The following is a 142,088-nucleotide window of genomic DNA, read 5'->3' as shown; positions in this document are numbered from 1 at the left end:
CCGGGAAAGAAAAGAACGCTGACGGGCCAGTGGAATATAAATAAAACACACGCAAGGCCGAAAATCAAAAAGAACGAATACTACACCACTGTCATCCCGTCAGTGGTTCGCTCTGCCGGGTGGGGGAGGGGGAAAGGACGCACGCACTGGAATGGAATCGAAGTGGAATCGAGCTGCCCCCTCCCCCCTCGCCCCCCTCTTGGGCCTTTTGTGCCGGCGACAGACGCTGGAGCCGTAAAATTGACCGAACCGAACTCGGGAAGCGGTTCGAACGATCGTCGTGCAGTTTCGAGGCCGCGAGTTCAGTCAGTCAGTCAGTCAATTCGGAGTAATTTATTGCCTTCGCAATGAATGAAAATGAAAAATAATTTATTGAGCGTGCGAGCCATGTTTTTCGGGCGGCAGCCGTACCGAACCGTACACACAGGCAGCCGGTGGTGTGGTTTTCGCTTTTCCGGAAGGTATTTTCCCGCCGAACGCCCGGTACATACACCAGGTTACCTCATAAATGTCACCGGCACCAGAGGAGAGCCTGGAGGGAGCCAACGACAAACTGATGGTATGTGGCTTCGCCGGTTTAACCACCACGCATGGAGCGCATACGTGTCATAGATCACCAGCCTATCAGCTCGGCATGCCTCGGACACATTTTGTTTTTGTTTTTCTTCTGCCCGAAATGTTAGTTATTTGTTGGACTCAACTGTATTGGACTATTCCGGCTCCGGGACTCGAAACCCACGGATTAAATCTATAAACATTTACACTTAAAGCGTACTTGTGGCAAATTTCATTAACACATCGCAAATACAAAGAAACGTCAAGCAGAACAATCAACTTGTTAAAACAGCTCAAAATTTTGTTTTCTCATGAGGAGCAGATGCAGAAAACTCACGCAATTAAAATATGGAAATCCCGCGATGCATATGCTCTAATTTGATCCTCAAACCAAACTAGTGTTTGACTCTTTTATATGAAACTTTCCCCTAAGATTCATTCAGATTGATTTCAAACGTTTAAGAACCATTTGAAACCCTAATGAATCCGAATGAATCTTTCATGGATCTTTCACGAATCTCCATGATTCTTTCATTGGCTTGGATGTGCGACCAAAAACAAACAAAGAGCTCCCTGTACCCATTTTTTGCGCATCACTTTTCATAACCTGATGATTTTTGGGGGATTAATGAATCTCTCATTCAAAAAATCATTAATCTCTAAAACAGACAGAACCATTCTGATTCCCCAATTCAGAACTAACTCTATTTGAACTCTCTCTATTTCTGATTGAATCCTTGAGTTTAAAACGAAGTACCAAGTATTTATCCATAGGCAGATGGGAATCTACCTGCGAAGTTTATCATGTCCAATACGCAGTATGCAAAAGATTGGTTACGGATTGTCAATCTCAATGTTTTTAGTGACGTCTTAAACAAATAGGAAAGTGACAGAAGAAACACATAAAACACATATCTTAACGTATGTGGTACCGCAAGTAGCCCTTCATTTACTGTCGCATCTATTTCTCCACTGTTCTAGCTGGTCCATGTTCCAATGTTACGTTTACGGCGCAGGCTGCGGTTGCTCCTTACGAATTGAATGAGGTTATGGTACGGGGTTTTTTGCGGAAGTTCGCAAGGAGCCGTTTTTAATAGGGTAATTATGTTCAAAACCGACAAGTGGAGGGTTTTCCGGTAGGCGCCTGCCAATGCTCCCACGAGCTACCGATAGTCACACACACACAGATACACAGCCTCACTCCTCCTGCCTAATGCTCGGGCACTTACTGTCATCGCCATATCACCATCCGACCCCTTTCACCCATGTTTCTGTCTGCCCTTCTGTACTTTGAAATTCATCCCCCCCTCCTTGTTGGGGTTAGCGTCGCGTATCCTGCGGTGATGTCATTAAAATTCCCGTGCAATTAAGACATGTGCCGCACGGTACTGCGCGTATGTACACATGTATGGGTATAGGAGTAGGTATAGGGTAATTTTCTGCAGTATCCAGTTTGCTCGAGGAGAAATGTTTCTACGGCACCCTCTTTCGGCAAGAACGGCGTGCTAGAAAAAGAGGGATATTTGAGGTTAATTACGAGAAACCGACGCGACCTGTCTGGTTTTCTGACGTCGGGGCGACGCGACCTGTCAAAATTGCCAAAAGCCGATCAGTGACAACATAGACCGCGTTGTTTTCTATCCACGTAAACTATCGACGGGACTTCAATAGTTGATCAATTCTCGACGTCGTTGTTTACCATTTTTTCCAATACACTGTTTACATTTTGTGTGCAGTTTTGACAGGTCGAGAAAGCAGACTAAGCCGAGTCGTTATCTCGCACATGATCACAACTGGTAATTATCGGCATGGGCGGACCTTTCCTTCCTTCCTTCCTCTCCCTCTTCCATCTCAATGAGTTAACTCAATGAGGGCAAAACCTCTTACGACACTTGAGCCCGGTAACCACAAGCCGGATGATGATGAAACCTGATGACGATGCTGTCGAGTTTAATGTCATCGCTCTTGGGCCGGTGTTTACGCCCAGGTAGGCAATTTTTGGTTTATTGTTTTCCCTCCTCCTTGAGGCTTTCGGCATCCCAGTGAAGTACCCAGACGATGTAGGCTGGATGTAAAGGATCCTGAGTTGTTAAATATTCAAGAAGTTTGCTTGCTTTTTGCTTAAAAATTGTAAAAATAGAGACCAAGCGATTTCTACCGTAGTTCAACGTATAGTTAGACAACTTTTCCATAGGTAATAATAGATTAACTAAAACGTGAGGTGATAAGTAACACCATCCTGGAATTCTGCACATTCCTTCATTTCGGCATGCCAGATAGTAGTGGCTTACACCCAATCCAATCAGCCTATTCCACACAAAGCGCTCCGGTTGGCCTTTGTTGTACAGGACAACTCGCTCGTACCAAGGAAATCGGGCCCGACGACAATAATATTTATCTCTGCCAGGGGATCCCGAGGGATTTCTCATCCATTTACCCCGAAAGGCGAGCCAATTCTACTAAGAAGTTACTTTTAGGCTAACGGAAGCATTTTCACATTCTTGGCCGTCATCTGCCAAACCCGTTTGATCTTCACCGCTCGTCACTTCTGTTCATTACCTGTAATGGATTCTCATACAATAGTTCAAGAGAGACGGGGTGTGGAAAACGTCTTTTCAACAACTGGTCCATGTGTGTGTGTGTGTTTGTGGTTAGGTGAAACCTTGGGCCTGCGGGTTGACAAACTCGTGGTTGCGATAATTGTCTCCCTTGGTAGCCTCATCCGGCGGTCTCCGCCATCCGTACCCTACAACCCAACCCACACGAGTCGAGCTTAAAGTAGAAAGACAAAAACCCTCCATTGTATCCTCTCGCCTACCGCGCTGAAACTTCCTTCCTTCGTCTCCTTGGAACGGGAACACTCAACAGCGACGAAATGTTTAGTCAAGGAGCGAAATGTGTGATGAGTGGAAAAAGGAAAAATCGTAACAATCCCACTGTTTTGGTTGCTTGTTTTCTTTCATTTCCCGAAAAGGGTTGGTGTTTTAGGTTGGCCGGAGTGTGGCGTACGTACACCTCCTATAGCGAAGGTGATGTTATCGATCACTCATTCGCACACATTGCCGAGCGGGTTTTGCTGTTTCCCAAGGAAATTGCTTTTCCGGAATGAAAAATAAATAAAATTTGTTTTGATCAACCAACCTCCCTGTTTCTTCCACTTTTCGACCCGATTGAGACGTATAGTTTAAATAGAGAGATCAAGATTAATTATAATATTGATTTGTAACAGAGCAAGTAAAACTAACTGCTCTTATTAACAACAATTATGTTTATCAATTCACTAAATAAAACGTAACAAACAACGGAGGATAGATAAAGGAAGAAAGCAACAACATTGCATCCTTAAAATGCGAATCTGACAGATTTCAATCAAAATGTTCTGAGAAGCCATCAACATTGCAGTATATGAAGACACCCTGGGCTATTCGATGGCGGTACTCTTATGATTGTAGACCTAGCAAAAGACATAATGGAGTAGTTTAAATTCTCAACATTTTGGCAATTAAGACACCTGTGTAATAATAAGGTGACCGGACAACTGAGTTAAACTCCAGAGGGAACCTGACTAACGACACATACGACCCTCGTGTACACATCAGATCAGTAAAGTCAGCCTTTTCAAGAATATGACTTCACACGGTAATCCACAAGAGAAGTAAAATGGGAATCAATAGAAGAGCCGAGGTCAGTGAAAACTGCACAACGTGATACCGGCTATGCGTTGATAGGATATTTGTTGCGATGGTATGTGGTCACCCGACATTTTCTTTTATTCAAGCTCATCAAGTTGTTAGAGCACCACAGGATGAACTCGTTGGGAAATAGTTGGAGCATTTCGCAATCACGCGTCGGAGTTATGGCTTTATAGACATTCGTGTCATCAGCATAGATCAGGTAAGGGACCTTACTAAAGACCCAAGACAAATCGTCAACAAATAGGATAGATAGTGATGGACCTAGATTACATTATGTCCATGATGATTACTTAACAGATCTGTCAATGCGTTTTGTACACAAAACACAATTTTACAAAGGCATGAAGCAAAAGAACGTGTATGAGTTGTTGCGTTAGTGGCTCGGCAACTTGATATTGTGTTGATGCAAAACATTCGGATCGATCTTATTTCTCTCTTTTTGCTATATAGCTGAAATCTTAATAGTATTAGGTTAACTTATGACCGCTTTTCCCCATTGTGCATTGTGCACTATGTCTTGAAGGTTACCTATGCCAGTGTCCGAATCGCCGTATCACAGAGTCCTGTGAATAAACCAGCGAAGAAAAACGACCTGTCGCAACGTGGCCCATTTTTCAGCTTCTTTCACGTCTTATTTCTTCCATTTGCCACAGGTTTATGAGCCTTCACAGCTTTCACCAAAGCCACGTATGCTGTGGAAATTGTTACCATTTATCAAACGGTCCCCCATGCGTCCTACGAGGAACGAGTTGTGCCTGGCACCGGCAGCAAAGCCACCCGAGTCTCGACGTCACGGAAGGACGGAACCTGCCGCCCGAACCCTTAGGGCCCCGGAGGATCCTACGGTTCTTCACCCGCGTTCCGGTGGCTTCCTGCGTAGCGTGTGAATCTTCAGAGGATTGGCTTGGGAAACCTCGGGGCAGTATATGAAGGATGAAATGAAGGCAATCTCCCACACCCCCTCACCCGGTGCTGCCAACCTTCGGTCGAGCCCCGTAAGCAGCTTGACAAGGGATTTGTCGAGGCATGAAAACTGATGAAGGTCGTCTTAAATTTGAGTTTTAATCAAGTGCCTCCGCGCTGGAACGGTAGTGGAAGGCGATTAGGGAAGGCCGGAACTAACTCATGATTGACCACGGAGGAGGGTGAAACTGCGCAATGCGTGGCGGCAGGGGGTCCCAAAGGTGCCAGGGATCTTGGAACGAATTTAGTCAAAGCGAGAGAAACAGGTCCGGATAAGGTGGATGACTATTCTGTTTTAGTTTATGTTTCACCTTCGTATATTGCGACTTGGAACGATGACAACGGGCGACTGTAAGCGATGACACCACACGTCCAGGAGCAGAAGGAGACAAAACAGTCTAGGTAGCGAGGTACCGACTATATCGCATATTCCCCTCGCAAAGCAGCAACGAAATAGCAATTTGACTTGCGGATAAACTCCGGAGGGGTCGTCCGAAACATAAACAGATTATTGTGGAGCACGCATTATTACCTTAATCCTCTTGATTTCTTTAACGGATGTGTACCCTGTGTACCCACCTTCATCCTTCACCCAATTCCTCTTTATCCTCCTTCCCCGGCAATCCGAACGAAATTGGTGAAGGCGTCGTTCTCTTGGGTGTTTTTGGGTGACTTTGGGCCCGCGAGAAGTTTGTTGAAGTTCTACGCCAGTGTCGCAGTAGTCGACGGTGGCGGTGGAAGCCAAGCGAACCATTAACCTTTCTGGTCCTCCCGAGCAGCCCAGACGACTGTGTTACACCTCGTACTGGATGCGTCGGGGCAGCCAAGGGTGAAGACGACACACAGCGTCGGTCCTTCTATCTCCGGGGAATGGGGCGACGGACGATATTAAGAGCAAATACTCACACATACATACGTACACGCATTTACTCATGACGCCCACCCATCACCTTCTAATCTTTTGCTTGGTTTATTGCGAGATTGAGCGTCCCCGGAGGGACGAGTTCAGCTTTAACACACGTAGACAGCTAGGAAGTTCTGAAGAATAAGTGATCGAATTGTGCTTCTTGTCCCGAACCGACACCAAACAGGGATACTAACAAACTAGTTTCATTCTCAGCTAACTTCTCCGGACTAACGGAGCACTGGTGACGTGCCCTTTTGCGAATAAATATTTGCATCGATTTAAATCAACTACCCACCGACTATGTATCCTTTACGAGGGTTCAGCGTTGGCCAGGTTAACTTCCACGAAAGTTCTACTCCTCCGAACCAACCTCCATCGAACCGTCAGGTAATTCAAATGGAAGCGCAAGATTTAACAGTGATGTAATGAAAACGAAGGCGAATCGACCTCAGCACGTCTCACCAGTACATCACGGACACACACAAACACACATACCACAGGAAGCAATCCAAAGCCCTGCACCGGTCGAACACGCATTACGGCGAGCAGTAAATCTTCCGTCCGACACCGTTTAAGTGCACTTCAACGGGACGAGGGATTCCAGCGGAACTCACGTTGGTCTCTGGCAAACGAGCTCGACCTCGACGACATGCAGCCAGACCCGGTTCATTTGAAAGCTTTAAGCGAACGAGACGGTTGAACATGCGTTTGCAAATGGTGAAAACCAGAAACTTTTTCCAGACATACACATTTCACATTCCCTTCTGGATTCGTTTCTTTTTTTCGTACCCTATAAGTTTGAGAAGAAGCAGAAGTTCGAGGTTTCTGTTTGTATCAAATAGTGTTGTCATATCATTACTTCAAATGTAACACCATTAGAAAAATTTTAAACAGTGTTGGACGCGGCCACAGACATAAAAGTAGAATTGAATATCTCTTTTTAAAACCACCGAACGAAGAATAGCTCAAAGACTAAGAATGAAACATAACAAAGAATTCCGAAACAGGTCTAGAAATTACTTGACACTCTTAGAAGGTACTCAGGAACAAGTGGAATTACTTTAAAAAAGCCTATCTTTCAAAAGTAGTACATGTTGATGGAACTGTGATGTTAAAATGAAGTATGTTGTGACACCAAAACAGTTCAGATGAAACGTTTTGTTCGTCGATTAGTCTTAAATCGATCTATTCAAGTAATAAATTAGGCAGATGATGTGGTAGCAACCTGATTCGATGCCAGAGATTCACCATTTAGTCCTTAACAGTCAAACGCACTGAATTTAAAGCGATAAGCTATAAAGTTCAAATGGATATGGAAGAACTTAAACTATGTAATTTAGGGAAACCATCCAAACTGGAAGCTGGCAGACGTTGGACACGTTCAATCGTAAATAACACTAGGTAAGGAAAAATGTAGCTCGTCAAAACTTCTGGAAGGTGAATTAGGAGAAACGCAAGAGAAAAAGTATCACGAAACAAGCCAATAAAATATCACTCAAACCAACTGGTTCCCAGTCGGTTGCTACTCGGGCTGCCATAGCCTCCTCCTGTACGAGCCAGGGTACACCAGGCTCACACCACGTGCCACGTTCTCCTTCGCAGGTTCTCCTGCCCACCTCTCCGGTTCGAATTTGGCGGAGAGGTAACATCTGGGATTTTATTCCCATAAATATAGATGTACTTTTTACCGCATTACAGACCGTTTCACACACTGCTGGTGAAGTGGGTTTTTGACAAAGAAAAGAAAAAAAACAAGTCGAAGAGCAAACTGAATCGGCAATAACACAAACAACAACAGCAGGGCAAAAGGAAAACGCAACCGGGAACCGAAATGAAAGCCGTGGGCATTTTCCGCTACGTGCACCTTCGAAGCTCACGTATCTCACCCTTCGCTAACCACCCCCGTCCGTCCGTATTTTCTGACGGGCCAAAAAAAAAACACACACACACACACTCCACCGGGAAACGAATCGATGCCGCGGGCACTGGATTGCGCGAAAAATGCTTGAATTTGTTTTCGTCGCCTATTACTTTGCGCCTCGGGGACGGAGGTGGAGGTGCACGTGTGTGGTAGATTTTTATTTTCACTCCATCCGTCGACGAGCAAAGCGTTACAAAAGCTTTGGAAGGGACTTAGGCGAAGGGGGTCGATCACATTGCACTGAAAATCACTATTAGACGTGTTCGTTCCTGTTCAGGTCGAATCGGGTTACACCTCCATACGAAAGCAGCAAGTTTAGAACTTGCTGAAGTATCTTCAGATTTACATTCTCTGGCACAGTTTCTTCTTCTTCTCCTTCTTCTTCTTCTTCTCTTCGGCGAGGATTTACTCCAGCACGGCTATTGAATCCAAGTTCCTGGGCCTTCGCAGGCTAACCTGGAGACATAGACCTCTATTGGTCAAGGACCGGCTACTGAGGCCATATGTACTGAGGTCTGGTACAGTTTAAACAGTTAATTAGATTCAACATTCTGAATCCAAGACTCAACTCTTCTAACGATGCTGGTAGCACTGTCAGCAGTCGCACCCGAAAACCTCTACGCGAAGGAGACGTCACACAAACGTGCAGTGAGTTTGACTCCGTAAAGTCCTTTCAGGCTTTTTCCGAAAGGACAGAGTGGATGCATGGTAGGTCTAAACTAAGGATAAATAAAAATGTGACAAAAGTCGCCAGAAAAGCCGTTATATAGAATTGGACCAGTGTGGCGAGAGATCAGTGCTCCGGTTTCCTATGGCGTTTCGTTAGACCAAGACTGCTCAACAGTTGTAGGAGTCAGCTTACAATTTGTAACTCTAGAATAGATTGCTTTGAGGCCATATTTGCAAAATACTACAACTCCAGAAGAATATTCTGATAAGCAAAATCTGAGAGACTAGATGAACTCCCAATGAAGTCCTTTCGAACTATTATTCTGATGAACAGAAACCTATCTACAAATCGTGAGTACCGAAATCTTTAAAATCGAGTCAGAGAAGTGCTGCTCATTCCTAATCGCAACTATTAAAAGGCGGAATCACAGTTGACATTACAACAGCGCTGCTCAATCTGACCAACCAACAAACTCCTTCCCAGCAAGCTCGCAAATCGTGCATCGACACATGCCGTGGGCTGACAGTTTTACATGTTTATTTATTTACTTACTTGCTTGCTTTTGTTGAACACGAGAACTTTATACCATCGAGCCGATCTGAGCCTGCGATCGGCATGTAGGCACCGATCTGAAAAAAAAAAAAACTATATGTACTGCAGCTCATTCCGCCAAACAAGTGTGCGTTGCGAATCAATATATGACTACTTTCAGTAGTCGTTTTTTCTTTCGTTAACGCTTTTATTGCTTTTTCAATACTTTTACTTTGTTTTGCTATTTTTAACTCTATTCTGGAATGTTTTAAATACATTCCAGCTCCACAGCTGGTACCAGCTATAGCACTATGGCCCAAATTATCACTGTAAGTATTCGAAAATATTCGATAGAATATTCATTAACAATATAAATTAAGACTATGAAACTGCCAGAATCCTCACAACCTAGAAGAGATGAAGTTAGATGTAAACCTTTTTTTTTCTTCTACGATTCATTTGAGTAGTAACGTCTATATTGCCCCAGAGTGCGGTAGCTACTCGGAGTCTCACACACTTCCAACAATGTGTGGACATCACATCCAAAAGTATAACAACAAAAAAAAACTGGGAGAATAAAAATAAACTTCTACCGGAGTTCCCCCCGGGGGTCGTCGATGGTTCCTTTTTTTCTCCCTTTTTTTGTTCTCGATGGTGTGAGTTGGGCGAAATTTAGCACAGGAGTTCCGGACGGGAGGTAAGCCTGTCTACCCCATCGAGGGTGTCGCTTCATCTCATATTTATAGGTATTTACTTTTACGCTTAAATTTTGCACATTTACCATTTGTACCATTTGGCGGAAGGGTCGCGGAAAATCCGCTTCGTGAAATGTACAAAGAAGTTAGGGCGGGGGAGCTGGTGGAGAAGTGTCTGTTCGTCTGAAAATCTGTTCGCACATCAGGCCAATATACCTTGTGCCGGAGTTTTTCGTTGTTTATAGTCCGGAGAGCGGAGATTTTCGGGAAGGGTTTGGCACGTACGGTTCGCCGGACACAGGTGTTCGAGTTTAATGGCGTTAAAGTTATTCCTCTGCACGCGCCGGGTTAGCTGCTAGCCCGTGGGATGATACTGCACCAACTGTGTCGTCTAGTGCAAACATTTGTCAACGCCATTGCGATAAAAGCTAACAAACTGATTTCTGGACGGGGGAACGTTGAATTGAATTCGATTAAATCAACTCACTAACTTTCAGTATCTTGGCGGAATTGGTATGATCAATGAGTGAAATGTTAGGTTAGTTGAGTACAACTAGTAGCATGAGTACAACTGATAAAAAAATAACCTTTTATAATTCATAAGAACTTGAGTAGTAGATATATAAAACAATATCACATACATTCCATCCACACTTAAGAACTCTTAAACTTTATTGTTCTTTTGATTACTGTTATTAATATTATATATAGTTATATACTGTTATTAATATAAAAAGGTAAAAAAAAAGATCGAAGAACGGAAACAAACGAAAACAAATTCAGAACTCGTGCAACTTTTTCCTCTTGAAAATATGAAAATTGAAAAACAGTTCAAAGAAATGTATCGCTATACTTTTAATGGCGGAAAGGTGGAGAGTTGTATCAAACAATCATAAACGCAAGAAGGTAGTCAAAAACGGTGCTACACATCTACAGTTTACAGAGTAGACAACTCTTTAAAAATGATGAAGTAACATCGTTTTGAAAAAGGCTTATCATCGCTCAAAAGCATTTGACTATTTCCCAAATCAATGTATTCTTATTTAATAACGAGTTCTTTTACACGTTTTCATTATAGTACAGACTATGCTAAAAGGATTGTACAGTGTCATGGATGAGTTAGTTGTTAGCACAAAATTCGCCCACTATAAGGCTTACGAAAACCTATTTCAATTCTTTCATACTCAGTCATACTATTGCATGTTTATCAGATTATTACGGTTTGAGGCGTATGTTTTCACAGCTTTTCATGGGACGGTGTGATGTTTTGCCGACGCTTAATCAGGTTTAACCAAACATCAACAACTAGTCGAGCGAGTAATCACGTGGGACAACAATAAAACCCCCCACTTGCCCGGTGCACTAGCTCCGAACACATTGAAAGATAGGAAAAATGCCCCTACCAAACTGGAAAGTAAAGCCCAAACACTTTGGTCCGACAACCATCCATCAACCGAGGAGGCCTGATGATGGGTAACCAGGTTGGGGTCTACTCTTGACCTGGCGTAAGGGTAATGTTGATGTTAATCAAAGGCGTACCTTTTTAAGCTCCCTTCCTGAGGGACTATTATTCACTTAACCTACTGAATCGCCAAACGCATATAACGCTGCTAACGCTCAGCAACACTCACTTGCCCGGTTCGAACAACTAACCGCAGCATCCAAAAAAGGCTTAGAAAGGTGCACGGAGGTAAAACTAGAAAAAGGCGTTTCTGAAGATACGGGGGGAGAGTGCTTCCACACCTCTCTTTGCTGAGATAATTGAGTTACGCGTTAGCATCCGCTTTTTGTTTTGCTTCACTGAGGGTACTGTTTAGCACCGGCCCTAGCGCTTGACATTTCGCCCCCCGGGAAAATGGGAGGGTTGCTCCCGAGGAAAGGACACTGGCATCCACTGACCACTCACATGCCAACGCCTCACACCACCGCACGATCAAAAAACAAGGGGAGTCTTGGAGCCTTAATCCATTTTAATGGTCGTCCATTTAATCCTACCTTAGGCACAGGAGACACCCGTGGTTCATCGAAGGATAAACCAGACACGGCGTGTCGATACGGAAAAGCGGCCAAGGGAAACTCCTTCCCATGGGCACGGGGATGAAAATACATAAACGTGTGTCGTAAAAACTATCAACACCTTGCCCCATTATGCAAGGACACTCGAGTGCGAGCGTTGAACTATATTTATGCTCACTCCGACAAGCTCCGTGCGAGCTGCCGAACATCCGAAAAGGGATCCGACAGGGGATGGTTTTTGCCTTCCTAGCATCTTTACTTCGCCCAGGTTCAGGTAGTGCCGGTCACAACAGACACACAACACACACGTACCCGGTACTTTTGACCAGAAAACCGCATAAAGAAAAACGAGTTCTCGAGTGGCTCTTTCGTTGGCTTTCGCTAAGCTTGCCTATCACTTTCACCTCTCGAGCCCGAGGTTTTGGCATTTCGATAGAGTCCAGGGTGACACCCGGCCCATTAATGAAAAACACTTTAATGGGGTTCGACGGGGATAGTGAATAATTTATTTAATTAGGAAAAAGTTTCAGCAGGCTTCGGGCTTCGGGGTAGTGTATGAGGTTTTAACGACGGAATAAGGGTGAGAAAAACAACGACATCGAGAAAAGCCTGCGGGGGGGTCAAAACAACAGCTTTTGGCCTTGGAGACGAGGGACCTTTTTCCTTACGCTGTGTATTATATTATTTTAAGGCTGTGGTTTCTGATGCACTGTGTCCTCCTCTTAAAATGTGTAACGTACTGCATTGATATTATTACATCACATTAATTTATGAGCGAAGCTGCATTTATAAAAAGGACGCGGCAGGAGGAGGGTTTAGTTTTAGTTTAGTTAAGATATGCTCACACTTAAGGCAGTGCCTTGAGTTAAAGAACTGCTTGCCCGGGTCGTTCGATTTTTCTTTAATTCAATCTTTTTATCCTACGTGCTGTAAGTTGACTCATATACTTGCTCTCTTCTCCTTTCGTAATTTCTCTTTGCTAGTTACCTAATATTAAGTTTTTAGGTATATTTGTGGCGACTTTTGGTGTTTTTGGTATGTTGATGCACTTCTTCTTCATTCTGCTACCTCGCTGTAACGCAAAAAGGAGCAAATTTGAGAACCTTTTCATATTTATATTTTACATTTACAAAATGTATGATATAAATAAGAAAAAGTGCGTTATAAATTCACCTTTTCACACTTCGATTCACACTTCGTTGTGAATCGGTATCATGAAAAGGAGCTTAACTAAATATACTAAAAAGATATACTAAAAAGTAGCCGTTTATGGAGTAGAAAACTATACAAAAACAGAGAAGGTGTAACGTCTTTAAAAAAACGGTCAAAATGCACACTATAAATGCGTTATCGCAACGTTCCAAAGCTATCAGTTCTAGATTATTTGTGTAAACAATGGTTGTACTTAAAAATAAAATAAATAAAATAAAAACAGATGCATAGTTTCATAGATGTAAAATAATGCTACCGCAAGCTTGGCGAGGAAAACAAGGGAGAAAATTTACCGCAGAATGATGCCACGAAGAGCGAAAGAATAACAATAAATTAGTAAGCACCTTCATCGAGTAGAGGATGGAAGACTTTTAGCGGTGCTCGTTTGGGGGTTTTCACTTGCAGTTTTTTGTTTTTCCTCTGAAGTCGGTTCGCTCGGTGTAACGAAATATTTATGAGCCAACCGGGCAGAGGCAGCAGAGAAAGACAAACAAAACTACGGTCGAAAAAGGCGCTGAACGACTCCACTTCAGGGTCGCGCTACGGTCAAGCACCTTCGACTAACCGGTAAACTCTTCGCCGTAGCATGTGACTTGCAAGGGCGTCGGTGATGGGTCAGTGAAGCAGCTATCGGGTCAAGACGCTCTGGAGATCTCGCAAAACTAACCACTAACCCCCCGCCCCAACGGTCGACACGTATGATGCGTCGAGTCGGGCGAGTTAAAAGCTTTTTGTCATAAAATACAAGATAACGCAATAAACATTATTTCGAGATTTCTCACACCCTAACGCCGTAAGCGAAAGTAGTAATATGCAGCACTGCAGCGCTTTCGTTTAGTTTTGCAGCAAAGTTCGACTCCCTGCCCTGTGAAGGTGCTAGTTCCCTACTTTCTATTTGAGGCTTTTTGCACGTAAAAGTAAACAAAAAACAAACAACGAACTAAAGCGAGGATAAAAAAGAGTGGCACAAAACAAAAGGATACCAGCCGAGACGTAGTGTTGCTAGCGGGATACTCCGGGTGAAGTTTTCCCAAAGTATATGCAAAAGGTGTGTTAACTTTTCGCCTAGCGAGATGTAACAACATCTTTAACATATTAACATATTATATCATGTTTGTTTCTATTTCTTACGAACATGAGTAGCAAACTAAAATCAACCGTTGATGATGGATTGAAAGCAAGTGATTAAACATCTAGGTGATGTAAGCGATAAAATTACAAGCAGATTGTGTCCTAGTAAACTGCCTGTAAAATATAACCATCCTCAGGTCTGAACTTTGTGATGCTTTTCCCTTTTCAAACAATATATATTTTTATATTATTTGTTATTATTATATATTATTACTATTATTATATAATATTTTAATATTTTAACAACATATTAGGATGATTAGGCATTCTTAACAAAACGAAAATTCAAATTTCATACGCACTCTTTCACCTTACAAGCTAGAAGCCTTACATGAAATGTTATTCATTTAGAATTGCAGATTGATTTTTAAATTCTCTTAACATTTAACGATGACAAGGTCAAAGTTCATAGTGGCACTTGCAGAGCCAGAGTTTCCCCAAGCGGCAGTTACGAGCGACGTTGAGCGACTTCAGTTACATTTTAAATCGAACCAATTATCTAGAATATAGCGCGTGTGAAGTAACTTTCACTCCATCGAAAGCGGATCCTAATTATGAGTCAAGCGGAGTCCGGTGCCTCATGTGAACATACGTGCAGGGGCTTAGGTTAAGTCTTTCCCCGATGAGTAACTGCCCGTGAGCGAGACTGTATCGACAGACTATAGTCAGATTTCACCCTCCTCACAATTGAGCATCCCGAATAATAAGATTCCACCCTACCGAAAGATAAAAACACTTTTGCTGCAGTAGTTTCCGAAGTCCCCGAATGGTGGAGTTTTCTTGCCCACTACAAAACACAAACCATCCCCGAACTGAACTCAGTTGCCGAGGGTTGTAAAGGGCAAACGCGAGAAGGTAACCCCCCCAAGAAGAGCGTGAAGAGCAACCGAAGAAGAAAAAAATGAAACCAGAAAATGCCGATGAGACTATTGGCTCCAGGCTGGCGGGCACTTGGTACGCATTAGATTACTTTGGGCCCGGTGGATTGGGTGATTAAAGGGAAGGGGGCAGGGGCGAATGGCAAAGGCACTATAGGCGGGCTGGCTGTGTGCGTCCGTGTATGTACGCAGTATGGATGGATTGGATGGAATGGCCTAGCGCGGCTTCCTACCCGAGAGGCGAACGCCGCGCGATCTTTGCGACTCAAGGAGTGGGCCCAAGACGTCACTGGGAAAAGGACGATACCAGGGCGGTACCAGCTACCGCTGGTGGCGACAGCAGTGAAAATGGCGTGCTGGCGTCAAGGATACGCGCTCGGTGAAGAGAGGCAGTTTCCGTTTTCGACCAAAGCAAAGATTCCGTGCGTCTGCGGTTGTTCTTGTATCTCTTGCCAGCCTCTTGCCAGCCAAGCAAACTCTCGATGCCGTTTGTATGTGTGTGTATGTCTTCCTTTCTACCACCATTCAAACCCCTCATCACCCTACTTTCCCGCAACATTTCCTTCTATCGTCCTTTTTACTACAGGACACAATATTTGGTGCTACGTTTGTGCATGAATTAAAACTCGAACGAAACAAACGAACGGAGGGGAAATGGAGGAGGGGCGCAAGGCCGCGAAGAAATGGTCAATTGGGGAGGGTGGGGGGCCTTCCGCATGTAAGCTTTCACCGTGCGACAGTGAGAAGTGAATATGGAGCAGTTAAAGTGCGATAGTGAGAAGTAAAAATGGAGCAGTTTTTAATATGTTCACTTTGACACGAAAACAACATGCAAATAACTGTAAAAGGTGTAGATAAATGATAGCAACTTTCATGCAACAGAAACTTTCTTTCGTCCTCATTTCAGAGGACTGAAACTTTCCGAACGCATCACGCGTTTACACGACTCACAACAAATGAACGCTAACTGTCAACCGACAATGATGAGTCGGTAAACAAACATTGTACAATTGTAAATAAGCTGTACTGTTCCATCTCCAAAATTACTAATAATACTCATTTAGCGTTGTGACTCATGCAAGTGAACTTAAATCACATAAAACGACTTTGTTTACATTGCAAATTATACTGTTTATACTGTTTATTATACAATTTTATACTGTTGACACCTTCTAAAGCTGTCAGTTGCACGAGCTGTCAAGCAAAAATCATTACTGTGAAATAAATTTCTAGCCCTACGTTAATTGGGAATTTTAGTGAAAAATTGTTTATTTCGCGTTTAAACAAGTAAAGTTGAGTTTCACATAAGTGAAATGAATGTTTGACAGTTGCTGTGAAGTGAAAGTTCGATGCTCACTTGACGGCGTGAGTTCGAATCCCAACCCGGGACCTCTCAAACCCCCTTCGCTGTACGAGAGGAAGACTGCGACTATGCAACGTAACGTTTGGGGGAAAGTCTAGTAACCCCATTAAGCGGTAGGCATGACCAAAGACGGCCATTACGTAAAGAAGAAGAAGAAGAACGAGTCTGCAAAATGCGTGAGATTGCCAATAATGAATAGCTCTTTTTATTTGAAACCCCGGTGGTAAGGTGTCGGAAGTTGTAGAATCAAAAGGGACTATGAAGTAAACTTCGAAAAAGGAAAGTGAAACCCTCGCAAGATGGAAAACCAAGACGATGGAAAGCAAGGACACTTGGGATGAGCGAGCAAATTTCTCTCGAATTAAATTGTCGGTCGGTAGCTGTTTCAATTGACCTGTGATACATTAATCCAGACTACTAGAAAGAAAAACAGACGGTGGCGAAAAGAGACTGTACTATGTCGGGAAATGAGAGCCGCGGGCGGGGAAAGCCTGTGATGTGGAAGCAAAAAGCCTACACCCGGCACTGGAAGGATTAGAGTTCGTCGTCGGCTCGTGACGCTAAATTGAAATAACAACAATTACACTCCGCCCGCGCGCTCCCGTGGGGTCGTCGAGCAATTGGCTTGCTTTGTGGCCGGTTCCGGTAGAATGAAGCGCCCCCGATGGAAAACGGTTTTCCCCATAAAACCAGCCAGGAGCTGCCGCTGGGTCCGGTTGAGACAAATTCCCAATTATCATTCGCCCTCCGTCGCTTCGCGCGGCTTCACGGAATTTCCACTTCCGATTGCCTGCACACTCGGCGGGGGGCTGGATGATACAGGGAGTTTTCCGCAACTACCTTCCGGTGGGCACTCGGTGGGTACAACGTGGAAAATCGTTCCTCGAACGCAATGGTGCGCGATCAGCCCGCAACGCAACCCGCTTCAATCAAAGACAATTTCCATCATTATACTTCTGCCTCCACAGCGCCGCCTGTGTCCACCCCCCGCATCCGGAAGCGGTTTGGAAAACTTTACCTTCCCCGCCCCCCGAACCGGGAAAACCTGGGCATACCGGGTGTAACTTTTCTTCTTTTTTTTTCTAATGAGCCGGTGTGCTCAACGTCTTAATCAATTTGCATTTGAAATTAAAAAGTACCGCCACCAACTCCTCCCCCCCCCCCCCCTCGCCTCCGTCTCCGACATTCCCATCACCCACATTTCCGCGGGCGTATGGGTGGGAAATAGTGATGGGAAAATCGGCTCCGCAACCGGAGCCGGCTCCAAAGAACTCCAGTAAATTTGGGAGCCGACTCCGAACTACCGGCTCCGAGCTACCGACTCCGAACTACCGACTCCGAACTACCGACTTCGAACTACCGACTCCGAACTACCGACTCCGAACTAACGACTCCGAACTACCGACTCCGAACTACCAACTCCGAACTAACGGCTCCGAACTAATCCGGGCTAATGCCGGAGCAGGCTCCGGAACCATTGGTATGGAGCCGGCTTCGGAGCTGTTAGTTCGGAGCCGGTAGTTGGGAGCCGTCAGTTTGGAGCCGTTAGCTCGGAGTCGTTAGTTCGGAGTCGATTCTGGGCTAATCCCGGAGCTGGCTCCGGAACCATTGGTGTGGAGCCGACTCCGGAGCCGTTAGTGCGCTCCGGAGTGCCCATCACTAGTGGGAAAGTTTGGCATCGCTTTCGCGAATCCTCGCGACACTCAGCGCGGCCACCGATCGTGAACCGGATCCACCGAAGTGCAATCTTCTCCTCCTCCGCCTACCTCCGCTCAACTGAATCACTACTCTCGCCCCCTAACCCCTTCCCATCTACGCAAACGAAATGGAGACAGATATTGGAGTTTGCTCGACGCTCCACGGCTCGCTGCGGCGGAACACCAAAGAGATGGGAAGGAATTTTTAATTACCTTTTTCCCTTCCGCTACCTCCAACAACCGAGCTCCTTGTGTTGCCACTGACTTGTTCTTGGTCCCCTTTGGCGCTTCCCTTCCGGTCTCTCTCTCTTTTGCCATTCATCGATGGCAAAAAGCATTAGTCACGGATACCCTGACACATTTCCACTCACTTTCACCAAAGCCATGACTCTTACTTTCGGCTGTCTTTGTCCTACCTTTCTCTCTCGCTCTCACTCACTCTTCCTCTGACGTTCTTTCCCTTCAGGACCTCATCGAAACGGCCCTCTTACGGTTTCATTAAAAAGTTAAATAAAAACACACAATCGCTTTTGAAATCACCGAAAACACACACACAACTTCCACCTTCGGGCGGGAAATGCCTTATCGTCCATTCCGCAAAGCAAAAACCTACCCTCCCACACATCTCCCACGTGGCAGCTGAGCCTGCTGAGGAGCAAAAAAACCCTTTCCAAGCCAATCTTAGCAATCCGCGGGGAGATTTACCCATTTTCGGCGCGTAAGTTTGCCGAAATCTGCTTAATTTTGAGTCTCGCGCTTCCAAGGAAATCCAAAAACCTTTTCACCCCGCTGAGCATGAGAGAGAGAGAGAGAGAAAGAAAGAGAGCCACAGGGAAATGGAAAAGTGGTAGAAAACTTGCCAACTTGGTTCCGTTTCGCATCCGGCTGAAGGAAATGGAAACCAATCTAGGCGCGTCCCGAAGAGTATAGATGATACTGTCGATAACATAACCATGAACAGTGCGCCTCTTCCTCCAACCAATCTACGGAGCCAGATGTTCCTTTGGTCGCGCTTGCCGTCGCGCGAGTTTTCCCCCTCCCGTTTTAATTTGCCCAACAAGACCATTAGCAAAACCCACCAGGGTCACAAGGGAAGTGTCTGCTGCGTCCTGTGGATTACGACACGCAGGATGTTTTCTGTCATTCTATTACTATGATCCGTATCCGGTCCGTTTCTTTTCTTCCCACACGCTCCCCGAGCTGGTTGAGTCCTATTGGCCTCGATCCGAAAAACCCATTTTCAATTTATAAGAACCAATCGAAAAGTCGGCACCAGAAGCGACAACATCGTCCAACGGTAGAGTCGCTGTAGGTGCGCGCGATCTGATCATCTCCATACTAGATGATAACAACATTTGTATATTTTTTCAAAACATCTTGTTGCACTCTTGGACCTGCTATTTCTTAAGGCTTATTCATCATACAAAGTTGATTGAACTTCTTTTTTTATAGTATAACAAAAACAACATTAGCTTAGTAAATAAACGCAATTAACACTAGAATGCAAATAGGGGACATTTTGAATAAGGCTTTCCCTAAAATCCAACGCTACTGTTTTTGAAGACTTTTCAAATCGGTAAAGTGTTCCTTTTTTGTTTATTTGTAGACTATCGTTTGACGTTTTTTTGTTTCCCGCGTATTAAATTAGTTTTCAAAGATGTCCTTATATATAAGCATTATTTTATTTTATTTTTATTCATTTATTTATTTATTAAGGTATGACGGACGTTGCCGTATTGGTAGAGCTCACATGCTCTAACTGACATTTTTGTTGTTAGGGCATTTCCTCCCTAACATTAGGCCTTATCCCGGGCTTTGTCGGTTATATATAAGCATTATAGCGAGCATTAATTCGATTCACGAACGATGAAGTGGTACATCAAAAAAATAAGAAACGCCAAAAGGTAGTCAGCAAATGTACTAAAAAGTAAAAGTTTGCGGATTCGAAAAACCTTCTAAAATAGTGAAGTTATAGCGTTTTAAAAATAAGAGTCAAGATTACCCCTAAGAAACATTCGGGCAAGAGTGGCAAAGCAATGTATTCTAGTGTTAAAAAAAATGTTTTAAACAATTTAATTTCATAAGCAACATATATTTAAACCGCATTTTTAATTTTAGAGTTGAAAAATCGTGCTACTTCAGTTGCGTTTGTTTCTTAAACAGTGCTTAACTTACACAAAGTGTAATATCTCATATCTCTACCTAAGCTCCTACAGTGAGAAAAGTGTGTCCCGTTGAGTTGGAAAACTCTGTTCTCCTTTGGCAAAAAAGCGCGGCAACACGCGCGCGAGAGGCGAGAGGAAAAACAGCGCCGACTTGGGAAGGGGTTCCCAATTTCACTTGTGGTAATAAAACTCGCATCAAATCAAGTCTAACGACCTGAATCCAGCGAGCGATTTTCAGCCGTTCCGTCCATGGGCCGGCACGCACGGCAAACGGGATGACCAGGGGACCTAAGGGGTTGGATTGAGGGAGCATCCGATGACAACGTTGACGACGAACCAGCGGAAAACTGATGGAAAAGTCGGTGGAATGGGGAATGTAGCGAGGGTCGCAGTCCAACGTAACGGCACGAAGGAAAAGCTATGTGTGTTTGCTTTCTTTTCTTCCCCGCCCCCCCTGGTCGGTGGGTAATCGTACGGAGTTTTCCCGGGGGTTTCAATTCATTGCTACTTTACTTTCCTTTTTTTTCCCCCGGTGGATGACGGAAATTCATCCGACACGAGCGGCTACGAGGAGCGAATCATCCTTGCGCCTTATCCTAACAGCGCCGGAGTCGCCAAAGATTAGGAGTGCAAAAGAAAAAGAACATGGACACATCACACGAACTATCCTATATGAGGGTGTTCGTGTGTGAGTGTGTATGAATGTGTGTTGTCAGTTGCATAAAATCAGTAGCTGAGGTTATGCGAAACGGTGCTCTCGGGTGAAATGGGCATCCAGAAAGTCACCCCCGTTCCCTTCGTGCGACGCAAATAAAAATCAAAGGAAAATCGAAAGCGAAAGCGAAACGCGCAGCATATCGATAAGGACACTGGGTCAGGGAGGCTGCGTTGGCTGGGGCAGAAATGCTGATAGGGACGCGCAGAGGGACACAATTTGTGTGCGCGTTTATTGAAATTAATCCCCGACGGATTTGATGTGATATATGTCGTGTATCCTTTTCTGGCGCTCGCACCAAAAAGCCGAACGCTCGCACACATTTCCACTTGGCGCTACACGTGAGCGCATGAAACTAGGAAGCACCGTATGAGGGGGGGTTGCATTTGAATTTTCCCGTCCCCGGGTGAACGTTGATGACGGTGCAGATAAATTTTGTGCGAAGCGCGCTCAATTACAATTAAAACATGAGTCAAAGTATTCATTTTACTATTCATTTTCCATGTCGGGCAATAAAATAGAAGGGAGGACAAAGAGGGGAGGGGGGGAGGCATATATTCGGCAACCTTTTAGTCGCCTCGTTCATGGCGCTGTCCCTTGGTTCGATGCTGCCTTCGGAAAAGTGTGGGAAAACTCCGATATTCGATTGAGCCGATTGATGACAGTAGAAGCCAGTATCTAATATGGCCTTTTTGTCTTGTGTATTGGGATTTCTGTGCCGCTAAAGCGCTAAAAGGTATGGAAAAATGTATATCAATTAGGAAAAAAAACGCAGAAACTTCGGGGAATGTTTTATGACTTATGACAGTAACCCCTTTCTAAAAAGAAACGAGTAAAACTTTTAAAACTAGAAACTAGTATTCAAATAAGTTTTTTCTTATCAATTTACACCACACTATCTTTTTCTTTTTTAATTTTTAACTCATATTTAATTGATACTGTTTCTACCATTTCAACAAAATTTCTAACTTTATTTTCTTTTATCTAATGCTACGAATTTTTAAACTGTGAAGCAAATAACACGTTGGAAATCGCTGGAAATATTTTGTGCAAAAGATTATTGATCAAACTACAACTACTAAATGGCTTAGCGGACTTCTTTGCATTTATAGAATTCAATACAAAATGTACAAATTTGTTTGCACCGCATCCTTAAATTTGAGCATCTTGTTTTTATAAAATGGAAACTACAAGAGGGAAACAATAGAAACCCAAAGAAGTCAAAAGATAGCCAACAAATATACTAAAAAGAGATATTAAAATCGAAAACTGCGTTGGGGTTAAAATGAACCCCTGCTTGGATTCTAGTGTTAACGATGTGAGGGGATACGGTGAGCAAAACAGTTAATAAATATAATAAATAGAAATGTACTACTTGTGTTAATACATAGTTCTCGAAATGTTGAAGACAAAGACAACCGGATAAAGGTAAAGGTGAATTATTGTTATAATTCCAATAAACAAACCCCGGAGCAGTTTCACGCAGTGCAAAACACTGTAGAGGAGGGAGAAGATCCTTATACGTCGAAGAAGTGGTGCATCTTTTTCCCGCAACTATGGTGAAGCTAATGCGACATTAATATACATGCTCACACGCCAGTTGCACCCTTCTGCGTGGCTTGCAAATTGTGTGGGCATGTAGATATCTAACTAGGTTCGTTGCGGAGGAAGTGGGAAGGCGCGGGATTTTCGGGAACACCGAACGAATATGACTCACAGTCGATCGACCTTCGAAGTTTCCCCTTTTTTTATGCAATCTCTGCAATTCCCCGGAGCACTCTCTCCTCATAGACAAGCAGAGGGCTTCCGCCAAGGTCGAGGTGAGTGTGTCAGGCCCTGGCAGGAGTGCACCAGGTGGGTGGACAAGTGCCAGCTGAGACTCCTTGGCATGTGCAGGCGGGAAAATGTCGAGCAACCGCATCGTTTGGCAACACGCAACGAACATTTCACCTCCCCCATTCGCTAGGGGCTCTTTGCCGTACGAGGACATTCTGCGCCCTACCCCCCTCGTGTGCCTCCTTGCTGATGGGTTTACGCGGTTGAAGCCGGAAGCAGTAACGATCAGGCCGATTTAATCAGAACGAAGCGGACGCAGGTGCTCATCGGTAAAACCAATTTAAAGTTTTACATATTCTATTGCTAAGATTTGTTGTTCGATGCGTGTCTCGTTGGATGTGTATGTGTGTGTTTGTGCGCTGACGCACAGTGTGTGCTTGTTTCAATAGGGTGCAGCAAGGAATTGAATAGTGAAATCCAACCTTGTGTCATCGAGCAATCAGCTTGGGTGGAAGATGAAATTAATTGTCGTTGCCATTTCGTACCCAATATTATAATTTTAGATTAAATTTAATATATCTTAAACTAAATCCAATCAATTGCAGCATATGTTTTTAAATAATAATAACTGTTAACGATTTTCATTCACTTTTTCTTTCTTTCTTTATCTTTTTCTTCTTCTTTTAGCTTCAAAGCTTTTTGAAATCGTTTCCTGCGGCACGCTCGACTTCTATCGCTAACTGAACCAAAATGAATATGTTTAGCTTGTTTATGTTTCAATCAAAAGGTGTTTCAACCAGTTTAAACAACTTATCATTCTTTTCTTGTATTGTTCCTAAGTTTATCTTCATAACGTACTACAAAAACTCGCCTTATACAATGTGAAATGTAGTCCTTACAGTTTTTGACGTAACGTTTTGGACCTATATTTTTGTCTTAAATATCCTGAACTGCATTATAAAAGTGCAGATCAAAAAGAACTTCTTTCCGAATAGTTCGAATGTTGAAACTCTTCTATCTGCTATATAGAAAATATTTGAAACATTAATAATTCACAAATATGTGGGAAATTTTCATAAATTACATATTTAGGAACTCACTTTGACCCGGTAAAATTAATGACTGTCCATATTATAATAGTTGACTTATTTTCTAAGAATTCTCTTAGGCTTTAGCGATATTCTTGGGCCACATTACAACATAAATGATGAATGGAATCTACGTGGTAATGGTGTGAGTTTTACAATAAAAAGCACCTGTTTGAACATCTTTCCCATTGAGATTTGTTTTTGTACAGATCTAGAAAGCATAAAAGATGGAAATTAGATGTCACCGTTCTGTCATCTCCTGCCAAATGCACACACCGAGCGCAAGAACGCGTTCTTAAATCTTCGAATGATTCCTTCAACCGTGTCCTCGAGGCGCTTGTCCTTTCATTCTCTCATCCCCGTCCCCCGCTTCCGCCACGATACTCAAGTATGTCTTGTTTCTGATGTAGTTGTCTGCGACGTTGACCACTTTTTCGCGACGCTTCCCTTTATCCGGTGTTTCGTTCGAGTTTATCCCCACTGTTTTATTTGTTCTGCTCTTTCGTGTGAAGCGACCACCTTCCAACTGGAGTGTGTGGACCCTCAGGGAAGTTACGGAGGCTACGAAAAGTAATCATTCGTGTCACTCCATCCACCACACCTTAATCATCATTCGCCCAGTACTTTTCATACCGCCGGGTTTATTTGGGTCGTGGACAAAGACATAAGGATAAAGTCAAATTACGGTGGGATTCCCCCGGGCTCGCCGCTTGCAGCCACTCATCAGCAAAACAACGCAACCGCTCACATCGTGCGGCAGTAAATTACACGTTTGATTGATTAAAAGTACACGTTCGCTTTCACGCCAACGACAGCGGCTTCTGTCGGGTTGACAGAAGCCAGCATTCACATCGAAGAACGTGCGGACGTGCGAAGATGTCAACCTATAGGCCTTAAGTGAAATGGAATGGTCACAGGTAACACAGTCGGTGACATTTATGTTGGCATGACGGGCCAGATTAGAAAGTAAAATATCGAGTGCAATGCAATGAGTACAAGAAATCGATTTTGTTTATACTTAAAAGCCCAATACAAAAATGGTAACATAACATAAGAAGAAACATTGACAAACTAAATCGCAAAAATGAACTATGAAATGAAACCCAAAAAGCCAACTCTGGATTTGAACAAGTCTAAATGTGTTTTCTCATTGTACAAAATAAGACCTAAACATGGTCCAAATATAAGTACTTAGTAATAAACATTAGTCCAAATATAAGTACTTGTACTAGTATATCAAGTACTAGGCGCCTCCATCAGTACACGTGTATTTCCGTCGTGTCTAGTAAAAAATATTTGGAATTGTCATTCAATAGAATATAAAACGACGATGGTGTTGTGAAACTGTGAAAAAACCTTCGTATATTGGCAAAGAATTAATATAAAAAAAAACAATTCAAAAAAAAATACTCCAGATCTGGAAGACGGTACACTTCGTCTTGTAGTTTACAAGTTGGAGTTACGTGTTTTTATTTAAGAACCTGGAAGAAATCAAACTCATCCCTTCACTTGATTTACCACAATTTTACCTAATTTATCGCATCGATTAATGCTAGAAGAGGATTAACGCTAGTCGGGAATGGAACCCGACCAAGTCGGTAATCCAATATTTTCTAAGCCAAGTTGTTAAAAAGCATCTGCTTCATGTTATTCTACTTGCATCCTCATACTCCTCGTCTTCCCCGAGTTACCGGGCTGAATATTTGTCCCTCTCATTGTTTTTTCTCTCAATACCCTCCTTGCATTTCTACTCCTGCTATAAAATATTCAATCCCCCCCTTCCCCTCCCCAAGCCAAACCACCATCCGACCGAGTTTAGCATAATCGCACACCGCAAAGCATTTCCCTCCCGCTCAGCGAAAGCGAAACTAATTTGTTAATTTGGTGAAATGTGATTAACCGGTGAACATCCCGGTGGCGGGTCGTTAGGGGGGTATGTTGGTGGTACACCTTAATTGAATTAATCTGAACTACGCGGCTCTTCAGCGCCCAGTGCCAGGTTCAACGGCGCGAACGTCTGCCGGTCATGTCGGGCTGGGTAAACCTTCGCTGATACAAAACAGGTTAAAATGTTAATTAGATTCCGAGCGTAGGAAGAGAAACCGGACGGTTAAAGTGGTCGGTTGTTCAGTGGTTTGGTCCCGGTGGCGCTGTGTGATGTATTCATACAAACACAGGCCACACACACAGTTTACAGTAACCATCCGGTGACATTCTCATACGCAACGCGATTACAGTATCTTTCGAGCAAATCCAAAATCTCAATTTAATGTTGTTGATAAAGAAGTTGAACTCTTTTAAGCAGTTGACTAATTGTCTGACAGCTTGTACTTGTTTGTACCAAAAATATTACATGTTTCTTTACCTAATGCTTAAAACTAATTGTAGCGTGGCATTTCCTCCAGCTAAACGCGGCTTTAACCTTATCCCGGGTTAACTCGGTTATGAAAAGTAACATTATAAGCACAACAAAATTGGGTAACCACAACTCTTACACCGTTAATTAGACGAGGAATGTATCTGTCATATTTTTCCAATAGTTTTCTGTCAAACACGTTTGACAGATATATACCTCCCTGAAAATCGGAACCAAGCACTCTCTTTCGACTGGAATTTTTATGTCAAAGTGGCGATTTGTTTACTTTTTGCTCTGTTGTTTGCAACAGATTTTGTTCATTACTCTAGGATGAACAAAACGATAAATTCATTTTGTGGAACTTTGCGTTATTACACGAGCGGACATCATTCTTATGTCAAACGCCCTGCCAGAGCCTACTTTGACAGTCTGGAAAAATATGACAGATAAACTCCTCGTCTAATAAGGGAACTACCACCTTCATAGAACAATGTTGAATTATCCTTAAAAATGCTGTACGGTTTGGCGGTACCTGATGCTATCTGGTTAGGGGTGTTGTATGCTAGCTGGAACCGGTATGTGTTGAGGCTATGTTTAAAGTGTAAAAACACCTAAAAAACAAACCACATAAAATGTGCGTTACGCGTCATAATGATAAGGCGCGCGTTCGGTTGGAATTACTTCCTTCACCGCTCGGTGAGCCTCGTAAACCGTGACCGCTTCTGTGCAGTGTTAACAACCGTCACCATCATCACCGGCAGTAGACACGGCACGGGGGAAAGTTGGAAATGGAGCCGTTAAGAGGGTAAATGATGCATAATCGCTCAATTTCAATCGCGTTTCATCAGTTTTCGGAGGTTGAGAAAGTGTGGAAAATAGCGACGCAGTTATTAGGTGCTTCTACTACCTCCCCTTACCTTGGTAGACGTCACACTTGTACACCGCAAATGGCAATGGTGATAATGAAGATGCTACTATGCTTTGGAAACGACCTGAGCAGTATATTCCATACTTTCTTTGGTTTTTGAAGATGAATGGCGTCGAGTCCTTGCCTCTCCTTTATCGCTACCTACAGAACGTACCTTTTTTTGTTAGCTTCCAGCACCAGGAGTCTCGATATCGAGATATCGGAACCATCTTGGTATCGGCTGTCATTAATTTCGATTTATTTTTTGCGCACAGTCACTGCTCGAAGAAGTCGATAAGCGAACCATCTCTTTATGCGTGTTTTCTATTTTACGCATCTTTTTTCTTTTGCCCTTTCGGCCATCTTACCTTCGCCGGACATGACTATGCAGACGTGCCGGGTCTGTGCCGTCGTACGTCGATGGTCTTGATGGTTCCTGCGTCGCTACGTGCGGAAGTCATGGGATGGATACGAATCGACGTCACTCACCTCACCGAGCGCCTGGCAGAAAATCACTTTGCCTTCCTCCCAGCATCATCCCAAAGGTTACCCCCATGCACAGCCGCTTGCCACCCTTCGCAACGCAAACCCCCTGGTCGGCAAGTGGTAGGTCTTCGCATCGACGCGCCCAGATGGCGCCGGTCGCCTAACTGGGCCGACATGGGAAAAGAGGACACCCAAAACCGAAGGTAACAGCAGCTAATGTGTTTGTAAATTATCGGTATCCGCTACTTTACGGCGTAGATGACGTAGCACTCGCATGCTGTTTGATGCTCGCTGCTTAATACTGATTATACTAGCGCGTTAGTTTGACGCAAAACTTGATGTATCAGACCCGTCTTGTTCTGGAGGTCAACTTGTACGTGCTTCATTTTATTAAATTATTAAACTCTCCCATTTGCAAAAATCCAACATGCAATTTGCATGTTTTAGGAAATCATATTAACACTTCATTACTTAAATATAATCATTCTGCATCAAGCAAACTGAACAAGTTAATTAAAATTCCTTTCGTTCTGTTAATTATGCCCTCCAAATCCTAAACCAACCAGAACTATTGAAAACTATCCATTTTATAATATTTTTCTGCGATAAATGTCATGTTTTTCTTTTTTTAAGTAAATACAAATGTAGTTTACTGTTTTGGTAACAAAGAACACTAGCTTAGAGACCAAAACCCAGGTTGGACATTTTGGTGAATCCTGGAAAATGATGACTGAACAGTAGAGTATTAGAGTTTTAATCGCCATCGGAAAATTTTAAGCTTCCATATTTTGCACCCTGCCTTTTATTCGTTTAAATTTTGCTTTGAATTTCTACAGTTTAGGTAGCATCAAATGGTAACATCATTTTGAAATTACTTTCGTTTATTACGTTCGCGTTTTTACGTTTCTATCCTACCCCATTCAGAATTCTCCACCTGTCAAGAGTACGGCGAAGTACTCACTGCCTAGCTACTCCATTCCGAATCCCGCCCCCACCCACTTTCCCATGGCTCAATAAGCATCAACTGTCACCGGATCGATTTTTTCGTTCGAAATACATTGAAAGTTCATGGTCTTAATTTTCCCAGCTCAGCTTCACTCCCTCCCTTAGCCTCTTGTCCATTTACAGCAAGGAATTCTTCCCCCCTCAGGTCACCTGTTTTTCCATTGGGAAAAATCTCGGCGACCCGACGGACGCACAACGATTTTTTCCAATTATTTTCAATTTTTGTTTACAGTTGGCATTAGCAATACGGAACACCTGCGCAAAGTTCCATGTAGATTTTCCTATTCCTGATGCCCTCATTCTGGTTGTATTGTTTTTTTTTCAACTTTTCGCTTCATTGTAGTTGAGAGCACTTGCAAAGTTTTTGCCATATCAATTCAAACCGTTAAATGCTTTGTTTTATTTTTTGTTTTCTCACATTGTTGAAAATGCGCCATCAAAACAATAGCTGCGTCCTGTTTGTAGCCATGGTTTTAGACATGCATTACATTTTTAAGTGTTTAAATCTTACAAAATTTCCTTGCAGCTTTCTGCATGTAAATATACCGTTTGGCTCCATTGGAATTTACGTTGATGGAGCGCCCTACTTGAAGGTGAAGGTGAATATTATCGAAGAATAATATATTACACACTCCACTTATTCGTGTGGCTCGGAAGTGAAAGAGTAACAGGCAGTACGTGAAATCGAAAGACAGTTTGAGACGAACTTCAACCTATCCATGTCAAAATCAGCATTTTCTCTTCCATCGACAAAAGAATGGCTTATCATCACGTCTTTCACCAGCGGTTCACCCACATGACACATTTTGCTTTATTAGGGTGCTTCACTTACTCGTCCCAGGTTTCATTTCCCCAACATTTGTTGCTGTAAATGCCAGCAAAAAATTACCACGTTTTTGAAAGTCTTCAAACATCAAGAAGAAGAGTTAGAAGCATCAGAAAAATATAAAAAGTCACCTTACCGTTTTACTGATAACCCATTTCCAAGCCATGTTCGAGTGAATTCGAGCTGGTGAATATAGGCGGAATAGTTAAAAAGCCAAGTCGGAGCGGCTCATGTTCATCTGCTTCCTTGGCGTACACCTAGTTGATCTGTTTTTCTTTGATCTATTGTTGTTAATGTATACATATACACAAGCAAGATAGTAGTACAACTATGGCACAACTAAAGGACTCACTTATAGTAATGAAACATTGAGTAATAGACGACATTTGTGATATTAAACAAACCAACCACATGCATTTGTATTGTTTATATCCCATGTATGGTATGCCCTGCAGTCCTGCAGGATAATATATCTTTTCTGCTTCGTGAACTCTGCTCGGCTTATTAATATATTCAAAGAAAAGATTCGAATTGCTAATGTGTTCAAAAGCTCTAAGATTTGAACGCTAACGGTTTGATTGAAAGAATATAACGGTTTTAGCTCATCGTTCAGTTTAAGTTGAATACAGGATAATATACTTTTACATATTAATTAACCTTGTAAACTATACTTCACACGATGGACAATGACATTAAAAATCAATGAACTTAGCCGCAAAAATGAATTTGAAACAGAGGAGCGGACTGCGCTAGGTCTACCGAAAAAGAAAGTTGTTATATGAGTTGTTATACTCGTACTTTTCTTAAATAAGAGGTACCCACGGCACCGCACACGTCGGTTGATTAGTTAGGCTATTATTAACGGTCCACACAACGGTATAAATACTCGTAGGTCGCAATTATCGAATGAATAACCCACACACTAGCTTGAATTTAATAGTTACAATAACGGCATATTTAAAATGGTTGAAGTTTCATCGATTTCTCCGTATTGTAAAAACCTGGCTGTATAACTTTTTATTAATACACCTTGACATATGTCGCTAACATTGAATTACAGTAGAGACTAGCGAATTTTAAAAAAAAGCATTTGAACACTTAATTAATGTTTCATTAAAATAATTAAACTTATTGCATGGAAAGTTTCAGAATCACCGGTTTAGTATTGGAACACAATATAAAATAAGGTTTTTAGTGTACACAAAACTTCATACAAATAATAGTCTAAAATATATAATTGACTAGCATGACGCCCTCCTGATGCTCGGTGAAGAAGAATATATATTATTATTGCTCTTTTCTTTTACAATAACGGCATATTTAAAATGATTGATATTTCATCGATTTCTCCGTGTTGTATAAACCCTGCTGTATACAGGATTCGACTCAGAAGTAGTGATGGGTTCTCGGAACCGTACCCACCGCCCGGAACCGCTTCCGAGCATCTTTAAAACAGCTCCGATTCCGGTTTAATAAAACGTACGATTAACAATACGGCAACGTCCGTCATACCTCAATAAATATAAAACAGTATAACCCACGATTCCGTCCGGAGCCGTCCGGAACCGTCCAGAGCCGCGAGTCGGCACCCGGAGCCAGCTCCGGACGGCTTAAAAGAACATAACGGTTGAAATTAATCATGCAATTTAGGTTGAATGCAGGTTAATATACTTTTCCATTTTAATAAACCTTGAAAATTATACTACACTGGAAGGACAGTAAAATCAATGAATTTGGAAGAAAAAAAAGCTCGGACCTCAAGCAGCTGCTAAGTTTGTTTACCCTATGATTCGCCATTTATGATAAACATAAACATACCCAAAAACATAAAAGTGACAGCAATTACGATATTACCGGCCGGAGTTATTATTTAACTGCACGGATTGCCTTATCTATGCACACCTTGCCGTGTTCTCAGGCAAAACCTGTAATAGCCTCATATCTATGTGTAGGTTTTACGTCTTATGTTGTCATGTCTTCATTTGCGGTTCGTGAACAATTGATTTCGCTGCCGTGGTGTTTACTCTTCGGACGCAAAACAACAGGATTGCAGCTCTGCTATGGACTAGCTCACTTGTTTGTTTAAGAGTAAATACGTCGTTAACATGTCCGTAGACAGAAATATTTGGATAAAATCTACGGACAAGACTAAAAGAAGGAAATTTTCCGTTGACAAACCGCGAATGGGGTTCGCTCAGTGTGTGTAGGCGCATGCATCCATGGTGCGGCGATTCGGTGCACATTGTGACACGCATACAGCGACGTGTTCAACCATATCGAGATCGTTTAGTTCATCGTCAACGCAGTACCACGGTTGTGTCCCTGACATCCGAGTGTTTAGTAGAGTTTACTCTCGTACACACAGTGAAATCACAGCTTAAGCAGCTAGAAAGCGCAAGAAAACACAAAATCGGAAACAAATTGTATCGTGCACGTTTTAAAAGACCAACTATATTGAAATCCGTAGCAGTATCGCGTCGGACGCTGCAAAACGTCATGTCCAAGCGGCAGCCATGACGGATTAGCAGATGAATTCACAATAACATCAGACAACAATAAAACACATCGACTTCGTATTGAATAGCTCGGCAAAGCCCGAGCATTTCACCAGCTTTTGGTTGAACAGGTAAATTTAAAGCAGAGTGGCCATCAACCATTTATCGCTTCAATTATATCGACTTGCTTTTTTGTCAGTGTGTAAGAATTGTACCATACTAGCCAGTAGGCAAAGAAAACGTTTGTTTATATGGTGGCGTAGGATGCCAAATATCTACCGTATTTTGAGATAAAATATTCGTGGTTCCGTGTGAAAGACATCGAATTCGTCCCGCGCCAGATTTTTAATATACCCTTTGCTAAAACGCTGCGTCCATTTTCTTTTCTTTTACTTACTACTTTTAATTACTTTTCGATGCTTTCGTTCTACACCTTCGCGTTGGTCCCTAGTGTTCTGTTATAGATGTACGTGTATGTGTTCAAATCTACGCATTTGCGTGTCCAAACGGCTGAGGTGGGGGTTTTGTGACAGACATTCTGAGTCGACAAGGATTGTGTTCCGTTTGTTCATTCACGGATTGAATCGAAGGATTTTCATTCATTAGATCCAACATATAGAACATATTGGTTAAGTTCGTCTTTAAATAATTGTCTCCACGACCCCAATGCGAGGGCATGTTAAATTCCGTTAGCGAAAGAATCATATACTTTCACTCTCAGCCAACTGGTTGGCTTCCACGTTTTGTTAGGGGTGCCTGGGGTAATACGCACCCCTGAGGCAATACGCACCCTTTCCCATTTCCCTTGAACAACGAGTTTTGGACGCGTAAAACGTAGTCACCCTGTAAGATCAAACTAAAATATGGTCACTCTGTGAGTTTGATAGCTCTACATCAACAGAAACACGAAATAAACGCAAAACAAAATCATTCTCAGCTCAGACAGATTTGTTATAACGTACCATTCTTCTTCTTCTTCTTTAGGTATGCGAGTCGGGGTATATCCTCCTACGCTAAGTCGAACAATTTTTCCCTTACTCGTAATCAGAGGCGTACTGACTCTGTCCGAACTCCTAACAAGGGGCTCGTCCTTTAGGACCGGCTATAATAGCCATATGTCCACCCGCCGTCCACGGGAGGGATAATTCCTTCCGATGGTCAGGACACAAAAACTCGTGGCCCGCTTGATTGACTCAAACAGCACGAGATGTGCGGCAGCTAGGATTTGTTTGACGTGAGCTCCAGCTCGGCGTTACCACGTATCTTTAGAAGATTTCCCTGACGTAAAACAAAAAGGAAACCACGTCCACTGCTATCAATCCGCTCTGATGCACCGCTGAACTGGAACTGGACGTACCATTCCGCTAAGGAATATTAAGTGCAAAACCCGATATTTACCCACGAGAAATACAAAATGTAGTGGCTTGAGAATCAGTGCTTAAGACTGTTCATGAAAATTTCGGAAAGTATGCAGATTTACTCATATTTTAGTTGAAAATGTGTTCAACTATGAATGGGTGCAATATGCACCCAGTATGTCGGGGTAAAATGCACCAGTTTGTAAACAAACTATCTTTATTTGACGGTGGATGTTGCTTCTTTGTTGTGGTGCGTATTGCCCTTTGTTGTGGTGCGTATTGCCCCTTTGTTGTGGTGCGTATTACCCCTAGCAAAGGTGCGTTTAGCCTCAACCAGATACAGATCGATCAAAAATTGAACTTTTTCGAAACTGAAAAAATTACGTTTTTCTTAGCAAAAAAAAAGCTACTAAAATCAACAATCAAGAGCCAAGTTGTTAGAAAATTTTATAGTTTTCCTCAAGGGGTGCGTATTACCCCCTCCCCCCCTACACCGTTGGTCGTAGGTACAAATATAGATGCTCTCCTTTTTTTCATGCACCACCAGCAACGTCGACAGTGCTGGTGCGGTGTCTTGACGAACATACATATACACGTGAAATGGGTTGTCATGAGATACGTTTCACATCCTTTGCTCTTCGTCAGTGTATTGGTGCAATGTTTTTGTAGTAAAGTGAAAAAGAGAAAAAAAGTCGACCGCTCATAACGTCTCCGCTTACTTTGTGCTGAGATCAGAAATATATATTATTTAAAAAAGTGGAAAAAACACGTTCAATCCTGTTCCGGCCATGTCGGGGCGGGTCAGTGCTAAGAAATTATAATAAGAAGTCGTCGAAACCGGGACTCAAGAAGTCACAACGATTTTAGCGGTCCCCCCAAAGTATCTTTCGAAAATATTGTGAGTGTGATCTTCCGGCAATTCGTAAATAAAATTAGTGGACATGTTAACTGATTAATTGTTATGGTTCGCTGTAAGCAGCGTTTTCTCGAAGTTATGCTCCTGCTTTCCGTGGCTTTTTTCCATTATTTTTAACTTTAAACGTATGATGTTGAAACGAGATTGTGAACAACGCAAAGGAATCCATGTTTGCCGACCCTGCAATCAACGCACAAACTGGAAAGAATATAAAGAAGCAATGATGCGCTCCATTCAACATTCAACCGTAAACGGCTACGATCAACCCTTCCATCCATCACATTAAAGCGTGCGATTCAACATCCTAGAAGTACGTTATCCCTCACCACCTCGACGGCGTGGGTTCGAATCCCAACCGAGACCGGACCCTCCCCTGTACGAGAGGACTGACTATCCACGTACAACAGGGAAACAAGTCTCGGAAGCCCTTAACGGGCAGGCATGGCCAAGAGGTCGTTACGCCAAGAAGAAGAAGAAGAAGAAGAAGTACGTTATCCAGTTATCCCAAAGGTTACGGACAGAATTTTCTTTACTCCTTAGGAACTTTCAAGCGCTTGGAAGAGTTTTCTTTGCCGGCTTCGGTGAAATTTTTGCATAGACGGATGTGGTAAACTGTTGAGAATAAACGGAATATTTTCTTTCTTTTTAGGAAGCAAAATGGATGTTAGCTGTCCGCAGCAACTCTGAAAACCAAGGAGCCGTAAAGGTCAGCTATGTACTAGCGACCGGTATGGAACTTTCCAGCCGAGGTGCAAACTAAATGCTGAGGAAAAACTTTACACCAAAAACACACGGGAAGAGTTAAGCATCACCCTGAGTTGCAATGAATCTTATGGCTGGTCGGGAACGTAAGGAACCCCAGAGCGGCGTAGCACAGCATCGGACCAGTCAGTCGGAATGCGTACGTAGCCGTTGTCGGTTGTAAAACGGTTTCTGAAGGAGTAGACAATCGCATTCTCAGGAAGTTCACCGTACTGTGGTCAAGATTCAGCTGAAACTGACGCATCGTTGTGAAAAATACGTTGTAAGCGCAAAAGCAAGCAGTAAATATGTCCAAGTGGAGCAAACCCCAGGGAGTAGTCGTCCCGCTCGAGTCGCTGTTGAAGGAACGCCGGAAGGAAAACTGTCCGGCACCTCGTCGTTCGGCAGGGCTGGTCGGCCGCTGGGGAATAACTAGCTTCACATCCATTCGCAATCGGGGCTATGGTAGGTGTACCGCTTATTATTCTTATTTTTTGTACATTGTTTTTTTTTTTGGTTATAATATAACTCTAGAGCCTTCGCTGTATTAAAAATAATCTAGTAACTGGTGAACAAGTAGTGAGAATTTGTCTTACCGCACTGTAAAATATTTTGATCTCTTGCACACAGATAATACCGAATCAAACAAATATTAACCATTCTTTTCTGCTTTCAAACCGGATCGCAGTGGTTGACTACGGAAATGTTAATCCGAAAGAACCCAGTCTGGAGCTTGGCGCGGGAGCCGGCGACTCTTCAGATGCCATCTCGAATATGCTCGGATCATCCGTGGAAGAACCGGCCCGACCGCGGAAGTTCTTCAAAAGTCGCAATACCGTCCTCCCTCCCCCAATGCCACCCGGAGACCTACAACAACACGGTGGCTTCCTGCCGCACAATTCTCCCTTTGAGGTCGCACAAGGTGCGGTGGCCACCGATATGTGGAACCACTCGAGCACGACGCCTCCACAGCACTTTTACCAGCAGCACCAGCTACCTCTGTCGGCGGCTACCCCGCAGGTCTCCCCAACCGGTCCACAATCGGCGAACGTTGGTGGGCTGCTGCACGCCGGGACAACCGATGGAATGATGACGTACGGTGCACCACAGCCACCGATGTTGCCGTTACAACCGGTGAAGGAAAAAGCACCACGGAAGAAGAAACGAGCCTCGTCCGAGGTTGCTGCCTCTGAACCAGCGGTGAGTCGTAAACCGGTAGGTAGACCGCCAAGCAAGAAAGAAAAGAAAGAGAAAAAGCCAAAGCGGGCACGCAAAGAAACAACGGAGGCGGGAACCATCGACGGGATATCATCGGCTTTGGGAGGCACAGAAGCAGCGGAATCGCAGCCGAAGCGCAACTCATCCCGCATCCGCAATCGCGTCATCAACTACAACGAGGATGAAGATGACAGTAATGATTACGAACGAGCCAGAACGGTTACATCCCGGGCACAGCCAACTCAAAACACATCGTCTGATCATGGGTCCACTCCGGATTCATCGTCCCTGCAAGCGGCGTCGAAGGAATACTCACCACGACAATCGTCTTCCGGTGATGGTGACAGCGAATCGCTCTCATCTAAACCAGCCATCGCCACGAGTTGCCTACCTTCCCCATCGATATCCGAGCATCGTCCAATCTTATTGCGTATCTCCAAGGTAGGATTTCAATTTATTTCTATTTATAATTTATGTATAGATTTTGTTGTTGTATAGCGGGAAAAGGGAGTTGTGCTTTCGTAGCGCTTACTTTATATTATCTATGCTTTATGAATCATTTTTATTATAGAAACCTAATTTAAAGAAAAGTCTGAAAAACGTGATTTCAATGCTATAGGTATTAATTTTTAATTTTGCATATCGTTGCACTTGAATTGCCTGTTGGCTTAAGGTATTCTATTCAACGAGTTATCAAAAATAGAACATGTCTAGGTCTAAGCTAACAAAGTTCCTTCATCCTGTTGCCTTCTTTTAAACTCACTACACGGTATTTATGATGTGCAGTACTTAAAGGCGGAGTGTGTCGTGAAACGTGTTGGGAATACTTGCTAGCGCCATACATTGTAAGGCTTCGGCTATGAGTTTTCACGGTTTGCGATGGTGGAACATCTTATGAACAAAAGGAGCACGTTTGTGACATTGTTATTCACAATTGCGCTTTAAAGGGCTGGACTATGTTTGCCGCCAAAATTGCACGCTCATCGCCCATCGTGATCCCTTCCATTTATACACACACTGGCAACCGATGCCATATGGAAGCCATCGCAGTTCACGCACACAAGTCCCGCCGGGTTAAAGTCACCGCGGACCGTACTACGAACGAAGGGCTAACGGCATATTTCGGTGCGCCCTTTTTATTTACCAGACGCTGTCAGTTCAGGTACGGCCATTTAGTCCCTTGACAGACGTCATCTGGAGTGAACGGGCTTTAAAAGTAGGCTATCTCCTCAAGTTTCTTTGGCTACCTCAGATAACAGTTTTAAAAATGGTATCGTATATGCTTTAGAAACGAAAGGTATTCAACCAAGTTCATATTTGTTCATTGATATTAACACTGTAAACCAGCTTAACAACTCATCCGATAGCAGCATTGTGTGGTGCACTATTAACAGAGCAGTCCAAAAACCCGATAATAAATATCTTCTTTCGAGTGCTCAATATTGCAGCAGAGTGTACAGTGGGTGATAACATATGAGTTATACATATGCCAGGAACAATTGGACCTACGATTGGTTGTACACACACATGTGCATCTAGTGAAGACGTCTATGAAAGTGGCAATGAAATTATGTCGGTTAATGTTACAATTTACCATAATTTTCTGGTAAGGTTACGGATCTTGAATAGTTTATTACCGCTGTTTATAACTTTATCAGCTAATACAAACAACTTCCATTGCCAAACGTAGTAATGTTAAAGACAGAAAAGTTTCCCATCCGATATAACAAAAAAAAACATAACTTTCTACAGCTAGTTTTCCCCCGGAAGATCTGTAACTCGTCCCGTTCGTCATACAATCGAAGGCAGTGGTGGCATTGTGAAAGAGTTGAGCCATTTTTGCCGCCAGAAATGTTTGGCCATCGACCACTGTAATGCCACTGCCCGCACACACGCCAACAAAAACTGCCATGTGTACACATCGAACATTAGTTACATTTGGCTGTAACTTCATTTACAAGACGCACACATCTGCAATCTGTATGAGTGCGTATTATCGCTTGAGATTGTCATAATACAGTACGGGTCTGTTCAGGTTTCATGTTCTTTTAGCTGTCAGACTTCAACTGGAATGCTTCATTTCAATAGTAGGTCATCTCTTCTACATTGTGTTTTCCTTGCTACGATGGCCAATAGTGTCAACAGCTGGTACCGTGCCAAATGCTCCCTCTAGAATGCTCCAATAACGCATAGCTCATTGCGATCGATGTAAAACCTTTTTGCTTACCGCATGTTTCGACAAGTGAAGTGGCCTATTTTGAATGCATAGAAATGCAGTTACCCATATCTTCTTTACTGTAACACCTCTATTGAATATTCCAGGGAACGTCGATGCTGATAACGGACAACGAAGAGCCACCTTGTAATAATCAACAACAGCAGCAACAACAGCAGCATGTACCGGTTGAGGATGCACCACCGGGAGTCGAGGTAAATTCGTCCGAGTCGTTAACAACGCCGAAATCGACTGGTGGTTGCTTGAAAACGTCGCAGCAAACTGGGCCTACTGCATCTACTTTGGAAGACAATCTCTCCTCGGCACGGCCGGTCGCGTACGTTTCCTCGTGTGCTGCCGGTTCCGATGCCGGTTCGGTGTCGAAGTCGGAATTGAAGATAAAAATTTCGCTGGGAGGCAAACCGTTGATCAGCAGCACGACAGGTGCCGGATCGGGTGCGAACACCGCCAGCGTGGGGGGTAAGCTGAAGGAAAGCAAGAGCAGCAGCAAGTACAACTTCAAGAAGCGGGCGATTGAGCGCGAACGTGCCCGCCATCATTTGTCTTCGAAACGGAACAAGCCCGCGGACGTGACGGCTGCGAGCGAAGACACTGCGCTGGAGGACGAATCGGGCCGACGTTGGTTCAGTAGCGAGGCGACCGCAACAACATCCACCACGACAGCAGTAGCCGCAGCTTCAACAGCAGATCTACCACCGCCACCACCACCACCCGTGTCTTCGTCGACTGTGTCCAGTCCGAACTATTTCTCACAACAGCAGCAGCAACAACAACAGATACGGCCACCATCGTCGGGTGCGGTGGTAGCGGGACCTTCGGTTGGCGAGACGACTGGAACCCGCGCCCCACGGCACAGCTTTCCCCTACCCGGTACGGACACGTACGAGGTGTTCCGCACGCTATCCTCGCTATCCGGTGGGGATGACTTTGACTCCCAGAGCTCCATCCTGGGCAGCGCGTCATCGGATAACACGCCTAAGCACACACTACAGGAGCCCGGGGAGGACTGTCAGATCATTCACAGCCGCGGCTCAAGCGACTGCGGCAGTGACCTGGAGTTGTCGCAAAACAGTTCTACCGCAGCAGCACCCCCATCGGACGTATACTCGGAGGGTGAAAACACGCAGGATAACAACCAATCCCATCACCAGCAGCAGCAGCTGAACGCATTTGCAACCGCTACACCATCGGTTCCGGCTGTCGAAGTGGTCTCACAATCGGCCCCGGCAGCCGCCAACGAACGCCAACAGCCGGAGGAACGGGTTGAAGTGCTGAAGATCAACCTAGCGCAAGCGACTGGTAAATTCGACGACGCTACCGATAGTGCGCGTCGCGTTACGCGTAACAAAACGAAGCATCTCACGGAGGACAAGGAGCAGCAGCAGCAGCAGCAGGCACCTGCAGTGGAGCAGCCTGCGAAACAGCTCACCCTAAGAGTCGGCCGAGCGGGGGGTCGAAGTCGCAAAAACACTAACAACAACAACAACAATGTGATCGCCAGCAGTATGAGCGAAAAACGGTCACGTAAGGCGCTGCAGCAGGAAGAACCGGATGCGGAGGTAGCCACTTCGACGCCGCTGCCCGAGGTGAACGATATCGCCGAGGTCGCCGTGGCCGAGATTGACCGAGACCACGCGCAACAAGCGTGCAGTGAGGGCGTTGGGGCTGGTAGCCTTCGGAGCGGTTCCGATTCGCTTAAGGTACCGGCAGCCAGCGCAACCAAGCCAGCCGCTACGCGTCAGTACAGCCGAAAGAAAAAGAATGTCGTACCGGTAGACTACGCTGCGATGGCCGATACTACCGGTGCGCCGCAGGAGCTGTCGCTACCGCAGACTTCCACGGCCCAGTGTCCGCCGTTGGTGACCGCCTCCAGCACAACCGGTGACATGCAGGAGGATGTACAGCTGCGACAAAACGGGGCCACCCGTTTGGTGGATCATGCGCCAATCGGGCCGGATGCCGTCGGTGGCGCTGGAGGAAAGCGAGAAGGTACGATCGAGCCACCAGCGCTGGCACCCCCGGCTGCACCGATGCGCTTGGTGCTGCAGAAGAAGGGCACAATCTTCAAAAGCCGACCACTGGTCGGTTCGGCGGTCGGTGGGGCGGCCGATACCAAGAAGCGACACGTCTACAAGCACAAATGGGACGACAACGGCAACCCACCGGCGGGCGGTGTGGACGGCGGTGCGGTGAATGGGGTAACGGCGGCCGGCAGTGGCACGGGCGCTAGTGTTGGTGTTGTTGGTGGTGTTGGCGTTGGCGGCGGTGTCGGTGATGGCGGTGCCGAGTCGGGGGTTTTGTTGCAGGGTCTCGCGGTGGCTGAGGATGCGGTGGGCGGTGAGAACACCGGAGGATGCAGCAACGGTAGTGGGATCTCGTCCGCCGGAGGCGTTGGTGCTGGTTCGATTGAGTATGACAATGATTTCGATGCTGAAAGCGCACCGGTCGCAATGGCGTCTCGCTCGAAACGGTTGCGGACCGGTTGGACTGCGGTCGCTGGTGGCGGAGGTGCGGTGGCCTCGGGCGGCCCTGGGCTTGGCGGTAACATCGCTGGCGGCACGCACGCAGGGGGTATGAGCAGCACTGGGAGTGGCAGCGCTATCGGTAGCCAAGGTTCGTTCGGTCACTATCAGGAGTGTGATGTGGACAGTAGTGGCGGCCACCAGCACCATGACGAGCCGGCCGGTGGCGGTGATGAAAGCGGCCGGATGCGCTGTGACCGGAACGCCAAGCCGTTCTACACCATCGTGCGCAACGTGAAGAACTCGCATCAGATGCAGGAGATCGGCGAGTTCCAGGAGATGGACGACGACGTCGAGTACATCCTGAGCGCGCTGCAGCCGGACAATCCCGTCTCGACGCGCTGCCTGTCGGCACTGCAGCTCGCCACCAAGTGTATGAAGCCGGCGTTCAAGATGCACGTGCGGGCGCACGGTGTGGTGACGCGCTTCTTCAAGTCGCTCTCGGATGCGCACCAGGACGCGAGCCTCGGTCTCTGCACGGCCGCGATCATGTACGTCTTCTCGCAGGACAAGCTGAACATGGACCTCGACCGGGACTCGCTGGAGCTGATGCTCAACCTGCTCGACACCGACCACCGCTCGGACGCCGTCGGCCATACGCAGCAGCTGCAGAAGATCCGCCAGCGCGTCAAGGAGCTGTGCGAGGAGATCAAGGGCGTCGGCAAGGCGGCGAAGCACATCGACACGGAGCGTGTGACGGCCGGCTCGCTGGCGATGGAGTCGCTGCTGTCGCTTACCTCGCAGCGGGCCGGCGAGTGGTTCAAGGACGAGCTGCGCAACCTGGGCGGCATCGAGCACCTGATCAAGACGGTGGCCGAGTGCTACGAGCGTGTCCCGCCCGGTCAGGCGAGCGACTGGCACGAGGAGACGGTGGCAAAGCTGCGCAAGATCGAGCGCTGCCTACGCGTGCTCAACAACGTCAGCCTGCTCAACCGCCAGAATCAGCGCTTCCTGCTCGAGCACCGGGACGGTCTGCTGGTGCAGGTGCTGGTCAAGATGTACCGCCAGTTCGACGCGAACCTGATGCGCTACCCAACCGACGATGCTAGTCCGAAGGAGAGTACCGGCGTGGTGCTACGCGAGCTGCTCAAACCGATCCTGCACATGCTCATCACCCTGACCCACTCTTTCGACGAAGAAGGTACGTTCGCGCGCGTCTTGTGATAGCACTAATTGATCAAATCATTACCATTTCGTCGTTGCAGCTTACGGAGCCCACCTCGTCGGCAAACAGCCGGACGTGATCAACATCACCATGCACCTGTTGCTGCAGATAGCCGAGTGCGTACCGCATCGGTGCGTGTTCGATTTTCATCTGCTGGTGCTCACCCTACTGCTGCACCTGGCACGCCCAAGCCAGCACAACCGCCAGCAGGTGCTACTGTACCAGGATGCGCAGACGGGTCGCGGAGGCATCAAGGCGCTGGTGGAGTATTTCGAAGAACAGGAGGAAATGGCTAGGTAAGCCACATACCCTCTTTCTACGTGATGTTTCTTCAATTCACTATATATTCTTTCACTTGTTTGTTCACGCGCAGTCATGCAGAGGCCAAAACGAATGCCATCCTTGAGACACCGGCCCGGACCGTCGACGCGGAGGACGCCGAAACGAAATGTAAGTGCGCCATCGTCCAACTTCCATACCAATGCCCTTTGCTCACCTCCTTTCTTGATCAACTAACGTTAAATGCTAATGTCTAATAAATATGTTTTCCAGTGATGCAAAAGGCCGAACATCATATGGAGCACACGTACATGGGCAGCCACGTATGCATGCTGATCTATCACTTGGTGCTGGACGAGCCCGTCCACGAGCACGTCGCTCGGTTACATTTGAAAAATAACGACTTCCGGCGCATGGTGGCGGCACTCAGCAGATACTACGAGTTTCTGAACCTCACCACCAACGTAAGCAAAACCAGCATCCAATGCTCCCCTTTCTCGCGTCCTGAACAACCGTTTCTTTCCCTTTTCCCCACACACGCACATAGGCGGATGCGGAGAGCACGGCACACAAACGTCAAACGAAGGACGCCATCGACTATCTGAGCCGGTTGGATGGTTGCGAAACCGCCGGAGGTGGAGTGACGCGCAGTGGAAGTGAGACAACGGCCGCACTGCCTCATTCACTAGGGGAGTAAATCCAGCCCCGTAAGCATCCCGCCGGTGGCCTCTCTTAACTTCTCGTCACTAGTGCGATACGTTTAAAATGAGGTGGATTTGGCACCGATCGAGTGAGTACCACTCTGTGCGAACGTTAATTTATGCTTCCGGGTCCGTCGGAAGCGGCTGTAATTGTACTGGTTGTACGGTATTGGTAAGAGGGACGGTAAAAGGGTACACCGGAAACATTCAAACTGTCTGGCTTTGGGGTCAATTTTCAAGTGCTTTCAATTGATAACAACCATTTTCGCTGATCTTATTTATGCTCCTTCCTACAAAATTCATGGTTTATAAATTCTGAGTTCTTTCAAATTGACCGCAAAGCCACGCATTTGTTCTTTTCCAGCTTGCCCCACTTACTATTTGTCAAAGTGTATGTTTTTTTTACGCGGACAACTCCGATCTGTTGCGGGTGTTACAGCCTTTACAAATCAACGGGCAACTCTCGCACCAGTATATTTTTCTACTTAAAAGGCTACGTTTGCTTACCTTTATGCTTACCGAAAAGCACTTGGAGTTCCAAGCAGTAAGCATGTTAAGTGCTTTACAGTAGGCTTGCTTCGTTTGACGGTTCAAAAATGCTACTGCAATTGTCTGTTGATTTGTAAAATCTGTATCACTTTTACGTTTAATCTCTTACGACTTAATTATTTTGAAACAATAAATTTCCAAATCTGGAAGTTTTGTCCTCTGCTACTATGTTACATTTAGGTATGCGTATTATAATTAGAAAATTCTCCCGACCATGTTCATCTAGCCTTTTTTTGACCGGAAAGGACAGTGTGTTAATGGGCATATTCTCACTAAAGGATAGTAATAACGTTCCGCGCGTTCTTTCTTTTTTACTTTGTCTACCAATTGACTTTGAATCATATGATATTCTTACAACGAAGCTAAATGTTAACCTTCGCACATAGTGATAAGAACACAAATTTCAACGCATTGCCATTTGCTGACACCTCTACCACTCTTCCAAAATGGACAAAAACCCGAACAAAAAAACCCTGCGTACACAGAAAAAGAGTCGATATTCTTCTTGAAATATGTTTGTAGTTTGTAGACGCCAGATATGCCTGAAAAAGATACGTTTTAAAAGCAGTTCGTGCTGCTAACGTTTGCATTTTGACGCGTCAATGCTGGGACAAATAATTGTATCATACGTACATTATATAACTTGACCTGTATATAGCACGTCCGACTATAGTAAATCAACAACGATAAGGATAAGGTAGTAATCTGCGCATGTTTAGTAGATAGGGATTGTAAAGACCTTGCGTAGAGCAAACAAATAACAAACAACAGATAATTAGGACTTGGGCTCCAAGGCAGCCTTTTTTTTGGTAGGTATACATGCAAACAGTAGGTATATAAGTGAGAGAAATATGTTGAATATATAGACGATAGCTATCCAGACCAGGGGACCGGCGCGAAGTATGTGAAAGCTGTCACAAGTTAGAATATATCACTGAGAAGACTCCATTGATCAGTCATCAACGCCTGACCACGTTAGCTGTCATCCGTTCTGGATGGCGCCGGAAGCCGCACCGAGGACCACAAACGTCGGTACACAAAGTTTCGATAGGAAGGTAACCGATAAGGGCGGTAGCATGAACTATTTCACACGGTTACGATTGTTTACTTTAACTTAAGTCTGAATGCCGAAGGGGTTTGCAAGGCTGTTTGCAAGTTTAGGAGCGAAATAGAATAGTAAAAAAATACTGATGGTAATGTTGACGGCAAAGATTGTACAGTATATAATAAATAAAATCCTAACAAAACGTTGTCTGGTGTTGTGTGAGTTACGAACTAATAGTAAACGTTGGTATCAATCCGAATGTGCGTATTACGATATGTTTTAGAAAAAAAACGCACAAAACGCGTATGACAATAATACCCGGTGTGATTTCTTTATATGATTTCCTTCGCATAGCATTTAAAATTATTATTTAATCAACCTTGCTGCACGCTGCACGCTGCTGTTAACCAATAGAGGGCGCACCTGTATGAGGCGCAATCTCTGTTACCTCCCGGTCGGTTAAATTTTTATTTCTAACTTAATGTTTTAGTTTTAAAACTTTTTTATTTTTATTTTTATTTATTTATTAAGGTATGACGGACGTTGCCGTATTGTTAGAGCCCACATGCGCTAACTGACATTTTTGTTGTTCGGGCATTTCCTCCCTAACATTAGGCCTTATCCCGGACTTTCTCGGTTAGTTTATAACTTTTTTCTTAAAACATAATAATAACTTAACATAGTTTAAATTACCTGTTTTATTTGCCTAACTAACCATTTTCAGATAACTATAAGCTGGTCTTCTTTACCTAATAGACTGTTTTCGAGTAATTCAAAGCTGTTTCACTTACCTAAATGAAACTCAAAAAGTAAAATTTGAAATTTACAACTCAACCATTCTTGTTTAATTTTACGAACGGATCTTTGCGGCTGCTCACCTTACACGCCTGCGTTCTGCCACCTACCCCTCAATCTCCTTCGCGTCTTTGTCAAGCTTTTCTCCCGCTCGCTCGCCCGGCTCCCTAAACTGCGCCGCGCATCATTCGACGTGCTGGAAAAGGAAAATTGACCGGAGTGTAATTTTCACTTTCGTGCGCGACCGCGACCATAATTGCGCGACCGAATCCCGCGCGACCGACGATTTCACACGGCGCGGCGGAGAAAAAGGAAAACGCCATCCCCGCGGAGTGCGCGGTAAGAGGGAAGCATCCGGCGGCTTTCCGGTTCTCCGGGCCGGCGCGCGCATTCCGCGAACACATGCGACACAAACCACCACACAAAAAAAAAACCAACCCCCTTGCCCCGAAGGAAAAGAAAACTAATATCGCACGCCAACTGGACAATGAGAGGATGAGATATTTGTCTTGCACTGGCGGTGAAACGAGATGTTTTACGACGTTTGATTTAAAGAGAAAAGAAAACTGCAAGAGGGGCGGATGGGGAGGGAGGGGGGGGGGGGAGGGGGTAAAGGAAAAGCTCATTCCACTGATTGAAGATGAAGATCCCGTGGACCACGTACGGGCCAGCAGCGATAGCATTCCCGGGTTCCCGGGTGACTATTTTTACACCGATCTCTTCTTGCCATTTTGTTTTTCTTTCTTTCAGTGTTTTTTCTTTTTTTTTACTACCTCTCGTTTGCCTTTTCCCTTTTTTTACTACCGCTAGCGTTCTTTCCTCGGCTTTTAGGTTCAATGGTTCTTCGACTTTCTTCTTCTCCAGCGATTATTTTCACACCCAACCAACGGTTGTTTATTAGCCGTTGCGTTTCGAAAAACAAACTGGAAAAGGAAACCGATTGAAATCAAATTGTGTTCAAATTGTTCACTAATCTTCTCCATCCGGAAAATGCACTCATATTTGGGAGCATTCCGCTCAAAACGATAGCTTTCTGGGGATACACGTATTGACAAACAGGAGTTCACTTTTTCTGCTTCACTTTTTTGCACCATATTTAAAAAAAAAACCCCCGTTGAACGGTTTTGGGAAAAGGACCACTTTGAACGGTAGTATTTCTTATAACCATGGCATGCTTTTAATATAACTATTTGATCAATTTCGTACATTAAATACAACATTCAAACATCCTAACAGTGTTTTTACGAAAAATAGAACGCAACTTCCTGTTTTAATCCCAAAACCTGGGTTGACCTTGATGACCTTGATTTTCTTCCAACATTTTGTCACCCTCCCGCTGCAATGCAACTCAACCGGGTGTGGGGGGAGAAAATCCTGGAGGCTTTGGGAATCACTGGCCACTAACGGGTCGGGCGCCTTTTGCAGATGAAATCGATAAAAAAAAAAGAAACAGCGTGCTGCGATATGCAATATGCCTCCGATAGGGTTGAGCTCGCGCGCCCCGCATACGCGTGCACCCGGCTAATGAGTGAAATTAATTATAAAACAAGACGCACACAGAGAGAGAGGAAGAGGGGGGAGGGGGAAGAGAGAAAAACTAAAGAAGATGGCCCCAAATTTTGCACCACATGCGGTACCTTTTTCTCCCGGTCGGTAATTTGGACTTTGGAAAATAAATCCCGGTTTTGCTAATTTGTGTTTGTGTGTGTGTGTGTGTATGTCTGTTTTTCCAGCGTGAATCTAGACCACGGTCTTTCAAGCGGCGCCGGTATTTTACCTGGAAGCGAGCAACAATTTATGTAAGCAAGAAGCAAGCACAAAATTAAGAGCTACCGGTGGAAATGAAGTCGGAACACCTCAATTTGTCAAAATATTAAATGACAGCATGGCTTTACAGGCTGTGTTAGAATGTACAATTCAAAGGACAAGCCTCTTCAGTTGTGCATTCATTAATACTTTTGTATTATTATTATTATAATAACATTAAGCACAATAAAATAAGCTCAAGAGAACTATTGCTGTAAATAAAACAGTATCGCCCGTGAATGTAGTAACTGCCACTTTAAAAGTGTTCATCATTGTAGGTAAAAATGTGATGCAAATATGTTGGGATGAGTAACATACATTATCCTTTTGCAACCATCTCCAAACGCCAAAAGCAAAGACAGGATTTTATTTTTCATAAAACGCCAATCTGACAGGAGTTGTCAGTGGTTTCTATTATTTTCAAAATTCGAGGAAATTTAAATGAATTTTGTTATTTTTTCTAGACGAAACCCGTAATTTAGAGTTTATGAAATAATTTTAAAAACCATCCGAGAAGATCAATCGATTGATGGAGTGTTGGATAAAATCGCACGATCGACGTCATCTGTCAAATCGCAAACATTTTCGTCTGTCAAATCCTGACGCGATTAGAGCGCTGACTTCAGCCTAGGAAGAAAATCCTGAGAGAGCCTTGGAGGAAATTAAGAATCGATTTTCTCCAACAAAACAGTTTTCCCTGCACAAGTTACGTTACGAGCGTACGGAATGTGACATTTGGGGAAACACACACAGTTCAATACATCTGCCAAATTGGCAGATAGAGGTCGTTGACCGATGCTGTCTGCTCGCTTGGGAGAAAGCAGAGGAAGCCTTCTTCTCTATCGATACCTTTCTCCTCATGTGTCCCCCCCCCCTTGCGACCTTGCGTTCGTTTGTTTGTGTCGGACGGTTCTGACAGAGTTTTCCACTTTTCCAAGCTAAGAACAGGACTTCATCGTCACGATCACGAGCTCAGCTAGCATTAACTGTACCGGGAGCAATTATCACTCGCACGCCTCGCTGGTTTCTGGGTGGTTTTTCCCACCTACCCACCTCCCCCGGATCCCCCGCCGTGCCTGGCATTCCAGCGTTGAATAACAGCACCTCTATCCGACCATGGGAGGCTCTGGTTTTGGGCGGCTCGCGCCTCGTTTTGGGGTCAAACCGGGCGGACGGACGCACGACGACGTTGACCCTGTTTTAGTATCTTCGTATATCCATCTCTCCCTCCCTCTCTCCCTCTTTTCGATGCCCCGAAACGGTATCGCCGCCCGGTATGATGGAGTTTTGGGGATACGGATTCCGCTAATTAATCCATTAATCCAGCCGCGAATGTGCCGTTTTTCGGCACGGGGTTTTCGGTCAACCCGGGGTCCGGGGCGAAAGTATCCCCGGGGCGATCACACCCCGATTCCACTCCCCCTGCGCGTCGTCGTCGTCGTCGTCGTCCGGGCCCTTCGGATCGGATCGGGGACGAGTCAAGATTGGTTCGCCTGTGTTTGTTTCGGCCAAGATACAATCTTTTGGGCTTTGATTGTGTTTCACTCTCGCTTTTTCTTCCACCGGAGCCGACGCACCACCGGCGAAGAGTGTCGTTCCTCCTCCGAGCGAGTCCCAGAGATCTCCCGGAGGTGATTCATTCTGTGGCTGAAAGTACTCTGGAGCAGGGGTCGGCAAAGTCCGGCCCGCCAACTGTTTCTGTTCCTGTTGTTTTTTCCCAAAAATTAAGATTGGAACTGTTGGACGCGGTACTCAATACTAGGCGACTTTCTAATATACGTTATGTTAGACTTGTTCTTCCTATCGTGCTTGGTTTCGTAGTGTCAAATTTCCTAGTCTCGCGAATCGCGTCCAAACTTCTGAGGTAATACCTCGTTTATACTCTTATTATTTTTATTTTATACCAACCAAATTGCAACTATTTTATCTTATTCTATGCCACTTTTATGTATCTATGCTATTTGAAAAGTTGATAGTACTTCATCCAACTGGGTTTAGTATTACTTTAAAACAATTTACACTATCGTTTTCTGCACTTTCGGGTTCTTTTGTGCATCTGGCCCTCTTTATGAAATGATTGCCGACCCCTGCTCTAGAACGACATCAGAACAAAAGCAGAACATGTGCCACCCCTTCTAGGTCCACAAAACATTCCACCGAAATGTAGGCGTACCCGGGTAGACTCTCCTCGGGATACCTTGCACCAGTGGAAAATGCCAACGGAAATGTGGAAAGATTCAACCAAGGCCAGGTTGCTCAAGTGCACGCAACCATCGAACGTACCTCAATTAGCTGGCCACCGGGTACCGGTCGATGGCCTCCGCACCGGTTTCACTTTCGCCGAAAATGATGAGATGCGCCGGAGATGCGATGTAGGAAGGAAAATCCCCGTACGAGAAAAAAGAAAACCAAAAAAACATCAAAAAACGGCCTGCGTAGGTGAAATGGAGCTTCTTTTTTTCCGGGATGCTGCTGTGCGAGGGGTGTGCGGGGGGTGGCTTTTTTGTTTCGGGCCCCCAACAAATTGCCCGCTTCCCAGCGCCACCGCCAATTACCAACCATTCCAACCCCCTTCCCCAACCCGTGGGGTTTCGCACGGTGTAATGTGTCTTCAGTTCACTTTCTTCGACGGCGAAGGAAAACGAAAAGCACACCTTACCCGAGGGTGGGAGGGGGAGAGTGAAGGGAGTTAATTTCGTAACATTAGAGCGGAGGCAAACAGAAATTGCTGCTAACGCATGCGCCATCAGCTCGGTCCCTGAGATGATTTACCCAGGTTTTTTTGTTTTTCTTTCTCAGTTTTCCCACAGGCCCCGAAACCCCGCCATAATCGTTGTCGCTGGAAAACCGAAAAATGGGGGTTGCAGGGGTGGGCATGAATGACCAATAGGCAAACAAAAAGGGCCGCCCCGGGAAAGTGACCCCAATCAGGGGCCTGATAGTGGAGTCTTTGGGTGCCGAAAAGGCGTGCAGAACCATTTTTTAACATAAAGCTTTCGGAGGCAATCTCTCCCTTCCCTTTTCCCCCTCCCCAGTTTCCCACAATTTTCCGATCATGGCAGAAGCCACTTAGATAATTTTCCGATTAGGAAGCGCGACCTTTTGGTGACGGTTCGGACAAAAACAACAAAGAGAGAAATGACGTTTTCGGGTGGAGTGATTTATCCAGTGATTGTTTGCCAGGAAAACGTGGAAAAACTAAATCCTCCCCCCCCCCCCCCCCCCTTCCCAAACAAGGGTGTGAAGCAACAACGCGTGCGGCGTGGGAAGGAGTGTTATTGTCAGACTGTGTTTTAAATAAATTTATGATCTAGCAAATAGATCAGATATGCCGGGAGTGGAGCCTAACGCTTCCGGATGATTTATGGCTTCCACGGTGCGGAACGTACCAGTTTCGAACCCTAACCAGTGTGAGAGTAAATACATTTGCATCTACAATGTTTACTTCTGCCTAGAAAATGGGGGGAGGGAAAAAATGGGAGAAAAGCTCGCTCAAGTTTTATGAGATCGTTGTGAAGGATAATGATTGAGGTTACTCTTCTCATTCGACATGAATTTGGAAGTTCCTTTCGGTTTACGGGACACCAACACATTGGCCAAAAAAGATAAGGTGTTAGTCATCGAAGGGTTTGACCTCTGGAACCTAGGCCCATTTAATCCAAAAGCCGGGTCTTCCGCGTCCAATTTTGACAGACGAAAATGTATGGGATTTGACAGATGAATTAGACCGTCCAATTTTGTCAGAACAGAAACAATGTATGAGTCTGACCCTCCGATAGAGTACTGACACCTACCGAGGTTTAGGAAACCGTAAACAATGTACAAAATGTTTGACAAGAGACCCCGAATGTAAATATTTCATGTGAGAATTGATTTTTACGAACTGCCTTTTGAGAGTACCTCGTATCGGAGGAACTTCTCGGTCAGGTTCCACGGGAAGGCTTGGCACTCCAAAACCCTATCGAAGCTTTCTCGTGCGTACGGGGAGGGGGACCCTCAGAACCGTGAGAGGCCCCTGGCCATGTGATTTCTCTTCCAATCGTCACTCGTGCCATGCAAGACCACGCTACACTTCCTTCCACTTCCCAATAGACACAATCTCTTCTGGGCCGCGCCTGCCGGTTGGCCTGCGCCCAGGTTTTGTCAACCGGTGTCGTATTCCGTGTGCCTTCATCAATGGAGCCCAAAGCCCAAATCAAATTAGAAAGCCGGACGGACAGTTTTACGATCGAAACCTAATCTCCGCAGCCACACGACCTACGGCCAACGTTTAGGGGGGCGCGGTATTTTGGAGGTATGTGGTGGAGATAGGCGAAATTCGCGCCATTAACGACTTCAAGCCTGCTGGCCCAACGGCATGACGGCGGGGCTGAGTCGCTGCTTTTCCGTTGAGGTCTAGGGCAACTTTACGCGTCAGTTATTTATATCTATATGAGTTTTTGCGCCATATTGGAGAGAATATCCTTAAGGTCTCTGTGATCTTGCCTACAAAAACATGCTCCCTCCGTACGGATGTTGGAAAGACAAGGTATCAATCTTTTGGCTACTTCTCTACTCATTCTTAGCATCAACTAGGAACTGAGACCTCAAGCTCTAATCGTGCACTTGTTGGAATCTTTTGTAGTTGGAGCGTCTCTTCCACCAACTCCCAGTAATAAAAACCCAAGCCACCAGCTCTGAGATGTCCGTAGGTCCGTAGGCAGTTTTGGGGCAGAACGGTCAAACGAGAAAGTTCCGAGACGCTTCAGGGCAAAGCTGGTGAAGCCACCAGGCCGAGGCAGCTGGGGGCCTTCGGTACGCGAAATTCCAGAGATCCCACCCATCCCCCCCGGGGACTCCTCCTGCACCGTTCACTTTCTCCGTGTGCCAACGCCAATTTGGCAAGTGTTGTAAACGCCGACCGACACGGGAGGATCGTCCGCAAGATATGCCCTGCCTTGCCGCAACCCTCCGCAGATGGTGCAGAATATGTGGCTCATTCTCATCGGCTTCTAGAGATTGGTAGCCTAGAAAGAAAGTGACGTGCACTAGGCGAGGCCTGAAAGGAAAGAAAGCCGCTGGCAGGGGGGGCGAAGAAAAGAGAAAGAGAGACCAGCGAAGGGCATGATAAAATGAAGGAACCTTATAAGAGGGAAAAAAAAAACAAACAACAACGACCCCCCCGAGCGGGCAGCTCAAACGATCGTCGCGGTCGGCTTTTGGCAGTGAAAATTTGGCTTCCCTCTCTTTTTACGAATGCCCCAGAGCCTCGGGCTGTGTGGAACTTTCGCCAAGATTGTGCGCAACCGTGGCGTGGTTGTCATTGCGCGTGAGGCGGCCGACGAAAAAAAAATGGCAGTCCAAAACTATGAACCTTGTTTTTTGGTTTCGGCTCAAATACGGAAGATGAGGAGCAAGAGGAGTTTCCAGCAGGAAGTTCTCGCTATCCTGTTCCATGAATCCCCGTTTTTTGGGGTGTCTTAACAAAGTTGGCAAATACACCTGGTCATACAAGAGTAGTTATCTGACCTGTCTACTACATCTACAGGGAAGTTTTGCCAGTTTTGTTTTTGGTTTCATTTCTAATGTTTAGACAAACAAACGGTTGAACCTCGCAGTTCCCCTAACTATCAGTACTTAGCCAGAGCTTAGTGTTGGCCTATGATCAGGTATTAAGACTTCCTTTGGCAAAACGCAAACAGGATTTCTAACCGCCTCATTGGAGAATAGCTTCACGGATGATGTAGGTTTGGAAAAAGTGTGTATTTAAGCACAATAACAACTAAATACTATCAACTGAGCAGCTTACCACAGGTTGGAAGGCTACAAATCAAGGTCCGTTTTCTCCTCCCCCCGCTGCCCGTCCTTGCTCTATTGACCTACAGCCCTATTGTGATGGGTTGAAAATCGACTGTGTCCCTCCCCGCAAAAGCCATCCACGAGCTGCTATCTTTCCCAACCGGGTGACGTTTGATGGCTCGAACCGGGGGGAGAGAGCTGTCAAAAAATTCGAGCACTGTCTAGCGGGTTTCAAAGTTCGGTTCAGTCAATCATGCGCCGATCAAGCGAGAGGGGGGGGGGGGGGGGATCAATCGGGCTCGAGGTAGTTATCTAGTTTTTTTGTTTATATGTGTATATATATACATGATGCTGCCACCGATAGAAACCGGATCCGGATACCGCCCTGAACAGACGGACGGTTTTCGCTTGGGAATCGGTGCCTGCCTTACTTTGGAATCGCGCGTCCTACTGAAGCCCGCTGCAAAGGCACGTGGGGCGGGGTTGGTGGTGGTGGTGGTGGTGGCCAGGACTTGATTTAGAAAAAGTGATCCAGATCCGGTCCGGTTCCACTTGTTTCTGCGCGGACCGTGTGGTGCGTCCGTTTGATTTATTTATTATATTTTCCTTGTTTGTTTTGTTTGGTGTGGGTTTTTGTGTTTTTTCCCCCCCCTTTTCGCTTTTCGTTTTTCCCTCCTCTCTCCCCTCCCCATGCTATAGCGTCGCTGCGATAAAAATTCGTAAATTTCCCTCCACCGAGGAGGAGGCAACAGGGGGGGGGGGGAGGTTTGCCGCGATTGATGGACCCGCCGGAACCCGTTTTTCCCCCCCGGCCCCCTGTTTGCGGCCCGACCCTCCCCCTCCTCCCCGAGATTGCCAGCGCGCGCGGTTTTCTCTCCGGGGCTATCGATCACATCCGTCTCTGGGGCGAACGAGTGTTTTTCGCGGCCACATGCCCGACCCGACCCAGCGTTTTAGCCGTGGCCTACCGGATATGGTACCGCATGCACACTCTCTTTCTCGCGACGTCCGAAAGGTCCGGCTTTTCGAAAGACATCTCGAAACGTTTTTCACGCTGGAAGCAAAGTTCTCGTCTTCTTAAGATCCTCTTAATGTGTAAGACCAATATGGTTTTAGGGAGAGAGCCACCTCTTAACACACCAATGTAGCAGAATCTACCAATCTGCTAAATTTCATGTTGAAAGTAAAGATAATACACTAAAGGATATTGAAACGCATAAGAAGCAACTTAGAACCAAGACAACGCAACGGAAAACAATGTTGACAAACTATAGAAAAGATGAAAACAAACCGTAATGATAGCAAATAGCGAAACAATAAGATCTAAGTAGAATCTTGATCATGAATTGAGCTGATAACACGGGTTATTCAATCAAACAATTCATTAGTGAAGTAAACAAACCCACCCGATCACCGATTTAAATAAAATACATAAGTAGGTCACGAAAATTAGCTTTAAGTAAACCGACAAGATCGAACAGGACACAACACTTCAATATGCAGTACAGAAACTGTGACGTCTCCTCACGAAACCGAAACCGTTTTAAGAAGCGAACATAATGACTCGACAGATTCTCGTCGATCTTCTACATGGCCTGACGCTGAAACCTTGGCAAGTTGGGACAGACGTAACTGCCCCGTGGCATACGGCTGAACACGGTATCGGTTTCGCTTATCTGCAGGGTAGTTGCTTTTTTCCCTCGCCGTTCTTTGTCATCGTCCAGCTTTCACAGTGACCCGACGAAGGGTTTTTATCTTTTGCCTAGAATCCGGTGTATGCTTCTCATCCTCGTGCATGCTGGAAGGCCCTGTTATCGCCCATTTTTAGTTGAACAGACGCAGTATATTGCAGCCCTTCGGTGAGGCAACACCACAGAACGGTTCTTACTTCAGACGCACTACCATAAATAAATAATTCAAGGTCTCCTTCAATCAAACGTCAAACAAGCAGCTTTAATTGAAAAAAGAAGGTAATGTTGTGTCGCCGGAATCCGTGAATCAGACATCGGGAAACCATCTTCAATTTGCTGCAATTTTGGTGAAATTTGTTAAAAAAAAAAACTACCACCATTGAAGGCTTTTGGCTATGCACATATATATATCGTCTAATCTGCTTTTACCGCACCGTCGTACGGTAACTTTTACTGTTAATTGAGTTTAGAAAACGAAAAGAAAGCAAGCAAAGATAAAATGTAATGCAATCAGTGTTGTGTGTGTGTATGTTTGTGTGCGTTTTTCTCTCCATTTATTTTCGTTAATTTAATTTAAACGCCGAAGCGCGCAGCCGACGACGACGACGACGCACCAGAGCGCTTCCGCTTTGGGCCGATCGACGTTTACTGATCCGATACCTATCAGGGCAGCGGGGCAATTAAGGGAAACGGAAGGCACCTTCTCCCCCATCCTCTTCTTCCCCTTCACTCGCCTTCCTTTGGTTGGGAGAAACTCTGCGGTTGTGGCGGCCAAATCGATCGAAAAAGTGATTTGCGGCGATTTTGTTTTCGCCAATCAAACAAAACTGTATGAACATTTTCGGTTTCATCGGGGAGCGGGGGGAGGTGATGGGGGATCTTGAAGGGAGCTGTGGAAGTTGTAGAAGCCCTTCCCAACCTCAAACAAGAGGCCGGCCTCGAGCGGACCGGCGAAAGCTCCTCCGTTTTTAAGTGAATGAAATGGGCTTCCATCTCGTCGTTTGTTGATTCGATTCATGTTTATGGTTTGCTCGCCATATTGTACTATCATTTGCTTTTCAATTGTGTGTATTTGTGTGTAAAGATCATTAACACATCAAGCACCAGGAGTCTGCGGTGTTTTGACATTATTTTCACAACAAAATTGACACCCTGCGGTTACTTTCTGGTTTAGGGGAGATTGTGAAAATATACATCCTGTTAGATGAATCATTGCGAAACATTGTTTTCTCGTTATCAGAACAGGACACCAAATATAACTAACATTGTAAGTCAAACGCGGTCAGGAAAATAACAATGTGTCTAATTGGGACTGTTTGTTACATTTGAAAACAAAGCGAGAGAAATACTTGATCCTGCAGATAGTTAATCCAGTCAGTTTAACATTAGGAGAAGCGCCATCTTGAATTACTTAAAGTTTAAGTCGACGCGAGTTGCAACATGACGTGGTTGAGTTGCTTGTTTACTTTGTGTACGACATTTTGACATATCGCGACGAAAAAGAAGACATGTATAGGGTCTTTATCTATCATATCATAGGTCATAATATAACCTTTCTAATACACGTTGATTTTACGTATGTTGATCCACAGTGTCAGGTACTATGGTTGCTAGGCGAACGACAGTACCCCTGTGGCTCGTAGTTGTCCTCCTGCTGGCACTATCGGTCGGGGATTCGTCCACGCAGTCTGGACGACGCCGCAATCGCAATGAAAAGTGCCCCCGGGTACGTATTTGTCGCTGAAAGTCTGTAGCGCGGAAGCTGGCAGCTCTGACGGATGGTTGTCTTCTCTTCCGCACACCGGAACAGGTGCGGGCGATGCGCAACTTTGGGCTGAACGCGATGATGGGCCCGTGGTACGTGCTGCAGTACTTCGCCTCGACGGAGATGTTCCCCGAGTACGGCTGCATGCGCGGCTCGCTCTTCACCTCCGACGGCTTTGTGACCATGAACTTCACCTACGTCTTCCTCGATGACCCGCTCGCGACGTTCCAGCAGGGCAACATCACCTGGATCGTGCCCAACTACGCCCAGCCGGCCCACTGGGTGCACGCCGAGAGCAGCTGTAGGTGAAACCGACCACCCTTAGGACAGCTCAGATATTCAAGAATCTCATGTTTCATGTTCGCTGGCAGTCGAGGAGGTCTACAACACGTACGTGATCGACACGGACTACCGCTCGTGGGCCCTCCTGATGCACTGCGCGGAGAAGACCAACTCCCAGAAGTACCTGTCGGCGCTGATGCTGTCGCGGGAGCCAACGCTCGGCCAGAACGTCATCAACTTTCTACGGTAGCAAGGTTCTCGTTAGCTTCTCCACGCTGGAACTAATCGGCCTCTTGAACTTTACAGGGAAAAACTGCCCCGGTACGATATCGACGTGGAGAGCATGTTCAGAATACCGCAGGACAACTGCACGCACCCTGTCGCGGACCCGCACGCGTACTACGCCTACAGTACCTCGTAGGACTCCGCAGTTAGTGCTCCCCGACATGCTAAACTCCTTCCGCTCCACAACCCCCGGGACTTCCACAACTCCCCCAACGAAGCCAAGCCTGTTTACGGTGTAGAGCTGTTCTCCGACAGAGAAAGGCTCAAATCAAGCGTGCACCGTGTGACATATCCGATGTACCGTCACCGAACGATGATTGGAAATCCATTTTCTACCGGGCGAAAACCGGGCAACAATCGGCGGAGATGAAGAGGAGACCAACTGACCAGCGTGGATTGCCAAGAATGGGTCCCCTCTTCCCCATCTCTCCCTCCCCTCCCTTCCCAGACACCTGTTCGGGTCGCCCTTTTCGAGCCTCCTCCCCGCCTCCTCGCCTAATCCCTAACCAAACCAAACGCCCCGTCCAGTACGCGGTGAGAAAGTCGCAGTGGATTGCGAGAAAGGAAAGTATCGCGCATACGTACATATCTCGACGTACGTGTGTGCCATCCGCCCGGCGAACATGGACGGTGCAGGGCAGAAGCGGGTTTTGGTTGGGCAAAAACAACCCAAAAGAAAAAGAGGTAAAAAGGCGGTAAAAAAAACACACACAAACACAGAGAAATAAATACGGACTGCAACTGCATAAGAAATAAGTCAAGCAGGTATTTCATCGTTTTTGCAGCTGAAATAGCTAAACCGGTCGGTGCGGTAAAGGGGCAGAATGGCGGGGGGGAGGTTGCAGTTGAAGTTCGAAAACCGGACATAGCGCACTGGACGCGCTTTCGAATGGACGCCGGTGTGACAAACCGGAGAAGGGTGCAGGGCTTGAAACGAGAACGAGCGAGAAGGAGAAGCAAACGGAAAGGGAACAATTAAAGGACGCTCGGACGCTGAGGATGAGGAACACGCTTCATACAGCTTCCCCTAGGCCACGCTCGGTTGCGTGAATGGGGGGAAATACACACACGCCAAAAAAAAAAGCTGTCAAACAAGATACGGCAAACAACTAGCAGTGCGCCTTGCTGCCTTCCCCTTTTCGGTCGAAGGACCTGGAATAGACCGGGGTAGAGACCATCTTCAGAATGCCGGAGATGGCAGTACGTAGGTACGGGGGGGTGGGGGGGGGGGGGGCGTAGGAAAGAAAAAGTGGCTCGCTCGGGTCCAGATATCGGCCAGAAACAATCGATACCGAAGCCACGTTGAGCCACGATCCCATCGTTATCTGCGTCGCGGTGACAACCCGCCTGCGCCACAATGGTAAACTAGACCACAGCAGCTTTCCACGCGGACATGCCCTCCCCGGTGGGATGGATGACGGCTTAGAAGCTCAAGCGGATCTAGTGTCATTTCATTCAGGTTGCTTCCGATGGCACGCGTGCTACCTGAGTCTGGTTTCATATCTGTAAACACCGCACCTGTGCATCACGCGACCTCACATCTCGCCAGAGTCTAGTTTAGGGTATTCGGAGACCTTGGCCCTTTAAGAAACCAACTGCAAAACCCGATAACAAACGGTCTTCGGAGCTGCCGGTTGACAACACAGCGAATGATCCATGTCAACCCGATAAAGGTTTATAAACACACCGAGCTAGAGCCCATAAAGTCCCGTGGGTCACCTCATCCAGGGAATCCGCGTTGACTCTACCTAAATCGCAACGGTACCGCCTCATCGCGTTCAACCTTGGCCGGGGACACCTGCGAGCACCAGTTTCTGACGGCGAGTTCCAAAAGCTGCCGTTGCGCCCTTAGGGCACGCACACAACCCTCGGAAACGCCGGCAGGCTTGTCACTTCCTGGAACAGCTGGGAGCTGGGGAACATTAATTGCTCGAATTGGAGGATGAAACGGGGCCGATATATGGGCCACAGGAGTGGGTTTGGTTCAAAGGATGTGTTCAACCGGGTTGGGAGAGCACTGCTCAGTTCCCCTTAACCTATATTTAGTGTTTTAAGGCTTATAAGTAACACATTGTGTGTGTGTCGGGGGAAAGTAAGAGATCTGCGAAATATGTTCCAAAAAAGAAAGAACGTAGAGAAAAAGGTGTGTGTGTGTGTTTTGTGGGTGATGGTGCGCATCAATTGCCAAACGGTGCACGTCCTCCAAAATCGCACAATGTAAATGTCTCGCCCTTGCAGCAAAGCGCAACCTTTTGCATCTCAATGACTCTCCTCGCCGACATTATTTTTTTGCGTGCGTTTCCTTCCATCTACTAGGGTTGGTCGTGGTAGTCTGGGTCCAGTCTCCTACTCCTCCTCCTCCTCCTCCTCCCCACTGCGAACCTCACGCTCGACGTTTTGGTCATTCCAGATCTAGTCCGACATTCAGGTCTACCACCACCCCGGCGGTGTCTAGTCGAGTGTCAGCCAGAAATCCTGCAAACGAGCCCACACGCCGTTTTATGTCCATCCATCCATCCGTCCGTCCAATCCGTCCAATCCGTCCATCCTTTCATCTATCCATCTCTAGCCGTCCCATCGGAATTCGCTGTCGCGCTCCACCGAGTGACACTCCGCGGGCTCCAACCGGGAGTCCAACGTCATTCATGCCCCCTGGTCGTGTTTCGACACTTTTAGTTCCCGGAGATTGGTCGTCGTCGTCGTCGTCGTCGTCGTCGCTTGGCGCAGCTGACCTCATTTGCCCGCGGAGGGGTTCCCGCGCCGGAGCGGAAGCTGGCACACGTGTGCTGCTGCGCGGTGGTATGGCCGCGGAAGCACTCACTCTCACTTCAAACGGGGTAGACTTCGCAGACGTGCTGACAGTGGCCTGCAGCCATATAGGCAGCCATGGGACGCATCGCGCACAGATAGCCACCGCCACCGCCGGCGTATCTCACCAGTGACATTCCTTTTTTTCCCCTTTCTACTCCTCCCCTCATCTTGCATTCTTTATCCCCCTCTCTCTCTCTCTCTCTCTTGTTCGCTTTGTTTTCCCTTTCCCTTTGCCGATCGGATTCTCTAACTTCCTTTCTAGGACGTCGGAGGGCAGGCGGGCGCAGCTGAGGCGAAAAGAAAATATTTGTGACTGATTTCTTTTCACCCCTAATGGTATTTTCTTTCCCTTTCGTTCCACGCGCAGGGGTGGGGAGGGGGATGGGTTGCGGTTTCCCTATCGCGCCGCAAAACCGGCCCGACTGGCTCGGCTCCCAATCGCTCACGTGGTCAGCCGTGCACCGGGCAGTATGTAGTAGCAGTAGGCAGATATGGGAAGAACCGAAAACCTGTGCACCTCTCGTCGGTCTCTCACGGGCTGCTGCATCTTCCCATGCGCCCCACACACCTGCTCAATGTCAACCCATGCGAGCCCATCTAATGACTCCCGAGCACCGGGACATGAGGGACAAGAAGGTCCGGCATGTGGGGTTTGTGCAGCTTGCGTACACAGTGCGTACAGAAGCCTCAGCGCAAGTGCCAGATTTCGCAGGCGTGATGGGTTTTCTCTTTTGGAGGAACGCTCAAACGGTGGAGGATGTCTCTAGCATAGACCCTTTTTTGTTGACGGTGTCTCGGCCTTTCTCTCTCTCTCTCTCGCCTGCCTCTGGGTCCTCTAATCGACCCGGATGCCCCTTAAAAAGGGACCGGCTGTGCCATTCGGGAGAGAACCCTTTACGGGGAACTGGGAACGGGTCGCAACCAGGGGAGTTTCTATTTGCTTGTTTGTTTGTGCGTTTTTTTTGTCTGGTCACGCTCGGCGTCGGACGATTTGGGACACCGAGCTGTTCGGGAGCTGCTCCCGGGGGGAAAGCAGACTCCGGTAGACGGGAGCTCTTCTGAGGACCGGGGTCGCTAGAACACTAAACAAACGCGGGGAACCTGAACCAGAATGGGAACCTGAACCTGCGTTGCATATGCAGTTCTGGAGCTTCTATTGCTATCACACACACAGAACAAAACCCCTGGCACTATGTCGACAATGTTTTAAGAGCTGATTCCGTAGACATAGGCCGTTTTAGGTTCTGTAGAAATAGGTTATTCTATTCAGAATTGAGGGCAACAGGCTTTCTCCTCTACGGAATGTCAAGATACAGCTTACAGACTACTTGGCGCCTGGTAAACAGCTATGACTCCGCGTTCTGGTGCTGCTCTTCTGTGGACTAAGAGGATTAGAGCTAACAAAGCTAGTCCATATGCAATTCTCCTTTTGACTGGCTACTTTAGTGATAGAATCAACTGGAAAGGATGGAACTTTCTCCCCTGAAGCTCCCAGAGTAGCGCTCTAGAAGAGGATCCAGCGTGGCTCGACAGACTATATGACGTATAGATGTGAGGTTTGGTGGGGCAGTGACGTAACTAACGGCAAAAAGCGGATTAAGTCAATGTACTCCACTTCCAAGTCTACGTTATACCTTTGATGGAAAAAGTGCTCGCATGTAGTAAAAGTTTATTGCCAAAAAAAGAGGTCGCAAAACGGCTCTCGCTAGTTAAAGTGCGAGTCTACGATGCACTCTGTCCTCCGGTGCTGCTCCCCGTTTCACCAACGGGGAAGGACGCGGTCCCGGTACCTGACCCAGTTCTGCCCCGCAGGTCGAACGTCGCTAGGTGTGGCCTGGGTTGCCGAATGGTGCCGTACACATGCCGCGCCGCGTCTGTTATTATGCGAACGGTGCAAGACGAGCACCAAATCTGACACCGATCGATCCGCGAAACCGCGCGCTTGGGCAGTCTTCCGGCGTGCGCAGGGCGCGAATTGCACTACACATTACCTTTTTTAGGGTGAAAGTCGCGCTTTTCCAGCCGGAGGCCGGCTCTTCACTTTCCCTGGCGCGATGAATTCTACCTCGGTGGCGTCGACTGCCGTCGGCTCGGACAGTGATAATGTATTGTAATCAGTTTTTTTTTTTCGACAACCCCACCGAATACAGCTGAAAGCTGTTCTAAAGGGCTAACAGGTTCACAAGATCTTCGAAACGAATTAAAATAGACGACACAGAAAGATAAATCGATCAAAAGGTCTTGGAGACGAGCACACAAACAGATGTTAAGAATCTCGCAAAGAATTTTAAGCAAGAGAAAGAGGAATGCGCATCCGTGGGGAAAGAGGAATGCGATAAGCGAACCAGCAAGCGTGCAGATAGAAAGCAGCAGGATGGTTAAAAACCGATTTAAGAAAAGAAAACAATACTCGCGTCGAAAGAAAAATTAGCCAACGAGAGCAGAACAAAAGAAAACGAAAACGAAAACGTAAGGAGGCGATAAGAAGCCGCTGCCCAGGGGAAGAAAGCCGGTCAAAAAGGGAAAATGGCAAACTAAAAAAAGGAAGAAAAAAACAAGACACAGGAATGTTACGGGGCAAGGAAGCGTGGCAGAGGAAGAAACAACGAAACAAAACCGAACAGCAAAAACAGAAGGGAAAAGAAACGTCAAAAAGGGTGACCGAAGGAGAAAAAAAGCGCACGAAGAGGGCAAGAAGCAAAAGTTCGGGGGAAGAGAAAAAAAAAACGGTTTACAATTTTGAAGGCAGGCAAGAGGCTGTTCGGGATATGTGTGTTGCGGAATGTCAACACGTCAGCCACCAACCAGTGGAGAAGTGGCCCGGACCGCGAAACGCGCGGAGAAAAACGTGGAAATCAACAGTAAAAAGAAAACAAAAATGCAGCCTCCAGGGGGTGATTGAGAAGCGAGCGATGGAAGAAGGCAACAAGCGACGAACGTGAACAAAAAAAAAACACGCACACACAAATTTGCAAACGTTAGTTCGCACCGGGAAGAAAGTCGGCTCGCATCGGAAACCATGTGTTTGAGCTGAATAAAGATATATAAAACACGTAAATAACACTATCACTCAAAATTGGCACTTTCCAAAACGAAACTCTGTTATTCTTGGCTTCTTTGGCCTTTTCCATTTCGCTTCTTCGCTCGCTCACCCGGCAATAGAAGCGCCACACATTCGTGCAGCAGCAGGGAGAATTGGAAAGGGAAGGAAAAGAAAAAGAAGCCCAGTCGGGCGCAGACACACCGGTTCCAAGGGTGGGAATCCGGGTCCGGGGATCACCGAATTTTTCCGCGCACACGTGCCGAGCTTTCCGCCTAATGATGCGTTCGTCGTCCAACGCGGTGTGATGAAACGCTAGAATACGCACCGGAAATGTTAAAAAATTTTCCCGACAACCGCTAGCTTTTCCTTTGCCTGCAACTGAAAAGGGGACGAACCTACGGTGACTGCGAGCCGAAAAATTTAATATGGAAACCAAAGCACACACACGCACGCCCCGGTCCAAAGCCCCGTTTCCAAACCACAAGCGGAGCTCCTTCGGGTGCGGGTTCGGTTGCTCTGCTTTCCCGGTCCCGCGCGGCCGATTCGGGTCAGTCGGTTTCCCCCCGTCGGTGCCCGTGGGCAAATTTTAAATTTCGGAACCGGGTGTTGCTTCCATTCCGTTCCCCATTGCTGCCGTCGCCTTTTGCGGACCACCTACTTCGGTTCGGTCAACCGGGGAGGTATCGCGGGAGGACTCACTTCTTGGCACCTCCAATGAACCCCCCGAGCAGGATCAGGTTCTCGGTTAGATCTTGGCAAAATATCCTAGCATTGGACAGAACTTTGTGGAAAAACCTTCACCCTTCAACTGTAATATCTACGACTGCAAAAGTAGTAAAGCAACTTGCAAATAACATAAACATAAACAGTAAATATTAAGAGAGTATAAAAGAAAATAAACCCAGGACAATTTATCATTTAAAAACTATAAAACAAACAAAAAATTACAAAATACTACTACGTAAACAAGTTATACTTGATGGTGGATGTAGAAATATAGTAAAGATTAGAAGAATAGGAAAGGAAAGAATAAAGAAGTATGCATTGGCGTACTTTTGAGGGTTGTGTGCAGTGTTGAGAACGATGACGTTCAACCGCATACATTGATTCTTTTTGAAACTCTATATTTCAATGTAGTTCATTCATTTAACCATCACTTCGAAAAATGATACGATGACACTTTCTTGGTGAAATCATTTTACGCTCATTTTCCAGGTTTCGGGGCAGTTGGCATTCGAATATACACTGGTCTTGTCTCTTCTTTTGTGCGTTTGCAGCGCTAGTTCCAAGGTTTTCTGTTTGAAATACAAAAATATGTATGTGTTCTAAAAATAATAATAATTTTAAAACTTATTTTGATGTTTTACGCTTGTTTTCCGTTACGAAATTACATTTGTTTATCGAAAAATGTTTTCGAAATGACAAATATTGATTTCAACACAAAATCTATCTCTTAAATATAAAGAGCTTCAACTATATTGAGCTCATTAAAAATACAAAAGATAATTATCTAATCGTCATTGTTTAAAAATAAACTCCTATTGGTTGTAAAAGTAATCAAATTTGGGGATCATGGAGGCGAAGGTGTTCTGGTACTTGTCTTGTTCATTATACACTTAGCAAGTTACGTTGTTCTTTCCTCTTTCCAAATGTCTTCAGCTGTCCGATGAGTGGAAACGAGCTGTTTGTTTTTGAAGAGGAAACCCCCAAACTCAATCACCCAACGACGTTGCCAATGTGAGGCAAGAACCCCGGGCCACCCCCAGCACGTGTCAAAAATTCCGGGTGGAAAAGCAAACGAAGGTAGGAAAAACTGGTGGTTGTTTTAAACCGCTGTAGCAAACACTACTGTTACAAATGAATGCGATTCCCGCTTCTCGTGCTTGGTGGAAGAAGAATCCTTAAGGCAGCAGCCCCGTTCGAAGCCCCGTTCCAGGCGCACCCCCCAGACGTCCCCCCTGAGTAAGGCAACGAAAGAGAAGGCAAGGGGAGAGAAAGAGAGAGAGAGAGAGAGAATGCTTTTCCCATTCCCGTTCCTTTCGGAGGGGACGCGCTTTCTTTTGCGTTTCGCGTGCGAGCCCCCCCCCCCCCCCAACGTTGGATGTGCTGCTTGAGATGCGCGATCGGCGTGTGGCTTCTCCTCCTCACCTACCCTACCTCCCACCCCTCTCACCCCGTCGCCCAAAACGTTGCAGAAGTAACGGAGGCGCGCGCGAAGCTGCGTACGCATGCGCCTTCACCTTGCGCTCGCCTTTTTCCCGACGTCTCTCTTCGCTTCGCATTTCTTTCACCTCCTCCTCCTTCTCCTCTTCCTCCTGCGACGCCCTTCTTTCACTTTCTTTCTTTCTTTCTACCTTTCTTTCTTTCTTTCTACCTTTCTTTCTTTCTTTCTTTCTACCTTTCTTTCTACCTTTCTTTCTTTCTTTCTACCTTTCTTTCACCCGTTATCTCTCGTTCTCCTTCGCCTTTCCTTCACTTTCTTTTCGCCTTCTCTCTCTTTCTCTCTCCGTCCTGTCCCTTCGAGAACGCTGGATGCCGCCCGGTTTGTGAATGAGAAACTGGGCAGAGAAAGAGCCAGACGAATCCCCCCCCCCCCCCCCCCCCCGCTTCCTCACCCACATTCGTTGGTCCGGGTGGAAAAGGGGAGCAATTTTCGCCCGCTTTCGGCAGGTCGTCGGTTTTTTCGGCGCTGGAGCCTCGGCACCGGGATAATCGCATATGGTGTGCGAGGTGTGTGAGACCCGGCCTTTCCTTTCGCCCTCGGGTGAGGGGGGAAATAGGGCTGGTGCGCACCTTGCCACAAGGTAAGAATGACAAAAATCGAACGAACAAGAGAGAGATGGGGAGAAAGGGCGACAGAGTGAGATCGGTATCAGAGAGAGAGAGTGAGAGAGAGAGTGAGCCACGCACGTGTTGTAGGTCGAGGCTTGGGAATCCGAGACGGACAGCGTGAAGTAGTGGGGTCCATATATCATCATCATCGTCTTGGTCGTCGTCGTCGGCGGCATCAGCAGCAGCAGCAGCAGCATCATCACCATCATCATCACCATCATCAACAACATCTCGCGGAGGTTGGAGCCACACCGTCGGGGATCAACTATAACGTGGAAAGCAAACAGGTGAATTAAACATTCGGTCACAGACAACCGTGGTGTTCGGACGCGCCAGCCTACTAATCACGCATCTCTTCCGCATCGCTGTTCGGGGCATTGCGGATCTCTGGACGACATTCGAGGTGTGCTACCAGGTGATCCTGGTGCTTTTTTTAACTCAACAACCCGCGACCGTTGACAGTTGAACCCTTCGAGGGTCCGTGCGTGCGTACGTGTGTTCGTGTGTGCGTGTGTTTATGAGTGGATGTGGGTGTGGGTACCCCAAGTGTGTTCCGAAGCGAACGAAGGTGATCCTTGCAGGAAAGGAGCCTTAGTACACACGTGAATGGTGAAGCTATTGACTGCGGACAAGGTACAATCTTCTTACCGGGAGTGATTGACCCAACTCCTGACTCCTGCCACGAAGAGCTACCGGCTCCAGAGTGTTGGCTGCCCGTATGTGTGACGCTGGCTGTTGTTGTGTGTGAATAGTGGATCCGTTTAGACCTAGTGCAGCGCAGAAGACCCAGAAGTACTAGTGAGAACCCCTCGTGCCGTCTCGCGTGCCAAAACAGGCACCTAACAATCACGCAGCAGTCAACCCAACCGGCGTGCAGTTCTTTCTCCAGTTGGACCCTCTTGTGCCGAGTGTGTTTTCCGAGAACAGGCAGGCAAACAAACAAATAAACCGCGCGCGCCAAAATACTCAGAACGCACGCAGCCAGTTCCGGGCAAGGTGCGTTGATCGTGGATAAGTGGTGATTCTTACAGCGGCACGCGTTCCAGTGAAACACAATAGTCAAGGTGAGGGATGGAAATGGTGTTACCTCGTTGCACTTGTGCACCGTTGCCGGCTTCTGGATCTTCTGGATCTGTCTTGTTAGCCAAACAAATGTGAAGCTGTCAATGGCATCCTGACTGTTGTAGGTTCCTAGGCAGCTGCGTGCGTCCACATTCGGACTTCTTTTCTCCGCCAGGCGGGTCGTGACATCGTCGACGTCCATCAACAATCAAACCAACAACTCTGCCTTCAACCGATTACTTTTCACTGTTCGCAACCGAGGCTCCAATGTCTCCTAAAGGAACGAGGGATACCAAGCTCCCGGTTTAAGGAATATAACATACTGGAATACCTTCCATACCTAGAAACCCCATCTTTAAACTCAGTTGCAGTTAACCTGCTGTTCTTGTCATCAAACTAGCGAAAGCATGCTTCAAGAGATCATAAATGTTACAGCTTAGATGGATTTTGTCCCATTTTGTTTGATCTCTTCTCTGATGTCTGTCTTTGATGTACTTTCACGTTTGGATACGCAATGCAATAATTTGATTATTATGGTTTGATGTTTATATGAACAATGAAGATATACTCAACACTTCCTAAGTGTTTGCGACAACTTTTTGCTAGTTTGATGCTTGTTGTCCACTGTTGCCGCGAACTGAGCAGTCACTTTTATGTCAGTTTATTACTTATGACAACAAAAACCAGTTTCCAGGGAATTTTTATTCAACTATTATAGGTAAAGAAGAGTTTGTTTGTTTTCAGTATTTTCCACTGCACTTCTCTTCTTTCTGTTGGACAGCAATGGCTTTTATTCGTTCGAGTGTCCTACTCCAAACGGTGTCCTGATTGTCTGGAGTTGTTGGCTAGTGTTTGATCTTGTTTGAGTCATTCATTGGCGGCCGTTTTTTTTTTTTATGGAAAACCCTGTACCGAACTGTCATCGAGAGTTAGTGCGAAGCAGCGTGTCTAATGGGGTTGGCGGATCGGAAAAAACATTTTTCCATTGCGTCGATGGGATTAAAAGGGCCACCCACCCCGGGCCTGGGAAGGCGAACTCGTTCCGTCGCCCGTTCGATATTGTCACGCGCGTGGGTGCATTTTCCACGCGCGTTATCAATAGAATTGCACCGTGCGAACGATGCATCGACCCCTGTTGTTTTTCATTCTTTTTTCCACCGAAGCGCTGGTTTATTGTACCGTGGAAATGCAGCCCGGGTTTTTCCTGCACCGGGCGTGTGAGTGAAAATGGCCTCCCGTTAGCGCGCCGGCGGGGGGGTTGGAACTTTTTTTTATTGACAGATTTATTTCAAACTTTTCTTTTTCGTCTAGTTTTCTTTCCAACCTCCTCCCCCACCGACTGGTTGTGAGCTTCACCCGGCGCCGGTTCCCTTGCTGCTGTTTGCCATAATTGTGTGGGGCTCGGCTGAAACAAAACCAAAAATAAAAAAGACACACAGAAACGTCAGGGAAAACACTGTGATTTAAACCGTGCCAGCGGAATACTTACCCAAAAGGCTCCAAAAAAAACCGGTGGCCAGTGCTGGACCCTTCTTCCGGAAGCCTTCCCGCTACCTTTCACTCGCACCCTCGGACCGGACGGTCCGGAAGCAGCTCGTAAATAAAAATATTGCAACCCGACCAGCAGCGGCCGGGATGGGTGGGAAAACGAAACGAGAAACCATGTGGGAAACCGTTGGCGCTGGGGATGTCTAATCATCGCTACCGTTGATTTTTCCTCCGGTTTTTTTTTTTTTGCTTTTGCTGCTACCTTTCCTCCCCAAAGGTGGCGTCACAGAGCAGACGGCCCATTTTGGGGACGCAAAATGAATGAATAAATGAAAAGAAGAGAAGGCAAAAAAAAAACACTTGGGAAGCGAAAAGTGGTACAAGGGAAAAACACCAACCCGGTGGCAGTAAGATGGGTGGGAAAGGATGGGAAGCGGAATGGAGAAAGAAGTAAAAGAAGAGAATGTGAGGGACTGGGCGAGGGATGAGCAACGATTTCCATCCGGTACGCCACACAATAATCAGTACGTGTCAACTTTCGCTAATCAGCCGAACGAACAAGTCGCCGGACTGGTAGAATGGAAATTGGAAAGTCAACTCCGCTGGAGGAATCGACACGAGAACATCGACACACAACAGTTTCGTGTTTGAAATTTCAAAAAAAAAAAAAGAACACACAGACACACGCTAGGAATGTATAATGCAAATTTTGTACGAAATTTAAACCAGACATGAAAATGAATAGAAAGAAGAATGTGTGCTGGAATACCAACTGAACAATTAAGCTCTCTTTGAAATGAAGGAATTTTTGAGCGACAATTATTTTCAACAATTTGTTGTAATGTTAGTTCTAATTTAAATTATGAATTATTCTGATTTCTACTCCCCATTTTCCTCCTTTCTTCTTACCAACTAACCAATTCAAGTAGATCGTTTAACATCAACAGATTTTGTAGGAATAAAGTAATTTTAGAGCGACAATAACAAATTTAACAAATTCAACAATTAGTTACAATGTTAGTTATAATTTAAAGTATGAATTATTCTGATTTCTACTCTTCGGTTTTACTCCTTTCTCCCTCTTATCTCTTTTAACATCAACAGATTTAGTTCAAACGAAGGCATTTTAGGACGACAATTGTTTAAAACAAATTGTAACATTAGTTAGTATGAATTGTGCTGATTTCTACTCTTCGTTTTACTCCTTTTTCTCGTTTTTTTTTCTCTCTCATTCCTTCTTCCACATCATACTACCATTGGATGGTATTTTTCCCCGGGCTCGGAGGATATCCTTCTTTTCATGTGGCTTTTTTTATCCTCCTGTCGAAACTATCGTTCGGAATATTGCGTTTCCAGTTCGTTCTGATAGATGAGACGTCGACGTGCCCGGTGCGCTTGGTTTTCGGTTGAGTTTTACTCTATTTGATTGCAGGCACTTCCGCGACACTGCGGTGCGCAAGCCGGGCGGGGGGGGGGAGGAGCGATGGTAGTAAATTGGAAAAATAAACAAGAAGTTGAATAGCTAAATCCAAATCTTTTAGCTATGCCAACATCTTGCCAAGTTGCCAATTTGATCATCCGGTGTGGTGTTTATTTTTTTTTGTTGTTTTTAACACTTTAGAACACTGGCACATACACACATTGGTAAACAGGAAAAAATACACACAAACACTCAAGAACGGACCACAGCGTGGGTGGATTAGGTTAAGCTTAGAGACCGGAGTGATCCTTCGCGGTTCGCGACTCGTCAAAAACTGATCGAACCCTGGCGACGGCGCTCCGCAGCAAGACAATTTTCTAGCCCGTCGCTCGGGTGCGGGCGGGCGGGCGGTGTGGTGGCCAAAGGACAAATCGGTACCCGGATCACGTCCTCCCGCGCGATGGCAGTAGCGCGATTCCCGGCGGGGAGCGGGCGCACGGAGCGGAATGAAATGAATGCATAATAATAATAAAATGATCCACGGATTTTTTCTTTTTTTCGGTTGCTCCCGTGACGAGCTCGTTACGCATGCAGCCGGCGTCGGCGCGCTCGACCCAAACCGCTGAAAGGGTAATCGGCCTGAGCCAATGCGTACACCCCTCCTCCCACCCCTTTCCACGGGTCCGGCCGTTCGTCCTATTTTGGGCCCTCTCGTGTCGGCCATTTTTGGACCCGGCCGGATGGGGTCCGCTGGTCGCGCTTCCGCTTGGAATGGAAGGGTGGGTATGCAAAGGGTGAATCCCGAGCTGATTAGCATGCAGAGGACATGCGTGCAGTTGGACCTCCCGAGCGCTGCCACCGAACACCGGCGAAAGGAAGCCAAACTTCCTGTGCCTTCCACTATGGGATGCGCAGTATGGGCCGCCTCGAGCAGCGGGGGGAGGGGGGGTAAGGGACACCCGAACCGGGGCACCTATCACCGGCCGGTGATCGGGGATTCTAAATGGTTCCTTCAACACCGACGCCATGACGCACGAAACCCCGGGACATTCTTCTCCAAGCGCCTGACAACTTCAGCTTCGAGCGCCCAACGACGTCGCCGTTTATGGTGCTGGAGTGCTGCACACGCTGCAATAAATGCCGCGATATAATAGTTCGCGGCCCGACAAACGGTGTAAAACGAAAATGGTTACGCAATACGTATTGTTTTGCTAAAACACTTAGGAAAACCAAGCGCCCAGGGGGGAAGGTACAATGTTAACATTGCCCGCTTTCTAGCTTCCTGTACCATATTCGTGCTTTTTTATCTCTCTCTCTCTCTCATTCTCTCTCTTTTCCACGAAGGAGAAATTGGTTCCCTCGCTTTCGTCTCTTTTTAACTCCTCACACTCTCCCACTCCCTCTCTCTTTCTTTCGCACGCGTATGCCTTCTGCGCAATCGCCACGGCTCGACCGACAACGAAAGACATCAACAGCCGAGCAAGCGACGAACCCGATAAAACCGAGATTATTGATTTTTCAATTTTAAATTTCGCTCGCTTTTTCACGTAAAACTCTCGATCATTTTCCGTTTGCTGACACATTTTTGTACGTTATTATACAAAAAAAAAACTATTCAATTCTGTGAATCATACGGTTGTTAATTAAACGTGACTAGCTAGCGTGTTGCCGGTAATTTGAATGAAAGACATCAACAGCCGGGAAAGCGACGAACCTCTATATTGTTATTCCATATAATTGAATTTTTTCTATTAACTTTTTCAAACCAATATAGTAATCTTTCTTTCTTTTATTGACGCCATATAGGTGTGCTCATTAAGCAGTGCGATAAAGGCGAATTTAGCCCGGGGAAAGCGATGCCAATCAATGCGAATTTTGTCTTTAAAGAGGATCCACACTGCACACGTCGTTCCTTGAGGATTTGTTTAAATGTGTTTCTTTTGGTACCGAAAAATGCATTCAGTCCCACTGGACCACTTGCTTGACGTCGTTAGCCTTGCGCACGTTGTGTTTTGTTTATGGGCTTTTTTTTCGGAACGATCTTATACCATCGAAAGCTTATAAAGAGATTAGGAAGAAATGTCTGCCGCGATCTTGCTGGCTTTTTCCGCTCTCTGTTTCTCCTCTCTACCCTTCTTCCGCTCCTCCTTTCGTTCCTTTCCATTGGGGGTAGCAAATCTAGTTTTGCCAGTTCCTCCTGCAATCGAAATTCCTATCTGAAGTGAGAGGAAGAGTTTCGAAAGAAAGCGAACCCCTCGGGGAGGAATGGAGTTTCGAAACGGTCCGGTTGGGCCCCAAACGGGGAAGACATTTGATCGCCTCAGGGTTGTGACAGGTCGATCTCCAACTCCGCCGAGAAGGGGGGGGGGGGGGGGGGGGGGGGGCGTAGCACCAAGGGTGCACGGGGCTTGTTCCACCTACTGCGGGCCGTTTTTTTTTTGTTTTGTTTTTTTTAGGTCGAAATGGAAAATGGTGCCGTTTCCCGGACACGCGTCTTTTTTTTTAAGTTGCTGATTACCAAATGAACGCTATATGAAAGAAAATTAATTTCATAAAAATAGTATCGTATAGAAAGGACAGCGAAAATTGTCTTCGATCAATTTTAAACGATCTGTTCAACTCGTGTTTCAGCTCTTGATGATGAATGAAAACCAGAAGAGTATTTTGCACCAAAAGAAAAATGCTGCCCCTTCGGTGTTCAGATCTTCCAGTGACGAGAATCGATTGGCTTGCCACAAAATGATTCGCCACGAACGTGCAGACAGGTGCGGGCAGGTTTTCCGGAACGATTTGCCCCGATCGGGCTAGCGGAACCACCGGCAATTTCGCCAGTAGCCTCTCTCGAGGGCAGGGACAGGTGTGGGGGAAGGAAAGGGTAGCTGAAAAAGGGCAACAAACTGGTTAGCGCGGACCGGCAATTTATGCAAATCGATACCGCCGAGCCGGCGGCGAGTGCGTACAAATTTGTCTTCCCTTACCCCCGAAACGGGCTGCAATGAATAAACGATTAGCGCGCGATGAGCACATCGTCCCGGTGGGCAGCAACCTGACTCCCTGAAGGGTTTATTTCGTGGCCGGAGTCACCGGAGCCGCCGCCGGTCCGGTGTGCATGAATAAGTAACTTCCCATGGTAAACCTCACCGCCGCAAGCGGGATGGGGAATGGAATGGGAATTGTTTTACGCCAGGGGTCGGCAAACCAGATTGTATTTCTGGATGTCAAAACTGTTCACCAGACCTTACAAACAACAAACGAGTTTTGGCGAGAAGATAACGAGCTTTAAACATTATCCGTTGAAATAAACTTTCGTTACATTTGTGGAATATCTATTTGAACAAATTTATCTTAGTATTTACATGCAAAACAGTGCTTATATTCGAACTTTAATTAACTATCATATCCTAATTAGCATTCTTTTAATTTGAAACGAACTAATTTACGCCATACAGCGTACGATTACCTTCAATAATTTGCAAACGCCGTTTATTTGTTAACTAGAAAGCAAACATGTTCCAAAACAAAATGTTTAAAGTGACATTTGAGCATTTGAAATTGTGTTTTAATTACTGAATGTTATGATAAAAAATCCCAAAAAAATCCAATGACAATGAATTGTATAGGAATCGTGTGAAAATAAGTGGTATAGTATTAAAAACTCATCAGTAAAATTAAAAACGAAATATTTTATTTACTTTACTTTTAACTGCAGTTAAGTTTTTTCCCCTACCGAGAAACGTTTGCCGACCCCTGGTTGGCTCTCTCACTTGGGAGGTATGCGTTTGCTGGAGTACACTGTTTGAGGCAGAGTAGGTCGTTTTGAAATGAATTTTGAAATTAGTCACGATAAGCAGAACGGCGAAAGCGTACTCAATAACAAGCGAACATCTTGCGTTGCCGAAGATACTGATACATGCTCTCCTCTTCCCCCTTTCACAGCCGGACTCCGCCAAAGATTGACCATGCGACTGACCAGATTGTTCTACTCGACCTTACTGATAGGGATACTGCAGGTAAGCAGCGCTTGGTGGCGATCAGCATCTACAGCATACAAAAAGAAAACAAACACTTCCAGCTTCGTCAAACCACCCCGTCCGCTCTGTTCCGTCACTAATCCAACCACAACCCCCAAGCCACTCCCGTCACTCTTTTCGCCTACCGTTCGCTAACTGGAGATGGGCCCAGCCCCAACCTCCAAAGCGGCTCGCATCTGTAAAAACAACAGAGCGTCCCGGCGTGCGGGGTGTTTTTCGCTGCCACCCCAATGTTTGGGGCTAGAGGGGCTGAAAGGTAAACAAGTGCTCCGGGCCCCAGACGACAGCACGAGCCGCGTCACAGTGTGTGGAGAAAAATGATCGACTACCTCGAGCGGGGAACGTATGGATTGGTTTTGTTTTTACGGACTTATTGCTCCATATAGGCACGGTGTGCGGTACGCCACCCGGGACCCCCGTACGTACGTACGTAATATGGCACAGTCGGATACGAAAACAGACGCACAACGCCACAACCACGGTGTGTTTGTACAGTGTTTTGTTTTGCAAGAACTTGTCCTCCAAGTGGAACAGATTCGGCGGCCATCTTCCGCGGCGGATACGTGAGACTAAGTCGCGTGACGCACTCATACCAACGTTCCCTTCGATGGTTTGGGGGTCTCTAAGGTCTGAGAACATATTCTGGGGCATCTTCTGAATGAATCCCGGGCGACTGGGGCTATCATCCACGTCCCAACAACAACGACCTGTTTCCACCGCGGTGCCGTTGGGGGTATCAGGGAGGATCCGGGGTCCGCCACCGGGAGGCAGCGAGCGAGGGGGTCCACTTTCTTTTCTTACGCAGGAGAAGTCCCAACCAGTCCGTCAACCTGCTCGCAACTTTCGAAAGCGTTCCGTTTCAGGCCAAGTTCATCGTTTAACCCTTTTTATGGCCGCTCACTTTTATTCTCCCTCCGTCCGAGCGGATGGCCGGCGATGGGGAGAAAGATAAATGAGAGGTGACAAGGCCCGATGCACAGACCATCGGCAAAGCGCCCCCCCTCCCAAAACAACGCACCCCAAATGGAAAGCCACCGCTGATAGGGACGGATAAGTCTGCCACCCGGGATGAGGCTGAGGTTTTTGCCGAAACCAAACTGTGGCCTACTACCCTATGCAGGTTAAACGTATGTGCTTGGTATAGGCACGCAGCATCCCAGATTCCTAAAATTATATTAAACCAACTGTGTATGAGATCCCGCTGACACCACACATTGTTCAGATCCGATTTGGGCCCAGCTCAGACCCAACAATGTCAGTGATCATCGACCTGGTAGCGCTCAAAGTCCTTGTAACCAATTAGACAATTCTTATCGTTCATACACCCGTTCCGCAGTAGACTTAATCCAGTTGGATAAAGTCCTCCCACGCGATTACTCATTTCGAGCAAAACATTCTGACACCAATCAAAGCTGTCAAAGTCAGAAAACCCTAACACAAATGCAAGGCAGCTAAGGCTTCGAGCTTAGAATACGTCTTATGAAGCTATTAACGACATTAATTCATACAGCTCCTTCATCCGAGAGCTATTCGCAGTCGTGCACGAACCTTTGGAGATTGTAAAGCTGAGATTTTGGATGGATCTTGCATCTTTCATCGCTTTTTATGATTTCCCAACGTTTCATGAGTCCTCAACGGCTCATGAATCTCTCATGCGATGATCGAATCATTTATTCAAATGCAACGAGTCTTTTGGATTTATGGATGACCCAATTCTACTTTGAACGTGCTGTTATATATGCAATCGAGTAAATTTAATTCCAGAGACCAGGATCTAAAAAAAATCTAACTACGAGAGTGAGCCTCTTGTTCGAACGCAAGATATGATTAGTTTTAAAGTGGTGAACTAGTTCTATCGTAGATCTAATATCTCAATCCCACCATTCTAGAGAGGAGAGGTGTTGGTGCCTCGCATTCTAGGATCGGCGGGAGTGAAAACCTCCCGGACTTTCGATAGCGCCGAAAATTCCGACATCCAGTGTCTGCTGAACGCGCGTTGTGGTGATGCCACCCCGGGAGCCGACGACCATTTTCGTCAACTTGCTCCGCAACGTGGTCGCAAAATTCCTCCGCTCCGCAGCTTTCTATTTCGGTTCGCCCGATTCCCGAAAAGGGCCCAAAGGCCTAGTGACTACTTTGACGCCTCGTGGTGCCCTAGCTGATGGCCAATGGGGTGCGAGAGCGGCACGTGAACGTGAAAGGGGAAAAGAGGGGATACAACACACACGCACACATAGACAGATAGGGGAGGAGGGGGGGGGGGGGGAGAGGAAAATGTGTGTGAGAAACGCTGACGGTGCTTCTTCCTTTGGCCGGAACGCGAATGGCACCACCGGCGTTTTCATCATCATCATCATCATCATCATCATCATCATCAAAATCGTCGGCAGTGGTCGTCTGCGTCACTGTTGCCGGGCCATTGTCATTCAGCGCCGCCATTGCGTATGATATTGACCTATTTTCACACGATTTCCTTTTCTTCTCGTTTTTTGTACTGTTTTCGACGAAGGCACGCATGCCCCTCGGACATGTATCGCTTCCTTCCGACGCCGGGTGGCGGTGTGGGGAAAGGTCAGCTTGTCCGCGACGGGATCACGCGTGACGGGATGTTTGTGTGTGAGTGAGAGAGAGAGAGAGAGAGAGTCCGTCAGCGCATTACTGTGCGCTTTCCAATTTTCCCCGGTCTTATCAACCAACTTTCACGGACTATGGGAAGAGTCCGAGTCGTCGGACGTATCCAGTCCTTTTTCGGGTTTTGGACTGCCCCCAGGCACTGTTCTGTTCCTCCACTAGCTATTCTACTCCACTCCTGACCCCTCTCCCCCCACCCCACCCTTTGCTTGCTTTTTACTAGCCGCCATCCGTCCACAACTAGCGCCATCTTGTTTCCAGGAGGTCCTTCCGACGCGCTGGACCCATAGATACATACACACGTCCCCAAAGAACCTCACATCGTACACACGCACACACATGTATCGCTATATCGTTTCATCACTGTTCTTGCAGATCACTCATCCTTTCATGTCATTTGTTCACTGTGAAAAATCTGCTCGGCTTAAGTGCAGGCAGGCGATGCAGGTAAGCGTGCCTTCACCGTCACACCACCCACCATCCGCTGTTGAGTCCCTTGCCATCACCTCTCTCTCTCTCCCTCCCCCCCCCTCTCTCACTCTCTCTCTCTCTCTCTGTATGATAATTCCTTTCGTGGTTCGAATGCGAACAACGCCACACTGTTTTCCCCCCGCCATATTGGTTCCGGCACCGAACAAACAGGCTTCCGTGTACCGACCCCTTTGTACACCCTAAGTACTGACCCCGACGTTGACCGCACTGGTTTGTGTGGACGCTCTCGACCTGACCAAGCCAAACCACAAACCCTAAATCTTACTGAACAACGCGCAACCCCGCGCGGTGTTGAGATGGCATTCCGTAGGCTAATGGCGCATTGGTTTTCGCTTTCGTTGCAGGTAAGCCCATTTGCCCTACTGATCCTATGCCAAGGTCGTTGCGGAGTACCGCAGCGAACGCGAATGCAGCGATAAGTAAATCGTCCCCCGCCACAACAACCTTACTATTGTTTCGAATATTATTCCGATGGATAACGCCAGCATAGCTAGGTGTAGTAACAGCGAACTGTAGTATTTATTCTTAAGGTCTATCGGTGAACTCGCTTCATGTAATGTTGGAACCCACGGTACACAGATACCTCCGTAAGTGTGGATGCGAGGCAGGACGCTCCGTCTGGCGAGAAGTTCTAAGCTAAGAACGTATAGAAGCAATCTATGCCACTACGCCACAGGTGCCAGCGGAGTCGATGTAGGTGGAAATAGCTTTAAGGGCGGCACAGTATTCCGACACCAGGTTGCCATATTCCGGTCGCACCACAGCATCGCACACAACAGCAGACACAGGAGCGACTGTTGTAGTGGTTGGTATTGTTGTTGTGGAGGTAGTCGTTGGTGTAGTCGTCGTAGAGGTAGTTGTTGGTGTAGTGGTTGTAGAGGTAGTAGTTGGAGTCGTTGTTGTTGAGGTAGTAGTTGGTGTAGTGGTTGTAGAGGTAGTAGTTGGTGTAGTGGTCGTAGAGGTAGTAGTCGGTGTTGTGGTCGTAGAGGTAGTTGTTGGTGTAGTGGTCGTAGAGGTAGTAGTTGGTGTAGTGGTCGTAGAGGTAGTAGTCGGTGTTGTGGTCGTAGAGGTAGTTGTTGGTGTAGTGGTCGTAGAGGTAGTAGTTGGTGTAGTGGTCGTAGAGGTAGTTGTTGGTGTAGTGGTCGTAGAGGTAGTAGTTGGTGTAGTGGTCGTAGAGGTAGTAGTTGGTGTAGTGGTCGTAGAGGTAGTAGTTTCAGTCGTTGTTGTTGAGGTAGTAGTCGGTGTTGTGGTCGTAGAGGTTGTAGTTGGTGTTGTGGTTGTAGAGGTAGTCGTTGGTGTAGTCGTCGTAGAGGTAGTAGTTGGAGTCGTTGTTGTTGAGGTGGTAGTCGGTGTTGTGGTTGTAGAGGTAGTTGTTGGTGTCGTTGTTGTTGAGGTAGTAGTCGGTGTTGTGGTCGTAGAGGTAGTTGTTGGAGTAGTGGTTGTTGAGGTTGTTGTAGGAGTTGTGGTCGTAGAGGTAGTTGTTGGAGTCGTTGTTGTTGAGGTAGTAGTCGGTGTTGTGGTCGTAGAGGTAGTAGTCGGTGTTGTGGTCGTAGAGGTAGTAGTCGGTGTTGTGGTCGTTGTTGTTGTGGTTGGTGTTGTGGTCGTTGTTGTTGTGGTTGGTGTTGTGGTCGTTGTTGTTGTGGTTGGTGTTGTGGTCGTTGTTGTTGTGGTTGGTGTTGTGGTCGTTGTTGTTGTGGTTGGTGTTGTGGTCGTTGTCGTTGTGGTAGTTGTTGGTGTCGTTGTGGTGGTGGTAGTCGGTGGCACCGGGAATGTGATCGGGACACCACACGTTGCTGGCTCAGCTGCCGGATAAGTGGCCCCGGTAGGAGGAGCAGGTGCAAGGACACTCGTGGTGTATCGCAACAATTCAGCATTGGTACTTCCTGCTTGGTCAAGCGAGTAGAGTGCTACGCCACCCAAGTTCGTTGCAGTGGCGAAAGACAGTTTATCATTGACCGACGCGAACGTGTTGTAAGTATAGAAGGTAGAAGCACTGTATGCGAAACCTTCTCCAGCTTGACTTGCGCCAACAGTGTTGGTTGAACCGAAAAGGAGAGCCTACGTTGAGCATAAAGGGAAGAAAGAGAAAAACAATCGCATTATATTTGCGTTACCATCCATGGCAGAAGGCACTGGCAAATTGTCTCAATGCCAGCTAGCGACAACACTTACGTTACAGTATGTATCTTTCACGAGAGCCGTAGCTGCCCCATTGAAATTCGTTGCACCAGATGCGGTGAACTTCAAGCTGTACATCGGCAGACCAAGGATGATGTTGGTGGTTGGCAGTCCAGCGATTACCCACCGGAATACATTGTTGGACTGAAAGGCAATATTATATTCTGTTGATTACCTCTGGATACGACCACACACCTAATGTTGCGCATTGCAGCCGTCGAAAAACTTACAATTGTTTTGGAATCCACATTGAATGGAGCTGTCAGTGAATAGAGAAGGGCCATAGGGTGGGTAACTGTCGTCGAGGTTGCATACATGTCTTCGTACGTTTTAAGCACGTTGAACGGCAACGTGGGCAGCACAGTGTTATAGTACACGCCAGCGTATGTAAGGGCATCGTAAGGCAGGGCCGTGGCGAGCTTTACATTTATCTTATCAAGCTCGGTCTTCAGACTTGTAAGGAAGGCTGCGTAGTTGGCCTGCAAAAGGATAAACACATTGCTCGTGGATTGCTGTTCTGTCCGACGGGTACAACCATGCTTACTGTAAAGGTGGATGTCATTCCTTCGAAATCCACATACAATCCAGTCATTTCCGGATAAACTTTTAGTTTGTCGACCACCAGCTGAATGAATGAGGTTCTTGTGGTTGGATTGTTAAGCCAAGCGATATTGCCAGCACTGACACTTCCCACCATACCCAAGTACAACTCGAGGTAGGTATAGGTGGTTTTCCTGCTGGTAAACTTTTTGATTCCACCTGCAATTAGACATGCTGAGTGCTGGGCGAAACGAGGATACCACTAAAACACGTCCAAGACCTTACCCAGAATGTCGTCCGCATCGTTGGCTGGATTCACCAGACCGAGCAAGCCGCGGGAGGTGGGAGTCAGCGCCATATAGATGGCCTGCGAGCAGAAGCCCATCGCCGTGTTGGTGCTGTAGTCACCCGACTGGGCGAAGCATACTCGCGATCCTGCGGGAAGAAAAGCATGTGTTTGTAGTTGACTATGAATCGGATGCGCCCTCGACACTGATTTCGCTTACGCTGGGCTTCCGTTTCGTGGAACTGCACTGAAAAAATAGGGAACATGTACGCTCAAATTAATCACGGCACATACCACCGGCCCATCGTCACGCCGACCAGGGGACTACACTTACAGCTGACCACAAACGCGCCAAGCACGTACAATAGAAGCCTCCTAGCCATTACTGTTATGTCGTCCAATCCTCGCGTTACGACTCACTACCCTTTTCAATAGCACTTTTTCTGGATAACGGATCCAAACTGGCTTCCTGAATATTCGATATCAACTATATATACATCCTAGCGATGACGTCCATCACTACGATTTCGATAAGAGCCTATCTGTTGAAACAGATGCCGTCGGTGCTGGCAGTATTTTTAGAGCGCCTCACCTATGTGAGAGAGTTTGGCAACTGTGTATTCAGTTGGTTTGACGTTTTTCCAAGAATGGTAGAGAATACGTCCGACACGCACGGCACGTTTGCGGCATGGCGTGTGGATTTCGTATGAAATTCAGACACGTATTTTTCCGTACGTACATGCGCTACATTCTGACGTAAATCGGTGCAAACCGTGCCAATTGGGACGTGGTACAAACGAAAGTGGGGTAGTACAAAACATACATCCAAATCCGCTGGATATGAGTGTTAGGATGAATTTGCTAAATTTTACCGAACATAGCTGAAAAACAGAAACTGCAAAATAGTTCTTCTACTTATGTCTCGATGAAGGTATTTAGTAAGTATTACCTTAGCATTCCATTTTCCCGCTAGTCTATATGAGGTACATCGGTACACTCAAACAAATCCGACGACTTTTTTCGAGTGCTTGTGCTAGATCATTCAGATTTCAGACTATATGTCAAACAGAAGACATCTAAGTATGTGACGGGCAACGTTAGCATCTAGATGATCCTCACATGAGTTCCTTCCTGCGTACCAAACAGGGACGGAACATAACACCTCGAACACCCGTCTACTTGGCTGCTGGACTACCATTCGACGCGCATAAAAGAGACTCTGTAGTTGGTCCAGGAACTTGACCGACGCTTCGCTCCAGACGCTGATCAGTGTACTGTCAACATAGTATTACAGACGTTAGAAAACAATATAGGTATAAGTAAATACGACTAGTGGTTTGAAAATAAACTGGTCTAATCCAACTGCATTTGCAGACTTTTTGTTTTTATTTCGTTGTTGTTGACAGATGCTACAAACTTAAAAAAAAAACATAGTACACCACATTACTTCGTTTCGAATGACTAGTTAAAGTCGGCTAGCTCGGCACTTCAAGAAATACGACAAACCATTGGGATATCTGTCGATTTGGTACGTCTATTGCATACTTAAAACAGTATTAACCCGTCTGTCGAAAAAAGACTAGCTTAGCTTGGTAATCAATGCCCATAGTTTGGACTCGTCGTTTTGTCACTATTCACTCCGAAACCGTTTCCCCGCGTGTTGAGAACCCTTGTCGTTGTTGCCGGATCGTTCACCTCACATGGTTGATTGTATGCTGCCGGCCGTAGTAGTGTTTGTTGGAGGGTTGAAGTGAAGGGACCTGTCGCATCGTGGTCTCGAGCGCGCTGCGCCGCAACGGTAAAGTCATCATATCCACCGACAAAAAAGACGGAAGCCCACGAGCCAGATTTACTTCAGAGCTCAGTTCCAAACGTACTCGTACTGAGCACAAACCATCGTGCCATTCGGGTGTCGAGGGTTAATAACTGTAACGCAAAAGACGCTTATAGGTTTCCCGTCACGGTTATGTTGCGGGCAGCCATATCTCTTGCATCGTTTGAACAGCTGATGGAGCGCAAACAATGCCTAGAGAATCTGTGCGGGAAGTAAAGGAACGATTGATATCGAAGGGAAACTTTCGAAAGTGCAAACTAACTGTTTTACAGTGACACGAACAGTTGTTTGGAAAGTAAGGTTAGATGTTCCGCCGAAGAATGCTTCGCTTTTTCTGCCTATTATGTCCCATCCAAGAGTCTATACTTTTAACTAGGAATTGCTGTACATTACACCAATTTAACGAAAAACTAACCAGACCAGAAATAAGAGCGTTTTCACACAACCACAAGGTTTTTCTTGACAAGACAAGACACTTACTGAATATACGGTCTCTTCCCGCTCACTCTGCAGAGAATCATCAGCGTTTTTCTGACAGAATAACAGGCTTGTGACACCTGAGCGTACCAAATATCGCTTCAGTGTTTCATACTTGGCTCAATATACTTGTAATTAAAGACACTAAGACACTTTTAAGGCACCAACAGATTGTATGCCACATAAAGTAACATAGTAAGCTAGCATGACATAAAAAGGAATTTATTTTTCGCATCATTTTCTTCTTTGGATTCGTAGGTTATAGTAGTCCAATCTTGTTCTGTTCTATTCTAAAACAGAAGCTCCAGCCGAAACCGCTCATGGTCGCTGGTCAAACTGGTTCAATTCCGTCTCCGAGCTTTATTGGCGGCTTCGTCTACGCCATCCTTCCACCTCAATTTAAGCCTACCACGCCTCCTCTGTCCTTGGTGTCAGCCTAAAAGGACTTTACGGGCTGGGTCGTGCGCTGCCATTCGCATGGTATAGCCAGTCCACCGGAACCTTGCGAGTCTAGCTGTACGATAGTAAGGTCTCCGTACAGCTCGTAGAGCTCGTCATTATATCGGCTCATCCATCTTCCTCTCGAATACGGCTAAGAGGGCTTCGTCACCTTCCCTGCAGCACAAAAAACTTCATTCGTTATAATCAATTGTTATTTTTATTTCGTTTTTTCCAACAATCTTTAACATTACCAACTGCGAAAATGTATACTAAACTAAATACTCTAAAGAGGAAAATACACCCATCTGCTCTTTTAGACACAACAAAACCTATTGAAACTAAAGCATAATCATACTTAGTTTATCACTCCACAAACAAGGCCTGTAGAAATATAAACGTCTATCTCAGCAAGCGAACCGCAAAAACCATTGAGAAGCGTTCCGTATTGTCCCTTCACTGAAACCCCACATACAACGGTGGGTGCCGCAGTTGTTGCTGCTCCTGCAGCGGTAGTGGCTCCTCCTGCAGCAGTCGTTGCACCTCCAGCAGCAGTTGTTGCTCCTCCGGCAGCTGTTGTTGCTCCTCCTGCAGCGGTTGTGGCTCCTCCAGCAGCGGTAGTGGCTCCTCCAGCAGCGGTAGTGGCTCCTCCAGCAGCAGTTGTGGCTCCTCCTGCAGCGGTAGTGGCTCCTCCTGCAGCAGTCGTTGCACCTCCAGCAGCAGTTGTTGCTCCTCCAGCAGCGGTAGTTGCTCCTCCTGCAGCGGTAGTGGCTCCTCCAGCAGCGGTAGTGGCACCTCCAGCAGCAGTTGTGGCTCCTGCTGCAGCGGTAGTGGCTCCTCCAGCAGCAGTCGTTGCACCTCCAGCAGCAGTCGTTGCACCTCCAGCAGCAGTTGTTGCTCCTCCAGCAGCTGTTGTTGCTCCTCCAGCAGCAGTAGTGGCTCCTCCTGCAGCGGTAGTGGCTCCTCCAGCAGCAGTTGTGGCTCCTCCTGCAGCGGTAGTGGCTCCTCCAGCAGCAGTCGTTGCACCTCCAGCAGCAGTTGTTGCTCCTCCTGCAGCGGTAGTGGCTCCTCCTGCAGCGGTTGTGGCTCCTCCAGCGGCAGTTGTGGCTCCTCCTGCAGCGGTTGTGGCTCCTCCTGCAGCAGTTGCGGCTCCTCCTGCAGCAGTTGTTGCTCCTCCGGCGGCAGTTGTGGCTCCTCCGGCAGCGGTAGTGGCTCCTCCAGCAGCGGTCGTTGCACCTCCAGCAGCAGTTGTTGCTCCTCCAGCAGCAGTTGTTGCTCCTCCGGCAGCGGTAGTGGCTCCTCCAGCAGCAGTCGTTGCACCTCCAGCAGCAGTTGTTGCTCCTCCAGCGGCAGTTGTTGCTCCTCCTGCAGCGGTAGTGGCTCCTCCTGCAGCAGTTGTGGCTCCTCCTGCAGCAGTTGTTGCTCCTCCGGCGGCAGTTGTGGCTCCTCCGGCAGCGGTAGTGGCTCCTCCAGCAGCGGTCGTTGCACCTCCAGCAGCAGTTGTTGCTCCTCCAGCAGCAGTTGTTGCTCCTCCTGCAGCGGTAGTGGCTCCTCCAGCAGCAGTCGTTGCACCTCCAGCAGCGGTCGTTGCACCTCCAGCAGCAGTCGTTGCACCTCCGGCGGCTGTCGTTGCTCCTCCTGCAGCAGTTGTGGCTCCTCCTGCAGCAGTTGTGGCTCCTCCTGCAGCAGTCGTTGCACCACCAGCGGCAGTTGTGGCTCCTCCTGCAGCAGTCGTTGCACCACCAGCAGCAGTTGTGGCTCCTCCTGCAGCAGTTGTGGCTCCTCCTGCAGCAGTCGTTGCACCACCAGCGGCAGTTGTGGCTCCTCCTGCAGCAGTTGTGGCTCCTCCTGCAGCAGTCGTTGCACCACCAGCGGCAGTTGTGGCTCCTCCTGCAGCAGTCGTTGCACCACCAGCGGCAGTTGTAGCTCCTCCGGCAGCGGTAGTGGCTCCTCCGGCATCAGTTGTTGCTCCTCCGGCAGCAGTTGTTGCTCCTCCTGCAGCAGTTGTGGCCCCTCCAGCAGCGGTGGTTGCTCCTCCAGCGGCAGTTGTGGCTCCTCCAGCAGCGGTTGTGGCTCCTCCAGCAGCGGTTGTGGCTCCTCCAGCAGCGGTAGTGGCTCCTCCAGCAGCGGTAGTTGCTCCTCCGGCAGCAGTTGTGGCTCCTCCAGCAGCAGTAGTGGCTCCTCCAGCAGCAGTTGTGGCTCCTCCTGCAGCAGTTGTGGCTCCTCCTGCAGCAGTCGTTGCACCACCAGCGGCAGTTGTTGCTCCTCCTGCAGCAGTCGTTGCACCACCAGCGGCAGTTGTGGCTCCTCCTGCAGCGGTAGTGGCTCCTCCAGCAGCGGTAGTGGCTCCTCCAGCAGCAGTCGTTGCACCACCAGCAGCAGTTGTGGCTCCTCCGGCAGCGGTTGTGGCTCCTCCGGCAGCAGTTGTTGCTCCTCCTGCAGCAGTTGTTGCTCCTCCGGCGGCGGTAGTGGCTCCTCCAGCAGCAGTTGTGGCTCCTCCTGCAGCAGTTGTTGCTCCTCCGGCGGCGGTAGTGGCTCCTCCAGCGGCAGTTGTGGCTCCTCCTGCAGCGGTAGTGGCTCCTCCTGCAGCGGTAGTGGCTCCTCCAGCTGCTGTCGTTGCTCCTCCTGCAGCGGTAGTAGCTCCTCCAGCAGCAGTTGTGGCTCCTCCTGCAGCGGTAGTGGCTCCTCCTGCAGCGGTAGTGGCTCCTCCAGCTGCTGTCGTTGCTCCTCCTGCAGCGGTAGTGGCTCCTCCAGCAGCAGTCGTTGCACCACCGGCAGCGGTAGTGGCTCCTCCGGCAGCAGTTGTTGCTCCTCCTGCAGCAGTTGTTGCTCCTCCGGCGGCGGTAGTGGCTCCTCCAGCAGCAGTTGTGGCTCCTCCTGCAGCAGTTGTTGCTCCTCCGGCAGCGGTAGTGGCTCCTCCAGCGGCAGTTGTGGCTCCTCCTGCAGCGGTAGTGGCTCCTCCTGCAGCGGTAGTGGCTCCGCCAGCTGCTGTCGTTGCTCCTCCTGCAGCGGTAGTAGCTCCTCCAGCAGCAGTTGTGGCTCCTCCTGCAGCGGTAGTGGCTCCTCCTGCAGCGGTAGTGGCTCCTCCAGCTGCTGTCGTTGCTCCTCCTGCAGCGGTAGTGGCTCCTCCAGCAGCAGTCGTTGCACCACCGGCGGCAGTTGTTGCTCCTCCAGCAGCAGTCGTTGCACCACCAGCGGCAGTTGTGGCTCCTCCTGCAGCGGTAGTGGCTCCTCCTGCAGCAGTCGTTGCACCACCAGCAGCAGTTGTGGCTCCTCCGGCAGCGGTTGTGGCTCCTCCGGCAGCAGTTGTTGCTCCTCCTGCAGCAGTTGTTGCTCCTCCGGCGGCGGTAGTGGCTCCTCCAGCAGCAGTTGTTGCTCCTCCTGCAGCAGTTGTGGCTCCTCCGGCAGCGGTAGTGGCTCCTCCAGCAGCAGTTGTGGCTCCTCCTGCAGCGGTAGTGGCTCCTCCTGCAGCGGTAGTGGCTCCTCCAGCAGCGGTAGTGGCTCCTCCAGCAGCAGTCGTTGCACCACCAGCGGCAGTTGTGGCTCCTCCTGCAGCGGTTGTGGCTCCTCCTGCAGCAGTTGTGGCTCCTCCTGCAGCAGTTGTGGCTCCTCCGGCAGCGGTAGTGGCTCCTCCAGCAGCAGTTGTGGCTCCTCCTGCAGCGGTAGTGGCTCCTCCTGCAGCGGTAGTGGCTCCTCCAGCTGCTGTCGTTGCTCCTCCTGCAGCGGTAGTGGCTCCTCCAGCAGCAGTCGTTGCACCTCCGGCGGCAGTTGTTGCTCCTCCAGCAGCAGTCGTTGCACCACCAGCGGCAGTTGTTGCTCCTCCTGCAGCGGTAGTGGCTCCTCCAGCAGCGGTAGTGGCTCCTCCAGCAGCGGTAGTGGCTCCTCCTGCAGCGGTAGTGGCTCCTCCAGCAGCAGTCGTTGCACCACCAGCGGCAGTTGTGGCTCCTCCTGCAGCGGTTGTGGCTCCTCCTGCAGCAGTTGTGGCTCCTCCTGCAGCGGTAGTGGCTCCTCCAGCAGCGGTCGTTGCACCTCCAGCAGCAGTTGTTGCTCCTCCAGCAGCAGTTGTTGCACCTCCGGCGGCAGTTGTTGCTCCTCCGGCAGCAGTCGTTGCACCACCAGCGGCAGTTGTTGCTCCTCCTGCAGCGGTAGTGGCTCCTCCTGCAGCGGTAGTGGCTCCTCCAGCAGCGGTAGTGGCTCCTCCTGCAGCGGTAGTGGCTCCTCCAGCAGCAGTCGTTGCACCACCAGCGGCAGTTGTTGCTCCTCCTGCAGCGGTAGTGGCTCCTCCAGCAGCGGTAGTGGCTCCTCCTGCAGCGGTAGTGGCTCCTCCTGCAGCGGTAGTGGCTCCTCCTGCAGCGGTAGTGGCTCCTCCAGCAGCCGTCGTTGCACCACCAGCAGCGGTAGTGGCTCCTCCTGCAGCGGTTGTGGCTCCTCCAGCAGCAGTCGTTGCACCTCCGGCGGCAGTTGTTGCTCCTCCAGCAGCAGTCGTTGCACCACCAGCGGGAGTTGTTGCTCCTCCTGCAGCGGTAGTGGCTCCTCCAGCAGCGGTTGTGGCTCCTCCAGCAGCGGTAGTGGCTCCTCCTGCAGCGGTAGTGGCTCCTCCAGCAGCAGTCGTTGCACCTCCGGCGGCAGTTGTTGCTCCTCCAGCAGCAGTCGTTGCACCACCAGCAGCGGTAGTGGCTCCTCCAGCAGCAGTTGTTGCTCCTCCTGCAGCAGTTGTGGCTCCTCCGGCAGCGGTCGTTGCTCCTCCTGCAGCAGTTGTGGCTCCTCCTGCAGCGGTCGTTGCACCACCAGCGGCAGTTGTTGCTCCTCCTGCAGCGGTAGTGGCTCCTCCAGCAGCAGTCGTTGCACCACCAGCAGCAGTCGTTGCACCACCAGCGGCAGTTGTTGCTCCTCCTGCAGCGGTTGTGGCTCCTCCGGCAGCAGTTGTTGCTCCTCCGGCAGCAGTTGTGGCTCCTCCAGCAGCGGTAGTGGCTCCTCCTGCAGCAGTTGTTGCTCCTCCAGCAGCAGTTGTGGCTCCTCCAGCAGCGGTAGTGGCTCCTCCTGCAGCGGTAGTGGCTCCTCCAGCAGCGGTAGTGGCTCCTCCAGCAGCGGTAGTGGCTCCTCCTGCAGCAGTCGTTGCACCACCAGCGGCAGTTGTTGCTCCTCCTGCAGCGGTTGTGGCTCCTCCAGCAGCGGTAGTGGCTCCTCCAGCAGCGGTAGTGGCTCCTCCGGCAGCGGTAGTGGCTCCTCCTGCAGCGGTTGTGGCTCCTCCTGCAGCGGTTGTGGCTCCTCCTGCAGCAGTAGTGGCTCCTCCAGCAGCGGTCGTTGCTCCTCCTGCAGCGGTAGTGGCTCCTCCTGCAGCAGTAGTGGCTCCTCCAGCAGCGGTCGTTGCTCCTCCGGCAGCGGTAGTGGCTCCTCCTGCAGCGGTAGTGGCTCCTCCAGCGGCTGTCGTTGCTCCTCCTGCAGCGGTAGTGGCTCCTCCAGCAGCAGTTGTTGCTCCTCCGGCAGCAGTTGTTGCTCCTCCGGCGGCAGTAGTGGCTCCTCCGGCAGCGGTAGTGGCTCCACCAGCAGCGGTCGTTACTCCACCAGCAGCCGTAGTTGGAGCGGTGGTAACGGTCGTAGCCACGGTAGTTGTTGTTAAATGGGGTGACATCACAAATGTAGGAAATTCTATATTGGTCCTACACGCAGGAGTTGTTGCTACAGGATAAGTATATCCTGCTGGTGGAGTAGGAGCTATCAAGCTCGTAATTTTTCGAAGTAATTCAGCATTGCTGCCTCCAGTATTGAGAGAATACACTCCAACTCCACCTAAATTATTCGATTTCATAAAATTCACTTTGAGTTCCACGCTGGCGTACGAGTCAAAAACGACAAATAACGAAGAAGTAAATGTGAAACTAGATGCGGAGTTTAAGTTAGTTACTGGATTGTCGGAAGCTACAATCAGTGCCTGCAAAAAAAAATTGTTTCATTAAAAAGAAATTTTCACACAAACAGATACTCTATGGTAGTTGTAATTACATTGCAATAAGCCACGTCCGCTGATGTTGCAGAACCTGCTGCACCAAAATCGGTAACATCAGTGACCGAAAATGTGCGAGCGTACATTGGAATTCCAAGAATGATGTTGTTTGGATTGAACCCTTTGATGACCCACCGGAACAGATTGTAGAACTGTGAAAGTGGCGTTGATAAACATATTATTATAATGGAACATTCCAACGCGTCACTGGCAGCTATACAGTGAACAGAAAGTGACTCACAATCGTAAACTTGTTGTTGTCAAACGGGGCATTCATTTGGAAGAGTGGAGCCGTGGGATGAGTAACTTCTATTTCTGTCACATACATATCTTGATATGTTTTTAGAACGTTAAAATTAAGCTGCGTGAGGGTTGAAGTGTACATGATGTCTGCGTACGTTTCGGCATTCCACGGCAGAGCGGATGCCATCTTGAGCGACGCGGCAGTAGCAGCGTTGTACAGGGCAGTCATAAATGTCGTATAATAGGACTGGAAAATAAATAACATTCGCAAAGGATTTCACTCAGTTGCACACTGCATACGCTAAGGTTCACGAACGTACCGACTGTGAGGTAGTGAGACCGTCAAAGTCAACGTAGAGTCCGACGCATTTTGGATAACTTTTGACGGCGGACACTAGGGCCTGTATAAACTTTGTTTGGAGACTTGAAGATGCCAACATGGCGGCTGTGTTCGTCTCGGTACCCAACGCAGACACGCCGAGATAGAGATCCAGGTATGGGTACGTAGTTTTCTTGTCGCAGAAAGTTGGCAGCCAACCTGATCGTAGCGTTAATACAAAATTAGTTGATAGATGAACTGGTCGTGCGCAGGCGTGCTTGGCGGATCCTACTCACTGAGTATTTTTGCCTGCGTATTTAACACACTCGTCGGGTAGCTTATTGTTCCCTGTGCACCAACTTTGAACGTTAGCAAGACTGCTTCCGAGCAGAAAGCAAACGTCTTGAGCTGCAGGAAATCCATCGGCAAGGCAAAGCACACTCTTTTGTCTGGAAAACGGTGCATGGAAGGTTTATAGAAGAGTTGTCGACGCCGGTTCGCTGTTGGATGTTGCTACTCACCATTTGTACCCCCAGCTTGAGCGAGGGTCGCTAGAAAATCGAACAATAATGGTATCAGATATCGTTGCCCAGAATCGTTTGCACGCGTTCAGCCTCCCCCTTCGCAGGACCTCTGGCCATGCTCCATGTGCTGCCTTTCCAAACTTACCGAAGACTAACAGGCTGAACACCACTATCAACGTGCGCTCCATGGCGTTGACCGAGGAGGCCATTTTCGCTCACTGACTATCACTACCTTGTTGTAACTCACAAATGTCTAGCACTGTCCAACTCCTCCACTTGTCATGTCACTGGACCGTTGAGCAGAATGTGCCGGCAATGCTCCGGCACCGGGCTTTTTATCTGGCTCTGATAATCGATGCGCCACGCTTCGCACGATGGAAATCCATGGTGCATGCTGTCTCGTTCCCGCTATCATACACACTCCCATTCGCCCGTTTCACCTGCATCTTTCCTCGTGCATGTGTCGGTTCGCTGCACAACCCGGTATATCCTTCTCTGTTTCCCTAGCTCCAAATTTTGCCAACGCATAACGTCTTCCAGCATTCGGGATCGTTGTCCCTCGCAGCGAAACATCCCGCATCATCATAGAATAACCTTCTGGATGTATGCCGAGTGGGTCCGTCGGCGCAAAACAACAAATATATGGACAGTTGGTGGAGGAAAGCGTCGAACGACTGGTGTCGCCATCAGCGGGCCTTCGTGCGAATTGTGAAGAACACGGCGCCACGTCTTGTCCGCTCTCCTTGGCCTTCAAGGTTCAAAACAATGTTTCGATGTCGGTCATGGCACAAAGTGAGAAGCTGCTCTTATTGTTGGAGTTTCCCAAAAACGCATACTATTTGGAGGGGGGTGGGGCGGGCAACGCAGCAACACAGCAGATGACATCCCTATGCAAACTGCCATTTTTCTAACTGTTTTTTGTGTATTTTCTTCGTATACTCTATTTCTCCTTCTCCCTATCCTTATCCCTCTCCACTAGCTGACGCTGGCCGACGAGCAGGTGGAAGTGGTGAAATCGGTGAGTCCTGGCGACGATGCGACCAAGCGTGATAACGACTCCGACCAGGTCGCGCTGGAATCCGTCGATCAGGATCTGCAAGGATCGGCCCCGGTGCAGTCCTATCCCCAGCATCTGCCGCCGCCACACGGTGGGCACGGGCCACCGCACGGCAAGCATGGACCGGGACCGCAGCACGGCCCAGGGCCGCACCATGGACCGCTGATGTCCCATGGACCAAACCGTGGTAGGTGGTTTTGCCTTTCACTTCAACTCCTAATCATTCAGCTGCTACCCCAGAACGTCTACTTCATAGATTCATCCATGCCTAGCACTTTTCTTCTCGCCTCCCTCTCGTATTCGTACCTCACCTTGGGAATAGATGTCGTAAACAACCTATAAGTCCTAACAAGGACTCCACGGAATAAGGCAAAACAATGCGATTTAGAAACAGAAGGCTGAAGAAATGTATAAACAACAAAGTAAACGGGCTTCTCCGACATCTCTTCTTCTAACAGATGAACTTACTTGTTGAATGTCGATGATGCACGACCCAATATCTCATCTAAACACCTGATATAACTAAATGTTACATGGTTTCGTCTTGTCCTCTCTGTAACATTTCTACGTAAAACCAGAAATGAAGAACTTTGCTCGCAGTTCTGTTGAAACCATTCTCCTTTTACGAAAAATACATCGACCAACAAATAACTATTCCTACTTAGTCTACTATAACCTTCTAGTTCTTCATTCCTGGCCAGAGGAACATTACTACTATACACTGACAGGGTAGCCTTAGTACCACATTGACGTTTACTACTAACTTTGACGTTTGACATGTTTGACCGTTTGTTTACGTTCGCACCAAACAAAGCGGAAGAATTCAGCGTATGAGATGTTGCAGGTTGAGATGCTTTAGTGCGGAGTGGTACAGCACACTTGACCCTAACCGCTGCCACTTCGTTGCAGGTTCGCTCGGACTCGGCCAACCGTTTGGGCCCCCGCCGCCCCCGCCGCCACCGCAGCAGGGCCCGCACGGCTACCCGGTGGCGCACGCGTACCACGGGCCGCCGCCCCCGCCGCCACCCCAACCATCGGCCGGCCACCTGAAGGCGGCGGCCAGCGAGCTGATCGCGGAGAAGCTGTACGGCCCGCCGCCCCCGCCGCTGGCGCCGCCGAGCGGGAACGAGCTGTGGTCGTCGCCGCTGCAGGACATGCCGAAGATCGTGTCGCTGGACGTGAAGTGCGAGAAGCAGGGCATGAAGGTGTTCGTCCAGTTCGACAAGCCGTTCTTCGGCATCGTCTTCTCCAAGGGCCACTACAGCAACGTGAACTGCGTGCACCTGCCGGCCGGGCTCGGCAAGACGTCCGCCTCGTTCGACATCGGCATCCACGAGTGCGGCACGGCCGGCAACACCGACAACGTGCTGTACAACGGCTACTCCGGCACCGACACCAACGCCGGCTCGTACTTCGAGAACATCATCGTGCTGCAGTACGACCCGCAGGTGCAGGAGGTGTGGGACCAGGCGCGCAAGCTGCGCTGCACCTGGCACGACCAGTACGAGAAGTCGGTCACGTTCCGGCCGTTCCCGGTGGACATGCTGGACGTGATCCGGGCGGACTTCGCCGGCGACAACGTCGGCTGCTGGATGCAGATCCAGGTCGGCAAGGGCCCGTGGGCGTCGGAGGTGTCCGGGCTGGTGAAGATCGGCCAGACGATGACGATGGTGCTGGCGATCAAGGACGACGACGGCAAGTTCGACATGCTGGTGCGCAACTGCATGGCGCACGACGGCAAGCGCGCCCCCATCCAGCTGGTCGACCAGCGGGGCTGCGTCACCCGCCCCAAGCTGATGTCGCGCTTCACCAAGATCAAGAACTTCGGCGCCAGCGCCTCCGTCCTCTCGTACGCCCACTTCCAGGCCTTCAAGTTCCCCGACTCGATGGAGGTGCACTTCCAGTGCACGATCCAGATCTGCCGCTATCAGTGCCCGGAGCAGTGCACCGACCCGGGCGTCCTCGACGTGCACCACCTGTCCGGCGGGCCCGAGCACCAGCAGTACGGGCCGCCACCGCCGCCACCCCCGTCCGCCTCCGCCGGCTCCCAGTCGCAGGCGGCCGGGCCACCCACCCAGTCGCTCGATGCGCACGTCTTCGCCTCCAACCGGAAGCGGGACGACCGGCGGATCCGACGCACCCGTGCCGCCCCCGCCGACCAGAAGGAGGACGTCGGTCTGAACCGCGTCATCCGCGTCGTGTCACCGGGCGACCTCACCTTCCCCATCGGCCCGGGCGGCGCCGCCCACAACGACTCGGACGGTGCGGCCACGATGGTGTTTTCGGCGCGCGACGAAGGCCTCATCTGCATGACGACGCCCGGCTTCACCGTCACCATCGTCGTCCTTCTCTCGATACTGCTCGCCTCCTGCGTCACCTCCGCCTTCCTGTGCGTGCGCCTCAAGCCGTTCGCGCTCGGTGGCCCGCACGCCGCCAAGGAGCGCTCGGTGGCGTTCACCAACCCGCACCTCACGCCCGCCACCGCCAGCGGTACGCTCAAGTCCACCAAGTCCACCGTCACCAGTGCCAGCTCCAACGCCACCGCCACCACCACCGCCACCGCCACCAAAGCGCGCCTCTTCTACACCTAAGCTCCACCGCGAGCTCCTGCTTCGTAAACCTCCCTAACCTCAAACCTCTCTAGGGCATTGTACATCTTCCTTTTCTTGTTTTTTTTCCCACCACATAATCTCTCTCTCTTACTCTACGGAACTATTTAGCGATTCACGTCGTTAGCCACACACACACACACAAGCCCTAGCGTAGAACGAAGAGATAAATGCGATCAACCGGAAGTTAGGCAAAGGAGTTAGGTTAGGGAAATGGTAATGGCCACCTACACAACCCCTTTCCGCTTTGCTTGCGAAAATGCTTCGAACAGCACAGAACAAAATGGCTACATTTGCTACCCATGCCAACGCGCTCCCCCGTAGAAGAATTCCCTCCCCTCCGCCTCCCCTCCCCTCCCCCGAATGGCAGCGAATGTAAACCGGAAGTTGATTTTGCGGGCAGTATTTAGTTGTTACAACCGCCCCCTCCGTGGGAGGCGCTTAGACTTTAGGGTACTGTCAGTATACCTCCCTCCCCTTTTCCTCCCCCCAAGCACTGGTCTTTAACCGGTTTAACGTATAACGACGTATTTACACTTACGAAACACTATTTATTGACTTATTTATATTCGGTAAATTATTTATTTATTTATTTATTATTCGATTTTACTTAGCTCGAACCCGCTCTAAACTCGACTGCTCTATATAGAGGTATAGATTTGTTTTTATTTGTATTTTTATTGAAATAACGGAAGTGGAGTGAAGTCTGTTTCCCTTCCCCCTCCCTCTCCCTTCCCTTCGCCCCCGCGACGCGAACCGACGAGTGTTGGTTGGCGCTTGTTTGCGGGCCGAAGCCGAACGACGGATTCAAATATGGATTCCCTACCCCTTCCCCCCCGCCCCCGTGATGGTGTGTTGCCCAATGTTGCCCCCTTACGGTGGAGTACATTTTAAAAATGTACCCCCACCCCCCTCCCCACCCTATCCTCAGCTCACATTTAAACTTTCAATATATCCTAAGACTAACTAACTGTTCGAACCGTCTCTCACTCTCTCTATGCTATGCGATAGAATGTTCCACCCGCAAGAAAACAGGAGACCACCCCCACACCCCCCTGGGACACACACACACGTCTTTAGCATTAACGAATTAAAAACATAACGAAATACATGCCCCCGCTCCAGCGAGAAAGCTAGAGACGAACCCCGTATATTATCGACCTGTCAACCTTTGGAGCGGAAGCACTCCGAAAGTGAAGGTCCAAACTTTAAGACGACCCCCCCGCAGCGCAGCGTAGGGTTACGTAAACTCTCCCACTACCCCTCCCCTCTCCCCCCACTTCTCCCAACAATTCTAGCGAAACTAGCAGTGTAAAATGTATCATATTACAGGCAGGCATATATGGACAAGTTTTGGACAGACAGGGGGTGTCGGTGTATGTCGGAGGCTGGCGCCCGGAACGGCGGACGTCAAAACCATCATGCAGCGTAACAAGGCTCCTTACTTTCTCTCTCCTCCCCCCCACCCTAATCTCCCTTTATCAGCTATTGATTATGGCCGGCTGCATGATCGGTTCGGTCCGGTGGTCAAGGTTGCGGTTGCCAGGTCCCCTTCCCGGCACGGAGGTGTTAAGCTAATGTAATTTTTAACAAGAACCTTGTAGAACGATGATGATGATCAAATAAAACCTGTTCGTACAGCACATAGCAGTGGAGTTTTCCAATTCAATTCAATTCAATCAAAACATACTCAATCTAGGAACGACAAATGATATTTCACTTGGTTTTCTAACAGGCGTGTTCGTCTCCACAATAACAAGTGTTGTGTATCCTACTCGTTTAGGTAATAAACAGAGGCGGATCATTCTATTCCGGGGTCTCGGGCGGTGGAGCAGACATTACCTATATAAAGATTTTTTTTTTAATGCTATAGTTTTAACCACCTTTTTTGTTTTATAATTTCCAATCGGATTTCGATTCAGGTTTGATTTTCAATTATTTCTAAAAAACTGATCAACGATATGATGTTATTGGTAAGTCACATTTCCTTTTTCTTCTATTTGCATGTTGCTACATGAATATAACTTTAAAATTCATTATTAAATTCATTCAAGTTAAAAACAATTCCATGCAGAATAATTTTCTATTGGAAACTATTCTTTTTGATACTTTTCTCATTCTCATTTACATTCTGTTCTACTTCTTTAAACAAAGTGAAATCTTTTGTACTGTTAAAAGAGGATCTTTTTGCTAAAGTTCAAATAGCTACCGAGTTATATTTGGATCTCTATTAGTCCCACAATACATTACACTCCAAAGGGAAAGATTAGACCACAACAAGGCAAAAGAGAACATACTCTGCCAATTGGTTTAAAGGATTAAATCAAAAATGACAAGGCAATATCAAAGTAAATCTAACGAGAAAAAATATGTTTGATACTACACTCAGTCCGCTCACAGGTAGATTTCGCCTCTGGTAGTGTGTCATAGCATATTTATGTTCATTTCAACAACTGCTTTAATTTACAATATGTTAGCGAAATTAAAAATGATTGCTTAATCGTTTGTTTTTTGTTTTATACATGTTGACCTAGCTGTGAAACGAATACCACGCTAACAAATATATTCCATTATCTTCTGAAATTGCATAATTAAACTCATAACGTGCCGAAAGATGTTGTTTTTTTCCACCCCCACGGTAGCGCCTCCATTTACACTTTTACGTTACACATTCGTCCATTTTTGTCCGGCGCTGGGCGGGGGATTGGGGAAAAGTCTAGAAAAATCGTTACAGCTAAATTCCGTACTCATTCCGTTCGTCCGGATGAGACGCAGCTGGCTTAAACTTGGCCTCTAAATGGAAAAAAACACCCCACAGTCGCCAGTGTGGTGGAAATGGTCGTCAGTTCGGGTAACGCGCACAGCTGTGTGTGTGTGTGTGCAAACATGCAGGATGTTTTGCGTGCGTGAATCTTCCCCTTGCATGTGCCGAAAAACCGGGGCGGGTTGCTACTATTTGTCAGATTGCTACCGCTGTTTTTATTTCTATTTGGAGGTTCAAGGACACCCAGGGCTGGAGCGCGGGCTATACTTCGAGCTGTTCAAACAGCCACCCCCTCGCCCGCTCCCCCTTCCCCGCGGTCCAACGGCAACTCCCTTGGCAATCCTCAAGTCATGGCGCAGGTTGAACACTCCGGTGGAATGTTCTAGATACCGCAAAACGCCAAGACTTAGCTTCAACTCAAGGGTATGTCTGTGTGTGCGTGTGCGTGCAGGAAGGGGGAAGGGAGGGGAAGGCGAAGAATCATTTTACAAAGCAGGTGAATTTGTGATAATATACATTCGGCACCGTCTTGCGAGCCGAAATCGAACGAAACGCCTTTTTGCCGTACGGCGCAGGCAGAGTTTTGGTCCAGGCAATTTGCATTTTATTCTTTAACGTTTCATAACTTAAGCACTCGCAGCCCACCAACGGTACAGCACGCCCCCTTTCTTTTGCTTACTTTATTTTACACAAGCGTCGTTTTTTTTATTTTATTCCTCCTACATGCTTCTCCCAAAAACCAGCAGCAAGTGATGAGAACAGCTCGGAAAACGTCCCGTGGGCATAAGGATAAAAGGGTGGCTGATAACATGGATAACATGATGCTGGTGCTGCTGCGCATGGGGCATCCACTCCTCCCACCCGGCTCTGCTAGCGGCTAGCTTTGTTGGCTAAAACTTCTCGGTGTGCTTTTTAAGCACATTGCACCCTCCTCTAACATACAACTGAAACACTGGTCCTGCTAAGCATGCGACCGACCATGCCACTGCAGCCCATCCTTCCTTCGTGCCAGCGAACCCGCGTTGAAAGCTACACACGCTGTTACATAAATACATAATCTTCCACTCTGTGTCTCTGAACAAATTGGCTCGAGTTTCTTTTCTGTTTTTGCAGTAACCGACCTAAACAGACGTTAAATATTTTCCTTGCATAATCCACGAAATGCGCAACAAATGTATATATTTATAGTTTTATGTATATATATATATATAATATATGTATACCAATATAATAGGCATTGGTATGTATTTATCTATATGCGCCCCTCTAGAAAGGAAAAGGGTTTCTTTAGCTAGTTTGATTTTCATTTCGGCCTTAAAAATGACTCCATTTTCCAGCAGGGATCGGAGAAACAGGTCAACGAGGAGAGAACGTAAGTGTGTATCTAGTATTGTTTTTTTTTTTCGTTTTTGTTTTGCTTTGTTTTCTTCCATATGTCCTCCCTGTTTACCTCCCGAAAAAAAATCCCACACGCCTCGCGGCGCTTCACCGCTTCATGTTTAGCTGCTTTTTAAATCAGTTTTATCTACTTGACCACGTGTCTTTACTTATCACTCTCCTTCCCCCCCTCCCCGTGCTCTCTTGTGTCTTATCTCTCATCCCCCTCGAACAGGCACACAGTCAACATGTTCACACACACGCACACACACACACACATACGCAGACGTGCTTACGTACATAAATTTATAATCATCACATCCATCCACGGCGATCGTCTTGTATCTGGATATTAACCTTCATACTGTGGGCAAACAACAAACCCCTTTTCGTTAAACATACATCTCGTAAACCTTTCTCTTTTTCTTCTTTTCTTTATCTCTTTCTTCCATATCACACACATACACACACACACATACACACACGAACAAACACACCATCGGTTCGATCATCCAAAAACTAAGTAACGCTACAAATCTCCTTCCTCCTATCTCTCGCTCGAGGTAATGAATTAATGGAACCTAAAACCCTTGTATAAGCCATCCTAGTGCAAACACGCCTCTCTTTGGATTATTGCGGTTCGGTAGTTCGAAAAAAAAAATGTTGCAAACTGCACAACAGAACTGGGGGATCGAAGCAGCTAATGTTAGCGGTATTTACTAGAAAGATCCAGCTAATAGTACGATATCTACTCGGTGTGTCAAGTGTCGCTTGTAAGACCGGGGTGGTCATCCGCGTTGACTCTTGCTTAATGTTTCCATGTTTGGCAGCTATCAGGGTATCACGTTTCCTTTCTCATTTTCTAAAACACTATCCGGCCGCCCTCGATCGATCTTATCACCAGCTGGCCGCGCTACAGCTACCATCGCTCCGCTAGAGCTAATCGAAATCTCCGCTATCGTTGATTGTCATGAGCTGACTCTATATTGACTTCCCCATACCACTCTCCTCCTACGCTGTCAGCTAAAATTGCGTCCGACTATTAACTCTACCTGCTACCTGTCTTTTGATAATCGTATTTTTGTTTTGCTTTTTGACCGAAAACTGTCGCGCATCGGAGACACCAAAAACGGAATATTTTAAAACATTCTAGAAAGCGGTTTTGCATGATGTGTACACTTGTGGGGTTTTTCTTGTTTTCTTTTGCTGAGTACGCGGCGTTTTCTATTTAAGTAGGTCGCACATCCTTTGCTGGCCGCTCTGTGTGTATCTTGGACGGGTGACTTCGTGTTCACTGGGCAACGACGACAACAACAACAACGAAAAATAAAATATATGTATATACCATGCTCTCCCGCTCTAATCGACGCCCGCGAAACCCTGGCTACCCTCGACGGCCTGAACGAGCCGATCCTTCAGCTGCAGGTAGCTTTCGTACGGCGGCAGATCGAGCCGGTTGAAGCTGGGAAGGAAAGGGGAAGAGCAGTGGAAGCTTGTTAGCGGAACGGAACCAACCGGTGGATGAGGGGTAGTACTCACCACGTGTGGGCGCGGGGAAAGTTGTCCGGTGTGCCCCACTTCTCGATCGTAAACATTTGCGGCCCGTTCGAACCGTGCAGCTCCTTGAAGCCGTTCATCGGGACGCGCGAGGTGCCGGTGACGAACTGCAGCAGCCGGGCGCGCATCTCGTTCGAGAAGGACAGGACCGCGCGCCAGAACCACTGGATGACGAGATGGTTCGGGTAGTAGTCGCCCTTGTACAGCGTGTTGCGCTTCCAGTCGCGCAGATCGATGCTCTGGATGCCGCACATCAGCAGCTCCAGCTCGTTCTCGTCGAATATCTTCAGCAGGTTGAGCGGCACCAGCGAGCCGAAGCCGTCCAGGAAGGCGGACATCTGCTCCTGGACGCGCGACACGAACCGCCACTCGATCACCAGCTTGATGTACTCGTCCTTGTTCTCCTCGGTCACGCTGATATCGGCGCCGTTCGGTTTGAGCTCGCGCTGCGACGTCGCACCGAACGTCTCCTCGTCCACGCAGAACGTCAGCGCCAGCTCGCTCGGGTCGTACTCCTTGATCCACACCAGCGAGTTGTAGTACTCCGTGTCGACCGCCTCCATGTCCTTCAGCTCGATCGGCTTCTGCAGCATCATCTTGTAGAACGGCCGTATGAAGAACGCATCCAGCAGCTTGCCATGATAGACGGCCATCCCCGCCACGCGACCGATAAATCTACAAAAAAAAAATTCACGATTAGCCCTACCTACGCCCTTCTTTCGGGTAGCTAACCCAATTGCGAACCAATTCCAACCTGAAGTACAGCAGGTGCTCCTCGTTGCACAGCCCACTGTACGGGTTGATCTGCAGCGTGTAGTTGTCCATCGCCGAGTACTCGAACAGCCCGTAGTACGGATTGAACATCTCCTTCGACAGCAGATAGAACCATTCGCGCGCGAGCCCCCCGTAGTCCAGGCCCGTCTCGCCCTCGAACTCGATCCACAGTTTCGTCTTCAGCAGATCGACCTTCGTGATCGAGTTGATGATGCGGTACGAGTCCTCCATGATCGACGAACGGCGCACCTTAATCTCGATCTTGTTTGGCACATTTTGCTACAAACGGAAAACAGATTTAATGTTAGCTCCTCGGTTTTAGACGGAACGGAAACATGCTTGCGATGCTAAGGTTTGTGAGAGTCCTAAATGCAGGACGACAAAACATGCTTATGAGATAATGAGTATGTCATGTCGAAACTGTAACTGTTGCTGTCTGTTATAACAGACATCGTTTCAATCCCTCTTTAGTTCATTGTCAAAATTGTAAAGAACAACAGTGAGCATCCTGTGAGTGACACTTAAAACATTATATCACCTAAGCTACTGGAATTGAAAACGTCCTGTTACAGCTATGCTATGCAAACACAATCGTTATGATGTCGTTGAGCTTAGAGCAGCAGTGTTGATACTTACGGGCTTCCTCAGCTGAGCCTTAAGGTACTCGTACTTGCGCTTGTAGTCGCGGGAGTACGGAACCGCCTGGCCGGCTATGTTCGGAATAGACAGGCGCGGATCCTCCCACTGGGTGGTTCTGGAATCTGCAAACGGTGGACGAATCGAAACAATAAATCAAGAAAGCCGGTGTGTGGGTGTGCGAGTGGCTGTACTCACTGTGGTCGATGAAGAAAATACGCCCGTCACTGTGGACGCGCTCCTCCCAGCCCTCGGGCAGCGGGGCGAGACCGTCCTCCGGTTTGCGGGCATCGTTCGTCACCGCCGAGGCGAAGCTGACCGGCATCGGGCTGGCCCGGCCGGTTCGGGGGTCCACCCACGACGTCTTGCGCTCGTTGTGATCGATGAAGAAGACGCGCCCGTTCGGTGCGACCTGCATGGACCAGCCGGCCGGCAGAACCATCGAGCCGCCCCCGGTCGACGGGCTGCTGCCGGACGAATCCGCCTCGTTCGACGTCGACGACTCCATCGACCGGTCGTCGCTGGTGTCGGGCGGATTGTTGCTGTTGCTCTGGCTGTGTTGCTGCTGCTCGCTACCGGCCGCCGGTGGATGGCTGGTGGAGGGCTGCGGCACACCGGTACTGTGTCTGCTGTTGCTGCTGCTGCTGCTGCGTCGACCACCACCTCCGCCGCCGCCGAACGTGCCGTCCATTTCATCATCAGCCCCATCGCCACCGGTATGCGGCGTCCCACGTAAGCTACTATCACTTCCAATCGACGACCGACTGGACGAGCGGCGGCCGCCTTCGGTCAGGTGCGCCGCCATCGCTCGATTCTGTCCACCACCGTTCTCTCCATCCTGCGGGAGCGGAGAACAAAACACAACCAGTTAATGTCAACCAGAATTGATAAGGAAAACACACGCACACACACAGCAAAAACACAGCAAACCTAGCGCAGTTCCGGAGCATGTGTTAACAACTAGCAGCCTCAAAAAGGACATGGACGCTCGTACAAAACAACCAAAAACAAATGCAGCGCGCGCGCGCACACACACACTCGCCTAGCAGAGATACGCAACAATGGTGACTACGTATGTACAGACCGATCTTTTGGTACGATCAGAGACAAACACAAAACCGAATGAGTGGACCATCCATTGTTTGGGACAATGCGATGCAAGCGGACAAGCACATTTCAACCCAATCGACCGTACAACCCCAAAAGCGAACATATACAACGCGAGATTACAAATGCATCTCCCTATCGCCTAAAGAAGCAACGGATAGTACGTTCCCGGAATGGAAAGTAAACGCATGCCAACACCCGGTAGGCGCAGCAGGGAACATCATGAGACACCAGGACCGGCCATCGCCGCTCGATTGCGAGCGTTACCTCAGCCCGCTCCTCCTGTACGACGTCCTCGTCGATGTGGAACACGGGTTCCTCCTCCGAGATGGTGCCGCGCTGTGGGTGCCGCTGCGTTTGCACCCGACCCGAACTGGTGACGGTTTCCGGCCGCCTGAGCAGCAACCCGGTGGCGGTGTTCCGCTCGGCAAAGGTGTGTGCTCGACGCACGGGGAGGCACATGCTTTACATTGTTAGATAAATGTTCGACGTCGACGCAAAAACGGAAAAATGGGGAGAAATTGAGCTGAGCTAAAACAATGGCAACCATCCGTACAAACACACAGACCTCCGTCGAATACTCCGGAAGGTTGACGAAGGCACGGCGCGGCTGGAGCTACGCACGAGCGCCGCCGGAAGCTGGGGTGGGCTGCTCAGGTGCAGCGAACGTAGCGATTGCGCCGAGTTGGCACGCAGCACGACGGGTTCGTCCCCTTCGTCCGGTGCACAGTCGGTGCGAGACTCCGCTAGGCTCGCGCTCGACGAAGTGACGCCGGAAGTGGCCCGCGAACCAGCACTATCGGACTAAGGGTGGGCAATAGTTAACGGGGGCCAGCAGAAGGGAAAAGCGTCTAACAAACGAATCTCTACCTGGCATCGTACAAACTGAACCTACGACAACACCAGCAAGAGCCGCTTGCGCTAATACGACTGGCATGTAGAAGGTCAACTTTAAATTTAGGCCCACAAACCTAACTTAATCACACTAGTCTAAATATTATTGCTGTTCTGTGGTTCGATCCTGTACTTGGGATGAAATTAAACCCAAATTTAAAGTTGTCCATACATCATACTTAAAATCTAAAACGAACTCTATAAGTAAACGTTAATGTTCTCCCAATCTACGTCTGATTTAGCGATCGTTTCTATTAGCAGTGCCATTTGGTGTTCAAATGCCGCGTGTATACAGACACACACACAAACACACTAAGTGTCACTCTTGGTGGGGAAGGACATAACAGCAGCGAGCATGCGATTAATCGCGAGTAACCTCTAACGACTCCGTGCTGAGCCGATGCCCATCGTTCGGCGTGTCGGAGGTTTGCTGCCGATCGGCAACGGCGGAACCAGTGGCGGAGTTGTCCAACGCATCCAGCCCCACCTCGTCGGCACTTTCCGCCCGCTGCACATCCATCCGGGCGTCACCTGGTGTCGCGTCACTTGTCTGTCCATCCGGTTCGTGCAACCCATCGTCCACCTCAATGTTATCGACCGAATCGTTCTCATCGTCGAGGCTTATATTGTCCATATCCTTCCGTGTGGCATGCCAAAGGTGGATGCAAGATGAATCATTCGTGCGTAAGTGTGTGTTGGGTTTTGGGATCAAAGAAACTCAAAAGCGGCGGGAAGTTAAAAAAACAAAACAAAAGTATCGCAAAGGAAACACCGATCCCGGTACGTTCGGTTTTTTCTATCGTGCGTCGTGCATGCGGTACGTTAAAGAATCTGTTTTCGCTCGGTCATGGTAGAGACAGATGTGTGTTGTTCGGTGTAGCACTTCCTCCCGGCTACCGCGTGGAAGGTAAACAGGCTGCAACCTTTCGGGAGGGTAAACAATTTCGGGGGGGAAACCGCGTACCGGAAGGAAAATACTTACCGTAGCGCTGTCATCTACGCTTATATGGACACGGCGCTGGAAGGCGGCATCCATATCGCTCTCGGGGGACACCTCCATAGGCCTGCAGGGAAGGCAAATCAGTCATTTGCAAATGAGCCCGAGGGAGGGGGGAAAGGAGGGAATGAAAACACTTACACAGCTGTTGGCCGCTCCCATTGGGTGGAGCGCGCAACGTGATTAACGTAGTAGATCCGCCCGTTGGCATCCAGTCGTTCCTCCCAGCCTTCCGGTAGCACGTAGGCAGCATTGTTACTGTTACTGCTGGAGCTGCCGCTCGTCCTATGCGGTGTGTTGGTGACCTGGAATGCAAAACGACATCTCCTTAGTACCGACAGGAACGGGTGGAAAACTCTGCTTGACATACTGTGGCTGCCGAGCTGGACTCGATCAGCTCCCAATCGGTTTCGGTGTTGTTTTCATCCTGGATGAACGCACCATAGAGTTCTAGTTGCCCCCGCACATTCGATCGTGCACTGTAGGAAAAGGGTGAACATCACAAAATCAATAAAGCAAACGATGGTTCATCACGGGCTAAGCAACATTTGCCATTCCAAAAGCCTACTACCCTTTCTACGTATGATACAATGCATTAGAAATAAGACAGGCACAAAACCCAGCACCAAAAGCCCATCATTTAAAACTCCTACAAATAGCTACAAACTTGATCCCCGCATCGGCGCATGTCGCTGAACGGAATTCGCTACGGAACGGAAAAGAAATCATAATCGTCAAAGTCGACGCTACCGTACCGTACTGACCTGCGCGGCAACAACGGGTAGGATTTGGTCGGCACCTCGACCCCGGGCTGCTCCTTGGGCAGCTGGCTCAGCACGAGCTCGACCATGCCGAGAAAGTCGTCCCGCGTCAGCCGGTTCTCGTCGAACACCTGAAACACGAGCTTGTGGACGCTCGGCTTGACGCGGAACGTGAACGACTCGTTCCACACCGGATCGAGGGTTTTCTTCTTCGTCTTCGTCAGCACCGATTCGATCGTGACGTCGCCGTCGATGGTGTTCAGGTCAATGCGCACGTACGGATCGCTGTACGGGGGAGGAGAAGGAGAGAAGGGGACGTTGTTAGCAAAACATCTTCACGTACACAGGGGATTCACTTACCTTGCTCCGAAGATGTCCTTCTTGGCAAGCTGACGACCGGCGATTACCTCTATCCGCACTCGCGAGTATCCTGCATTGTCGTTCTGCAAAAACGTGCAACATAAGCAAATCAGTATCACACGCTTGCGGCGAGGAGTACATTAATTTAATTGCTCCTTTTTATATCGGCTTTGCCACAACAGAAACCGAAAGCATGGGAGCATTGATAACGGGACACGTTGTTTTCCATAGGGCACCAACGAATAAACGTGTTCCGTTTTTCCATTCCATCGCCCATTAAATGTGGTTCAGCGCGTTATTAGCGGGGTGGGCCATACCACAAAACCGCCTGGTGAGTGTTTCGGTCCCGGTCGGTGGACAGTGCAACGACAACAAAAAAAAGGCGATTGGTGTTTTTCTTCTCTCACTACTTAGTGTGTGTCGCTTTCCGCTTCCAAATGCCAAACGGCTACGCATCATAATCGATCGCCGTGGGGTGTTAAGGGCACCGCTGTTGTTGTTGTTGTTATTGGTATAGGTAGGGCGAGGGAGCATGACTCACCCGCTTCGCGAGGCGTTACATATTCCGTAGCGTATATTCCTCGGCTGCAGGTGTATTCAGCACCAGATATGGGTCGTTCTTCGCTGGTTTTGTCACGACGGTGCGACCGTTTTTTTTTTTCGCATATAGTTAAGTTTTCCACAACTGGCAGGCGGAAGATAAACCGAAACGCGACTGTTGATCGGCGAGCGAAACGAAGCGAAACGGGTTGCAAACGGCACCAATGCTGCACTTAGCCGAACCGGCTGCAAAAGAAAATAAGAACAGCACCAAAACTTACGTTCATCCTGTCCGCCGTGTCCACCGCCTCCCCTTGGGTGCTGGCCATTGGGACCGAAAGATGGCGTTCGCTGGACTATGGTCACACCAGCCCCGGACCGGAGTTCGTTTGATTGATTGCTGTTCGGGGCTTCGGTTGACGGATGTGTGCAGGTTTGGTGTTGATTGTGGCGTTTGCACCGAAGACGAAGACGTTCTCTGGTCAGGTCGTTCCTCGGGTCTCGGAATTCGGCGACCCTTTTCGGTCGATGCGCGGTCGGAGTCGAAAAATTCACTGCTTTCGCACTACAAGTAGATATCGGGCGGCCAGTTCACTGGCAGTGCACTGCAACATGGTTCGCTGCTAGATTTCACAACACTGCAACGGAGCGCATCTCCGAGCCGAGAACGGGGTGGGAGGAAAACAATAAATTCCGACACAGGAGCCAACCTATTCGTACTACGGTGAAGAACTGCCCGCACAGCACTAGCCCCCGTGTAGAATAACGCAACATCTAATCTAATAAACAGCTGAAAACCGCACTCACACACCCCCAGCCACGATGGTACATCCTTTTCAAGCGGATGTGTTGGTGCACCAGTTGAAGCTTAGAATCAGGCAGCTACATAGCACAGCATAGCGCCCTACCTTGATAATGCACTTCCTGCCTGCAACACAGCTATTGAGGACACTCGCAGGATATTTCAAAATGTATTAAAATACTAATCTTTCCACTCAGCTACGTCTGTTTGCCGTACGAAACGCGGCTCGCCATCATTTTAGCAGCATTTTCAATTCCGTTTGTTTACGTTTTCGTTGACAGCATAAAGCAATTGACAGCTCCTTTCGGATGCGGTACAAACATGCAAAGTTTCTCACCCCTTGCACGCAAGCTATGCTTTTGAAAGCATAATTATGCTATGGCTAGCGCCCACTAGGTGGCGTCACGACTGGATGAACTGTTTCCGTTTCCGTTATTTTAAAAAAGCAACCAGTAATCGATCGGCTTTTGGCCGATCTATTTTATTAAGGATAAATTTTGGTTTGCGTGTGTACAACTATCCTTCCATATATTAACAAATGTTTACAGCATCCGACCTCGTGGTACCTATTTTTTTATACCGTATATACCACCCACGTTCATTGAGTAACGATCCCACCGACACTGCTCGTCGGTGCTCTTACGATGTGATATTCTGCGTGCAGCTTTCGCTGGGGCGCTTTAGTTTTCGTCCTGTGAGCATTCCAGTAGGCATAGCTGACCGCGAGTAGAATGACGACGGCGCCCAGCGCACACCCAGCAAGTGCTATCTGACGACCGGCATCGAGCAGATGCAGCATTTTCTTCAGACTCTGCGTATTAGCGTCGCCCAATCGATAGTAGCGTATAAACCGATACAGGGGTATGTACAGCTCGGGTGCATCCTGGAAGAGTCCGATGTGTGCATTGGGTGTGAGGAACGTGTGGTACTTGAGGCTCGTTTGCGATTCAAGCAGCATCCCTGTCGTGGGCTCAACTATGAGGTACATCCCCGCATCACCCCCTTGCACCTCTGAGCGAACGTTATGTTGCGTGTCATCTCTGTACACTGGAAGCCCTACGCATTCGTTCGAGGCTAACGTGCTGTAGCCACGCAAACTGTAGTCCGCCTTGATGCACTGGTCGGTACGGTTAAACGGTTCGATCGCTTTGGCCACAAACCGATGGCCCAAAATACCATTCACCAGTTGCTCTCCGTCGTAATCAAGCGTTAATCGTAGGCACAACTCCGGCAGGACGATAGGAAACGATTGCCTGCGATCGAACCGTGAGGGAAACATTTCACCCGTGTATCCATCGAAATGCTCGCAAGGTGAGTCCTTGATAGTACCTTCGTTCCATAACCGAACTATCCCGTAAGGGGCACGATCGTCGACGCCCGTACCCAAGCTGTACCTTGCGCTAGCTTTCCTTGTAATGTTGTACGTCAGGAAGTAAGCCAACCGGTCGACATCACACAGTCCCGGATGCTGGTAACGAGCGCAAAGTAGCTTCCGTGCCTGATCCCACAGTGGACCCCGATAGCCGGCAAACAGCAGCTGCCCCACTGGTCGGGTCGTCTCGATGGTCTGATTGAGGTCATGCAGCATGAAAGACAGTTCTCGCTGTACGAAGTAATCCAGGTTCGCGGACAGAAACGATATCAGCAGGGCGGCCAGGTTGACGTTGGTAATGTTTGTTTGCTGCAATTTACCACCAGAGATGTCTACCAGGCTACGGCGGAAGTACGTTCGTTTGCGGTACGACAGCGTGCCATTGCCAGCGTGATGCTTGACATCCACTGGCTCGCTGTGTTCTGTAAAGATAAAAAAATGATGGAGAAACCCATCCAAGCGCCGATAGGATCAATTAAACGTCATCTCAGATGATATGAATATCAGGTTTTTCTAATGACAAGATCGCTTTTAATTATGACGATCCAATTTAATGGTTTCTCAGTAGAAAAACAAAACTAATTATAACGATTGAATGTAGCGATGCCACCACCATTCTAACACAATTTACCAATCAGGTTAATAACAATGTTCGTCGATACAACGAATGATTAGTCTGGATGATTTACATGGTTTCCCAGTCTAGTCTTTTTACAAAGTTCAGAAGCTTTTTTATGAGTAGTTTTGGCTTTGACCAGTTCGTTCGTTCTTACCATCAAAGGTGAAGGGACCAAGCTCATCAAAGCGAGGCAGCATCGTACCCGGTTGCTGGAGATAGCTGGCAGCGTTCGTCCAGTTGTACATGTAGAATCGCCATACGGGTTGCACTCGTGGACGACGCCATTCTTTGTAAGCCTTTGCACCGGGATTTAACGACTTTTCCTAGAACAAAAAAGCACAAAATGCAAATACAGACCGTGATCACTTGATATTTTTTCGCTACTAACGGATCGAACGTAGTAAGCGATTAACGTCATTTCTGCGATGAAACCTCATCCCAAAGCCCCCAGCAAAAGCCGCAAAGCGAGGGTTCAACTGAAAAGTGTCTAATTACACCCACTTGCCGATCACAAATATTCATTTCGCTCTTTGCTCGATCCACATTAAAAATTCAATTTATTACACTAAAGACCCCGTGTGTGCATCACTTCCAGCACAAGTTGAAGCGCCGCGAACGAATGGGATGAACCTTGTGACGCACGTTGGTGTGCAGGCCCATCGTAAAAGTCTATTCAAACCGGAATGCTCACCGGCAACAATAGGGAGTTTTGAATATAAATCCTGTTCGTTGCGTTAATCGGATCAAAACCCGCACAGTGGTTCGTCCTTGAGGACCGTAGTGTATTTGAAAATACTTTAATTTTCTAATGCCAAACTAAAGGCTTACCTCGGTCACAAGGATGTCGAATATATCACGCCAAGCAAGGTAAAAGATCGCTCCAGTCGCGGCAATACCCAAACCTAGCCCAACCACTAAATACCACTTGCAGCATCGCATCATTGCCGCATGCCTTTCCTTACAAAAAGGGGCTTTCTCTGTTTCACTATCACTAGAGCCACTGGTTTGTTAGTTCGTTAAACTGCTGCAATTGAATGTTGGCCTGAACTGTGGAGCAGGAACAGGTGTAGTGCAGGAAAATGACACCAAGTCGAGACGAGCCACACGTCTGTATGCGGCTGTCCAAGCTGCGAGGCTTTAACGGACTGAGCCCGCGAAGTTGCTCGGGCCTTCTAACACCGCCGTGATTAACCATGACAAGCGCGATGAATTGCACGAGAAGCGATGATTGCTAGCAAGTGTCGTGTGTTGGTGGTTTGTCGCTCGATAGTATGGAAGCGTTGACGGTGGCTGGGTTCCATTACCGTGTAAATAAATGTGCATCATAAGCTAAAGTTTAGCGCCAGCTTAAATATGTGTGTTACAATAAGGAATCTTAGATGAAAATCGCCTCGGTTCCTTTCGGTTCCATTCATCTCATCTAGTCAACGCGTTGCATAAGACGGAAGGGGCCTTGATCTACCGACCAGTCGATGTCGCCGCTGGAGAGTATGTCAACGCTTAGGCTCTTGAATGGCGTTCCACTTCACCCCCTTGGGTGCGCAACGCCGACGACGATCCTGTAGACCTTGTAACCGTTCTCGAGGTGGGCGGGTTTCCCACCCTACTGGGTTCATTCATGAAACCTCCGTTACACCGGTCAATCACTGGTGTTTTCACTTACCACGCGCTCGTTGACTTACGTTGCTTGGATTGATGATGATTCTTGTCGGCGATGCAAACCCGATTTGATCTTACGTTGATATAGAAACACCGTTGCGCGTTCTTACCATGGACTAAGTTTTCTTAAACCAAGGGTAACTTCACCGCAAGCAAACTGAACAGAAAGAAAGTAAAATAATCTGTAGAGAAAAAAATTCACTCAAAACACGGTATTTAACTTTATTCAGCTTTTATCGACTATAAGTAAGGAAAGATAAAAATGAAATGAAAATGATGGTCCAAAGTCTCTGCAACGACCGAATTGCCTGCTTCTCTTTGTGCGCAGCAAACGGTCTCGTTACAACAGCTTAAATGTTGTTAGCCATCGATTAAGATTTATTGGATCTGATACAGAGTACGCACCGTTTGAACCGCCGTATCTACTCTAACTTGTTCACGAGGATGAGATGCACTAGTCTATTCGAGAGGTTCGCGTGCACCTTCAATATAAGCAAGGAACTGCGAGGAGAGTCCCGCAGCCTCTGCGGCTGATCCATCCTGCTACCTCCTGTTTTTGGCTCCGTTTTCTAACCCGCAAACTCACTGGTCATAAGAATCGTTCGCACGAAATGCTAATGCGTTGTTCAGTGTACCGTTTATGCTTCTGTACTAAATAACGTTAGTAAATAGATTGTCATGATAATTGTTAATAATACTAACTACTATGTTATATCTTAAGAAAGCTAAATTTCTTCTCGACAGTTGCAATAGTCAAGAGAGCTCCGATGGAAATGTTATAGTTGGAGCCACACGTCCTCGGCCTGAATTGAACCGGTGCCGAACTCCCCGTTGCAGTTAGAACATATCTACACACCATTAATGGCAACACTGGTAGGTTCCGAATGTACCGGAAATTCAATACAGCACCCAAGAGTGCCGTGGCGTCGTCTGTTGCGTATCTCATTCGCCATTTCGCTGGCACATTCTGGCACATACTGATCGAGGACCACATCGTTCCGTTTCAACATTTCAAATTACCATAAAGCTAAGTCTAGGCCCTACTCTGTCCTACCAAGAGACCAACGAAGAGGAAAGCTATTTCGCGAGCTTGCGAGGGTGTAGCGAACAGTGGTTCGTATCTGGAAGTACCAACAGTTGCGCAATAAAGTTCCAGTAAACACAAGTTTCTCCTTTTTACAGACGCTTTGGATTGGTTAAATTATGTAAAAGATTAACTAATTATATTTTGTTTTGTTGCTCACCTCATCGGGTGGTCTTCTATCGCTATTTGTAATCTTTAGTTTCGAAAATCATACAGACGTGCACAATGGCCCAAAACCATTGCTTTCCTACTGTTGCGGTACTAGCCTAGCAGTCATATAATATCACCTTGTATCTTTTTCTTCCGTGCGCACAACCTAATCGCAACAAGGTGCCTTCTACCCTAGTCATGTGTACCTCTTGAACGCACCTCGTGCACCAGCGAGGAGGTTTCCTACGTTTCGCTTCAGCTCTGTTGCTTCCACTCGTCCTGATCTGTAATACTACTGCATATTTCGACTACCACGTCCTCGCCGGCCATTGGCAAGGCTACCTCCGTTCCCCTGCGCACGGCGATGTGATGGAGACCGTCCAGCACCGGGCCGACAACCATCTGGCGGTCCAAGCTACCCATCGTCGACACCCCGGCCTGTCCGACGTAGCGGTCCGGGAAGAGCCGTGCCATGTTGATGGACACTGGAAGCAGCGGGTCGAGACTGGAGCAGGCGTCAACAGGTGTGCGTAACGGCGACGGAGCACTCTCCTGTAGTTGACGTGCCAGTGCGGCCTGGCAACGCTTGTCGGTGATGGGAATCTCGTAGCCATTGTCGGTGGGCGGCACCAGTATCGGTAGCTTCTCCTGACCGACCGGTGAGCTCTGCTGTGGCAGTTGCGCGAGCTGATGGCTGTGCTGTCCCTCATTGCTGTCCTCGTACAGTAGCTCCAAGTATTTCGGGCCTCCTATGCTGGCGGCCGCTCCACTGCTACCACTGCTCGACGTTGGTGGCGTTCCTAGCAGGGCCGGATCACACTCACCCTGCTGCCTGTAGCGTAGCGTACCTACGGGAGGACAATGCGCGTGAAACGGTGTTCATCAAGTGGCAATGATGATGAATCATGTGTCAATTTCAGCGGTCGTTTACAAGGTAGATTAGTGAGGAAGTGAGGAATGATCAGCTGGCACGCTTAATGCCTCCTACTCTTGCTCAGGCGTAGCATGCCAAGTCAAACGCTTTAAGCTGTTAGAAAGCAAAACAAGTCATAAGCAAAAGTTCAGTCCAGCGAGATGTGTGCTGATAAGCGGGAAACGCAACCGGCTACCGATGTGGAAAGGGAATGAGGCGGGGAAACTGTATGTGTGCAAAGTCTATCTACCTGCCGGAAACGCATTTTGGCCAGGTTCTGAGACCAAGTAACCCGGATTGGATACGGCCTCTGTAACGAAATGGATGAAGTTGCTTGATTGCGTGCAGTGCTTGAGGTGCAATACAGATGCGTCCGTGCAATCTGCTGCCAACGGTGGAGCTCGTGCGAAACCCACTCGCTTACCTTGCTGCAGCTTCGCGGGAAACGGAGCGATGATCTGCGTGTCCTCGCTGGTGTTTTCGCGCAGCGCCTTCAGCACCTCCAGGCAGTAGCGGAACGTGGGTCGTTGCTCCGGCGAGAATCTCCAGCAGTATTTCATCAACTCGTACCTGTTTGTAAGAAGAAAGAGAATTAATTGGTTCTTACACTGACAGACTCCACAGTCCCCCGTCCCCTATGCTCACATTTCGTTCGGGCACACTTTTGGCCGATCAAGATGGCCGCCTTCGCGGACGTGATGGAGTACCTCGACATTGTTCTTCGCCTGGTACGGCTGCTCGCCAAGCGTCATGATTTCCCACAGGAGCACACCGAACGCCCAGATGTCCGACTGGGAGGTGAACACACCGTCGACCAGGCTCTCCGGCGACATCCAGCGTACGGGTAACAGTCCTTCACCTTCCTTGCGGTAGTAGTCGTTTTTGTAAATATCCCGAGCCAACCCGAAATCGCCAATCTTGACGACGCGATCGCGCGGATCCACCGAAGACACCAGGCAGTTGCGGCAGGCCAGGTCTCGGTGTACGAAATGCATCTCCTCCAGGTAGCGACAGCCGGACGCAACGTCCTGGCACATCGAGATCAGATCGAGCATGGTAAGTCGTGCCGCCTGGCCCGGTGCGGAGCGGCTGCGGCGCAGGTAGCTCAACAGATCGCCGCCCTGCATCAGCTCCATCACGATCATCAGCTCGTCGCCGTCGATGCATACGCCCAGTAGGCGCGTGATGTGCTTATGCTTGAAGTTGCTCATCAGCTGCGCCTCCTGCAGGAACTCTTGCTTTTCGTGCTCCTTTGCTCCCTTTTTGAGCGTCTGCGGAAACAAGGAACATCATGTTAAGAACAACCTGACCCGACGTAGTAGCTCTCGCCCGGGCTGCCCTTACATACCTTTATGGCCACCCGAGTCTCAATTTCACCATCGACACCCTTCACGAGACCCTCGTTCACCTCGCCGAATGCACCGCTTCCCAACAGCGGACCCACCTCGATGGAGATCTACGGATAGCGGAATGCCGAATGCATCGTAGGTGTTAGTACATTGCGCCGCTTAGCCTAGCCTGATACCTTACCTGATCTCTACGGATATGCGGCAGCAGTGCCATCTCGGAGTCGGGCACCGACCCGGAGCTGTAGAGAATGTTGGTGCTGTGGATAAAGTTTCCGCGCCGCGGTAGCTCCCGCAGAATGGCCAGCTCGACGTCCGGCAGCCGGGATCCTCCGGCCGGTTCAGTGGGAAAGTTTTTCCTCTTCTCTGCCTGACGCATGCCTGCAAAAGGAAAATCGTCTTGTGCTGAACGAATTCGCATGCCGCGATTGTACGCTGATAGATACTTACAGAAAATCATTACTGTGAACACGATTACTACGACAGTGACGAGTGCGGTGATGAACGCCACCACATACGCGATCGCCCTTTCGCTGCTCAGCTCCTCACCGATCGGGCGACTCACCTCGCTGTACGGTCCCCAGCCGAAGGAGTTGCGAGCCCGCACGCGGAACAGATTATTATGAATGGCGTGCCGCTCCGGAATGATCCAGTAGGTATCCGTACCGTTGTACACCTGGCTCCAGTGTTCGTCCACGAACTCGGGCTCGGATGCGGTGGCCGTCACATTCGCGATGCCGTTTGCGTCCACCCCATTGACACTAGCATCGCCCGCACTGTTGTCGGCATCGTCGTCTTGCGGTCCCAGCTCCGGGTCGGGGTCCACCTCCACCGAGCGCACCGCACGCTTCGTGTGGCGCACCAGCGCTTCCAGTCCGTACTCCTCGATCGACGCACCGTTGTCTTTGGCCGGCGTCCAGTTCACCTTGTACACGTCCTGGCGCAGCTGCGTCACCAGCGGACGACCCGGTGTGCCCGGTTTGTCGGCGAGCGTCTCGAAGCCGAACTGCTTCGCCTCCCGAGGCCACATGTACGGTACATCCCGGTCCGGATAGTAGATGAGTATCGAGAACCGATAGAGCGTTTTCGGCAGCAGTTCGTTCAGCTCGTGCGTGTATCGATCGTGCGGCTTCTCATGCGTGGATTCTGTACGTGTGGTATGCACATCTGTATGCGAATCGTACATCATCAGCCAGTTGTTGGTTCCTACCGGGGCGTACTGCAGCTTGTATCTGTGAAAAAAATAAAAAAAACATATACGAACGGGTTAAAAACATATCATAGCCAAACCATCCCCAACCACCGTTACCATACCTGTGAGCGTTCACCGGTGGCTCCCAGTGTATCCGCATGCCAGTGGAATTGATTGACAGTAGCTCGATGTCGCCCGGCTCGGCGAATGTTCGTATCTCAACTGCTTCACTGTCACTGAAAGCGTTGCTGGTAGAGTACGCCCGTATGCCGATGCTGTACGTCTGATCCGGTTGCAGTCTGGTCAGGTTCATCGACAGTATATCGTCGATCTCGGTGAACTCTACATCGTGGGAGGAGACAAAGTCGAGGTTAAGGTACAATCTAAGGCGCACCGTACTCATTGACCACTCACCTATCACACGCTGCTGCTGCCGGTTCTTGCGCCCACTGGTTTCCGTCTCCCAGTAGATCTCGTACCACACGCGATCGTTGTTCTTCTGCCTCGGCGGCCGCCAGCTAACAATCGCCTCCGAGGGGCTGATGGATAGGGCGCGCATATTTTCCGGCTTCGACGGTGCCCCGGCGGCGGTCGAAAAGATGGTCGACATTGCCGTCGGCTCCTGATCGGGCGCATCGATCTGGAACCCCATGGTTCCGTTGAGCGCGGCGGTGTAGTAGTTCAGCAGTGTCACCCAGAAGACGTACTTCGTGAACGGTCGCAGCCCGCCGATGGTGGCGCGCTGGATGTAGGATTCCGTGACGTGCAGCTCGTTGTCCTGGCCCGGCGTCGACGAGAGCGTACGGTACTGGATGCGGTAGCGAATGCCCGGCGGTCGCATCCTGCAGTTCGCGTGTGTTTCGGGAGCCGGAAGCAGCAAGGTTAGCGAGTTTTCGGTGGCCTGATGCAACGACGGTCGGTACTGCACGCCGTGCACGGCCGGAACCAGGCAGCTCGCCCGCGGATACGGCTGATGCTGCACGGGAAGGAGCGCACCGGCATCCTCAACCTGCGGCCACTGCCAGTCACTGTCGGCATGGTCAACCGTGGTGCGGTTTTCGTACTGCCGTGCCTGCATCTGTACCGTGCCATTGGCGATCCAGTACAGAAAACTCGCATCCTGCGTCACTGCCTGGCGGCCATCGCTGTCGAAAATCTCCCCATACTGGTCGCAAACTGCACGGGCTTGCTCGGTAGCATCGTCGCTAGCGGAACAGTTAAAGTACATCACCTCTCCCACCGGCTGGTAGATCGGATCGAGTGACAGAATGTAACCGGTGCGAGACTCCCGCGATGCGGCCAGCAGCGTTCGATGCTCGGGGAACGCCTGGAGGATGTCGATCTGCGGCGGATCGGCTGGCAGCACGATCGGCCTCAGCGTGCCCGGTTCGGTACCACCGTTTTCGAAGCGATTCAGATCGAAGACGTGCAGTGTGCCGTTGCTCCCGAGGGTCGGTGGCTGCACGCGCATGTACACCGTCCGTGCGATCCAGTCGACCGTGAGCGCTGTCACCTTGCCCTGCGACGGTGGGATCTGCATCAGCTTTCGCTTCCCATCGACATCGTCGTTGATGAACAGCTCACCGTTGACGTTTACCCACAGCAGCTTGCGCTCGTGCCGCAGTTCGGCCAACAGGGTGGCGGGGATCGCCGTGCTCACGACGGCACTGCTCGTGCCGCGATCCAGATCGAACAGAAGGATCTGATCGAGCGTCGCCACGTACAGAAGGGGTAGCGTCTGGCCGGGTTCGCTCAGGCTGACCCAACGGACCGCGCTCGGGTCACCCTCGTGGTCGACATTGCAAACGCGCACCTGCAGGAAGTAGGTGGTGTTTGGATGCACCCGACCGGGCAGTCGTAGCTCCGCACGCCCTCCTACGCTGGTGATGCGTTCGCCATCCAGTAGTACGCTCTTCGCGGTGGTCGCGTTGTACCCGGTCCAGCAGTCGACCCGGTAGGCGACGATCGGTCCATTCGGTTCGAGCGGCGGCGACCAGCGGAACACGATGCTCGCGGACAGCTCGTACGAGTCCTCCCGGTAGCGATAGTGAACGAAGGCACGCGAATCGACGGGCACGGAAGGCTTGCCGGCCGGCGTATGCCGCTGCGTGGTCGCGAAACCCGACGACCGCCAGTAGGTGAACGCGTGCAGCGTAATGTCGATGGCGGTGTACGGCGCAATCGTCTCGTGCTCCGGACCGTCGCCGTACACGAAGTACGGCACCGTGAGCTCCTGCACGATGTCTCGCGCGTCCGGCAGCTTGAGGATGAGCTTGTAGAACACGCTGGTGTAGTTGACGTTCTGCACCGGCGCCCAGCTGATGTTGAACCGACGCCAGTCGCCCGTCACCCGTATCGTGCTGCTGTCCACCGTCGCCGGCAGCACGTTGAAGCCGGTGTGTCCGCGCTGTCCCGCCCGCTGCACAAGATCCACCTCGCCGGCATCGATGAGGGCGAAGGCGCGCGTCCCATTCAGCTGGCGGCTGCGAATGTAGGCCAGATTTTCGCCCCGCACGTCCCCAATCACCACCTGGCTCTCCTTGAGCCACAGCAAGCGGTCGCTGAAGTGCAGCAGCGGACCTTGCGGCGTTTGGTCCGTCAACACGCGGGACTCCGGCTGCAGCGGGGCGCGGGTAGGAACGGCGGTCGTCACCGGCACCCCTTCAGCCAGCAGACTGCGAGCGCTCTGCCGGAGCGTCTCCGTGCCGGCCAGCGGTGCCCAGTACAGGTGCGAGTGGGAGTAGCTGCGCACGATCCAGAACACCTTCTGCCCGTCGACGTCCAGCGTCATGCCGACGATCTGCTTGCCGGTGAAGAGGCTGGCGCTGAAATACTGCACCCGGTTCTTGCCGTTCAGCCGGAACGCCTCCAGGATGAGCCCGGAGGAGCAGTAGATGAATCCGCGTTGCGCATCGAACCGCAGCTCGCGCACGTTCATCACGCTGTGGATCGGCTCGTGCTGCTCCCCGTGCAGCCCCGCCCGCACTATCATCTGCTGCGCCGGGTTGGAGAAGTAGAGCCGCTCCCCGATCGGGTCGATAGTGACGCACTCGACGGATTCCAGCTCGCGGAACTTCACCCAACCGCCGACACCGGCCGGTGCGGCCCGGTACAGCCGCAGCGTGGAGTTGCTGACCACGTACAGCGTGTCGTTGTACCAGGCGAGGTTGGTGACGGTCGACCCATCCAGCTCGGCCGACCGGCCGATCATGGTGGACACGTTCTCGCCGATCACATCCGAGCGCATGATGCCGTCGGCGCTGGCCCACACCAGATGGCGCTGCTGTTTGGTGCGCAGCGTTCGCACGTGGAACTCGCGGCTCCAGGGCCCGAGACCGGCGACGGTGAAGGCGGTGGCCCGTATCACATACACCCGGTTCGGCTGGAGCCGGTCGTCGATGTCGCTCGCGTAGCTGGTTCCGTTTGCTTCGGCCGTGTGGATTACCGTGCCCCGCACCTCATCCGTCACCTCCAGGCGGTAGCGCCATCCCTGCCACGCACCCTTGCCCATGATCCCCAGCAGGTACGGCACGTCCCAGGAGATCTTGATCTTGTCCGGCGATACCAGCGCCTGCACGTTGCGCGGCGGATTGACCGGTATCGGTATCGGTTGCTCCGACGTCAGGTTAACGCTGATGCTGAAGTACGTGTTGTTCGACGCAATCGGAAAGGCGTTGTGATAGTAGCTGTTGTGTACCTTGTGGTAGTCCTCGGCGAACACCTCCGTGCCGTTGGTCCAGTAGAACAGCCCGTTGGCGAGCGCCAGCGACTTCACCTTCTCGAACCGTGGTTGCTGCGTGTTGTTGCGGATGTTTTCCACCTGCTTGCCGTCCAGCGACACCGACAGCACCGTGTTGAGGCTCTGGTCGGCGATCAGCACGCGGAAGTTGGTATGGTCGATGGCGAACGCGCCAAAGTTCTGGCCCGGCACCATCTGGTGTGGCTTGATCTCGTGCTTCACACCGTTCGAGATGTCCCCTAGGTCGAGCCGGAACAGCCCCGAATCGGCCCGGCTGCCACCAACCACCCAGAACAGATAGCCGTTGAACGGGTCCACCTCGAAGTAGTCCGGACCGCGCTGCAGGCCCGCTATGGCCACCGTCAGATGCCCGCCATCGAAGTCGCAGTGCGATATCTGCCACAGCATCGTGTTCCGTACCTGGCCCAAAATGTACAGGTGATCGTTCAGCCAGTCCACGGACAGCAGCGTCGGGCGAAAGTTGTTGCCCGCGCTAGGGGTGAGGATAGCGACGCGATCCTGCTCGGCGTCGGGCCTCGACGGCACCCGGTAGACGTAGCCCGCCTCATCCGAGATGAAGATAAGCCCCCGCCGGATATGGGTGGCCGTGCCGAGGATCTTCTGCTTCGGGCTGCTGTAGAAACTGGTCGGCGCGTCGGTGAACATATTATAGCTCTGCGTCAGAATCGACCGCTCCGCGCCAAGTATCAACGTTGGGAGGAAATTCTCCTCCAGACCCTTCGGCTTCACGGGCGTGGTAACGTGCGTGATCGATGCCGGTCCCTCTCCCTCCGGGTTGCGCATTGCAACCGACACCGAGTAGTTGCGTTCCGGGTCGAGCTTCTCAAAGATGTAGTACCGCGTAGTGCTGGATTCGGTAATATCCTGTTGTTATGTAACAGAGCGAAATAGGTATAAACAGGGGAAGTTTGTTCTGCGGTGGACATGCACACTGAACACGGAAAACCAACTCTAACATAACGTGCAACACTAGAACACATAGAAGAAGATGCGTTAGTTTGACAGTGTGAAGGGTTAGTGCAACATAGGCAACAGTGCATTTCTCCAGCATCCTAGTAAATCGACGGAGCTGTTCAGCAAGAGCGCAAAGCAAGAGAGACAGAGTGGGCGAACTATGCGTGACCGAAAGACAGGAAGTGTCACTGCATAGTCGTGTGCAGCCTGCACCGAGTTTCGGTAAAACTAGAGACAAAACAACACAGAAACCTTGATCGCACTGTAGCCAATCGGATGGAGTTCTTTGATTTGAAGCACATATGACAGTACGGGCCCATTCGGAAATGGTCCCGGTTCCCATGAGATAGATATGCGTGAGTGATCTACCGCTACCGCTCGTACAATCTTTGGCTTCGATGTCGGCACACCTGAGGGCAGCGTGCTGATGATGACGCTCTGCTCCGACGTTAGCACCTGGTCGTGCTTGGGCGACAGCAGCAGCGCTACGCGAAACTGTGTGAGAGGGTAGGGCCGTAGAGAAAAGAGGAATGTTTAGCAGGAAGACACGCAGCACCACCTGGAATAAGCCAAACCTACGCGATACTTGGTGTACGGCTGCAGGTTGTCGACGCGCACGGTGGAGTTTTCGCCCATACTCTGATTGCGGCAGTACTTCCAATCGCCAGCGACCTCCTCGTAGCGCCACTGCACCAGATAGCTGCGTGGCCCGTGGTTCCGGTGCAGCGACACGTCCAGCAACCGCTCCGGCACTTCCCACTCGAGCGAGAGCGCCGTTGCGGTGAGACTGTCGGCCACTAGAGCCGGTGCCTGCGGCGTTCCTATCTCCGCCTTCAGCCATCGGAAGTACTGGTTCAGCCCATCGTTGCAGCCCATTATGCAGGACCACTCGCGTGCCTCTAGGATATCCTGGTTGGTAATGTTCTGTGTGGTAAACACATACGTAGTCGAATTCATCAGATTGAGCTTCTACTGCGTTAGTTACTATTAGCCAGGTAGGGGTACTTACACATGCATTCTGGCAACTGGACTCCAGCGCAAGTCTCCAATGTTGACATCCGATGGTGCACTGGAACGAGACGCGGGAGCGAAAGGTAAAACACTAGCTTCTAAATGGGTGATCATCATACTGCCTCATAACATATTTGGTATAGCGACATCAATCCCGCGCACTGCACGGGGAAGATAAAAAAAAAACCCCCGAATGGGCAAACCTTTGCCACTAAATCATCCTCTAACGTTAATAGATTTAATGGTCTCCTCTGATTACTGCCTATTTGGAGTTTCCAGTCTGTCTGCCGAGGCAGTGCTTGGGCAGACCGGGACGAAGGCAGACGGAACGCTTGCCAAACACACCATGCAACCATGCGGTGTAACCCCAGCTGGACGCAGCACCGAGCGCATCCTATCTCTCTCAATCTCTCACTGGGAGATACGACCGAGCTCGTACCGCGGCCGGCTTAATTAAACCCGGAAAGCGGGGGCGGATATCATGTGGCCTCCATGGCAGGGGCCTATAGCGTTTTATGTTCAGCGTGCTCTGCCACAATTCTGATTTGAAGCCCAACGGAGGCACGGGGCAGGATCGCCCCGTTGAAATAACCCACACGGGAGCGGCTATAAATAAGGAGGAGCGGTCGCTTATCTTTCCTGCGCTTCAATCGCAACGCGGGAAAATCAACCAGCAGGGTTGTCGCACTGATGGACAGTCCAGCAGTCTCCGCATCGAACTTGGGTTCGCTGACAGTTTCTGTCCCTGAAACAACCCACCAAGAGGATCGTCTTCATGCAGGAACTCCCGATGAACCAGTTCAAATCCTCTTTGTTGATCTGTAAACGTTAGGGTCAAGCGTCGGTGCACTAGCGTGTACGCGATAAAGCCTACTTGTTATATGCTCCGATGAACATGGGACAAAATTAAGGTGCGTAGCCAGCATCGGCCGCTGTTAAGCTGCGCTGGTGTTAAAGGACGGCACTATAAACGGTCAATAAACGTTGTACGAAGGTTACGACAGCCGAGAGGTCGGCACAAATACGGCTCATAAAATCGGAATAACAAAAAAAAGCTCGCACTGCGACGATAGAGTGTACTAATCAATCGCAGGAAGTAGGCATGGCCGATGCACACACTGGTTGCGTATAGACAACATAGGCATAGACAACGGTTGAGAGTAAGCTGTAGCGTAAGAAGAATAAGTAAGCGTGCGAAAAGAACAATCGCTTGCAAAATGACCTCGACACGCTACGATCGGAGAAATCATCGACTTGTCATCTGTCAGGTTGACGGTTCGTTATCAACAGCATGATGCCGCAACCTGGATCGGGCCGGCGAAAGGTTTGCGCTCAGCCCGAACAGTGCGTCGATGGTGCTTTCTCCGCCGACATCGCGTTGATAGGCCGGTCAGCGTCTCCGGGAGGTAAATAAAATCATTCTTCAGTAGGATTAATGCACACTCCATACACTGAGAGTGTAGAGGCATCAAACGGTGGTTGTAATCGCCGAAGCAAGGACCTTCCGAATGTAGTTAGTCAGCATCCCAATCAGTTAGCACGCGCATATCTTCCGCAACGTTAGCGTTGCTAATCCACCGTCGCAACAGACGCGTCGATCTCTGACAGATCGACCACATGTTTGAATTGAGCTGTACAACTCGCTGCTTCCCTCCTCCCATCAAATTGTTCTTCTTTACCGCTCCATATAAGCACACTGCACCGATGCCAAAAAGGGCCAAAACTTCGAAACCTTTTGGCCGCGTGCATGTTAGCACATTTGTCGCCTGCCTTTTTTGTTACCGTTGTGTGGCGTCCAAAAAAAAACTAAAACAAAAACACCAAGATGCTGTGAGAACTAAGCGGAGTGGAAGAAAAAAATAAACAAACATGAGAATACGCGTACAACGCTAAGGCTAAGAACATCACACAGACGGCGTCATAAACTGCGCGCGGAAATTTGATCGAGATAACTCCGTATCGCTTCCGAACGATCATGACAAATGCCCGACGCCGGGGAGCTGGATGGATTGATAAGTGCATGGCACCTGCCGCAGGCCGATGGTGGTAGCTCTTCTACATGAAAGTTTTCACATAAACAAGAGACCACGTCAAGAAACTAAATGCGTAGGTTTCATTACACTGCTAAGATATCAATTCAAACTATTTTACTCTGGTTCTATCCGAATTTTATGCTGCCGAACTGTCAAAGTATACGTCAAACGATAATATCATTGAAAGTTGTCATGATGAAAAAATCAATGGAGAGATAGATCGCACGCATTCTAGCGACGTAGCAATCCGGTGCTAGCGGCCTAGCCGGGTTTCGCGGCATTAGTCAGCCTCTAAGCCGCGCTGGCCAGCAGCTTCGGTTCCCCCAACACGTGGTGTGTATAGTACGCGGAGCTGACGAACAACCGGGCTTCAGAGTGAAATACATCAAAACATGCTGGAAAACATTCTGACCCTGCGGCCCGGGGCGAAACGGCTCCATCTGTCCTTCACGTGTGACAGCATCCAAACTCGGACTGCCACCCCTCCGCCAATTGCTATCCTCAATTAAAGTACGACCATGTGTGTGTGTGTGTCGGTGTTCGCCATCCGTAGAAGAATAGTTTGACGGACGGGAAGCTCGCTAGCCCAAGCACGAGCTACTCTAAAAATCGGCTGCTGAAATAGGGCTGAAGGGAGGAAGAACTAGGTCACCGGAATTTTGGCTCCTGGAGCCTCAGGAAAGGCCTTAGAACTCGTGGAGATTGCACCAAAAGAAAGCCAAACAGCTTGCGTTGGAATGCGTTCTTCCGAGCCACAAACGGAGGCGAGATGGCGACATTCTTTTCCCTTTCGGAGAGAAGCCACCACCAGATGGGCATTGCGTAATGTTCAGATGTGGCCATCACCCTGTAGGCTTCTGCGGACTCGAGCTGCCAGCGACATGTGTGACACATAACTTCACTTCTAAACACAAAACTTCTTCGCTACCAGGAACTGGAGCCAATTCCTATAGGTTTCCTTCTTTTTTTTTTTGGGGTGGAAGCGAACGTCATCTAGCAAAACACTCGTCGTCGTCGCCTGTCGAGCTAATCGCACCGAATCGGCCGTAAAGCAAACAAGCCAACCCGGTCGGTTAACCCTTCCTGGGGGTAGTAAATCTATTGCGTGCCTAGCTAAATTACGCCAGTAAAGCGAAATGCAACCCCATGCGTGACCTAAGTTTTAAGTGCGGCGTCTAGCGAGCGAAGCGTCGAAACGATCGAAATGCTCATTGCGCCCCGGCCGGCCGAACGACGATCTGGCACTTGGTGGCTGGAACAACACGTACCCGTTGTTGTCGTTGACGCTTTGCCTAAAACGGCCTGCCCCGGTTTATTAATAAGCCCAGGTCGTAAAATCAAGACCAAGATTTACAGCCGCCCCGGAAGCTGCAAGCCGCTTCAGCAGCAGGGCACGGGGCCGGTTTCGCAAAACTTATGTTGTTATTCTCCACTGTAACCGCAGAAAAAGAAAAGGGTTCGACACATTGGCACCATGGAGCCGTCACATTCGGATGCGTCGTCATATGCAATGCACTCGATCACCATTCGAACGGCCTTCGAGGCGACGACGACGTCGTCTGTTTGTGAATGAAACCCCCCCGGATGTGTGGCCGGTGCATCGACGATGTGCAAACTATTGTCGTAGAGGTAAAAATAGAATACAGAATCCGTCGCCGTAGGGTTTTAAATCATGACGGCAGAAAAGAATGCGGTGACGTATCGGTTCTCCAGAACTCCTCATCCAAGGCTGCCCCTTTACGTACGTGCGCAAAAACAAAAAAAGGGACCTTGTCCCTCTGTACTGCGTAGGGCAGTACCATGACCAATGGGCGACGTTCGTCACAGTAGAGCAGAGCAGAACTAGTGCACACATCTGCGAGCGTTTGCGAACCGATTTCCACTCGGATAAGGCATATTGCTGGAATGTTTTTGTTTTTGTTTTGCCGGTTGCTGGTATTTTTCCGCGTGCGTACGCAGATGGATTTAGAACATTCGAACCCTTCATTCAGCGCTCTTTTATTTCTAGCGCAAAGACAACCATCGGTCATGTCTGGCATATGGTTTGCAACAGCTTACTCTTCCCTTTTGTCTTCTGTGTCCAAGTCCTTGAGTTCACCCTTTGGATTTGTCTTGCTCTTTTGGGTTTGTTTGTTTGTCTTAATTCATTTGATCTTAGATATCGATTTGTTTTTTGTTATGCGCTGTGTTGTTAAAAGTATTTTGTCCATATCTGGTTTAATATGATTTTTTCTAGAGACCGAAGGGAAAGTGCTATCTGCAGATTGAACTGACGCACACTTGAAGCCGGGTCGTTGTTGGATTACTTCTTGCCTGCTTCGTGCCTGTTTGCCTTTGTGCAATCCGGCCTCGCCAATCGGTGGAATGCAAGAGATGCAAATGGAAGTGGCAATGTGCAACCAGAAGCAAGGCATGCCAACAAGAGCAGGCCAATCAAGCCGGGCAGCATCCGATGCAGTGTTGGCTAGTTAATGTCCTGGGGCCGGCCTGACGGATCGGGTCCGGCGCGATAATTGGGCGTCATTAAAAACCCATCAACGATTATGAATGAACACAACAATAAACAAACGGGGCGAGTGGCCCAAGCGGGCGCCGCTCGGCGAGATTCCCGACGCAAGTATGGGCTGCATCAAGGGTGCTTGCAGGATTTTTTGTCTTCTCTTCAACCTCCCACCCCCCCCCACGCACATCACGTCATATGCTCAAAGACACACGCACCTCCTGAGAGGCAGCTCGAGCGAATGCACTGTAATCGAAACGTGTGTATAGCTTCCACAAACAGCCTGTCGCCAGCCGGTGCACGTCAAGGGGTTTCGCGATTCGATCGATTTACAACTGCCCCTGTACCCGATCTCCATTAGGGGAGAGTGTTCCAATATGCTTCCCGATCAAAACAAACACGTCCAATCACGTTTTGAACGTGCACCGTTGATATATTCCCTTCGTCGTGCCTATATTTTAATAGCATATTCTTGGTGAAGTGCATATTACTAATCTTTCCCCCCTCGTATTTACTTCAACAGCGACGGCGGAGGTTGTTTACTGCCTCTCTAGCGGAATGCGGAAAACAGCGGTCCAATTCCGCAGAAGTTTGCACCGAGACCCCCCGCGATCCAGGTGTCCCCAACCCCCGATGCAGATTTTCCGAGAATAATCAATACACAACGCAAAATTCTGTTTCTAAGGCTGTTTCCTAAGGAACGGAACGAACAGAGACCGTTTCGGGACCACATATGCACGCTTCTCATATGGCGCAGGGTGACGTGCACCGAACCGGAGCTACGCTTCACCACCGAAATGGAACGAAATATTGCAATTGAGGGGGGGAGAGTGAGGTGACCGCTCGCATGTGATGCACGAAAGGATGTACCGGACCGGATCAAGTGCTTTTCTCTTTCCCTTTTCACTTTTTCCTCTCTGATTTCCCGCCCATCGAAGGATGGAAGAATTTCGATGTAAAAAAAAGCACACGAAAATCGGGTAGAAAAAATACCTTCGCACCCTTCTGGAAAGGGTGAGAGCCCAAAAAAAAACAAGGGGCAGCAAAGGGTCACCTACACCTGTTGCAACCTAATGGGCGTACCGTACCTGTTTGATGTAGCAGTCGTTCCCGCAGCTGGCGTCGATGTGCTCGGTGAAGCTGGTTTGGTTCTGATGTACGTTGTGTTTTGTTTTTGTTTTTTTTTTTTTTGGCGTAACGGATTGAATCATTGTACCGGAACCGGAAAAGAAAAAAGAGAAAAATGGGAAAATGAAATAAAACACTCGGCAATTTGCTACCCGTCATAAACAGCGACAACTTGTACTTGTGTTTAAGAAGTATTTAAAACAGTAAAAACAATTAAAAGGAAAACAAATAACTTGCTAATAGCCAGAAATTAAATGAAGAAAAGAAGTAAGAAAACCTCCTACTCTTTTTGGAGTTAAGATCAGTGTTTTGTGACATAGTGAGATCAGCTTATATCATCAGTTCGGCTGTTCTCAGCGTTACTGGACAAAACTATAATCTGAGCCTACTCATTTGATCATTTCAAAGCTATACTAATAAGTAGTATTACGTGCCTTCATTGACTTTTGTCTAGATTACAATTTTGACATATGTTAAGTTCTCGTTCAAGTCCAAACCAAAACGTCACCATTATGCGTATGGAAAACCTTGAGGATAGGGATATTCTTAACTCAACAAGTAGCCAAGAAACCGGCTCGATCTTAGACCCCTTGGGTTATGTGGTAGCAATGCACCTCATGATCCCGTCACGTTCCACACCAGTAATCTGCATACAAGACCCTACCCAGCTCCCTACAGCAGGTCAACCGGTATCAAATTCTGGAAGAAACAAACCTCAAGTGGCGCCTCAAGCCATCGCCATAAATCGTCGCCTCAAGCGTCCCTAGGGGGCCGATGTTCGGTTCACATAGGAATTCTCTCGTTTTCCCTTAGTGCCCTTCCTTTTTGGGCACACAGACCTTACTGGATACTGCACGTACTGCACGCAGGAGACGCTAAACCTGTCCCTTCACACAGTGGGAGTCCTTCGGGTTTCTGCGCCTCGCCAAATTGGTATCTGTTTGTTTGTGCCTAATGGCATAAATCCCCGAAAATGCCTTTCGCCACTGCCCGAAGGGCTACACCGTCAAGTGTTTGTTTATTTGTTCGTGTTTATGATGAGCGTGTCTCGTGTTGGTGCTGGTTGTAAACCAACCTAAAGTGGATGTAAAACGGTACAAATGAGCGGCAACGCGCTGAAGAACGCCGGGATCTCCGTTGTCGTCCGGCCGGGAAGCTCGGCGAAATGTGTCAATAAAGATGCGGGTGAGTGTAGGCCAAATACTTAAACCGAAAAACATGGATATCGACCATGCATGTACAACCGCAAGCTCATGCAGAGGTTATTCCCGTTTTTTATTTCTTTAACATCAAGTTGCCTCAGGTCCTGATGTCAAAATACTCGCCATCAAAGATGGGGTGGTAGGATTTTCCGGAGATTTCTCGCCGATTGTAATATTTTAACCTGAACTTGGTGATCGTTTGGGAACCAAAACCAAAAAATCGAGGATCCGCGACGGTTTTTGTACGAAGCAACATTTCGACCCAAAATTGGGTTGATTTTGTTTACCTCTTCTCCGGTTTGTTTACTTCCTAAGGACTGTCAAATGCCACAAGCGGTAGCCAGGACAGAAGTCCCTTTTTCGGGGTTTTCAAAATTAACCCAATCGAAGGCAGTAAGTCACAACGAGACACAAACAAACAAACAAACAAACAAACAAAAGGCGGTACTGGAAGAGAGACGACCGATGCCAAATGAAAAACAACAAACGGCAAAGCGGACGAGCGCGGGCAGCAGCGGCGTCTAATTGACAGCAGTCAGAGCCGGTACTTGCATCTCCAGGCCGGCGCTGGAGCTTGTCCACTTGTTCGCGACCTCCATAAAGTGCTGGTTGCCGTTTGGCCGTTTGCCAAACAACCACCGAGGGGAAGAGAGAGAGACATGTACCATTCATTACACACCGGAAACGGGGCAGGGCTTCCGGAGATAATGTTCCCATCCTTTCGCTCATCTTTTTGTTTCCCTGCCCTCCCCTCCCCCCCGCACGTTTCCTTCGCCATTCATTCGCTCGCTCGGTCAGTTGTCGGGTATTTTTTTTCCTGCGGTTTTTCCTCCCCCATTTTTCCTCACCCCCACCCCCATTTGCTCGGATGCACATCTCCGAGCGCGAGTCATTAATTCAAATTGAGGAAACTCATGCCTCTCGGGAGGTTCCGCGTGCCCAAGGTTGGTTGGTTGATGGGACCGAGGGGCAGATCCGTGAGAAGACGGTTGAAAGGATTCGAAACCGGACCTGATCGGATGATGGGTATAAAAGGATATTAATGCAAAGGGACAACGTGAGATCAGCTAGCCCCGAAAGGCGCTTCGCCTGCGATCCTGACCCGATTCCGGGTCCAGTCCCGACATAATAAAACAAAAAAAAAAGAACCACCTCGAAAACCCCGGACGAAGGCGAAACGAAGCCACACAAGCGTGCGGGGAGAAGGCAACCAAACACGAAAGCAAAACGGATAAGTTAAACAACCGTGCCGCACGATTTTGTGGCTGTTGTGGGGCTTGGCACTGTCGCTTTTGGCTTCACGCATCCCGTTTGGGCTTAATTTATGATGATTGTATCGGGGTTGACGTTTTTACGCGAGGTTCCCAGGCGCGAGCCGGCCGAAAATCCTGGCCCGGGACCCGGATTCCCCGAAAAACCGGATGGCTCGGATTAAGCAGGAAGCTTGACCGCCAGGGAGAGGGAATGAGAGGTAGAGGGCGAGAGATCTTGAAAATTAAAATCAACTTTTGACAGACATAAAACAAAAACCGGCGTTATTGACAAGCATGATTGACTGGAGAAGTATTGATGCGCAATCGAAAAACGTAATGCGTAAAAACCAAACAACGAACTAGTAAAAACATAACCAAAGACGATAAGTCGTTTAAAATACTTCTAGAGCAAATATAAAACATTTAAGTCAAATAAGCGCAAACAGACGAAGAACAAAGTGGAAAAGTACAGCCACCGATGAGAGCGTCTAGTGCTAAATCAATGGATTCAAATGTTACAACTGCAAACTGCTGCATAGCGTAAGGCGGGGTAAAGTTTGTAACTAATTATTGGATTCAAAACAAATCGACCGAACGTGAAGAGTGTAGTGGGATGGAAACAAAAACAAATACTGCATATATTTTACACAAAATCGTGTTAATCTAATAATTACATTAGCATTTCCCGCCCTGATCTCCTGATAATAAATCAGCGTAGGTAGAACATGGAACGCAATGACATGTTTAACCTTAAGCGCTTTTCTGATGCCAAATTTGTTTTGCATTCTTTAACTGTTTGTTTATTGTTTATCTATTGCTTTTTATTTTGCAATCTTTTGCTCAAAGTCTTCTATTCCTTCACATGTTTCACTGACAAGTTGTATTTGTATTTCAAGTTTCACAATCCAACTATACGCCAACTTGCTCTAATACATTTTTTTCCAGTGCCAGCTCTTGCCTTAAGCATGCACCGCAAAAAAAAAACCAGCCAACCGTATATGTCACCCTCTCTGCACCCCCAATCCTCCAACCCCATCCCTTCCCGGCCCCTAGAAGGACGGTTGGCGATTGTGTGCTGCGCCCATGTGTGATAAATTCTAATTGAGGCCCTAAAGTAAATCTTCCGGTCGGGGCAGGACGCCACCGGCGGCAACCGATGAGCAACTGGGTGTCGGGGTCACTTGTGCAGCGAAATGGCATATACATACGTACATGCGCCAAACGTCACCCTAGTTCGGTCTGTTTTTCCACCCATTTTTTTGTTTTTGTTTCGTTTGCGATGTGCTGTACTGTGCGTAATTTCCGAGCGGTTCAGCTGATGGCTTCTCCCCCGAAAGCCTCGAGCAAATAATTCAAGGTTGCAGTGAGGCGAATGCACCGCGAGCTGATGACAACACTGCAAACCGCGCAACGGATCGATCCTAATAAATCTTCCCGCTTGCAAATGAGATCGCGGGATGGCGAAGAGATGGGCCGAAGAAAAAGGCGTAAGCCGCACGACTGACCCGTATCTTTGCCGGGGCGGACTACACGGCACGAGCCTCAACCGCGAGAAAAACGTGAACCGTGTGACGCGGAGAGGAAAGGGGGAATTCCTTCAAGGCAGAAGAAAATCTTGTGCGAAAATGCGCGTGACGTTCCGCGACACGGCCGATCGGACGCAGATTGTTGCGAATTTTTTCGTTTTCGGGTCATTTCTCCTCCTACTTTCTTCGGCCGTTGTTTGCTGGTGGTTGTTTTGGCATTCCCTCGGCAACAATTAGCGAGCGGCGTGCAAGAAACTTTGCAGGAACAAACCGCGGAGGCCCTTCTTCTAGGCGCGGGTCGCGTCCTAGCAGTAACTTTAAAGCGATGCTTTATGAGTTCTTTTTCGCGGTTGAGGTGTATTTAACTGTTAGGAGTTTGAGTTGTTTTATTGCCGTGAGTGTGTGTGTGTTTTTTTACATTTCTTTTTCGCGGCCTTTTCTTCGCAACAATTCTTTCCCCTGTGTTCCGCCGAATGTGCTTCCGTACTGCCCATTATCTCATTATTTATAGATTTAAACATTAAAATAAAACTCGCGTAAAGAATGACCGCATCAGGATGGGATACAATGACCTGCATAAAGGGGAATGTGGGTGGGGGGAAGGTCGCATAAAATGGTATGACAAATTGTTAGCAAACAGCAAACGTTAAATCGGACCGAGCCTCCGCACATATCGCCACGAACTCGGGAACTCACCGAACGACGAGCTGTCAAATTGCGATGACCGTAGGTATCTTTCGTACAAATAACTTGAACTCAGCATCAGTTCTTTTTTCGTTAATTGTGAACCGAAAAACCATACACCATTGCATTTGCGTAGCTACTGTTGAAAAATGAAATCCAAACTGGCCAAATGTCACAAACCGTCGCACGGGGAAGTAAACAACGAATGCTGGTCGCTGGTTGCGGGATGTTCGGAAAGAGTGGAATGGAAGTGAGATAAGAAAACCTGGCCCGTGCCAAAATACACATCGCTCCCCGCTCCCTCCCTCCGGCTGGTCGTGGCCAGGAAAAGCCGGCCGTAAGCAGCCGGATGACAAGTGGACCTGCGACTCTGCAATGCAACGATGCGCGGAGGGTGAAGTGTATTTATAGACGCTGCAGATCGTCGCATTCTAGGACTTCGGATATTCGAACTGTGATAATGCGAACGGAAGCCTTCGGAAGCATTGAACAAGAGCAATGCTAAAATTTGGTGCTAAAGAAAGCACGCTGTTCGATGTTGTAACAGAAATGAGCGCATGTTCCTGTGCGGAGAGAATGCGATGTGGAACAAAATAATAAAAACACTCTACCGGATGACACTGTCTCCGTGTCGTAGTCCTACTGTTTACCGTTTAGCTAACTCTTTCTCCCTGGAAGGGGAAGTACTAACTCAACAACAGCCTTCTGGTATAGCACAATATCTTGCAGTCAAATGTCAAACTCAGACTTGGCGTCCCAGATAAAGTTAGGCTCCATCGACAAGGGGGGCGGATCTCTGTCTCTTTGTCTAGAGTCGTATGATATCAACCGAACATTTCATTGAACACAGTCGCCTGGCTTCGACACTTCCATCAGATAGAATGATATTATGATTAGAATGTAAACAAACCGTGTGATGACTAGAGGAGACTCATCTCCAACTTTCTGAATTTGGTTTCCCTCCCAGCTCGTGTCGTAAAGTCTTCCGGTATGTATGGCACACTGCCTAGGAGTCAAGTGTCTCCATCCGTGAGAAGAAATTTGAGACTCTCGACATTTTTGGAACTCACCAAAATTAAGCATCCCGAAATTAATCAATGGATAAGGGGTTTCAATGGATAAGGGGGCTATCAAGACACATAGTTCTGCCTCTAGTTCTAGAGTAGCATATGACCATATCCTTGTAAGACTACCCGTCGTTTGCTGGCTTCAACGTTTCCGGCCGGAAGGCGAAATGCTGGAATAGACTGCACACAAACGGTCACAGTAAGAGCTGGAACCTAGTGATGCCTCCTTATGCGTGGCCTAGGCAGCAATCTCGCATCGCCTTCTCAGCCCCCCCAATACACTTCATCCAGCTCGTAAATCCAAACTGGACAACTGTGGCAGAATGCGATTCATTCAAATGCAACTGGCAGCATATGTGCAACCCTGGAATGGTTTGGTTCGCATTCGCGCGCCCCATCCCCCCTCCCTCCCCGGGGACAACCTCTCGTTCCTTCCCCTCCGGATCGCCAAAGTCTCAACAATCGCTAGAGTCTAGCGATGGCAGTGTATGCGTACGGCGCGCCACTTGCTGGCAAACAGCGTTTGATTGAGATTTCCGTGAACTCAATTTGCAGCTTCTTCTCCTCTAGTTTTGCCAACAACCGCGAACAACGGACCCAACAACTGACTAATCTCCAGCGCAATCCATGGTCTCCGCACCAACCCTCCCCCCCGCACGCCCCCAGCCCTTTTCCTTCCGCTCTATTCTTTCTAAACCCCTGCCCAAATCATCCGCTAGTGACGAAATAAAAAAGAACCCGGTGGATTATGTCGCATATTCGCTCCAGCGCTCATCCGATTCGTCATCCGGTGCTACTGTTTGCGTGTGTCGTGTCGAGACCACAGGTATGTAGGTGGAGAGCACTGTAAGTGTTCCATCGATCTACGCGGATAGATAGAGATTGACCATGTGCAACTTTTGTGCCACCCCTGGAGCCAACGGGAAGCCTGTAAAACGCATTTCCGACTCATCATACCCCGGTGCCGCTGCCAGCAAACGTTCTACGTGATTCCAACGTACACATACATACCCATTCGCTATGCTGGCGAAACACCAATCGCATTAGAATAACAATTCCATTCATTCATTCTGCACCACAATCAAAGCATTTGAACGTACGTACACACTTGACGTATGTATGCGGATTTGAAAAAAAATATGTACACGTCAACGTAATGGCCGCCGTTCTATGAGAGGCTTAATCCTTATTCTGAATCAATACCCGGAAGATTGGGCTATCGGAAGCAACAAGCAGGCATATCTCAAAGAGGATAGGATGCTTCTCAGGGCAACAGCTACGTAACATCTGTCGCCATAGACCATTTTAATCTAAGTAGCCTAGTCCACTCAGTAGCTCGACTCCACCAGCTGATAGGTGAACTGGCTGGATGGGCTGGAGGTGAAAGACGACGACGACCCACATTTCATAATCCTTCCATCGCACGCGGCACGCGAGTATGCATGTTGACACTTTGCTTCGCTGATCGCCAGTCATCCGTCCCCTAACCGGCCAGCCTCCCAGTCCACGACAAGAATTATCACAGCAATCTCCCGGGGTCGCTTTGATAACTGCCTAACGGCTGAAGAATACACCGCAGTCGGTAGTCTACGGCAGCACCGGTGACGTTTTGACATCAGGGATGGCGTTGGGGGTATGGTACACAGCCATGGCTACCCACATCACCAGTACCACAACAAAACCCAGCGCCCCTCATGTCGACTCTTCCCGGTAGGAGTATCTGTTAAAAATCACGCGGATGAACTCCTGTGGCATGAGGCGTACGGAGCAGGGGCCTCCGGCCGAAATCAGGGTGTTCCTTTAGCTTGACTTGACTTGACAACTTGAAGGGGTTCCACGGGGTCATCGCTAGTAAGCGATAGGGGTTACTTCTTCTCAATACCCGTTTTCTGCAGCTTTTGATGTTTATGTTGCCGTTAGTGTATGGCTGTTGTTGTTTTTGTTGTTGTCGATGTGATTGTCTTCTTCGCCTCTTCTTCTGCTTCTCATGCATCTTCCTCGAGCCCAATGTCGAGCATTGTGCAAGCAGGCGGTGCGTCGATAAGGCGTCCACGCCACAGCGAACTAAGTAGCCAATTACGAACGGTGTTCATATCAATGCCAATGGGACGTGCATAATGAACCAACAACATCCAGGCCTGATCGTAAGTATCGGCAACAACCGAAAAAGGGAAGCGATTGGGCCTGTACTGGGTAGGGCGAGCGATCTGGTGATGATGCCGGGAGATGCGAGGACCCTGAGGAAGTGGTGCGGCAGAGGGACGGTGCTGGAAATTTCGGGGGTTTGTTATATTTTTTAAAGAGTAGCTCTCCGTGGCGGTGGGGCGTGCTGGGCGATTTCGGGCCGCGGTGTACCTAGCTGATAGCCTGCGGAATAGATCCTGCGTGGTTATCTAGGCAGACGCCAATTGTTCCGTCGCAATCTAGCGCCGTGGATTTGAAGCCTATGTTGATACTCGCACCGATCGAGGGCCCAGGAATTGTGGCGTTAAAATACCACCAGCATAGATTCGGTGTAGCACATGCAAGACATTATAAACACGGAACCCCTGGAACCTCGCAGGAACCTGTGGAACAACGTACCGAACTCGGTCTTCAGTCCCAACTCGGGAACTGGGATTTCACACAGAAATTACTCCACCATTGGCCATGCAGTACCGAAAACGAAACTCATGCGCAACCGAATTAAAAATCCACCGACCGACATGAACCTGCACCGGGACGCTTGATGGCGTGCGTGTATGTCACGACCGGGCGCTGTCATTCGGCGGACTTGCCCCTTCGGAAAGTGAAATAATAATAACGGTGAAGGGAACCGCAGAATAACGAAAAAAAAAGTCCAATGATTAAATAACTGCCGGATGTAGGTTTCCTGCTTTGGGGACCAATTCCTACCACCACCACCATCACCACTGCCGCACAAACTCTCCGTACCTCCTCCCATCCCTTCCCCACTTCCCTAGTCCTGCCGCCATGTCACCTCCACCGCCCCCGCTTTTGCCGCATAATCAGAATCCCAATTGGGCATTAGTAGTTCCGCGATCCTCTCGCGCCGTGCGTGCATGGGCGTGCGAGAGGGTGTGTGTGTGTGTGTGTGTGTGTGCAGGCAGAACAACCCAGGCTAAACAATTGACCATTGACGAGCTCAGAGGCACGCAAAGTGCGGTGCGTTGTTGCTTCTTCTTTTTTTTTTACTCCAACTCCAGCTCAAAACGGCAAATTACTCCGCCGCGAAACTGGACTCTGCGTGGTGTGCAAGATGGCGGCCGGTGCGGGACACAGCCGCAGGGGGGAAGGGGGGGGATTCGAACAAAAAAGTGCATCGGGCAACCTGGCCTGCGCTTCGATTACGCTGCCCTAGATTGTTGCCAACCGACTCTACCAATGTCAACGATCAATTGAGGCCATCGCTGCATGCAAAATAGTATCCTGGTACTGGCCTCATAACTCCGCACTCCGGTGACATTCACGCCACGATTCCTGATGGACGATACCGCTGGTAGAACCCAGAACCCAAACGGATATCGATCATATCGACCAGAATTCGGAACATCTGCAATGCTCTGCACCGACTCCATCCGCTTGATCTCTCCAGCGGCTAGCAAAATACTGCACCTGTTTATGCAAACGTGGTGCATGTTTACGCACTGCATCCGGCCCTGTACACCCGAACAGATGGTGGCGAAAGAATTGATCTTTGATGCGATACTGGAGAAAACATTGCATATCAAAAGCCTTTGAGTCCACCACGTAGGTCTTTGCGAACGTAAGATAGAGCTGCTGGGCAGATGTGCGCATAGCGTGAAGCTTATCAAAACTCACGCAGCACGATTCGCCAACATCAATCGAGATTTTCAGATCAAAGCGTTTGAGGTTCGAGGCAGAACAACAAAAAAACGATAACCAAACTTAAGCGTACGCGTTGCAGGCACTTCAAAGGCTTCATAATGGTCGCCCAGGAGTTGGTGATTTGGTCTGTGTCTTGTGTCGGACAGAGGAACAGAAGAAGCAGAGTTCCTATGGCGACTATCACCGTGTAAGGCACACCACCGTATTTCCGAAGTGTGTTTTGTTGTTGTTTGCTCGTGTTTCGTCGATCGAAGCTGATGTCTATCAGCGCTAGGTGAATCAACGACACACTGGCACGATGTTCCCGTGACGATCGGTTGAAAATGGAGTCGTCGGTTGAAACATCGGTACGTGGAACCGGCGGTCCCAGGCGTGTTTGCTACTTCTTTTTATCAACTGACACCCGATCCTGGCTCCACTATCAGCAGCAGCCCCTATATATAGGGATGGACACTTAAAACCTTCGCTGCGTCAAAACGAAGCGTCCCTTTGACGCCCCCCCTCTCCCTCCGCCGGGCTATAGTCCCTCCAGGTCCCGGAACACAGGCTGTGATCCCTAAGGCTCACGAGACTTCGCTCACTGCTCTCCGTATCGATAATCCGCCCGATGTGGTGGGCTGTTGCTTTTTATTCCATATTCCTCCGCTGCCAGCGCACCACTATCTCCTATCAGGCTCAGCTCTCAAGTCAAATCAAGCGTTCCGGAACGGCCGAACGATTTTGCTGCTTCGCGATCAGGACTCTTACTACTGACGTGTCGACTTGACTCGAACCTCCCGATCGCTGGGTCGCCTTGGAGGTACGGAGGAAGATGACCACCGTCACTCAGCCTTTAACTTCCGCGTAAGGTCAATGGTCATATAGCATTGCGGTGGGACACGGCCGGTCCGTAAATCCAGGGTGACAACCGGGGGAAGAACACAATCTAATTCTGATCGGAGTTCATTCCGTTCGTAGCTGTCTTTTCTTCCTTCGATGGATGTTATTTTAACACCAGAAGTCACAGCGACAAACACATGTCCACACAGTACACATGTTCGATCGAATCCCGCCGAATCCCGCCGATCGCCCGGGACGATAAGACGCAGAAGGAAATATGATCGGGAGGTCTTCTTCTTGCAAGGGCAAACCCGGGTTTATAAACTCATATGCAAACAAAGACGTTGGTTCGGTTTTTTGAGTTTGATATGTTTTTTCGCTTGAAACCCTCGTGCCCTCGCGCATGATTTGGAGCCTCTTGCTCGGCTTTGATTGGAATTGATATGTATTTTATTTTATTTCATTTTATTTCGCTCCGTGTTGTTACCTTCCCCGCACCCCATCGCGACTAGCATCATATATACGCCTGCTCATATGAGCGCAGGCCTACGCTTCTGCTCCCTTTTTGGTGCTCGCCAGTTGTTTTGGTGCACGTTGTTTATTATTATTATTATTATTATTATTTGTTTTTTTTCCACACGCCTTCCCAACACTGATTACTATATGTCCGCCGTGCTGCCCATCGTGATTACACACACGGTGCCGGTTTCTAAAGCATAGGCCCACAGCTCAGCATCAGCTTCCAGGCCATCCCACTATCTAATCGAGACTGATTTGGGCTGTCGCGGATGAAACTACCCTCCGCGCCGGACCCTCCCTACCCCCGGGATCATGGGGGATGAGAAAGTGTTTTTTTTACACTTTCCGTGAGCATCCCTGCGCTGTCTGTATGTGAGAGTGCGTGCGGTTTTCTTTTTGTTTTTGTTCTAATATTCATTTCCTACTTCGCTGCCCACTTGGCTGTTGTAGCTAAATGCTCCGAGTCATTGGTTTATTTCATTTGGAAATATGTTTTCCATGTTTTATACCATTTTCGGTTTTTTTCTGTTATTTTTTGTTTGTTTTTCCACGCCCTATCGCTTTGAAATTATTTGACATTTGTTCGTTAGCTAAACGAGTAAATGTACGAGTTTTCAAGCTACCCTTCGTTTCTCGTGAGTTTTTATTTTCCAAAATATCGATTACCCGACTTGCTGGCAACTTGATGTGTCCCCAAGCCCCATCGAGTCGTTTGTTTTATCTTTTCCTTCCCCCCCCCCCCGAAGTTTGTTTTCTTCCTTGACAAAGTTTTTTTTTACGTTAGTTGTACATGCCACGAGTTTTCCTTCCTCTGGAGCAGTCCCTTAGACTTTCACTGGTGACATCATTCCTCCACATGTACGTTACGGTAAAGAAACACTTGTTTCGATCCGGTATTTGCATATGCAACGCGCCAAACGTTCGTAAACAACGAGGAACAATGGAGCATTTGACTAGTAAACCACATGTCCTAATTAAATATCCTCTTACACGATCTGTTTGCCTAGTTTAACTGCGTACAGGGAATGTTTAATGAATATTTTTGGAAGAAAGTTAAAATTTAAACTTTGTGTAGCACGTGGGAAACAAGAAAAAGGGCTGCAAAGGGCTCATAATTGGTTTAATTAATTCAAAATTAAATTAAAATGAGCTTTCGACTCACTTTTTGTGGGGAGAAAAAGGCGGTCGGCAAGAATAGAACACTCGTACAGCCACTCTAATGTCGGTGTATGGAAACCGGTGCTCACTCCTCTATCGTCCTATGCTAAATCACGGCATTTCATGCGGTTTCATTAGCATGAATGTGCGTGTGTCGAAGCGGAATGGGAGCATACCATTGTCATCGTGCAAAAGCAAAAATGTGACGCTGGACAATGGCGAGACAGCGAAAAAAAAACACGGGGAAGCTGGGACTTTGGCGCGGACCTTGTCATGTTTGGCCGCCATTGAATATACAACGAAACATCAAACATGCATGACGATGGAGGGAAACTAACGTCCGCCCAACTGACGGCTGTCAGTGAGCGGAAAAGTTCTCCACAATATACGATCGGTCAGCAAGTTTCATCATACGTGCTTTTCCTACAGCAATCCGGAAGCTGAGACTATACGTTAAAATTATTTTATTGGAAGTAGAAAACCAAGCGTTATCATCTACCTTCTTAAAAAGGGAAACCCAAATCAAACGTGTTGTATTTTAAGTCCATGTAACGATCACAGCATCCAGAGGATTTGTTTACAGAAACTCCAGTTAATTCAACTACGTCCACCACCCGACTTTTGTAGGATGACATTCGGTTAGAAAATGATCAGAAATGGAATGAAATTCTAGCGAGCGGCCCTGCCTGCTGACACATTGAATCCAGGCCACATGTAACAATGGTCCGCGAGATGCGTATTACAACACATCACCGACACAACACACACGCGCTGGTTTCAACGTTAATGATGGTTGAAAAAACGGTCATCCGTACGCCACCACAAAAGGGGTTAGAGATTATGAATGACATGCATGTGTGTCGTTGTCACTCTCGTCGTTCCTATTTTATAGCGTACTTTAGAACACACGACAGTACTTGACCGGCTGAGCGAGCGCATGAAATAACTTTAAAGCTATTCTAAAGTGTTTTTAAAACATCCAAAATATCCATGCCCAAATACAAATCTGGCCGTTAAAGTCGTTACATTTTGAACTGACATAACTGTTGGAGGAATAATGTAATTAATTTGTGGATTTTGTTTTTAGCCTATTCTAAAGAATGTAAGAACCAGTTCTCTAGATTTTAATTTCCTGGACTTCGGAAAGAATTGTACAGGATGTAAAACGTGGAAAACAACAATTTGCGATTCGCGTTCCACTGCGTTATTGTTTGTGGAATTTTAGTTCGGGGCATGGAATTAATAGCAACAAAACCGAATGTATGGTTTTTTTGTTGGTAAACGAACGTTCCGCACGGTCCGCTGTTATACTGCTAGATGTAACGATGCGGTGAGCTGCTTCAAAACAACCAGACCGTCCGAACGCAGCTGCAAGGGTTTTGCCGCCATATTACACAGGCGATTAGGAACCAAATTCCGGCGATTGTGGCATGAAGCGATCTGGCAAGTGTCATATACGTGGTAAGGACGATCGATTCGAGCCGAACCGAACCGAAACACACGTACGTGGTAGCTGCGCGCACAGTGTGAAATTAGCTCCGGGTAGCGATAAGGGGGAAACAAAAACTGCGCCGGTGGTGGCTGTGCGGACGAGCCGGAGGCAGAAAAAAACTCGTTACCGGACGGGCTTTCGAACACACTTTCAGCGGCAGCTTCTGGTGTGAGGTCCGCGGGACCATCGAACAACAAGGCGATGGCTTTGTGTCCTGCGACAGCCAGATGTAGCTGGGTGTGGGACAGTCATCATCATCAGCAGCATCCGCGGGGCGAAACAGGTCGTAAAATTTGGGTGCAGAAGCACTCCGAGCCCGAAGCCTCCGAATGGCGGCGGCTCTGCTTTTCCAACTTTTCGAGCACCTCGGGCGCATAAGTGCAGCATTTTCGGCAATAGTCGGCCTCTCTCTATCTCCCGTTCTCGTCAAAAAACCCATAAAAATCCATCCATGTCATCTGAGTGCAACCAAAGCAGACCGCTTCCATCGCTGAAGTGCTTAAACCGAGGTTCTTGCACCGCTGGCTCGCTGCACCGTAGCGAATTGGGCAGTTATTGGAAAGTTTTCTAACGACTTTATCTCAGCGTGGGGTCCCGGGTACTCCTGGCCACCGAGCACACCGAGTTCGAGTTCGACACGTAGCAAATCGGGCAGATAAGTCTCGCAAGAATCGCGGTGAAGAAAATTGGTTCCGGTCGATGACTTCCAATCCTCTTGCCGTGTGGCTGGTAAAGCTATTACTTCAAACAAGTTAGAACATGTATATTTGGTGAAAGGTACACGATTGGAGTTATCCAATACTCAGGTATCCAAACAACTCTAGCAGCTGGTAGGGTCAAAACACGTACCAACACAGTTAATTATAATCAAAAACGCTAGAACTCGCTACCCCTTCTACTTCAGGAGAGCTATTAAAAAGATACGGGAGATTTTTGAAAAGGAAACAACGATCCATTGATAAAAAGCTTGCAATACCTATTCTCCATGGAACCTTTGGATCGTTCACTGGTTCGTCTCCAACACCTCAACCGCTGGTGCCGTCTCATGATCGCCGATGCGCATTTACCTTGGACAACGCTGCTGACGCTGACGATAGAATTCATACTTTTGTGCAGCTTATCGAGCGAGAATCGAACGTTGTTTACAACTGGAACGGCGTCGGTGTGGTGACACATTCCATTCACAGCAAATGCGGTCGTAAAAATTATTCGTTTGGTAAAAATGGCCGACCGGGTACGGTTGAGAGGTCAAGATCGCTAATCTGCCTACAGTTCCCTTCATAGACCTACTGTAATTCCCGGTGGAGATCTGTTCAGGGGAGTTGGATGAGAATTTGGAGGAGGACTGGCACCGGAAGTGAACCACACTCACCTGATCCGGACACCGGTTGATGCACTTGGTGACGATGTCCCGTACAGCGGCGGCGTAGTAGTCTTCCCCAGGGCGCTCCAACTCCTGGCCCCGGGTTGCGAGTGCGTCGCCGGCGGTTGATAGCAGCAGGAGCAGAACGCTGAGGGCCACCGGGAACCCGGTCCAGCCCATTGATCGGTGCGGCCCGCTCACTGACGCGGTTGATGGCCGGATGGTGGACGCCGATGGTTGATTGATGCGCCGTCGTGCCCCTCCACTTCCGGTCCCGGGCGGACCCGTGCGCCACATTGCGGACATTTTTACAATCAACCTCCCTCCCCCCTCCACCCCTTGCTGGTACTTTGTGTTGATGCTTTTCGCGCTGTTTACAATTTCCTTTCTCCTCCCCCTGGACGCGACTCGACTCTCCTGCTTCCCACTTATCACTGCGTCAACCGATCCGTTGGCGAACCGAAGGCAGCCAAAAAGCGACAAACATGCTCCACCGAACAAAAAGCCACCATTCCCGAGGCGCGTACACTTCACTGTATTTGCATATCAGGTTTTTTAAAACCGCGATCGGCCCTTTTTTTTCTCACACACCGATTTTAGATTAGTTTAACGTTAGCTTGATCTATTTTTTTTTCTTACCGCTCACGTTTGATTTGTTCGGTTACAGTAATAAAACGGGAAAAAAACAAAATACTGTGATTCACTTGTGACTCGTGTTTTTCTAACAATTTTTTTTTTTCACTTTTCCAAAGAGGACACTCTGCTCTGCCCCGCGGTCTGGGTGGGCAGCGTTTTCGCGTACACTATCTCAACAACTCGTCGTCGTAACTGATTTGGAGTTCTGTTTTTTGTCCCCCGATCTGATCCTCACCGTTTGGGCGCTCGGAGTCACCGTCATCCTGCGCCGGAAGCAGGAACCGCACGACGCAAGAGTTCCATGGCGCCTTCGGCCAACATCGCCCGGCTACTTAATCGATCGATGTTGACTCCGATCGGTTTTTTGGTGTAGCTTTTAAACGCACTGCACTAGTGTTGTTTTTTGTTTAGTTAAACAAACAATTCGTTGGCACTGAGACACGAACTCCACGCGAGATGAGTTTAAATTCTTGTCGTTAGGTTTAGTTTCCAAACACACACAATAATCACAAGGAAGGCTCAGTTTGATCGTGGTGACCTGAAACACTCCACCCAGGGACAGGGTTTGCTAGGACCTCCGGTGACTGTTGCCAGCCCGCAAGGATCACACACCCGATCGATTCACAAGACACTCACGAGGAAGTCACGAGGCACACCACCCGAAACGGTCAACGGTCACGCAAGAACTGACTTAGCCGCGCGATCGACGGTGCACTTTGGCGCGAT

General features: G+C 48.6%; 7 protein-coding genes across 7 annotated transcripts; 3 read left to right on the top strand and 4 right to left on the bottom strand.

Annotated features, from left to right (window-relative positions):
• Positions 1–31,963: 31,963 nt before the first annotated feature.
• LOC131290499 (protein wings apart-like) lies at positions 31,964–43,185 on the top strand. The gene is made up of 9 exons (XM_058319648.1): positions 31,964–32,184; positions 34,977–35,533; positions 35,757–36,727; positions 38,609–39,086; positions 39,267–42,185; positions 42,250–42,505; positions 42,583–42,659; positions 42,762–42,952; positions 43,036–43,185. The coding sequence occupies exons 2-9, from the start codon at positions 35,377–35,379 to the stop codon at positions 43,183–43,185; spliced, it is 5,199 nt and encodes a 1,732-aa protein (XP_058175631.1). The 5' UTR covers positions 31,964–32,184; positions 34,977–35,376.
• A 13,271-nt stretch (positions 43,186–56,456) lies between these two features.
• Positions 56,457–57,321, top strand: LOC131290498 (uncharacterized). Its single transcript, XM_058319646.1, has 4 exons — positions 56,457–56,579; positions 56,664–56,919; positions 56,990–57,146; positions 57,207–57,321. The coding sequence occupies exons 1-4, from the start codon at positions 56,457–56,459 to the stop codon at positions 57,319–57,321; spliced, it is 651 nt and encodes a 216-aa protein (XP_058175629.1).
• Positions 57,322–73,800: 16,479 nt separating this feature from the next.
• On the top strand, positions 73,801–93,486 carry LOC131290497 (uncharacterized). Its single transcript, XM_058319645.1, has 4 exons — positions 73,801–73,851; positions 76,879–76,950; positions 90,818–91,082; positions 91,805–93,486. Exons 1-4 carry the CDS (start codon positions 73,801–73,803, stop codon positions 93,484–93,486), a joined length of 2,070 nt encoding a protein of 689 aa, XP_058175628.1.
• Positions 83,107–90,047, bottom strand: LOC131291376 (mucin-19-like). The gene is made up of 8 exons (XM_058320578.1): positions 89,984–90,047; positions 89,836–89,865; positions 89,611–89,763; positions 89,316–89,533; positions 88,994–89,242; positions 88,752–88,904; positions 85,122–88,680; positions 83,107–83,819 (listed from the first exon to the last, which is right to left on the bottom strand). Exons 1-8 carry the CDS (start codon positions 90,045–90,047, stop codon positions 83,107–83,109), a joined length of 5,139 nt encoding a protein of 1,712 aa, XP_058176561.1.
• A 5,510-nt stretch (positions 93,487–98,996) lies between the features above and the next one.
• LOC131290496 (E3 ubiquitin-protein ligase Nedd-4-like) lies at positions 98,997–105,558 on the bottom strand. The gene is made up of 13 exons (XM_058319644.1): positions 105,553–105,558; positions 104,732–104,814; positions 104,366–104,656; positions 103,981–104,089; positions 103,752–103,915; positions 103,596–103,677; positions 102,288–102,523; positions 101,987–102,113; positions 100,811–101,450; positions 100,613–100,737; positions 99,957–100,255; positions 99,185–99,877; positions 98,997–99,107 (listed from the first exon to the last, which is right to left on the bottom strand). Exons 1-13 carry the CDS (start codon positions 105,556–105,558, stop codon positions 99,005–99,007), a joined length of 2,958 nt encoding a protein of 985 aa, XP_058175627.1. The 3' UTR covers positions 98,997–99,004.
• A 1,113-nt stretch (positions 105,559–106,671) lies between these two features.
• On the bottom strand, positions 106,672–109,006 carry LOC131290494 (protein peste-like). The gene is made up of 3 exons (XM_058319643.1): positions 108,893–109,006; positions 108,219–108,387; positions 106,672–107,867 (listed from the first exon to the last, which is right to left on the bottom strand). Exons 1-3 carry the CDS (start codon positions 109,004–109,006, stop codon positions 106,672–106,674), a joined length of 1,479 nt encoding a protein of 492 aa, XP_058175626.1.
• A 2,206-nt stretch (positions 109,007–111,212) lies between these two features.
• Positions 111,213–141,032, bottom strand: LOC131290493 (protein sevenless). Its single transcript, XM_058319642.1, has 15 exons — positions 140,736–141,032; positions 125,755–125,817; positions 120,132–120,191; positions 119,702–120,046; positions 119,375–119,617; positions 117,115–119,032; positions 114,823–117,069; positions 114,531–114,750; positions 113,667–114,448; positions 113,401–113,597; positions 113,219–113,326; positions 112,516–113,141; positions 112,295–112,440; positions 112,121–112,180; positions 111,213–111,805 (listed from the first exon to the last, which is right to left on the bottom strand). The coding sequence occupies exons 1-15, from the start codon at positions 141,030–141,032 to the stop codon at positions 111,213–111,215; spliced, it is 7,905 nt and encodes a 2,634-aa protein (XP_058175625.1).
• Positions 141,033–142,088: the final 1,056 nt, after the last annotated feature.

The sequence above is a fragment of the Anopheles ziemanni genome, chromosome X, assembly GCF_943734765.1.
Source record: "Anopheles ziemanni chromosome X, idAnoZiCoDA_A2_x.2, whole genome shotgun sequence".
NCBI lineage: Eukaryota > Metazoa > Arthropoda > Insecta > Diptera > Culicidae > Anopheles > Anopheles ziemanni.
Note: the sequence above shows the minus strand (reverse complement) of the source record. Positions and strands in the feature narration are given on the sequence as shown.

Bases quoted from the DNA above. Each gene is read 5' to 3' on its own strand.
- LOC131290499 (XM_058319648.1), top strand. From the start codon at position 35,377: ATGTCCAAGTGGAGCAAACCCCAGGGAGTAGTCGTCCCGCTCGAGTCG. The intron at 39,087-39,266 runs CGGACGTGACGG...CCAGTCCGAACT, and splicing joins TTCGAAACGGAACAAGCCCG to ATTTCTCACAACAGCAGCAG. The intron at 42,506-42,582 runs GTAAGCCACATA...GTTCACGCGCAG, and splicing joins GAACAGGAGGAAATGGCTAG to TCATGCAGAGGCCAAAACGA.
- LOC131290498 (XM_058319646.1), top strand. From the start codon at position 56,457: ATGGTTGCTAGGCGAACGACAGTACCCCTGTGGCTCGTAGTTGTCCTC. The intron at 56,920-56,989 runs GTAGGTGAAACC...GTTCGCTGGCAG, and splicing joins GGTGCACGCCGAGAGCAGCT to TCGAGGAGGTCTACAACACG. The intron at 57,147-57,206 runs GTAGCAAGGTTC...TGAACTTTACAG, and splicing joins AACGTCATCAACTTTCTACG to GGAAAAACTGCCCCGGTACG.
- LOC131290497 (XM_058319645.1), top strand. From the start codon at position 73,801: ATGCGACTGACCAGATTGTTCTACTCGACCTTACTGATAGGGATACTG. The intron at 73,852-76,878 runs GTAAGCAGCGCT...CTGTTCTTGCAG, and splicing joins TACTGATAGGGATACTGCAG to ATCACTCATCCTTTCATGTC. The intron at 91,083-91,804 runs GTAGGTGGTTTT...ACTTCGTTGCAG, and splicing joins GTCCCATGGACCAAACCGTG to GTTCGCTCGGACTCGGCCAA.
- LOC131291376 (XM_058320578.1), bottom strand. From the start codon at position 90,047: ATGGCCTCCTCGGTCAACGCCATGGAGCGCACGTTGATAGTGGTGTTC. The intron at 89,764-89,835 runs GTGAGTAGCAAC...ACCGTTTTCCAG, and splicing joins TCAAGCTGGGGGTACAAATG to ACAAAAGAGTGTGCTTTGCC. The intron at 88,905-88,993 runs GTGAGTCACTTT...CCACTTTCACAG, and splicing joins ACAACAACAAGTTTACGATT to TTCTACAATCTGTTCCGGTG.
- LOC131290496 (XM_058319644.1), bottom strand. The intron at 103,678-103,751 runs GTAAGTGTTTTC...CCTTCCCTGCAG, and splicing joins TGGGAGCGGCCAACAGCTGT to GCCTATGGAGGTGTCCCCCG. The intron at 99,108-99,184 runs GTGAGTACTACC...TTTCCTTCCCAG, and splicing joins TTTCCCCGCGCCCACACGTG to CTTCAACCGGCTCGATCTGC.
- LOC131290494 (XM_058319643.1), bottom strand. From the start codon at position 109,006: ATGATGCGATGCTGCAAGTGGTATTTAGTGGTTGGGCTAGGTTTGGGT. The intron at 108,388-108,892 runs GTAAGCCTTTAG...TTTTTGTTCTAG, and splicing joins TCGACATCCTTGTGACCGAG to GAAAAGTCGTTAAATCCCGG. The intron at 107,868-108,218 runs GTAAGAACGAAC...TTATCTTTACAG, and splicing joins TGGTCCCTTCACCTTTGATG to AACACAGCGAGCCAGTGGAT.
- LOC131290493 (XM_058319642.1), bottom strand. From the start codon at position 141,032: ATGTCCGCAATGTGGCGCACGGGTCCGCCCGGGACCGGAAGTGGAGGG. The intron at 120,047-120,131 runs GTAAGTACCCCT...TTTACCACACAG, and splicing joins CCAGTTGCCAGAATGCATGT to AACATTACCAACCAGGATAT. The intron at 111,806-112,120 runs GTAGATAGACTT...GTCCTCCCGTAG, and splicing joins CCAAAATGCGTTTCCGGCAG to GTACGCTACGCTACAGGCAG.